General features: G+C 41.9%; 1 protein-coding gene across 2 annotated transcripts; it reads left to right on the top strand.

The window, feature by feature from the left end:
- Nucleotides 1–42,152: 42,152 nt before the first annotated feature.
- Nucleotides 42,153–118,667, top strand: MEGF10 (multiple EGF like domains 10). 2 transcript variants are annotated; one of them, XM_059833578.1, is made up of 24 exons: nucleotides 42,153–42,268; nucleotides 45,066–45,167; nucleotides 46,584–46,684; nucleotides 57,077–57,169; nucleotides 71,812–72,058; nucleotides 72,700–72,820; nucleotides 74,567–74,703; nucleotides 78,128–78,340; nucleotides 84,371–84,545; nucleotides 85,406–85,526; nucleotides 87,850–88,013; nucleotides 91,125–91,227; nucleotides 100,624–100,770; nucleotides 103,002–103,136; nucleotides 103,506–103,634; nucleotides 106,695–106,823; nucleotides 108,391–108,519; nucleotides 111,065–111,193; nucleotides 111,721–111,957; nucleotides 113,299–113,426; nucleotides 113,597–113,720; nucleotides 115,663–115,707; nucleotides 117,311–117,517; nucleotides 118,507–118,667. In XM_059833578.1, the coding sequence occupies exons 1-24, from the start codon at nucleotides 42,153–42,155 to the stop codon at nucleotides 118,665–118,667; spliced, it is 3,393 nt and encodes a 1,130-aa protein (XP_059689561.1). The 2 variants fall into 2 exon arrangements, with proteins under 2 accessions (XP_059689561.1, XP_059689562.1); XM_059833579.1 differs by lacking the exon at nucleotides 115,663–115,707.
- The last annotated feature ends 25,512 nt before the right edge of the window (nucleotides 118,668–144,179 follow it).

Raw genomic sequence — 144,179 nt, 5'->3', positions numbered from 1 at the left:
TTTAGGTTATATAGTGATAACTGTATGGTAAGAATTACCACATACACTCTTTACAAATTTAAGAAGTGAGCCTAAGGGCTATGAAAGCTTGCCCTTTTAAAGCTGGATGATAAATCTACTGAATATCATACCATATGTCCTAAGAAAAACCTAATAACCTACAGTCCACCCTTTCTTAGTGGTATTTTGATCTTGTCTGCCAATATAGTAAGAACCCTAGTTCAGTGGCATAACATTTTTCACACTGACTGATTTTCCATCCCTGATTACTTTCAGTAGTGAAATAGTGTGCACACAGACTCCCTAGTGGGTTATTATTATTTTTGTTATTATTAGTAGTAGTACTCTAACATTTACCTAATAGGTTTGGAGGTCTGGGTAACTTTATAGAATGATACTGGAAATACTGTATTATACTGAATGCAATCAAAGCACAGTGTCTCTTAATGATATCTATGTGTAGTTGCGCAGACAGGTGGGAAATTTGTAAAGAAGATGATCACATATTTATATAGGAATGAATACAAGATTAAAATAATTTTATCTGTTTATGCTTCAACACTTATTCTAGTGTTTACCACCCTTTAATTTTTTTAATACCAAATCCTACACAGATGGTTTTGGTATATTTTAAACCAGCTAATCTCTCTCTGCTGCACTCCATGACTTCTTCCTAGCAGCTATTTTGGAAGTAAATATTGCAGTGTTCTACCCATAGTAAAGTTAGTTGACATGTAATTTTTCATTTAGCTTTGCTGTTGGTTTTGCATTGCCATGAGAAGGTGCTGATGACTCGTTTCCATCCATGTTAGAACCTCAGAAAAAGGTACAGGAGGTAGGTTCCAGTTCTTAGCTGAGAAATGAGATGAGAAGTGTAAGCAACAGAAATTAATAAATCTAAAAGATATAGATCCTGCAGGGAGCTGAAGCAGGACAGTTTTCTCTTTGTCATGTTTCTACAGCAGTTGATGGAGAAGGAATGAAATTCTGCTCAGCAAGGTAGCTACTAAAACCCAGTAGAATCTGTTATTCTTGAGAACTATCACTGCAAGGTGTTACAAAGTCAGCATACATTTCAGCAAGCACTTCAGCACTTTGGAGTTACTACAAGAAGCAACTGCAAAGCATTTTAATTTTCTTAACAAGGTACTTGCAACTTTCCTTACAAAGCAAATGCAAAAAAGTGACAGGACAAGAGGAAATGGCCTCAAGTTGCGCCAAGGAAAGGTTCAGGCTGGATATTAGGAAAAATTTCCTTACTGAGAGAGTGGTGAAACACTGGAACAAGCTGCCCAGGGAAGTGGTGGAGTCACCACCAGTGGAGGTGTTCAAAAAAACATGTGGACGTGGCATTGCGGGACATGGTTCAGTGGGCATGGTGGTGTTAGTTGATGGTTGGACTTGATGATCTTACAGGTCTTTTCCAACCATAGTGATTCTGTGATTCTGTGGTTCTGTGATTCTGAATCAATAATTTCTATTGATCAAGGAAAGCTAATCTCTGCCAAGGCCATTTCATTATGGATTTTAAACCAATCAGTGCAGACGAGTTTTTCTTGAAGCAAGCACTGGGAAGAGCCATTAAATGCTTAACCTCATATACTTCACAGGTACAGAAGGACAAGACTGCCAGAAGGCATTTGCAGCTGAAGAATGAGAAAGATTTTAAATTAAGGAGAAGCCTGTGCGTAATACCATAACAGGTGGAGCACCATGATCTTGGGAGATCAACTACAAAATGTTAAGAACCTGTCTAAATACAGTATAAACTAATTACACCAAGGACTAAAGTATATGATCAGAATTTTGTGTGAGATGATGGAATGGAAAGAAACAGAGTTGTTTGGAGTTTGTCTGGCTCTATATGTGTGTTGCACGCCCCTCTGTTGGTTTTTTCATGCTGAATTTCATTCCTCGTTTTAATGGGTTTGATGGCAGTAAAGCAATCATAACATACCTCCTAATTCCTCAAGAAGAGTGATCAAGATGCAAAATCATTCCTCGTCTCTTTTAACTGCATTTCAAGGTGTCATTACAACTTTTCCTGTTGTCCTAAATTTATTGGGCAAGCAAAATGCAGAAAATGTTGGTTGACAGTGAGAACAGAGGCACGCTGTGGCTTGTGCTTGATTTTGCTTTGCAACATTTAAAATCCTTCTGTAAAATCTCTCTGATTGACTCCCTCTGATGCATGCTGGTTGTTATTATAACGCACGTAAAAATAAGTGACTTAGCTCATGAAAGATAGCAGATTTTGTTTTATAAACCTTGATTCTCTGCATATGAGATAGAGTGTATTCACTGCAAGAATGTGACTCCATCTTCAAAAAGTTATTAAAACCTAATAGCTTTCACCCTCTGCTGTTAACCTTCACTACATTGTGCCCACTTTTTTTCGTTCTTCACAGAAAGATGAACCCATCTCTGAGCTTAAATACAGGCATGTATATATCCAACAATATGGGTTACAATGAATCAAATTGACCTGGACCTCAAGTAGTGCCTCAGGTAGGGCTCTGCCAATCCAGTCTCTTGATGTTTAGAAACCTAATATGCATTATTTCAATTCAGTTTTGAAATAAGGGCCCTGGCAGTAATTTCTGGAGGCCCTGTTTAACCCTCTTTCTGCTAGTGCAAAGGACTCTCAGTAATGAGACAGTATTCTGAGGACCTTCCAGTATCACACCTACTGTGCCCCTGTGCATCTGGCCCCTCAGACCATGGTTGGCATGGGGGGGCTCTGTCACTGACACTCATTGCATTTTGACAAAATCCTGCTACACCTGTCATAAAAGTGAGGCGTTGACATAATAACAAAGGTTGCCATTGTTTGCACTCTTACTCTATTGTTTTATTTATTCTTTGCAAACAAACCCTAAAATCACTACAGTTTGTTTCATAGCCTAGGTAATGATATTCCTCTATTAATAAACCACTCCAGAGATTGGTGCTCTACGTGGAAAGAAATGGAAACAATGGTGTGGTTCTGTCTTGCTAGCCACCAAATTTTCAGTGCTCAGCAGGGCTCAAACAACAGAAGTTCCAGGTAACAGATTTTATTCCAGCAACACAGACATATAAGTCCTGATCTTGACCATGCAATATAAAAAATAAGCGGTGATGAGTAGAGTATACCTAAAGTATAAAGGATGTTAGCTGGACTGAGTTTGGTTGGAATTTTGCTTATATAGGTGAAAGTAGGGCTTAACTAGGGTATGTGGCCCAAAACAAGACCAGCCTGTGAAACGCATCCAGTAGTATCTGTTGGTTGTTACATTTACATATTGGTAATGCCGGAGGTGCATATTTTACATTTCAGGGGAGGTTTAGACTGGATATCAGGAAAAATTTCTTTACTGAGAGAATGGTCCAGCATTGGAACGGGCTGCCCAGGGAGGTGTTAGAGTCACCATCACTGGAGGTGTTCATAAAAACATGTGGACGTGGAATTGCGGGACATGGTTTAGTGGGCATGGTGGTGTTGGGTTGATGGCTGGACTTAGTGATCTTACAGGTCTTTTCCAACCGTAGTGATTCTGTGATTCTGTGTTATGCCACATTCCATGCATGCTAATTTTGCACCCGTATTTCAGGGGTTTGCCTTAGATATTGAAACAATAGTTGAGTAGGCTCTGCTAGCTGACGTTATTTCTCAGATACATTCAAATGAGAACTACCATTTCAGAGTGAGCAACTGACAGTCTGGTTGTGGCTGGGATGGAGGCAACAGTACTGAAGCAAGAAATCCCAGAGCAACTTGACAGGCAAATGTAAGAAAACAAAGGGGAAGAGGGCGGAGAATACGGGTTGGTGGGTGTACATGTGCATGAATGAGAAGAAAGAAGATCCTTTTATTTTGTTTTTATTTTTGACAGCTATCTATCAGATTGTCTTTCCATGCAGAAAAAATGACAACAGTACACAGTACACACATACCTGAGCTTGCTTTAAATGACTGCACTGAATATCTAGCAGGTTAGCTACATCATTGTAGATCTCAGTGGGGAATATGCCCTAATGAGAAGTTAACTGGAATGTTTATGTACTAATAGCTACTTAGTGTTGTTATCAATAGTACTAACAGGTACATATTATCAATACTCAATGATGCCAATAATGTCTTTCAGGTTTGAACTGTTAGATACTCTGTCAAAGGCTTAGGAACCAATTCCTTTAGAATGATACATATAGCATATGTATATGCTATATGTAGCTATATAGCAGGAAATTTAATGAAGAGATCTTCAGACAATATTGCATTGTCCTGACCTTTCCAGTGGATTTGTGAAAGGAAGGCATGATTTTGGCCTCTGAAATAAACATCAGGTTTCATAAGTACATTTGCAATCATTTATCCATTTAAGTTCTAATGCAGAATGGAAGTAATAATTTTGACACATTAGAAGAAAACACAACCGAAATCTGTCAGTATGACATTTCAGTAACTGTGTTACATCCTTTCTGTAGTTAGTGTTGGATGGAGTTGTTAGCAGTTCAAGATCTTCTATAATTAGGTCCTTTGAACATTAACAAAAGTCAGAAAATTATGTAAATGGTATAGAGAGTTTTTTAGGTCAAATCTGCTTGTATTTAATTTTAAATGTACAAAGGTGATAGTGAAATTTAAAAAAAGAATCCAAATATTCAAAATATGGTATGTAGGATGTATGCTTTTTTTTTGCAAAATATGTGTTGTGTTTCATGTCAAAAGATATAAGTATGTACAGCTTCCTGTGCTGTGCAACAGGCAAGTGGTATCTAGCTGACAGGCTGGCTAGGTTATTGCAAAAATTTTTGGAAACCTAAATGGAAACCTTAAACTGTCTAACATATAAACCTACTTTCTGAAAAAATATTATCCTTTTATGTTAAGCTGATTTTTATATATACATATATCTCCATTCCATAAGACTAACAGCTCCTTTCTAACCTTCAAGTATTTTTTAATAATAAAAGAATACTTATAAACGTTACTCTGTCTTAGATGTTATCTCTGAAAATTTCCTGGTTAATAATAAAACTGCAGAAGTATTACTTTTGCTTCCTTTATAATCTCAGCTATTTTTTGAACATGTTATTCTATGGGAAATAAAAATCGAGCTATGTAAAATACCATCATCTCACCAATTTGCTTGTAAAAATATATACTACTGTAATGGGTTGTATACTTTATAACTGGAAGAAGCCTATATACTTGCAAATACTAGTTTGTGGAGAGTAGCTCACCATTGAAGTCCGGATGTCCAGTTTTAGGAAAGCTAACAATGAACTTAATGAAAGAGATGGAGGTTTCATCAGAAATTCTCTTCATGTAAAGCACAGAAACATTTTAGGCAGAGGCAGATTTTCTTTTTAGATACTATATGGCACAGAAAACTTTTCTGAAAGAGGAAGATAAAACTCCTTAAACTCAGGTAGCTTGGAAAAGTCTTGTCTTAATTTAAAAAATCTCTCCACAAGAACTTTACTCAGAAATTTCTCTACATAGAAATTTCTGTATGACTTTACCTCAGAAATTTCAAGAGGAAGAAAATTATTTTGTGAAAGTCAAATGTAAAAATCTGCTTAACAGAGCATAATTTTATCTATAGACTCATTCCTGCTTCACCATGACACTTACAAGCATTTTTATAAGCATTAATGTATTTCTTTATTAGTAGTAATATTCTGTTCATGAACTCTTGCAGAGAACAGAGACTAAAGCTGTATAAGTGTCCTTTTGCTGTAGGTATCAAAGTGCTAAAGAAATGTCTTTCAAAATAAGAATTCTTGCTCTCAAATACCTTTTTTTCACTAGACTTCTACATGAGACAGGAATATCTGCTTTGAAGTGTATTTTTGAAGCTATACAGCCCAAAGGACCAGGACATGAGGTAACTTTTAAAATTCATATTTTTGGCAATCCTTCTGGTAACATTATGAAAAAGGTTGTGGCAAAATAAGGCCTGGAGTATACAGGCACTCCTGGTGTCCTTCCCAGGCGAGTGCTCTTGCAAGTGCTTGACCTATGCTCAGCTCATGCTTGTTGCCCTGCTTGGTACGCTAGCAATGGACAGGAATCAAGGAACATTTTTCATTGTCAGTTCAGGGCCATACATATACATACCTGGGGTAGCTCTGAGCAGATTTTTGCATACTAACAATTTTAATTTTCATCTGATGCTCTGCTTAGACAAATATATTCCATTGCAGGTGGTGCCCTTTACAAAGTTCTATGCTGATGTGCATAGGCTGCTTTATATCTACACAACACTTAGAGATGTTATTCAGACATACCCTGAGTAGCCTTATATTAGCCTCGGCTAAACTGTCACTAAGAATGTGGCCAGGAGAAAAAAAGTATGGAGGCAGTGTTCCTTTTGCATGACTATCTCTGGCTTTCAACCAGTGCACTCCTAACTATGCACTGCAAGGGCAGAGGACAGCAATTTCAGCTTAAAGTTTGGCTTTCAGTGCCAATCAACACACAGATATTCATGCTGACAATACAGCCTCCTGCTTTTGATTGCAGTGTTGGGTATGAAGTGATATTTTCTCTGGAAATGCCTAAAACTGCACAATAGCCTTGACTCCTTTTTCCTGGAAAAACCTACAGAAAGAGTCTCCTTTGCCCCTAAGACTTGTGGTTTCTATTTACTTTGCCTGATATGTGTACTTAAATGCATTATAGCATCTGGAGTGGCTGCAATCGTTCTTGAGACAGTGAACTATAGAATGAAGTACCATGCCAGTGCTCCCCTCCTACTGTGTTATGCCTTTTCTGATTGTGGATCTATAACATGATTGATGGACCACATATTAACAGGCACCACATCAGCTTCTGTATCTTTCAAATGTTGAAGCGTAAAAATAATTTGTCATTTCTGCTTTACTATGTGGAATAAAGCAAGGGTTGTAGCCTAGTTTCCAATGGGATTCGAGGGTAGACTACACCATAAAAAAAAAGGAAAAAAACCCCATAACTAAACCTCAAAGTTAATTAATAATGCTGTAAGTGCATACTGAGCTGCTGTGTCCAGTTTGAGACACGCTGAAGCTTCTGGGCCTGATCTATTGCCCTCAACAGCATAGGGATTTTGCTAGCAAGTCTGCATAGCTGCAAATATAATTGCCTTATTGATTTCTCTCCCCTTAGATATCAATGTGTGCAGCAGTAGAGGAGAGCTCTGCTAAACACAGACACATCTGCAATGTCTTGGAGTTGCAGGCAACATATCCATGTTTGCTTTGCAATCCTATTTCCATATACCCTTTGCAATACAACCATCCTTGGTATGTTGCATTCAGGGCAGTGAGTGTACTTCCAGAGGTCCGCCATGTTAAAAAATTGGAAATGCACAACTCCATAATGAAATGAGCGTTCAGGACTTGAGATAAAGCAAAGTGCTGGTAGCAAATAACCAGTGGCATCTGATTGAACTTCAGGCTAGTGAATTACACTGGCAGGAATGTGGCAGTATTTCCCACTGTTGTTTCTTTAGCCTGGCAGGCTTTTCTAGTCTTTCAAATTCCCAGCTCTGCCAGAAAATGTAGCTGCTAACACAGCTTGCATTAAGTTCGAAGAACATCCCTTTAGTGAGGAAGACTAATAAGCTGTTTAAGCTAAATTTGCGATTCAAAAGGAGTAATCCCAAAACACAATTTTCTTAAAAAAGTAAATAAGAAAGCACTAAATCTTTAAGGAGGGTTAATTAAACCCTCCACTATTTTACATGCTGCAGAATCTGTTATATTTAAACTCTGAGCTAAACATACGAGGCATCTCTGACGATTCCCAATGCAAGCTGGTAGGGCAGCATTCAGGGCCAGGCAGCACGTAGAGCTCCAGAGACTGTGGATGTAATTGAGTGATGATTTTCTTCTGTTTGCTGCATATAAGACATGTGATTGATTTAAACTGCATTTAGTTTTACATATGGGTTTGCATCATTTATTACTTTTCTAAGTTCTCTTTAATATTAAATTACTCAACATACCAACCTCAGGGGTTTTGTAGCAGAGTTGTATGTCACGATTTTTACGTGAATATCTCTGCCACCAAATCTCAGTTTCCTTTGCTTCCATATGCAAATGGTATCTACCTTATCAAGAGGTCACAATGAACTGGGAAATTAATTTTATGTTCTTATAAGGCACTAAAACCTGCAAGACAAGCACTATATCTTCTTGTGTGTTCAAGAAAACCATTTGCCTTTATGTAGTGCAACAAACGTAGGTGTTTAAATGTGACTTACACAAATCAGACCTAACTGCAGTTAAGGCTCTTCATTTATGTGAATGGTTTTTTTTCCTTACTGTGGGATCTAAATGCAAGTGTGGCAACACTAACTTCATCTTCTGTATTGAAAACTGTGTGAGAGAGCCACATTAGCAAATTTTTTTAAAATTATAGAGCTTATTTTTGTCACCTCAAAGATACTAATATATACCATTCATACACATAGGATCTAATATTTGAAGAGGAGAAATTATAGTTTTGCACTAGACATTGAATAACTAAAATTGTATGCCATGACTGTTTTGACTATAGGCACTTCTCCCAGAGTATGTGAATAAGTACATGAGGAGTATTTCTGTAGTGCAGTGGTTACCACGTTTGCCGCCCAGGCAAAAGGTCCCTGGTTTGTAACTGGGCAGACAACACTTAATTATTTCTATACAGATGGACTCAATGATTTTCAGGGTCTTTTCCAACCTAAATGATTCTATGATTCTAAGTACAGAGAGCAGAGGTTCATGTGTTCTCATCATGTAAATGAAAATTATTTTATTTGGTTGGAGTTGTGACTTGGTATGGTTGACCTTTACATATCTTTTTTCATTCATGTGTAGTGTATCAGGCTGAAAACCTACAATTATTGCTGCAGAAGAGCAAGCATTTTGCCAGAAATGAAATTTGAAGACTTTATTAGCAACCTTCAAGAATTTGAAGTGGCAGGTTATTAAAGCCTAGTGCAATCAGAGATTTTGAGCTATGTTTTTCAAAGCACCAAAATTTATTTGTAATGGGGGGAAAAACTACTTTTAAGAAGGAAGTGATATTGGGAAACTGTGAAATGAAAAAATAAGTTGTCTTATTTTCTGCAGTGATGATAATCTATTGTATTTATTTCTACTCCATGGTCTGTTAATTTACATGATGCTGTCTTAAAAAAAAAAAGGGATTTTAAATAAGAAGTAGCCTCAGAGCCATAATTTTAATCTGAGAGATTCAAAATAGATTATCAAAAAAGATAGTGAAATTTTGATTGTGTGTTGTTTTCTTTTCTGCATGTGATTAGCTAGTGTTTAAGTAGCTATTTCATTGAAAGTGGTACTGTTTTGTATTCCTTTTCTGTATCAGGATTCTGAATTCAAAAGCATATTTGAAATCCATGGATGCTGCATTGACGGAGAGATAAATTCTTTGCAGAAATATTGCATACATATTAATATATAACTTAATAAATAGTATTTCTCTATAATTATATAGAAATAATATTTCTACATCACTATATATTATCTACCATATATCATTTATATAACGATATACAAAATAATATTTTATATATATGCATATATGTTCCTGTGATCTAAAATCAAATTCTAGTGAATGTTTGCATCTTACACATAGTGATTTCTGCTACACTATAAGCATGATACCAGCTATTAAATGAAAAAGATATGATGCCTTTATTTTCAACAGTACATGTGGTAAATCACATCTGATTGACTCTGCCAGTGATTGTGTTCTATTTATGGCCTAATTGTTCCAAGGGACATAACTGGGTTGGTTGCATAAGCTAGAAATAGTTTCTTTCTTACAGAGACATGCTGTGCTTATACTGATTTGACTTTCTACTCAACAGAAACTGGTTTAAAATCTAGCACAGAAAAATAACAAATCAAGTACGTTAAAAGATGCTCTGCTTCCAAAAATTAATACATGTTTTTTAGTATGTTACATGGGAATACTGAACTTGAATGAAACTGAACTTGTGCTTTTGCATTAAATAGATTTCAGAGACTGAATAGCAAATTAACAGGAAGTCTTGTCAACTTGGTTTTTACCAGGGACCTTGCATTAGAAATGTTTTTTATACAACTGTAAACATTGCTGTAAAACTCTTTCTTAGGCAGGCAGCAGCTCTGTTGTGCTATATCAGAACCTTGTCCTTGGCTAATCTGAACACTTTGGGACTGTGTCATCATTTAGAGTAGAGAAAGTTTATTATATTTCACACTGCATATGCTTTAAAAGTGTTGATTTGGTTTTTAAGTGGAAACGAGTGCTTTTAGTCTGAGACAAAAAAAAGAAATGGAAAAGTTAAACATTTTGGTTACAGTTGAAAGACCTGAAGCATTGTTAACAGAGGCGATGCGGAGCTGTTCAGATTAGCTGTTCCAATTATTCTATCACTGCCTGCCTCTTACAGGAGAAAAATGCAATATTATGTTGATGTATTTAGAGTGTCCTTGCTTGTCATCTGGGCTAAGCTTGACCATATTTCGGAGCGGTAGGAAGAAACCACTTTCTGCTTCTGTCACCAGCTTCTATGTGCTATTCTGAGCTGTAGTAAACTGGTGGAAAGTCTTTATCCTGTTGTGAAGTGCTCTTCTTTCATAAAGTCAATAGCAGAGAGGTGATGAGAAATTAAGGAAGGGAACAGCTTGTGGGGAGCATCCCACTGGGATGGGACTGCTGCAAGGTGGAAGTATCCCTGAATGGTGTTGCTTCTGAATGGAGTATAATACCTCCCCTGGGCATTATGATTACTGCATACTGGAAAGTTACAGAACAAAATATTATTTTAAAAAATAAATAAGTGTTGCCATTAGGCTGCTGTAGTGTTTTTTAGAACAGATTGTATGTCTGTTGGTAAGAGTGAAGATGCTGTTCATTTTATCAGTGTGTGAAAATTTCAGGTTTACCGACAAACACACAAGGCAACTTATTTCATCCCGCGATTTCAGAGCATAAGACTAACTAATTCTGAGTTCTGGGGAAAAAGTTATGTTTGGAGCAGTTTAAAAGAATCATCTGATACTGGCAAGTAGGGAAGCATGATTCAAAACATGTAAGGCCTGTTTTAAGCTCTGTCAGTCAGCCAGTCTGAACCTCAGTTTACCAATATATATAAGAAATGTAAGTATCTCAACACTTACTGAATTAATGCTTGCAAGAAGCTGAGCATTTTTGGATAAACAGTGTTATAAAAGACTAAGGAGTAATTTTTGAGAACTGTATTTCAGCTATTTTTGTTTGCCCTTTTATTGGCAGTAAGATAAACAATCCTGGATTTTCCTATTACATTACCTTAAATAACACAAGCATGGCAACACTATTATTTTTCTAAAGAGGATCATTGCAATGGAAAGGCAATTTTTGTACACAGAAAATGCTGTACACCTCGAAAAGCCAATACTGTAAGTTATAGCTTATTTCAGTTTAATTTGTTTTGATGAGCTGATCTTACAAGACTGCTTGTGTCTGCTGTGCATATTTTGTTGCGTACGCTGTAGTTATCTGCTGGCCACAGCAGGTATTTTTTTCCTTGGTCACTATTGTGAAGTGAAGAAAGATTCTTTTTAAAGGTAAACATAAAATGTATTTTAACTCTTCCACAGCAGAAAACTTAACGAATTCCAATACTGAATGTCTCTTTTTTACCTATGTCTTCAAATCATAGATTGTTCCATTTTCATACTTATGTTTTCATCGTTTATTTTCACTTATAGATTTATTTCAAAACCTGTTGTGGTATGTCCCCAAAACCACGCCAAAAAGAAATGGAGAGTCAGTGATTTTGAAATTGTCCTGTTTCTCTCTGATATCACATCTTTATCACATATTATAGCAGGATTGCCATCAGTGCTCATGCCCAGAACTAGGCCCAACATACTTTTGTTTTAAAATAATAAGGAATGGTTAAAAACATTGCCTGTCTTGAAATGCAGAATGGATGTCTCTGAAGAACCTGAGAATTCAAAAACCATTCTTGCATCACCCCATTTTGCTTATTCCTTTCTCCTTCCTCATTGTGTTTGTTATTTTGGCTTTTTCTTCTTCCTATCTTTGTATTTTTTTCCCACTTGTTTCCTTTCTTTTTTTACTCCTGTTCTCCAGTCTCCTGTCTCCACTCCCCAGAACCTTTTACTTTCAAGACTAGGGCCAGGCTACAATCACCCCTTCATTTCACCTTTGCCTTCTGAAGGCCAAAGCACAAATAAGAAGAGTCATCCTGATTTCAGTGATCCCCTTTTCTCACTTTTACTCCTCCCTGCAATTACAGTTTGAAAGCAAGCAGCACTCCCCTTACCACCGAAAAACCATGTATGTGCGAGGCACTTGGGGGAATGCAGCAGCGTTACTCTGTGTTCTTGTCCATTCAAAGTTAAAGAATGATGAAACCACTCTTAACTCATAGTCACACCACTTCTCTCCTTCATAACTCGTTTTCTGAGAAGGAATATCTCACCCTGAAATCCTGACAGTGTGAAATTGTAGACACGATCTGGACTGTGAGTGCAAATTTTGTGTTCTAATACAATTGTGTTTCCGTGTATCAGCTGGATCAGTTATGTTATATATTTTCACATCTACTTATTTTCAGATCAAATAATTTGGCTGGCAAAGTGGTAAATAGAAGTGGAAAATATTGGACAGGTATATCTGTAGGTAACGCTTTCTGTGCTATTTATATACATACAGATTCTATGCTTACATAACTCTCTTTCTCAGTGGTCAGTGTTCAATACCTTTCCTCTTCTGGACCTATGCTCTGCCTCTCGAAGCTTTGCTACTACCCAGTCTCACTTATGTGTGTTCATAACCTCTTGTGGGTGTACTTGAAGGCCTTGAGATGCTGATATGGTCAAAGACAATCCCCCCTGCGATTTCTGCTCTGTGTCTAGAATCCAGATGTTCCACACATTAATTTAAAAAATTTCCATACTCAAAGAGAAACCACAGAATCACAGAATCACTAAGGTTGGAAAAGACCTTATCAAAACCATATCAAAGACATCATCATACAATTAATTTTTCTTAGGGAGTCAGGGAATGAGGCTGGCTATTACATATTTTAAAGTGTTACTTGGGTGGAGAAATAATCATGCTTACATAGAAATTATGTGGACCATATATGGGCATCATAATATTTTAAAGCATTTAGAGTGTTTTGAAATTAAGCCTTATTGGCTGAATTGAAGAGCATTAGTGATAACAGCAGAGTGCAGACATAATAAGTCTCATTCTTTGTCCTGTAGTCCTCAGAATTTTTACGAGTGTTCAGGCTTCATTAACAAGTCAGACATTTTTAACGTCTCGCAGTATTCAAGATATGTAGCTCTCTCCTGCACACAGAACAGGAATTACTTCTTGATTGCTGCAATTAATTGTTGAGATTTATGACTTCTTGACAACAGGTTCTTCGTAGAAAGGCTTTGCAGCTCAGTGTGGCCAGCAATCTGGATACGCTGCCTAGCACGTCCCCGAGTATGCAACGTCGGGTGGCTTTCATCTCAAGCCACCTATCGCAGTCTAAAAGTCATGGCTAGTGAGAAGTGATGGACAAACATCTTTATAGGCCAGGTCACCCCATCCCAAGGCAAGTGTCTTAGCACAGGTAAGCTTAATTGCCCTTTGCAATGATGAGTAGTTTAACTTGATGCTTAACTTTTAGGGACTACGACATTTTAGTGTAATGTTTGATCCTCAACAGCTTCATAATTTTTTACAGAGACACTTGAATTGTATTTCAGATTGGTTTTGAGCATATTCACTGAACAACGTTTTAAATTTGGTCTGATTAAGGACATCAGTTTAGGATGGTCGAAATGAAAATACGCTGTTGTTCTCCATTTGCTATCAATGAGAATAATGTTCCGAATAACCAGGAAACAGTGTGGACTTTTAAACTGAGGAGATATGTGGAAACTGGCTTCTAAAGCAAATAATTTTGGTTCTGGCCCTGATTTTTTGTCTTGCGCATCTCTAAACTAAGTCTTATCCTGATAGTAAGACAGGGTTATTGGCTTCAGACTACTTTGAGGAGTTCCATTTGAAGAGGTATCCCCCCGCCAAAAAAAAAAAAAAAAAAAAGAAGAAACTTCCTACCAAAGGTGATCCAGTTAATTGGTAGAACATCTTCTCTTTGCATCATCTGTTGCTAAGGTTGTTCATTTTCTACCTGGTATGTGCATTTCCATGCCAAGTGTACTACATAGGAAGTTAACTTCAAATGAGCACTTCGGGCCTTATTCTTATAACACAGTTCCTTATTCTTCCACAACTTCCCTTAAAGAAAATGAGACAATTCACAGAAGAATATGGTTCTCAGTGCACAAGAGGATGAAAAATACAAATATATTTTCTTACTATTTCACATTTATATGCATACATTACAGATGAACAAATCATTAAAAGAACCGAAGACGAAGTTCTTCAAGTTGTAAGAGATGTCAAAAAGGAGTAACACACAGTTGGCATAACTTCATTTGATATGTTAGCTGGGGATCTGAGAATGAATATATGTTTCTGGCACCAAAACTGGAGGAACAGCGATGTGCAACTAAATTACAAACTTACCGCTTTGGAGAAACTGTGGTGTTTAAAAACACTATTAAGTCTTAAGCCATGCACAGTGAGAAGGAGCAAACAGATACACGCTCCCATGAAGGACAATGAAGTTAACCAAATTTAAGCAATGAGCATACAACTGGCACTGGTGATCTTCAGTTGGCTAGATCAACTCCTTGTGTGGACACCTACCATTTTGTTCTGGATTGCCTTAAAAAGTCTGGCTGTAATTTAAATCAGCTCAAAAAAAGTCACTTTTTTTTTTTTTATTTGCCATCTTAGTGCTGTTTCTTAGTGGTTTTTAATCATTTGGGCTTGAGATCAGAGCAAAATTGCCATTAGTTCTAACAGGCAGGGATTAGGAATACATGTGACAAGAAAATTTGGGTTATCGCTTTTTAGTTGGTAAATCGAAGATCCTGCCTACAGGTGGTATTCCAGCTATTCCCGCTGCGTAGCTGCCGTGCCGTACTTGAGGGGGTTTCTCAGGCCCCCGACGCCCGCACCAACAGCAGGTGTCCCCGCTCTCCAGCGCGTCCCGCCGCAGCCGCAGCCGCAGCCGCAGCCGCAGCCCCAGCGCCCGCCCGGCCCCGCTCCCCGCTCCTGCCCGGCCTTGCCCGGTTGCGCAAAGCGGGCGCTGCTTGCGCACCCCAGCCTCAGACATCAGCAGCAATAAAACCGACAGGCTCTTCTGTAAAGGGAAAGGCGCTATGACGGCACAGCTTCCTAGTGTGCGAGGTGCAAGGAGCAAAAATCCGCCTATAGGCAAAAAAATACTTCGCAGTTACGCAAGGCAGATTTCCCCTTGCTAATGTGGTAGATTAGCTACTGTCCTCGTTGCTTATGATTGCTTTTCATATTTAAAACATGCTCACATTTGTTTATCGTGCAGAGGCTGTGTTAAAAGGAGTGTGTGTGTGTGTGTGTGGGGGGGGGGTTGTGGGACGTTTGTCAGTCTCTTTTTGTCTCTCTTTTGTGTAAAGACCCAAGTAGTGCCTGCTTAGTTTCACAAAACATTTTCCTTCCCGTGCTCCATGCTGCAGCTTTAGGCACGAAGCAGGCTCACAGGTCTGATTTACACGAAATATTTGGGGAATAACAAGTATCTCCACTTAAATAGCCAAAAATATGTAGAAGTGGAAGAGTAGTGATGTCCTTCCCTTCTCAAGCAGTAGCGGAGGGCAGCACACGGCATTTGTTTTTCTGTGGATTTGGGTCTGCTGAGGGAGCCGAGCACCAGCTCCGGCGCGTGGGACCGACGGAGCTTTGACGATTTTATTCCTCGGTCACCTGCTGAGTAGGTACCCATCCTTCACCGGGCTGAACAAAACGACCTCTGAGGCCCCTACGCAGCTTTCACTTTGCCTGCAAGTGACTGGAGGGAGGCTATTTTGGGAGGCGGGGGAAGGGGGGGAAGGCAGCATCTGCGTCGGGGAGCGCCCGACGGGCCACACCAGCCCGACAATCCTGTAAGTGGTTAAACGCCTCGCTGTCAGTCGCTCGGCCCGTTGTGGCTACGCGCCGCTGCTCGGGGGCCGGGGCCGGGGCCGGGGCCGGGGGCGGGCCAGGCCGGGCCGGGCCGGGCGGAGGAGGAGGAGGGGCTGCGCCCCCCCGCCCCGCCGCACACACCGCCCCTCGCTCGGCGCAGCGGCGGCGCGGCACCCGGCGGCGGCTCCCGGTGGCTCCCGGCGCGCGCTCGGACGGGGAGGGCGCCCGCGGGACAGGTAGGCAGGGACCCGTCCCGTCCCGTCCCGCCCCGCAGGTGCGGCGCCGGGAAGCCGCGGTGGCGGGCGCGGTGCGGCGGAGCAGCGCAGCGGCATCGCGGGTCGGGTGGCGCCTCCGGGGGGCGGGGGCGAGGCGGCATCGCCCCCCGAGCGGAGCGGGGGTTGCCCTCGGCAAAGGTGTCCTCGGGGCAGCGGTGGGGTGCCGGCCCCGCTCGCCGGCACCACCGCCTTTGCAGAGCAGCCGGCGCCCGCGCGTGTTTCTCTCCGCGTTGTCGCTGGTGGGTGACCGGGCTGGTGGGGCGGCTGTGGGGCTCCGGGCGGGCTCATCTTTCGCTCTCCCCAGCTCGCATCGCCTCCGTCTCCCGCGCTAGCGGTCCGGAGCCCGGACGAGTCAGTTCAGGCTCTCCGAAGAGCAGAGGATTTGCGCGAAAGGTCTTTTTTTAAAGATTACTTTTCTTTTTCACGGAAAGCTTTTGGTAGTTCTAAACAGAGACTGGAACAAGGGTACATACTGAGATAGAGGGATGTTTGTGTATATATGTAAATAAGCATGACCTGCACGTGAAAATGCACATCTGTTTAATAACTTGACTTCGTTCCAGTATGTGTCTTTCAGCAGAAGCTGCCTCGCGAATTTCTCAGTTGTGTGGTATCCTGTACAGATTTTCTTTTGGCGACAGTCATAGTAGTGTAAATATTTCCTATTTTGTGTTTCAGCCAAGAAGTAGACTCGATCTGGAAATGTAGGCACAAATCAATTAGGCAAAATAAGCAGCTGCTTTTCCTAGAATGAGTTGGGAATGCAGGGCTTTTTGGTAATCTTATGAATTACTTCAATGTTGCTGCCAGTCATTGAGTACTTAAATGTAGTAAGGCAGACATGTATTTCCCGTAATCGTGTACAACTCTGAAGTTTTTCTCAAGTATCAGCTTTTGACTGTAGAGCAAGTTTAAAACCTCAGTTTGGAACATGCCATCAGTACTGAAGATGTTCCATGGCATACTTCCTCAGGTTTGTAACCGAGCTTTGGCAGCAGCAGTTTGGAAAGCCGATTAACATAATTACTCTATTTAGGAAAAATGTTTTTATCCAGCAACTTGGAAGGAAAAAAAAAAAAGCCAGGCCTGGAGAGTGACCTTTGTTTCCCAGCAGATAAGCTACAGAGCTACGCTGAAAAGTCTTAGATGCTTTGAGTGAGCAGCATGTCTGATGTGAGACTGAAACTGAAAGCTGTCTTCAGGCTTCACTTTCCTTGTCAACACCCCAAAACAGTATTTGTGCCCAATAACACAATACCGGGAGGAAAGCATATGTAATTAGGTATGTGCGTTCTTCTTGAAGTGCAAGGGGATGTACAACTGTCTGTGCTGCAGATGGAATTTAGGAAAATAACAGCCTGGGAAGCCAAATGATCTATATTGGTCGCTACTCAGTGGCCTGGGTGGCCCAATGATCTGTATTGGTCTCTGCTCAATGGCCCTGCAAATGAAATGGTATTAAAAAGCCTATTTTTATTTTCCGTCTCAAGTCAGAAAGGCCAGCTGGGCAGGTGTGCTCCAGATTTTTAATTAGCTGGACAAACAATGTAATTTAGGCCCAAGTTTCTACTTGTTTGCTCATATAACTCATGCACCTGCACAGCATCAAAACATGGGACCTTACCTAGTAAAATTTATTTCATTTTCCTTACACAGATAACTGTAATCACCATGTGGCCTTGTTGTACAGTCAAATTTAAATGCGTATCGCTCCCACAGGAGATGGATCGGTTGCATCATGTTAGTATTGCTTGTTAATATGCTGTGATGATGGCATGGCTTTGCGTTTGGCTTCTTAAGATGGTGCAGTTGTAAGTCTGGAGTGTTGCAAGTCTCTGCTCGAGGATGAGCAGTTCACAGGATGGGCAATGAGTTTTCTGCCTCTTGCTCACTGATTACAATCCGTATCTTGCAAAAAACCTCTCAGCTGCTGGCTGCTCAGTGAACTGTATGAAGTAAGCTGGTTGTATCTATTTAATTTCCCTGGAAATCACTTATCAGGGTTCCCCTGTTTTGAGTATCGGGTGGTGAGATGGTCCAGAGTCTGCACTGTTCTCCAGGGGCAGGGCTGTGCATGCCAGTTTCAACTCCCCACAGACAGCCCCAGCAGACGGAAGCTGTACAGCCTTTGCCTCGATAGCATGATGTTTTAGCCCTTTGTATACCATACATTTTACCATTTGGCTGGTCTAGATAAAGTTATGCATAGCTAATGCCAACACTTTAGATGCGACTGGAGGTGTGGGGTTGTGTCCTCACAGGGTGGGCACCAGCTGGACCTGTCCAGGGGTTACAGTGTTAAATAAACTGTTCCCTGCCCTGCAGGTGAACAGAAGAGTTGACCAAATGAACAGTCCTTCGGTGACCCTCATAACCACGTTTTCCACAAAAGGATGTATTCTGCTGCATGGGGGCATACACCTAGGGAAGCAAACGCAGTTTAACAAAAGCAGTTAACTCATCTATGAAAAGAACATGGGAACCATGCATTAACATACTTAAGTTTGATTAACATCTAGCGGAGTTTGGAGTGGGCTTTTGACTGCAGCTGGTAAGGATCCCTTGAATTTATATTCAGATTACTTGGCAGGAGTTTTGCATCGTGTCTCTACATACCTTTTTATTGTCTAGGCATTTTCACTTCTTCTCATTAGGGGAAGTAAGTGGCTTTTAAGGAAGAAAAACAGATTCTTCGCATATGTGCTACAATTTTAGTCAAAACAAAGATATGTTGATTCTTCCATAGAGAATACTGTAATATGGATGTGATCCAGAATATTCATTTTTTAAATGGAACACAGTGTACGGCAGTAAAAATCCACCATAAGCCTTTCTTTAAATGTGGAATGGAATGGTGTAGTGGAATTACAGTCAAAGTTCTTTCATCCTTATTCCCATTAAGCGCTGTCTTCCTTGATAACTGATAACCAGTGGCACCAGATTTCACTATATAGTAGTTACATTACTGACTCAGTGTCAGCAATGGAATTTGACCCAGATTTTTAATATTAAGAGGTGAGTTTCCCAATAATTGGTACTTACATTCCCCTTGAAGATTTGAAACATACACTAGAATCAGCGTATCGTGAACTTAGATATAACTGCTTTACTTTTTCATCTATCATAATAATCTGTGTCTTGATATTCCCAATGTTTTTCTTATGAAAAGAGTATGTATCATTTAAAGCCATCTGTCAGAAAAATAGGAGGAGTATTCTGGGGAGGGATTGGCTTTACTAGAATAGCTTTATTGATTGTGTCAGCATTCTTGTTAATTAACCCATTCAAACTGTCTGGTCTTTAATTGATGTTTTGCTTGTGTAAGGATTTGTGGTTCATGCCTTTGGATGTACACATTAGGTTTATATTAAAATGCAGACAGCAGGCTCTTCATGTTTTAGCTGTGTTTTGTATCTGATTGTTAGAGAAATTAGCCCATAGTCAGCAATGAGATACTAATTCTGAGCCCTTTTGATGTACAAAACAATGAAAGAATATAGATTGGGAAGCAGAAAGCATAATTTTAACTTTGACACTGACTTGCTGTGGGACCTCAGGAAAGAAATTAAATCTTTTTTCTGCTGCTGTAAAAGAACACTCTTCTAAGCCTACCAAATTATTTTTGTTGAACACACAGAGATGCAAGTTAACTCTTGCAAAGAAACTTGAATATAAAGACTTCATATTAATGTGTTGTATATAGAAAGAGAAACACTAGCACTAACAGCTGTAGGTTGTATGTCTGCCGTGTCCCACCACTCCAGTCACAGGAGCTGTACGACAGCACAAAAACAATACCAAAAATGATCTTGCCTTTGATCATCTAAAATCTAAGACAAAAGACAAAAGACAATAAGGAAGGACAATGAAATCATGAAAACAGCTGTCAAGCCACAGTCATGTTATTATTCATCAAAAAGCATGGAAATTAAAATATTTAAAGGGATTCATGACAGTTTTTTGCAGGTGAGAGTCTTCAAATAGGAGACAGTGTAGAAATACTTCTCTGAAACACCACTATATTACTAATGAGGGCTGGTACCATGGCCCTGCCAAAGAAGGGGTCAACATCTTACTAAGTGTGAGAAACGTTGGGCATGGAAGAGACCATGAAAGGCAAAGGGGAGACTCAGAGAAGTCATGACCTTAGGGCATTGCAGAAGGTGGATTTGTAAGGCTGACAAGAGACCAACAGGGTTTTGTGGTGTGGGTGAAGTTGTCCAGGCATGAGACTGAGGGGCCCTGACGCAGCCTGGTGGTGTCTTCTCACGGTGCTGGTCTGGGAGGGTGTGCTTGAAACAGTGGCGGAGGATGTAAGAGAAGCGGGAGGGATGGTCGAAGCTGCTCAAGAAAGAACAATGATCAAGAGAGCAATAATGCGTGTTTAGGGCAACTGACACATCTATGAGCAGTAGCAGAGTGGAATACCACACCAGAGTTTAGCAGAAGATACGTTACTTCGATGGACTGCAAAGGAAAGAAAAATTAACTGGACACAAAACAATAAGCAAGCTGGTGGTTTGTTGTTCCATGCACACCCCCATTTCTTTTGGAAAGAAGCCATTGCTTTGTAAAGTTTTCTGTACATTGCAAGCATTGTGCTATGAGTTCTGGCTGCATTGCACTTATCTCCTTCGGGGTAGATCCTGTAAGCCCTTTTCAAAGTGAGTAGCGCTGTATTCCATAAGTAACTGTATGAGACAAATACATGCAGCACAAAATGATTCAGAGAGACAGTAAGGGCAGGAGGATGTTGTTCTTAACATATTTTCGTCTTAGCTCTGTGAGAATATTTTTCATTAATGAAAACAAAGACATCCGTGCAGGGTCTCAATGAGTTCAGTGTGTTCACAGCATCTTTTGAAGCTTCTCCTGTACCGAAATCATGTTTATCTAATTTTCAGGCCTTTTTTTGGGTACTCGGTGAATTTAAAGGATTTACACAGCAAGTAATAACATTGTCACCTGGTAAGTTACTCATCTTTGTCTTGCGGAAATGTTTTGATTTTATCTTGCAGACATTTTTCTGCATTACAGGAGAAAATATTCAAGGTGGAGATAACTTTGACTTGGGATTTTTCTCGTCCCCAACTGTTATTTGGAACAAAAATACTCTGCTATCAAAGGGCTTAGGAAAAGTCACGATGAGATCCTCATCCATGGTTCGCAGTGAATCTGGCAGTGCCACGCACCACCTGTACTCTGCAGTCACGCCGCAGCTCTGCAGCGATGCCAGCCCAGGGTGTGGGAGCTGCGTGAGGGCTCCCCAGCTCCAGCTCTGCCAGTGCTTTGGGGTTTTCCATGGGGAGCCAGCATGTGCTGGAGGAAGCTGTATGCTGCAGTCTCATTTTGACGTGCAGTTTTGACCGTCATAATTCATATCTAAAGATCAGGGCTACAGGGTGCATCTGCCTTGCATTGTAGACGCAGGTGGGAAGAGCCAGGTTGTTAGCTGGTGGAACAAAGGGGAGGAATTTGCGATGCTGATGCTGTGCTTGTCTTCTCCTAAACTGGGTTTTAGGGGGATCCCACTACCATGGTGGTATCCTTCTGACCTGACACACTTGCAAAGGTGAACTAAAGTAAACTTATTTCTATGTTTTCACTATTGCTGGCTTCATTCAGAGCTTTTGTACTACGGCAGTCTATTTTTATCAACCATGTTGCTCAACACTAGAGTTTGGTGTTGATTCACGCGTAGTGATTTAGATGATGGCTGTTTTATGTTCCTTGCCCCATTCTTCATGTGACCCGTAGAGAAGTTTCAGAATCAGTTGATTTGGATGAAAGCTTTTGAATCCTGACTTAAAGTTTCGGCATTGCTGAACTGATTAACTAAAGAGGAGTAAAAGAGTTTCAATCACAGGGCTCTGCCAAAAAGAGCCCCCAAAGTGAATGTTTTGTGTGAAAGTATGCCTTGCAGTTTAAGCCTGGAGTGACAATGATTGTAACACAACGCTGTTCATGTGACAGCCAGACAAAGAGGCCATTATGCACGGCTGGCTGGCATCGGATCCTCCCAAAGCCAATAGTCAGACTAAGCTTGGTCGCCCCGAGAACGTGAATACACTGGAAGCACTTACATGTTAAAAATAGAAGAGAAAGACATGTGTGTGCATGTGCGCGTGCACATGTGTGTCTGTGCCAAGGTCCGGTTAAGTTCTAAGTACAAAATGATACAATTGCTTTGTTTATGGTTTTTTGTAAGTTACTGTCAGGAATCAGCAAAAAACATGTAACATAGCACTGAGGACAGACATGGTGGGAGTACGACAGCGTATGTCAACAGACTGAGTAGATCTTGCAGTTCCTTTCCTCCGTGCTACAAGGTTGCTTCCTACAGTGTGCTTTTGAGTATGTATAACTGAGTTTTTGTTTCCTCTAAAGTGTTTGCAAAATTTTGGACTGCACTGGTCTGTCAACACACACATGTTATGATCACTGGAACTTAGGCACAAATAATGCTTATGTGTATTTGTAGGAAGGATTTGTTTGGTGACTTATAAACCCTCTTCAAAGGGTTCAAGACCACTGGCAGAATCAGAGCACTTGATACATGAAGAAATGACCCTGACGGCTTGTGAGCTGTGGCAATCCTGGCCCCAAAGGCAGCATTCTTGCATCAGCCATTGTAAATCTGCTTAAAAAATAGGATACAGCAGCTGGAGTGGAAAGCTCTTCAATTAGAAATGTATTTGTTTAGCAACAACTGTTTCGCCTTTGCAGCCCTGAGGGCTGGATTGTCTTCTCCAGTGCACAGGAGGTAGCAGCCGATGATGACCAGAGTCACTGGTGATCACACCTGGCAAAAGCACTTTGGCCTCATTCCCTAGCTACTGCTGTATGTTACTTTTTTTTCTTTTTTCTTATTTTTTCTTCTTTTTTTTCTTTTTTCTTCTTTTTTCTTTTTTCTTCTTTTTTCTTTTTTCTTCTTTCTTTTTTCTTCTTTTTCTTTTTTCTTTTTTCTTCTTCCTCTCTCCTTTTTTCTTGTATCTTTTTCTTTTCTCTTTTTTCTTTTATCTTCCCCCCCCCTTCCCCCTCCTTTCCCCTCTCTTTCCCTCCTCTTATTCTGATTGAGGACCTTATTAAACTAGTATTTGCTTTTGAATGGTATTTGCTCCTAAACACTCAGCTTAACAGAAACACACCATTTACAGAGCAGTCTTTGCCTATTTGTTGGTATATTGGTACTGGTATAAAAACTAAGCACCATGAGTTCAATTTCTTTAATTTCACGCAAGGTTCAGCTATGTTTTTTTCATTTTCCTCTGACTGTTAGACTTTCTGAGTACAGAAATTCAAACTATAAAATTATTTCGTATTCTGCAGTTGTGTTTTGTTTATAGTGACACATTTTTCCTACTTTGTTTACACTTTCGTAGTGAATATTTTACTTCAGAGAAGCTTTTGAAGTGCAAAGAGGAACAGAAAGCATTTTTTTGCAACTGGTGACAGAGTAGTATTAAATAATTAATGCTTTTATTTATTCAGTTCTCCATCATTAGACTTTTCTTTGGAGGGGTTTTTGTCTATACTTTTGGGAGAGACAATCACCAAAATTACTTATGCCTATATTAAAGAGTTTTGTGTCATCAAGAATTAATCTGAAGAGGGTCAGGCTGTATTTTGTGTTTGAGGTACAAATGATAAATCAAGAAGCATGGTATATTGGTAGCTCTGTTTAAATACACAATACAAGTGCCTGAAGAGCTGATGATTTTGTTACTCCCACCTGCACCAACAAAGGGCCCGCTCCATCCAGCATGTGCTGAGGGGTGCCCCCCGCACCCAGCCCTTCCCTACACTCACCCACTGCACTCCAAAAACATGACTCTCAGGAGTAGTTGCAGGCTCTGTATGAACTTGGCACTTTTGCTCACAAATTCCTTTTTATGCCAAGTTGCTTGTGGTTGAGAATCAAAACTAGAGAGCTTAATGATTTTGTCTGAATTTTACATGTCAGTAAGAATCCCAGGCAGTTTTGGCCTGACACTTGGATATTTTTTTGGTGGTTGTTGCTTCTTTCTTTAATCTTAGTGTGCTTGAAGAGTCTCACTGCTCCTGGGAAAAAAACAAGAGGTGTTTGGTTTGGGGGGCAAGGTTGGCATAGTTAGACTCCCAACCAGCTTCTTCCTCCAGTGTTTACGTTACATGTTTTAGTAAATCTTTTTAATAGAGAGAAATACTGAGGACACAGCCCAACTGGTGTCAGAGGGAGACTGAGCTGTCTGTCTAAGAAATTCAGTGATCTGTCTGACTAAGTGAGGTGAATAAATGCTTCCTGAGGGTAAAGCTGGGCTAGACAGGCTGTTTTCTTCAAACAGTCCTCAAGAAAAGGATCGGTACTTAATTATTTTTTTAAACTGTGTTAGAAGGGTGCCAGACTGCATAGAAGTTAGGATTTCCTTTTCTCTTGCAAGCATTATGGAAATGACGCTTACGATCTCTGTATGTGCTGCCATTAAAGGATGTTCGTAGGCCAGTACACAGCCTTGTTGACAGCAGTGGATTTTGATTATCCATATAATTACTTTTTTGTGCGTAAGGGTCTCTTTAATTATAACGTCACTGTGAATGTCCTAAAAGGGCGTGTCATGTGAAACAGCACATTGTCCATCTCCTGAAGACAGCGAAGCAAACAACCTCTCCAAGTCTGAAATTCCATCTCTCATGTGGCCCTTTTACTCAGCAAAAGGAAATTATTACTTCCACATACTAATGTTTGGATTTGTACAAATGAACTCATGTCCTGGGTGTGCTTTACTGTTCAAATTGCATCTGCCTGTACCATGTTTGGTTTTGGGACCACACAAGACAAGGACATTTGAGTGTATATTTTAAAAATCATGGGCAGGGCTTAATGCAGAGACAGTGCTGTATGATTCTTGCCTGCTGTATGGGGTTTGGTATAGGTGTTACTATCTCTCGTGATGTAAGCTGTCATGGTCCTGTTTGATGTTGTCAGGTCCTCCTATCCTTTTGGTATTTTCTGATGCACTGGAAGTATCCAACTTAATGTATTCAGTGACATCAAAGTACGGGAACCTTGAAACTTGTGAAGTTTTATTTTTTATGATGCATCCCAGAGACTTTCAGGAATTTAAACACCTCAAGAAGATTTCGTGGAAAGGTGGGAAGGAGATTTGTCAGTTGTGTTCAACAAGTCTTAGTTTATATCCACTCTAGAATGGTGTTTAGTTTCATAGAAAATCTAGGTAATTGCGATAGGAATAAAAAGACACTTAAGCCTAAAGCAAGTTTTTGTGACCTCCTAAATAGGAGTCCCATTTGCCCATTTGTACCATTATCCTATTTGCCCCTAATTTTGTGATGCTACTTCCAGAGCTGTTGCTCACATGCTTTTGAGTGAGTGGGTGAATATCCACAAACCCTGGGCGGTTCTTCGATCAGAGACTGCGTGTCCCCTGCTGCTACTTCACAGTCCCTTCTCCTGGACAAAGGCCACGCTCCTCAAAGCAGCAAAGGTGAAGGAGTTAAGAAGTAATTAATACCTGTCCACACTGGCAATATGTTGGTTGGAGAGCATGGAAGAGAGGCTTGGTGCCATTAATCCTGCAGGGTGGTGTTGCTTTGACCTTTGGTGGGAGTTTCTGATATACTGCAGCTGAGGAGCATTTCACTGGCTGCGGTACACGCTATATTTATTTATTTAGTTAGTTTTGCATATATTTATTTAAGTGGATTCGGATTAACCACATGATTGCTTTTCATGCGTAAGAATGCTAATTAAGACATTGATTTTTTTCCTGCCACGATGAAGATCTGGGCACCTGTGGCCGGACGGCTGCTGCCACTGCTTTGCGCTGGTGTTGTCTTCCTGGCATGACTCACAGGAAAGAAAAAATACATAACACTCTGCAGTTTCTCAACGTCATGTTTATGAAGAGAGGAACTGTAAGTCCAGGAGCAAAAAACCCACCTCCCTGGCCCTACTGGCTGTTTCACTTGCCTGCTGAAGTGCAGAAGGCTGGTGGTCTGCCGAGTGTAACAGCCCTGGTAAAACCGTCTCTGTCCCTTCCTGTGCCCAGGACTGAGCTCTTAAACCTTAGCCAGGATATGGGCTTCGTGTGGCCTTGGCGCTCCAGCTGTAGCCCACCCAGGTGCTGAGGGACGAGCTCTGCCTTTCCAGCCAGTGGAGAAGGCACCCCTGTATGGGGAGCCTCTGCGCCACATAGTTAGGAGTTTGACACGGGGACTGCGCCTTCCTCTGGTTTTCAGTTTTGATAAGGGTGTTTCTAAAGAAAATTCCACAATTTGCAAGGCTGCCCGACTCCCTTGCTCCATCACCACCGAAATCATAAGCTGCCTTTTCACTATCCGCTTTTTGCCTATGAAAACCCCTCTTAACACACTCGTCTCCTTCCCTCTGACTTCCTTCTGCTTAGACAGTGAAAACGTAAAAGCAGAAAAATTGTTTGGGTCCTTTTTTCTGCCACGGACGCGGACCGTGCGAGAGCCGTGCGTGGGCTCCTCCTGGCACTGGGGGAGACCCCTCGGGGCAGGGAGCCCCACGGGGCATTTATCACCGGCACCATCGGCTTGTGCGTTCAACTCGTGGCTCCTCCCGCTCTGTAACGGAGCTTTAGTGCTGCTTTAATCCACGCCACATGCGGGTGACCCGAGCAAACCCTGTGGGAAGACAGAAGCCCTGTTGTGTGTTTGCGGAGCAGTTGCTCGGAAGCTGATGTACAGCTGTGGCCGGGCTTGTTTGGAAGTGAAGAGTAACTTGATCTTTTAATCTTTCTTTTTCTTTTTTTTTTCTTTCTCCCCAGGCTGATATTGTAAATAACAACTGTTTCTGGAGGGTACCTGCCAGTGAGATTGAAATGCGTATTTTAAATTGAGGGGTACATTTCATGAAGATTTTAGCTGTGTGCAAAGTATGTGCTTTATTTTTTTTATAAATCAATTTTACTTAGTTTCATTTCTTTTAAAATAAAAGGCGTAAGAGAAGGCTTAGGCTGAGGGCCCAATTTTCTTACTTGCATTGAGTAAACCAGGAATAACTCAAGTGAAATCAGTGGACTTCCAGAGTAACTGAGGTGAGGTCCGTGAACACGGATCCCTTGTGCATTGCCTGGGTAATGCATTGTAGGATCTGTGAACACAGGCATGTCTGTGTTGTCCAGATATCCCAAAGCTGCCTCCACCAAAGCCAGAACAACTGGCCTCTTTTAATAGATTATTAAATTTGCTTTTAGTGAAAAGCTGAATTGCCAGCTCTGTAATGGACTCTGCTGAGAATGCATAGCAACATTAGTGCTCTTTATGGTTTAGGGTTGTTTTGGTTTAAAGGCACTAATGTTGCAAATACTGCTATGCAGGTATGCCACAGGGCTTCATCACTTTAATACAGAAGATGGTACTGAATAGAGGTGAGTTTCATTAGTTCCGGAGAAGGTGTTTAAACTCTGAACCCACGAAAGAGTGCATTTTTAATTATTGAGTAAGAAGATCAAGTGAGTAGTTATTGAAAAATTAAAAAAAACACAGCAAGAGAGTTGATTCCTTGCTTTAAGTATCCCCACTTCTGTCAGTAGATTTTTCCATCTCCATAACCCATTTCAGAGAGCTGGGAGACTTAATCTCATCCGGAACAATGTTGTTCCTCTGCAACTTTAATGCACTTCTAAGATATGCTGCATTCTTTCTTGCTGCATGGTAGTTCATGCCAGTTTCCTTTGTGTATGCATAACGACAGCCAGGATATGCACTCATGGTAAGTAACCTCAAAGGATGCAGTGATTTGGGGTTCTGGTCTGCGCTACTAAATTACAGAAAAATTTTTTTGTGTCTTTGCAGACTGTCAACCTTTCTGTGTATACCACACCCTTTTACAAGTTGATTTTTATTTTGACTGTGAGTCAACTTCAGACAATAGATTTTTGGTTTGTTTGGTTTGGTTTGCTAAAGTAGTGCTGGGATGCAGGGAGGTAATGCTCTTTCTCATCTAGCAATGAGAGAAGATGTAAAAAAAGTCTGAGGTTGCCGCCTCTTGGTCTTCAGTAGGAAGTTTTTGGAATGAAGTAGAAATCCATTTCAGTCACTTCAAAAATTCTAGTGGCGTTCAGAAACATCTCTGGAGGCTGCATCCTAGCATGTACTTTAAGCTCCCTCTTCTCCTATGGGAGTTCCTCGCTACACTTCCAAATACCACCCTGCTTTCATATATCCTGTTGTATTGCCTGTCTCCAGGGAAATACCGAAGTTTAGTTCATCGAGATTTTCTTTTAGGCATGTATGTGTGTTTTTCTTCATTGCAGTTTACAACAAGAATACCAGTGGGGAAAAAAAAAAGAAATGAAAAAGCAGACAGACGAGAGGGCATTATGGGCCTCTTCAGAGGTGACCCAAATATTGTTAAAAATTCTCTCAGTCATGTGGTGATTCCTTTGTAAACGTCTAAGACCCAAAAGTCTGTATTTCATGATTCTGATGCTGCATCCATGGTAAGCACTGTAAGCACGATGTGCATGTTATTGTCACTGTGGCAAAACCTTGACTGGAGGCATGGGTCCTAAAGGTAGGCTAAAAATGGAGACTAGCAGACCTAAATTCTGTTTTCAGCTCTGCTGTTGATTTTGTTTATGAAGTGAGATACAACATTTAGACAGGAGTCTAAATAATTTCAATATGCAGTGTGGATATTAAGAGTAGCCTTAAGAACAAAACCCCTTACAGCATTAGAAAAAGTGCTGTAGATCTTATAGGGAGCTAAGTTGATAAAAATACTGTATGCGAGATTATTACATAACATTATTACATAAATAAGTGTGCTTAAGTAAGTGAATCCTATCTTTTGCTAAATTAAAGAGGTTGAGGAAGATCAGGTATTTGCAAAAGGCATATGAGAGGAGAGAGACCCCAGAGATAGAGAGCCACACGGAAACTTGCTGGAACCCCTTGCAGCATGGAGCAGCTTTGGACTCCTGAGAGAGCAACAAAGACCTTCAGATAGTGACAGAGAGCATCTGCCCTGGCTCATCTCACCCATCGGGCGAGACTCTTTCCAAAAAACAGTCACTTGCTCTCCTGGAGGGAGGGAATTAAGAGTGTCCTAATCTGCCCTCCAGAGAGAAGAAAGATTTATTCATGGATTAGTTCACTGGGCAGCTGATAGGTTGGGTCAGACGAAGCGCCTGTCACTTGCCCCAGCCTGTGGTAGACAGCTTTGCTTTAGCTTTCAACACAAGGACATCCTTCTGCCTTTCAGGAGCGGATGCAATGGATATCGGCACAGTTTTTATTATTCTTCTACACATTCCTACCTTTCTTCGCACTGTGTAGAGCAGCACAGAAAATCGGTAAGGAAGGTCAAATAATCCCTTGCTCCTTACTGGATGAAATGGATGAAAAGAACTAATTTTGAGCAATATGGCAGCTGGCCTGTCCATCTTCCTTGTGACAATAGCGACATACATTTCTGTGCTCTTAGTAGAAAGCCTGTGTGAAATTGGAAAGAAGCAGTTAGTCGAGGGAGAAAGTGCGTATAAGCTCAGAGTCATTTTGCTATGTCAGGACTGGTAGATGCTAAGGGCTTGTTTTTTAGAGCCAAAAGAAGGTCAGCTGGTAGTAAAGACAGTGTAATAGCAGTTATTGGCCACCCCAAGCATGGAGTTTTCACCAGGTGTGGTGATTGTGAGTCTGAGTCTTTAGTCATCAAAAGTCAGTTGTCAGCACCAGTCAGCGTCGGCCATGGGCAGGAGGAGCGATGTGCTTCTTCCCAGCATCACGCAGTCCCTCGGAGTGGCTCCTCTGATCTCTCCCTTTTACATGGGCTTTGCTTTCCCTTACTCATTTGCACTCTCTGCTACCAGGGACCTGCACTTGGGTTTGCTATCTCTGCATGAAGTGCCCTGCTAAGCTGCCTGGAGTGTCCAAGCTGCGGCCAGCAAGGTGACCTGGCAAATGCTGGCACTGTTGAACTGTTGGGTTGCTTTGGATTTCTGAGAGAACAAGCAATTTTGTGAGTGAGTTCAGGTTTCATCCCAAATTTCCACGCAGATCAGAGGAGAGCATCCATTCCGTTTTCGCTCTTCCCAGAAGCTCCCTCACCATCATCATCCAGTCCCTCTGCAAATGCTGCGCTGTTTTTCACTGTCCTCTCAGCTGGTTGCTTGTCTGCTAGCAAAATAAAGCACCAGATGTACTACTGAACGTGAAATTTTCATCATGTGCAGTTTCCAAACTCTGGATTGCGTATGTCTCTTATCCATTAATGAGAGATGACACATTCACACATTCAGATGACCACCACATTTCCTTCTGAAAATAGTGAATGCTTTTAATTTCCCTTTAAAAAAAACCAAACTGTACAATTTGCAATACTTGGTTTTGTTTTTAATGAATGACTGAACCAAGGCCAACGTTCCTGCAACATTCCTGCAGTTTTAACTGAGTGGCAGCAAAAGTTGTAGCAGAGATGCTGCTAATGCCAGTTGGGCTATAAGTTATAAGTCTACTTAGAAAGTTTGCCTGTTTTCTGGCACAGTCTCTGACACATACACTCCAGTCAATCACAGTAAAGTGCCTAATAACAGATGTGGCAATTAAGCTGAAGAATTCTGTCTCTCTCTCTTCTAATTTTTATTACAGAGAATAACAAAGTACCTCATTAAACCCACCATCATAGAGATTTTTTTAATTTGGCATACAAATGTCTGCAAAAATTATATCTCTGAATAGGGTGCCTTGTTACTAAAGGTGCTTTGTCAGACAACGGTATGAATAGATCATTTTTGTAATGACAGATACTTGCTTGTGCTACTGCTGTCCTTTTACAGCCCATACAGCAAAGAGGTACAGGTTTAAAGAAGGCAACATGTGTCCTGGAGGATAAAATTTTGAGGGATTTAGGGCCTTGTGCTCAAGTTAATAAAAATGTGGTCTTGAGTCTTTTGGGTTCAAATTACACTGCCGTCAGCTGGAATTAGCAGGAGACATTTAGGAAGGTTTCAGATAACCTGTAACCAAAGTAAATTAACTTATTTTAATAAGATAAATTATCTTGGAAAAAAAATATTAATTGCAACCAGAAAGTCTTCTTTTGATTGTTAGAGCTTCTAAGGCATTTGCCTTCATTAGTTCCTTTTAATGATGTACCGGGCACTCTTTTTAAAGGAGAGTCTGATACATCATTAAAAGAAATTAATTTAAGAATTTAGTGATTTGAGATGTCTTAAAAATTGTGGTAAGAGAAGACTGAAACTGATATAAATCAGAACTGGAAACTTTGATATGAAGTTGCTCTTTTAGTATCAAAGGGGGTTTATGCATAAAATACAAAGTTGTTTACTTTGTCATTGTTGGAAAGAACATGTTTTTTTTACTGCCCATCATGAGTGTTGGTAGCAGTTTTATTTCTTAGAGGTATTATTTATTCACTGAAGCACAGTGTCTTGTCTTACAGCTTCAACTATTTATCTAGGAGCATACTGAAATCTGTCTGTGTGTACATTTGCATGCATGTGTATATATGCACCAGTGTCCAGGTGCATGCGCATGCATACACACATACACACAAACACATGAAAGAGAGAAAATGTGCAGACAGCACTGGCACCTGGTGAGCTGAATTTCTCCCTATTTTTTTTTCTGTGTTGACAGATAGGGAGACTAAGCACTAAAATTGTACAACTTCAAACATGGTTATAAGTTTGTAATATTTTTTAAAAAGAATGTAATGTTGGGTTTAGGTGTCTTAAATGTTCAGCTACTCCTTAACCTGTTGTTCATATTATATCTCTAGATATTACAGGCCACAGATGGGATAATGAGCCCAAATTGTCACCTTGTAATGTCAAGGAGCAGTGCAAATCAAACCAGCTAGTAAGTAAAGGTCAGGGAGAAGGCTCACAGATATAAGCATTGTTTCCATAACTTCATATGCTTACAAGTATGATCACTTGATGGCATCTTGTTAGGGCCTTCAGCGGTAGTAAATTAACTGTGGTGGAGAGAAACAGGGAGATGGGTGAGAAATTAAATGAGTAGGTGGGAAAATGGGTCTGGTCTTGCACATGTTGGTCTATAGAGCTCCTTCCATTTATTCCGGCTAGTAGCAACTCCAAAAGATGCACTGAAAGGATCGCCCAATGTTGTTGAGCCAGTTTACTGTGAAAACCACAGTCTTACATGTTGCTCACTCTATAGGATGGCCTCATCAGGTTATGTTGTAGTCTCACTGAAAGCTGTTCAGGGCAGAATTCCCTTTGACTAGTAGGAATAGGATTTGTCCCTTTAATTGTGGTTTTGTTAAAAAACTAGGATTAACCAATCTCATTTGGTTTTGGATGATGGTCTTCCATTTTTCCCTTTGAGGAAAGAATTCAGGAGTACTACATCCATTCTAACCTTTGCAAACACCAAAATAAAAGATAGAAGAAGTGAATGAATCAAGTGTCAAGGGAAACACGTCTGGGTTCCCCAATCTTCTACCAGAATGTTTTGGATTTACTTTGCGGGAGGGTGTGGGAGGTTTGTCCAATGAATCATAGATGCTTTGAACTAGATTGCTGGAGGTGGAAAAGAAAAGCCAGTAAGTAATGCATTGAAATGTTCAGAAGCTGTTAAAATGAGATGGCATCAGAGTTAATTAACTTTTTTTTAAAAAAAAAGCAGATCATTTGAAAATCGAAGTCTGTAACAAAGTACTGTGATAAGGATTTACAGGAGTGACATGCCCAGTCTAAATCATGAAAACAGGAGCTAACTGGAATGACAACTTTATTTTCTGTAGAGCTTAATATGCGTTATATGCAAAATGGCATTCGCTTAGATATTTACAAAGATAAATGTACTGAAGCAGTGTTACGAACAAATCTGTTCACAATTATAACAACTTCTTAGCAACTAGTAGATAGAAGCAAATGAGGGTGTTCATATGTCTGATTTTCGTAATGAAAGGGCCCAGTGAAAGGCTGTGACAAGTGTGGGAAGCTGCAGACTGAAGAATTTTGCCAGTGATAACAGAGGCTGCGTCTGGGAAAGGGAAGAATCTAATGTATGTTGGAAATGTATGTGGAAAAAGAGAACATGCATGTAACAGGAGAAGGAAAGAAACAGAGGCAGTCTTTGAAGAGGGCTGAAACAAGAAAGCAGAAGACTTTTAAAGGAAGGCGGGCACATTTGAAATGGATCCTGAATTGCATAGGAAGCTAAAGGAATTGTCTGAGTCCTGTGATTGTACTCCTTTATAAGCTGGCAGTAAACTGGAAGCGACACAGTGTCTGGAAGGCTGGTACTTGAGATAACAGGAAAACAGAGGTCACAAAAGCTACAGTCAAGAGAGGGTAAAACCATGAATGAAAATTTCCGCAGCAGTGGAACCAGGGCATCAGTGTATTGAGGCAACCACAGGATTGTCCCAGGCAACTTGTCAGCAACCACAAAGTTTTCACAGTTGCATCCATGAATACAATATCCTTGCTTGTGATTCCCATTAGAAAAAAAATGAAATACCAGATGTCTGGTGATGCTATATGCTTAAGGATCTATGCTAAAAATTCGATACAGATTTCTTGTCATGTTATCCTGTAATAAACAGAGCTTTCATACATGCCACTAACATCTAACTTGAGAAATAACTTCCCTTAAACACATGCATCCAGCCATTTTTACTCTTAGTCTTCTAGCCTTCACCTGTGCTATTAAAACAGCCCTGGGATTAATATGCAGACTCATGGTCCAGTAAGGAATACATTATTTGGTTAAAAAAAGAAGAGGGGGGGAAAGGAAGTTTGTCTGTGTGGATATGATTTTTGTACCTAGCACTACACTGTATAACCTCTCTTAAAATACGTGTTATTTGCCTTCATTACTGTTAACTGTCTGTTAACTGTCAACAGCCAGCCTGGGAAAGATGCCCAGGGCTGATAGGTGTCATCCGTGTATGGACAGGTCCCTGCGTCAGTAGCCAGCTGGGTGATGTCACCAGCCAGCCCCTGGCTCCCGCATGTCTCTGCATCCCACCGCTGTTTTCTTCCAAAACGTGACCTGTGGCTTCCCTGGGGGCAGCTGGCCAGGCCCAGGGCCATCCGCAGCTGTGGAGAGGGGCTGGAAGGGGAGGAGGAAGACCTTGATGGTCTGGCTGGAGGGTGCAGGCAACAAACAGCTGCAATAGCTCGCCTGCAACAGAGAGTCATCTGGGAAATGGCGGCCTCCAAAGATCTACACACGCTTAAGAGAAAGAGATGGTGGTTGAGGGTGGCCTTTCTAAAACCAGGCTCCGCGTGCCCTTCCCTAGGCGTGGAAGGGGGAAATGCTCTTGGTCCCAAGTTGTCCCCTGGTGACAAACTGCATGTTGCCATTACCCAGAAATACAACCCTGAGGGAATACTACCATCAACAGCACAGACACACCCTGTGAAGATTTTCAGTGGTCTGTGTTTACAAAATTGGTTTATTATAAATACTTTTTAGAAACAATTTCCTTTTCTTTGTCCTTCCTCATCTCAAGTGTCGCTTCTCTATCTATTGCTTCCTCTTGTTTCGTTATTTGGCCTGGGACAAAGGAACATTAAGCATCTTGAGGAATTTCCCTTTTTTTGGTACGAGAGCCTGAAGTTAAAGCAATAAATTATTGCCCACTAATACCCAGAGCAGAAATAGATAATAAGTATACTTACCTGACATGGTTTCATATGGTTCATTTAAAGTGTCTTGTGTAAAAGAAGTATATCAGTGTTTATGTTCTAGCTGCTATTTCATCTTCTGAAAGTGTGTTTTTCAGATACTTTGGTTTGGATTCTAGATGACTTTAACTATCTGTATTTGGTAACATTTCATCTGGGTGGAAAAGAACCAAACAGCACAGTTAGCCAAAAGATTTTTGTTAGCAGCTCATCCTGTCGACTTCTCATGTGAATAATCTTTAAACATAGGAGCATGGTGTGCCGTAGGTAACCTTAACAATCACAGGTTTGCATGTTCAAGACCTATACTTGTTATCTGCCTGAAAAAAAAATCTTCTAATGTGAACAGTGCTCTGATTTAGTGGACAATGACAGCTACGGTGAAGTGACCCCATGCTTGTGATGTTTGGCAGCCTGCCTCAGAGGAATAATAATGAGTCCATCTGCAAAGGGTATGGCATGCTGGCATTTGTCTTTACCATGCCTCCTTGCCTCGTGCAAACTTGACTTCCATTGAACTTTCTTCCCCTCTCCTTTTAATACTGATTTGAGGGAGAAGCGGACTGATAAATGGTTATATAATCCATGCCAGCTCAGTGGCTATGGAAACTCTCACTGTACGATGAGAGCGTTGCATGGCAGTAAGTGAAGCTGGTGGGCCAAAAAGAGTCTTGCGTTTCAAGAGGCCAGAAGATCCTAGGGAAGCTCTCATCTGATCTTTTACAGTAAGAGCAAGTCTTGTAAAAGATACTGCTGAGTGACTTGCAGGGAAATACGACGTCCTTGAGGACCCAGTTTACACTGCTGATGGAACAGTGCTGTGCTTTTGGGTCTGTACTGCAGCGTGATGCTGGGGCTTGCAGTGCTATGGAGGTGCCAGCTGCCTGGGACCATGCTGCGGCACTGGGTGGCATTGCTAGTGTAAGGCTACATGTTTGCTGAGAGTTAAAGATTTCTGTTTCCTCCAGTGTTCATAATTACCTTGTTTCATTCTGGAAATGGAACTGTCCTTGTAATTGCAGTCCAGGAGATTGTTTGGCACTTATAAAACAATGTGCAGTGTGACAACTCCCCACCTCTCCAGGCTTCCACCTGAAAGTTTTCATGTTTAAGTAGAAGGTGCCTGCTCCAAAATACGGTTTAAGAGGTACTCTCTGTTATTTAAGATCAGATCATGTATTATTGCATTGGTACAGACATGCAGCCTGTGAAATTACGTTACTTAAAGGATCATGATGCCATAGTTTCCAAAACAGGTATTTCCATGACTTATGGACAAATAAAGCCTGGTCTCCTCCAGACTTGTGGATTCTCTGGAACGTGACAATTCAAGACTTCTTTACTTCCGTTAACTCCACTTCAAATGACCAATGGATTTGGAAGTTATTGGGCATCAGGCCAGAACACATACACAAGCATTGCAATTACATAAACCTCATTTTCCCAGCAACCTCTGATAATTAAAGAGAGACAGAAAAATAAAAATCATCTAGTCTATTAACTGGAGAAAAATGGCAATTCATTAATGATTTATTTTTCTTAGTAACATGGCTCTTGAAAACAGTAGCAGTATGTATGTCCCCATAATAGGAGACTTGTTCCAGCACAGTCAGCCTCTGATTTGGTTATTCTTCAGGTACCAGCCTAAATTAATTGGTTTTCCATTTTATGTGCTTAGTCTGTCTTAAACACCTTTGGACTCTTTAAAGATGTCAGTTTGTTTCACTTTGAAACTTAGATGCTAACTCAAATTTGAGACTTTGTCTGTGGTATAACTGTTTTTTAGTGACTTAGGGGTACTGTCTTTTTCATGCAAGACCTGCTGGCGTTTGAGAAGGGAAGCCTGGGGTGCGGCTGCATCGGCTTGTAGGCCTAACCTTGTCTTAATGGGCATAAATGGCTGCCACCCCCAGAGAGACCTTGGGAGTGAAAAAGCTTGCAGAAGAATAAATGTGTGAAGACGAAAACTGGAGGGGCTGTTACTTTTATGTGCTAGGGTATGAAATAAGGAAATTAATATTGTGTTTTGAGGGAGGGCTCAGTGATTAGGTTAGTACAATTTGTGGCTAGTAATACATTTATCAAACTCATCTAGGAGGGTCAGGTTGCCGGTGAGTGCGTGGGTACGGCAATACTTGTCAGTTAGCACACGTTCGGGTGAGGTTGAAAAGTAAAGAAGCATGTGCTAAGAGGGTCAGATTTGATTAAGCTGCATCAGGAAGGGACCTTGTAGTCTCTTATCATGGGAGGTGTGAAAGGGTCATTCAATTTAGGGCATTATTGGGTTATTATTTAGCAAACTGTCATATTAGCTGTCCAGACCCCACACATTCTCTGTCAAGCAGAGTCTCAGCCTTGCCAGATGGGTTGCATGTCAGTCTCTTCTGATCTCCCCTAACTGGCAACGATGCCTTCGGAGTGACGTATTTTGAGGATTTGAGGAAAGACCAGTCACTTTATTTGCATTTGCTGTGATTGTACTTCTTCAGCCAGTCTAGGGTCTGTGTGACAATGCTCCTATTCACGTTAATAGGTATTTGGTTTATGAGTGAGGCTTCATGTGACACAGCATCAAACTGTTTCACTGATTTCCGAAGGAAAAATGCCTTCTGCTCTTCACCCATTAATTCTCTAATGTAATCAATAAAAGCAATCAGTTTTTTTCACAGACGTTAACATGGGACTAATCATCATTGACAAGATGAGGTCAGATTCAAATTCTGCTTTGCTTGACATCGGTAGTGTAAGAGATGATTTCATAAACAAGTGCCACTGGTAGAGGAGCTGAACCTCAGGAGTGAGGAGAGCATAATGTTATGAAAAATGCTACATCAGAAGTAAAGGACCAAACAATTCTTCACCAGAAAATCTTCAGCAAAAGTCTTTATCTCGTCCGGAGCCGTGATTTCCAGTTGCAGGTGGCAGTCACTAAGTCTGTTACAGGGTGCTAGCTTTGTCATGCTCTGGAGAGTGTGAAGGCAGAGGTACCAGCAAGGGACTCTGCAGTAATGACTATGTGGTTTACAATTCAGCCTGAAAGTTTAACTATGTTGGACAGAACGAAGATTTTTTAAAATAGCGTTTGCTATAGATGTAGGTTAATGCAATGTAAGTGTAATTAAGAACAGCCCATGGGATTACAGCCCAGAGAACAATTCAGCAAACCCATGCCTATCACTGCAGAAAGGCAGCAATGAGTGTTGTAAAACCTTAGAGATACCATGACAGAGAACGAAAAAAGCTCTTTCCGTTCTGAAGTTTGTCTGCTAACTAAATGGCATGTTCCTGCTGCATTTTTTATGTTGCAGTGGTAAAAATGCTTTTGCAACAGTAATGAGAAAGCTACATCAGCATTTCCCTTGGTCTTGGGTCCATTATGTCATGTTAGCAACTCTATCGTACTGTTCTCTGTTGCTCATGCAGTTCTAATCCCGCTTAATTCACCGGCAGCACTTGATTTTGCTGACTAAAAAGTACTTGTTTGCAGCCTTGAGCAACCTTCACTTCTTTTACGTTTTGCATTGTTTTACCTTCCCCGGCTCTCCCAGTTCCACTTGTATTTATTTTAAATGTGAGGGAGAGCTGTGTGCCCTGAGTTTTGCTTGTGGCTCTCGTCTGTATGGATGGAGAGATTAATTTGTAATTGTGTTGCAGTTTTCACTACATAGAGGAGAAGCATTTGTTTCCTTTTTTTAGTTATTGATTCTTTCTCTGGTTTTGATCCTGAACTCTAAGAAAAAAACCCAAACCAAAGCAAAACGTGTGCAAAACTGTCAGCACAGTTGGTAGTGACAGAGAAAGTGCCTACAGATCTCAGATGATGGGTAGTAATGGTTTACTGTCTGTGTTTATATGGTGCACATACAGGCTTTTTCATTTGCTTACTAGCGAGACGAATGTAGTTCGTGTAGTTGCTCACATTAAAATGTATTTTAGGAGAGTACCTGTAATGTATGGGAGTGTATTTTTGGGATACATGTACACCTGTTACACCATTTTAAAATGAGCTTGTTAGTGTTTATAATATGCCTTGGGATGATCAGATTACATTTTTTAATAAGACTATTATTGATGACTATTAATATCTTCCTTTGATATAATAAACATATAATGAGCTAAATTTCCTTTATTAGATTACAGAAACTTAGGGGAGTAGTCTACCGTTGCTTCATGCGGCTGCATTGCTTTCCCCTTAACATTTTTAAACGATGGGCCTGTACTAAAGTCCAGGGAAACAGAGAAGTCTCTGAGCTAAACAGACCTCATATTGCACAGGGCCTGTCTTAAAGATCCTGACCAAATGAGAGTAAAGATGCAGCTTTGTCAACTACAGTTTTTGCCTCGGATAGTATAAAAAATGCTAAGGGGCAATAAGATTTCATTGTTCTGTTGAGACGTATGTGCTCTGTCATGTACATTAGTGGAAGAAAGACCTGGAAGTAAAATGCCATGGGTTAGGTTAAATCTGTTGTGTGGTCAGTCGGCCTGTGAAGTCAGAGACTTCACCTGCACTGAGAGAATCGTACGTGCTGGTTAACAATCAAAATGATTGGAAAATGTATTTTGCCAACTCCCACATGAAGTTTGAAAAATGTCTTCCCCCCCCGCCCCGTATATGCAAACGTGTTGCTGGATGTTGGAGAGCATTTTGGGAACAACAATTTGCCTATTGAAGTTCTTTTTCATGGAGGTCAACGGTGCTACTCACAGTAGAAAGCTCGATGCCTGGTAGCAAAATTGCTGTTTACAGCTCAGGAACATAAATTATACAATATGCTGTAGGACGTCAGAGGAGCTTTCTGGTTTAGCGTGAGTTATTTACTCTCTCATACATCTACTAATCCCTAACTTGTATAGAGAAGGTGTTCTCCAACATAAGCATTTTCAGTACTTAAACCACAGGTACTATGTATATGTAGATAGTGAAGGTACTGATGTATTATTGGGTGAGATAATTTAAGCAAAATATAATAAAAGCGAATCTCTGAACAGAGTATCTCAGTGTAAACTGTAGACAGCAAGAGTTAAATGAGTCATCTACATTTTTTATTGCTAATATAAACACTTTAGCAATGCTAATCAGTTGTACTGATTTTCTGTTTTGATTTTCCTTAGTAATTAAGCAAAAGATCTGGAATGCAATCAAGTTTTACCCTAGGGGGTTCATGCAAATGATTTTTTTTTTTAATTTTAAATTTTGTTAAATGTATCGGAAAGGAAAGTTACTGAAGTTGAGCATAAAAGAAAAAAAGGAAGTAGTTTACAGTCTCCATAATCAAAGTGACTATTTTCAGTGAGGGAAATCACCACTTTGTTGAAATTATTGGCTGAAAATACAGCTGCTTTTACTGCTTTTTCTGTTATGCAGTGTGCATGCAGAGAAACAGTTACAGACCATGAAGTGTCTTTCAGCAGCCCTGTTTTTTCAAGAGGGATTTAGCAAAATGGGATAATCTCTGTATCCTCAGATATCTTAGATATAATAGTTACTTTTTGTGAGCTTTTTTATGTTGACTTCTGAAGAAGGTATTGTAAAGTAAGACTGTTTCATCTCCGGGTTTTTTTTCATGTCCCAGTGGACTTTATTCTCTTAAAATAAAGTTATTGGTGTGGTTTGCTTTATTGTGTTCCATAATATTTAAAGTAAGAAATTTCTATTTCTGATTAATTTACTTTGTTAAAAATATTTGTATTATTTCAAAATAAACATATTTATTAGAAATTATTTTCTTATTATACTACAGAGTAGACTCAGTGATCTCATTTTTTTTGGTGATCTCTGTAGCCATGTAGTTTTAAAATTTGTGTGAAAATGAGGATATAAGGTCAAATGTTCGCTGAAAGGGAAATATAAGTCATTACAAATTACCTATTACCAGCATTCATTCTGGTGTTTGAGGATTAATGGCAGGTTGGATTAAAAGTGTTCCAGTATGCAAGTTAAAATCATTTGCTTGAAAAGAAAGATAGATGTAGTCAAAGTGTTAGGGTAATATTTTAGATTTTTTTTTTGTTATTACAATAACTTTATAATGAGCAGAATGTTTATTCTTGGGAATTATACGAACGGCAGAGGAGGGGGTATTTTTGCAAACTGTATTGGGAATTCAACTTTAAAGAGCAGCAACAATGCAGGATAACATGTGAGCCTGTCTGCTAACAATGTAAAGCAAAGTCATTTAAACTCTTCCCCTGATTAATTAATTTGTTTGCATGAGAATTATAGGTTAGTTAGTAAAAGCACTGTGCCATTTTTTGCTAGTCCTGAGCTTGCATTGCACCTTCCAATAGTGTTGTTTAGCATCTTGAAGAACTGATAAGGCGTATTCATGCATATATATAATTTTGTTTATATATTGCACTAAAAAATAAACACCACACCCCCCTGAGTCCTGCAGAACATCTTGATACTGCTTTTTGTTCCTCTGACTTGCATCTCTCCATGTGATGCTGTTGCCTGGGCCCTGTTGGAGGGCAGTTTCTGGAGATACCCAGGTCGAGGTAGTGCCCAGGTGTTAGGGCGTAGCCTTTCCCTAGCAGACTCTGGGCATCACCCCCTTGCTGGCCCAGGCCCTGGTGCTCAGGCATCCTTTGGGAGGCCACGTATTGAAGTCAGTGTGTAATTTTGGTCGAGAGCTTTTTTCGAAAGATGCTGCTTGACTTGGGGTGGCATCTGGGGTTTTTAAGAGGTCAGCGTAGGCTGCAGGAATTGGGGGTGCTCCTGGCAATGAACGGAGTAGCACAAACCCCTCCTGTGAGTGAGTGATGTGCAGGATTTCTGACGGTGTGTCATCAGCTGAACCTTCCTACTCTTGCGGTCTTGAGCAAATGCCAGCATTTATTTTAAATTACAGCTCAGTCATTTGGTGTGGACAAACTGTCATTAAACAGACTGAGCCTGGCTGCCTGCAATTTGCCGGGACAGTGGGACCTCTAAAATGTAGTTTGGTCCCTGGCTGACCACCCTGCCAGTCAGGTGAAACTACTCCATTTGGGTTCTGCTTCCAGAATGGGCATGATATTTGTGCTGCTAGGCGAGCAGTGTCTGTTTCTTGAAGTACCCGTTGCTTTGTATCACATATATTGATTATATATGGGTCAATAGTTTTAGCTCCTTTATCGTTTGTATAATAATATATTATAAAAATTTTTTCATACAGCCACCTTTTTGGAAAGATGGTTCTTCATTTGAACTGCTTTTTTGGCTTCCCTGTCATACTCCTGTACCACTGGATGGGGACAACTTTATCTCTGAATCTGGAAGATCCCAATGTGTGTAGCCACTGGGAGAGGTAATACTTTCTTCTGGAAAATACATGACACGAGCTCTGATTATAATAATTTTGTTTTGTTTTACTTGGTACGTTTTAAATGATTTAGAGCTTTTGGCTGAGTAGTGAACTGGGAAAAAAATATCTCATTACTGCCTGGGCAAGGTAAGTTCTGGCTAAGTAAAAGACACTGGACTGAAATGCAGGCATCTTTGCAATAGGGGTTAGGATGCAAAAAACAGCAATGTTGCACAACCAGCTGGGTACTAGAAGTGAACAAAAATAGCTTTTTTCAATTTAAGTGAAAAGAAGCTTTTACATATGCAAAATGTAATTAACCATGTTGGAGTTTTGCCAAATTTGATTATGCTGATTCTTTCCTATTCAACATTCACAGAATCTGCATTAAGATTTGTTGTTTAATTTTTTTGATGAGGTTCAGGAATTTATAACATACAGAAAGAAAGTAGCCAGTTTAGTTCCTCCATTTGTTCACCCAGTTTCACGTTAATTGCAAAGAGAACACCACAGTGGGTAGGAGAGGTTGAGGCACAAGCATTTGCTGTACTTCTTTTCTTGTGCAAAGGTTGTAGTAGTGAAACCAAGCCTCATGGTGTCATCACCATATTATTACGCCTGTGATTGATCAGCTAACCACTGAGACAGTCTAACTGTTCACTTGAAGACATCAATATTTCCTGCATTTAAGGTAAACTGTGTTTTATGTTTAATCCCTGGGAGTGCTGCTAAGCCACTGTACATTTATTTGCCATTGTTATGGCTGAATCTTTACAAAGAAAATTGAAACTTGTATTTACTTTTTAATAAAGTCCCTATATTAAAAATAAATCACTTAAGGACTTTCCCCAGGATTTATCTGAGCTTCATGTGAAGCATTTGGAGTCTCTGCCCCTCCCTTTGTGTACAATTTGGCTTATACAACAATGTGTATATGGAGTAGTTATCGTAGTAAATTCTTGTTTACAGTATTCAGGCACGTGTCTATGATGTAGCTGGATACTGCTCTATACTGTGTATGCTTTGTTTACTGTTTTTATGGATAGAAGTAGTTTTGAGGGAAGCTACAATGTAGCACAAGCAAAATGGGAAAAAACCCCAAATATAACTATTTATATTGCATAATGTGTTTTAAAACAAACAAATCAAAGTCTGCAGAAAGAAAAGTATATCTAGCAAGCATGCCCATTTTGTTGCATGAACTTTTTTTCTTCTGCTGCTGAGTCTCAGAAATGGGGAGGAACTCCAAGTAAACTGACTGAAACATTCACGCTGTTGCTCAGAGCAGGCGACAAATGTACATAAGTATGAAAGAGTAAAATGCCAGATACAAGCTCTTTACTGCTGCTGTCACTGACAATGCTATATGCTTTCAATACATCTAGCCCAACCAGTAATAAAATAGTCTTTGCAAATGAGCTGCGGTCACAGCAAGAAGGAATAGAGCGTGCCCTGCCTCGAACAAAGAGCACAGAGCCTCAGGCAAGCATTGGCACCCCACGAACGTTTTGTCAGACTAGGTCAGACAGCTAGAGGGATTAGGGTTGCTTGCCTTCATATGGACATAGGAAAAACAGGGAGTAAGTTCTGGGCAGTTAGAGTAAGTGGATCTGGATGTGTTTTCCCTCAGTAGAGGTGATGACAGTAGGAAGAGGAGATTGTGGCTGTTAACCTGCAATAGGTGCTAAGAGGTCAAAGAGGGCATGAGTGAAAGCAGTGAAAGCTGGACAGGCTACATACTTAGTAAGTGTTTTGGCTGGTCCTGGGAGTTAGTCCTACTGCAGGAAGTTGCCATGCATTCCTGTATTTGCTAACCCCCTTGCGCAATCAAGGACTGACTGACTGCCAGCAGAAACCGCCTGCTGAAGAGTTTTCTAGGATGATTCAATATTTTTCTCTTTTGCGGCAGGGCTCTGTTCCTCTTGCCCCACTGACGACTCTGGAGGCTCTGGACTTCAGAGTGTGTATTTATTTCTAGGACACTGTGCTTATAATTTGGCAGAAAATAATAATAGGATTTCAGATAGTATTTCTGAAAAAAAAAAAAGGTTCTCTGTTAAAAATTAGCTGGCAAACAAAATAAGGTATGGACTTCTAATATTTTGTAATTTCTGATTGCTGAATAGTCAGTTTGATGGCATGATTGTTGTATCATTTTTCAGTAGTTACTATTTAGGTGCATTTCTGTGCTACCACCCACTTAATATCTAAATACACTGGCAGACCCTTCCACTGCCAAAGAAGATGTTTTGCTATGTTTTTAAAACAGCTACAGTTTTTAAAAGAAATTTCTCAGAAAATCCAGTGAGATTTTTCTATTTTGTATGATAACAGAAGAAACCTCATTTTCTGGCTCTTAACTAGTTTTCCAGCTATCCAGTGATGTTAGTAAAAGTTTATTGCCACAGGAGAACACGTACTACACACTACTTCAATTTGCTGCTCATTTGAGACACAGGTGTTTTGTTTTTTTTTAAATTTAGGCTAACATTACTTTTCTTTAAATGTCTAATAGTACTATTTCATCAAATGTATTACGCAGTAGAGACATGATGGCTCTCCACATATATGTTTTTCTTTGCTTGGTGGAAGAAAAACCTTTCAATTAATATCTTCTGTTTTATAAAGTTAGTTGGTTCATGTTTTACTTACACGTGAACTTTCTGTGAGTTTTTGTTGCGCATGAGTATTATATTTATTCCTTTCTATACCATGACTCCATAAAAGACTTACTTAAATCAGACTGTACTATAAATAACTTGCTTAATAATCTGTCTGCTTTTTCTCTCCCTCTCCCCAGTTATTCAGTTACAGTGCAAGAGTCATATCCGCATCCTTTTGATCAAATTTACTACACCAGTTGTACTGACATCCTAAACTGGTTTAAGTGCACACGACACAGGTGATGTATAATTGTTAATGTTGTCAGACTGCTGATGTTGTAGATAGTTGTAAAGATTTTGTGTCTGTCAAAATCAAGCATGATGTGTAGGCTGTTTTAGCTATAGTGACTAGTCTGTCTAACTGCTATGGTCTGTGTCAACTGGAAAATGCTTGTCCAAGCAATGTCACATATGTTTTGTTAGCAGGTCGGGGTGTATTATCCCTTGGAGTGCTAACAGAAAACGAACAGGTTTGGAAAAAGTGTGCGATGCAGAAAATTAAATTCCCCAGACCCTGCGAGGAGTATGTGTTCAGAAATGTCATGAGAGACCCCTTGCTGCTTGCAACCTTATGTTCTGGGGAAGGTGTATGCTACTTGAAAGGAAAATAAAAAGATTTGTTAAAGGAAACTCCTTGTGATTGCAGAAAGTAAGCAAGGGGTGAACGATTAAAAACTGGTGACAGCTGTAAAAAGCATTTTCCTCAGAGGAAAATGCCCATAAGTATGAACCATCAGCAGTGGGAAAGGCTCCCTGGGGCACAGCAGCTGGCGGAGGCATATCAGTATGGGTAGTACGTTAAAAGCAGATACCGAGTTCAAACAGAGATTACACTTTGTTTACCTATGACACCATTCATATATGGGCTGTTCTTTGCTGGCAGCTCAGACTGTCTCAGGTGTTGCGGGGATGTGTTTACTGCTTGGTGGAGTATGCGGTCAGCAGCCAGGAGAGCCAGGGGGGAGATTTATGGACATGGTGAGGAGCAGAGAGGAGAGAGCAGTGGCAGAGCCCACGTCTGAGAAATGCCACTTGCTCATGTCAGAAGGAAGCTGTATTTTCTGCAGTTATTGACGGGTTTATGTGCTGATTTCTCTGTGTGCTGCTCACCACTGCCCTGCAGGACTGCGTTCGGCGAAGTGCAGCCGCTCCCCTGGCGAGAGGCGTGCTGTGCTGGCGGCTGCCCAGGAGGTCCGAGCTCTCCCTTGAGCCCTCCCGTCTCTTGCCTTAACCAGAACGTCTCTTCTCATGACGTCTTTGCCCCTAGAAAACTGACACCCTTGGGAGGATGATCCCCAGAAGTCTTTCCCTTCGAAACTGAGAGCTGTAATGATCCAGCAAACTGACTTGTATTGCTGGTCTTTAGCCTCCATAGGGGATGCTAATGGCAAAGGCAGTGATGCTCTGGTTTGTGTATTAGTTAAGTGGACAAAATTATTAATGTTTTTTCCTGCTGTCTGGCCACTCATGGACATAAGGCTTGTTGGGGAACTACTAGGACTCTTGAACTTAGCAACAGATAAATCAAGTCTCTTTGGGCTTTTTTTCTCTCCTTTTACTGAAACCTGAATGTTTTTTAAAATGTGTAAGAATATATACTTGTTTTGTTTCTGAACCATGAATTTTATGTAACAACGATTCATTCTTTTCTTTAGGATCAGTTACCGTACTGCCTACAGACATGGTGAAAAAACGATGTATAGGCGTAAGTCCCAGTGCTGCCCGGGATTTTATGAAAGCAGAGAAATGTGTGTCCGTAAGTTTAGCTTCTTTTTGCTTTGAAATTCCATACGTTTATCACATGTTGGTTTGACTCCCCTTTAATGGGCAACTTGTGGAAGCTGAGTTACGGGGCCTCAGTTATTCATCAGTGGTGCATGTGCAGGTCTCGTTGAAGTCAACTGGTGTTGTGCATATGCAAATGACAGGATAATTGGATCTCAGATGTCTAAGTAACCAGCCTTGATGGGATTCTAACTAACGTTCGTATGGAAAATGCACAGCACAAGTGTCAGTGCATTTTCCAACACAGTAAATAAATATGGGGTTCAAAACTGGAAGGGAGATAAAAGGTTTTTCTCCTTAGCATGGGCCCCAGTTGATCCCCATGCTTAGCCTCTCTTGCAGATTTAGAGATCTGTAACAACTGTTTGAAGTCAGCAGCACCGCCTTTTCGTGTGGCACATGCCCCTGTCTCTGCATCTTCCTAAGTCTAAAGAGGGAAGAGCTGTGTCCAGAGCCTGGCAGTGGCCTTGGCTCAGCTCTCTTTCTCTGTCTTGTATGGCCTTGTGCAGACCTAGGAAGTTCTGATTCTTAAAATGGTATTCATTCAAGAGCATAGTAGAAAGGCAGAATGAAAATAGAGGAAGTGTTAATCCAGAGCCCTGGAAGTGTATGGTTAGTAGTTTAACATAGGGTTGTTCAAAGTCATACAGCGGGTTAGGTAGGTAGATGCTTGTGTTGGCAGGACTGACAGCAGGGAACTTGTGCTAGGTGAGCAATTGTGAAGGATAGCATGTCCTGGGAGATGGGCAAATGTGTAGGGCTAAAAATGAAATTAATTCAATAGTATTTCAAATTATTTGTCCCTGTGAATGCACATGCACAGCATGGACTGCAACAGTAAGTTTTCCAGAATTCAGGGAAGCAAATCTCTCCATCTTTTCATCTCTTTGAAAAACTGGGCTCATCAGGGGCAATCTTTTGTCTGTAATGCTTGTGATGTAGACATGTGCATATACTTATATTAATTTTAGGAGACAGAAAGGGCATGCATTGTAGTGGAAAACAGCTATATCCATTCCTTAGTTTTGCTTCAGCTCTTCTAATAATGAGATTTAAAAAACCTGTGGAACCTTAATGAACAATGTCAGAGGGACTGAAGCGGTATAGTTGAATTTTTTCTGGAAATGTGGGGCCCTGTAAGAGCAGACTGGGCAGGGGCTGGAGCCTCTGGACTCTAGGGGCTGCCCTTGGGCTTGCCGCCCAGTTTCTGAACAGGCAACTGACTGGCAAGCCTTGCCAAGAGAAAGAAGTGAAAAGCCCAGCTTATTGGGAAAGCCACAGCGTGTGAGCTGTTTTGGTGGCTGCTTTGGCTTCTCTCGTGTGAAGCTCTGCGTCACATCCCCGAGTCAAAAACTGATTCGGCTGGTCTGTGCAGGGAGCCCACCGGCATGCCCCCACTACCCTGGAGCAGGACCTGGACCAAGGCACGTGCGAAACGGTGGCTCTGTAACTGCACGTTTTCAGCCTAAGTCTCTAAGGCACACTGCTTTACCTGGTGGTTTTTTCTCGTCTGAGAATGAGAAAAATGGAGATACATTCATTGCTTTATTGTCGGCCTTACGGCTATAATGACAGTGGCGAAGCATAGCACTCAAGGTATGGAGAAGCTTGTCCAGGAAAACCTTCTGTGAAATAACGAATAACAAGAGATTTGTCATTGCTACTGATTTTGTAACCCATTTTAGGAGACAGCAGTGCTGTGCATAAGTCTTTGGTCTTTACCAATAAACGTGAGTCTGAAAATCAGTATTGGTATGTATGTTGAGTTTATTTATTCAATACAAATGCAAAATAGTTTCTTAATTTTTGCCTTTCTGCTTGTTGTGAGGTGCATACTGGAAGTGACCAACAGGATTTATTTGTATCCCTGGAAAATTAAACCCTGTGAATGTCATAACACATCACACTCTTCTCATCTATATTTTTGTTTTACAGCACCTACTGGCATTTGAAAATGCAGCAGTAAGTTCTTTGATTTAAAGTGTTTTCTGCACATGAAAAAGCAAGGTCAAAATGATATTTTTAAAAAACAACTTTTTAAAAAAATGGATCTATCTGAGACCGGATTGGCAATTTTTTTAACCCTTTTGTTTTTAACATATATGTATTAGACTTGTAAGAACCAATTTCTAACTACATTTGGTTATTATACAGCATATATGAATGATCATATTTAGGTTTTTGATTAAGTAGTATACTTTTTGAAGTGTATAACAGTTTGACTGATTGCGTGAGAAGTGTGATGACGAGTCTTTTATGTGACTACAGCTTTTACATAGCTATAGTATATGTAATAGATTAATTCTATATTAACATAGTAATATTCAGGATGTAGTCAATTCAGATCATATTGGATGTACTATTTTTTTACTGTTATTACATAAAAAGATGCCAAATGCTGATATGCAGGATATATCTGCTCTGACTTTCGAAGCAATTTTGGGATGCCTCAGACTTGAAGTTACATAAAAATAAAGATCCTTCAGTGGAGCTAACTTTGCATTTTTTTGATTCTGTAGTGGTTGACCCTGGAAGGCACTGAGAGACTTTCAGTCCTCATGGTCTTCAACTGGAGCTGAGGATTCAGGGCAAAGGAGGAGCTCAGTAGTTAACAGAAGGCAGCAAATATTTCATGCTTTCCATTGTTTCAACCAGCTTTCTTCGTAATGAACTTGCGCATACTAGAGTAGATGATGCCTGCATACACTGTGATAATACTAGTCATCCAGTTTAACTTGGAAAGCAAGTGTGATGCTGTCAGCTGAGTTCAAATGGTAAGAGATAGTGATAGGGGGAGGACTCTTCTCCTATGTCATTGTAGCAGAAATATCACTGGCAGAAAGCCAACACAAAATCTTTTTCTGCAAGAAGATGGTGACTGCATTGAAAAACACACATGCACCCCCCCTTTTTAATATGTGAAGATAGAAGAGAATCAAAGCCATTTGAAGGGTTGTGGATGTCTTCTTTTACGCTGTTGCTGCTCCACAATGCACACAGCATTTCCATTAGGGTAGTTTTATTTTCCATGCAGTGTGGATTATTGTTTTACTGAGTGGAGGATGTAGGATGCTTGTAAACGGCTAAAATATTTGTGGTGCTGTTGATGTTTTGTTGTTTGTTTGTTCCTTTATTTGACTTCTCAATTTAGAAAGCTCAATTAGAAAATTCTACTGGTAGATGATTTTGTTATGACTCAACACTTCAGTGCATACAGTGATGAATTGAAATCTTGTGATAAAATAATAATTAGGAATCTGCAGTGTGAATACTCACCAGTCACTGTTCCCCAAGAGGCAGTACTTACTAGTGGTAGTGCCACTTCACTGCCTATACTGGGAAGAGAACTATTTGTCACTGCATAAAGAATTGCAAGAATGTGACATCCTCATGTTGCTCAAGTCTGTAAATGTTGTATTTGCAAAGGAGAAGAATGACCAACAGCCAGAGAAACGCACTGGCTGAAACTTAAGTGGGGTTTTTTTGAGTCTTTTGGAGTCCAGTCTGAACAGATGAATTTGAATTTGTCTTAGGATACAAGATTTCTGTGGAACTGTGACTCTAACTTCCATACTTGTTCCTGAAATCTTTCAATAGGTGAAACTTGTGTTGTGTTTTCACTTTTTTGATGAAAATTCATTTTGTATTTTGTCTTTGGTTTCAGTATATATATAGATGGAATATATGTATGTCAAAAAAAATATATGGAAAATATACAAACAGGCCTTTTTTTATCGCTCATATGGAAATTTTTGTTTTATTTGTTCTTCTCTAAATTACAAATAACTGTTGTACTGTAAACTCTCCAAACTCTGATACAGAATTTTAGCATTCTCTTCTTTTGACTAATGCCATTGATAAGAAGAAGACAGTCATGCTAGAAGTAGTTATCTGTTAAGAGCTTTATGGAAAAGACCACCCCACTGCTGCCACCATAAGTTTAAAAAAAAAAGTCTGTTAAGCAACTCAGATACCTGTCTTGCCAATGTTTCGGAGTTTGTTGAAATGGTGCTGCATTTACATCACTATTAGTAAGCAACGAAGTGGCATCAGAAGTCAGCCTCCATCTGCAGCTCTTCGAAGCTTTTCAGGGAACCCCTTGGGGAATTTTTAAATGATGTTAATAAATATCATAATAGACACTTTTTTTTGTGTAACTTTTGGCCATTATAGTTATATTCTCTTGCAGATTGAGTTTATTGTTGCAAGCAGTGTTCAGTCATGCTGAACAGAAAAATTGTTCTGTGTTTTATTAGTTGTGCCGTTTGAGTTTGTCTTCAGGTGGGTAAAAAAATTATATCTTAATCTTAATTCCAACATTATATGGGGTCAGTACTTGGACTGTTTTATAAGCATGAAGATATCTGTTAGTATTACTCTGGTTTGTGTTCTCCTCATATAACTCCTGTTTATAAAGGATATGAATAATATGCAAATTTCTGACTTCTGTCTTCACTGTTGCCAGTGTCTCTGCAAAAGAGTAGGCTAACTGGAGCTCAAGTGGTTAGTTATTTTTGCTCTTAAAAATCACAGTGCATGTAATTAACGTTTAGATCTGATGGACTTTCTGAGGTGATCTGAATGCAGTTTGTATGTAGATACAAAGATAGAATAATTCTGGGAAGTTCTATAAAGGAGTTTACTCCTGGCCTTAGAAAGTCCGTATCAGGTTGAGTAATTGACTTAGTCTCTTACTTATTCCAAATAATTTACTGTCACTTATGTCCTAATATCAGTGGCAATCCCTAGGGAATTTGGCATATGGATGCTAGGCTGAGCTACAGACTGAGAAGTTTTTACAAAAAGTGCAATTTTTTTTTTTTTTTTTTACATTTACAAAGTCCATTCAATTTTTAGTATGTTTCTGAAATGAAAGAATTCAAAGACTTTAAGATGTCTTCTGGTGGCTTTCTTGTAGATTGACACACATGCAGAAGGTAGATTGGTCCTAGTAGCGTTTTGGTAGCTTGAGCATTAACTTCACATACAGTTTCTGATGTTGTATCACATTTCTAAGAACTTTAAAGGAGAATTATGCCTGTGGAACTTCCTCTAGACATGAAATAGAAAATAAACCATCTATCTTAATGCTGGGTATCACTCATTTACTTAAATAGCAACTAGTCATCAAGCAACGCTACAGGTTTGGGGACGAGTGGCTGGAAAGCTGCCCCGCAGAAAAGGACCTGGGATGTTGGTCGACAGCCGGCTGAATACAAGCCAGCAATGTGCCCAAGTGGCCAAGAAGGCCAACGGCATCCTGGCCTGTATCAGAAATAGTGTGGCCAGCAGGAGTAGGGAGGTGATCATGGCCCTGTACTCGGCGCTGGTGAGGCCGCACCTCGAGTACTGTGTTCAGTGTTGGGCCCCTCACTACAAGAAGGACATTGAGGTGCTGGAGCGTGTCCAGATAACGGCGACGAAGCTGGTGAGGGGTCTGGAGCACAAGTCTTATGAGGAGTGGCTGAGGGAACTGGGGTTGTTCAGTCTGGAGAAGAGGAGGCTCAGGGGAGACCTCATTGCTCTCTACAATTACCTGAAAGGGGGTTGCAGAGAGGTGGGTGTTGGTCTCTTCTCCCAAGTGATGAGTGACAGGACAAGAGGAAATGGCCTCAAGTTGCGCCAGGGGAGGTTTAGACTGGATATTAGGAAAAATTTCTTTACTGAGACAGTGGTGAGACACTGGAATAAGCTGCCCAGGGAAGTGGTGGAGTCACCATCGCTGGAGGTGTTTAAGGAATGTGTGGAGGAGGCATTGTGGGCCATGGTTTAATGGGCATGGTGGTGTTTGTTAGCTGATGGTTGGACTTGATGATCTTAAAGGTCTTTTCCAACCGTAGTGATTCTGTGATTCTGGGATATTTCTTCAGTTTGCTCTTTTCAAAGACTAGCTATCCAAATCAGGATAGAGTGGTATTAGCAGAAGTGCTAAACACGAAGCACATTCAGGCATGTAGTGTGATTTCTTTTGTTCGAAGTCATTTATCTGAAAGAAATAATACGGGGTTCTACTTACAATCCAAAAGCAGGCCCAGTTTGGATATTACTCCAGTTTTCCTAATATGAATTCTCTATAAAGTTGATAGGAATTTTATTTAATAGATTTCAGGTATGAAATCTCATGAAATCAGGTATGATTTCAGGTATCTGCTCGTTTGATGATGTGAAGTCTAATTGCAGAACTGTAGTTGATTCTCCTGGTCATTTACGTACATGCATAATTACAGCCACAATATTTCAAGCTTTATGTTAATTGATTTGTGTCTGGCTTTTCAAAATGAAAAAGCAACGGGTCCTAAGATGCATGCATAAACTTTAATTAAAGAAAAAAATATCTTTTTAAAAATTTTATTACTGGAAATTCTTCTGTATCTTCTTTTAACATCAGATAGTGCAATGCACAGCTGTCTAAATGTCGTCTGTGGTGACTTACAATGAAATAACTTCATGTCACATTCTTAATCACAGAGAGCAGATTCATAAAATGCCATTCAGAAATTTCAAGTCTTACAATGTTCCACTCTTCATACATGCTCTAGTTCAGAAGTGGAAGTGGAAGTCACATGAGGCACAGGAGTTAACCCCACTCAGCTGTAATACTTTAAGTAGATGTAGCAATGGAAGAGCAATCTGCATTTGCACCTCAGGGGGTATGCTAGAGCCCGTCAGGATATAACTAGACGTTCGAACTGCAATCTTCTCTTAAGCTGGAGCACTGCCTCCCTCTCTTCATTGATATCAGTATGAGACACGTGATCAGTGTTTGAAAGTGGCAACTTGACCTAAAATTGTATTGTACATTCTATGCCTCTAGCATGACTGGCTTAATCATTCTGGTATGAGCTCCCCTCCCAAAGCTGTGGTGCTCAGGCATGCCTGCAAGCATGTTGACCAAGTCCTTGCCTCACATCGCTTTCAGCTTGCTGTAATAACGGTGTCGATGGCCTGTGTGGGTTACACATCTTTTCACATTGATTCATTTTACTGAGCTTCCTCAGCAGGGCATGTTCATTCAGCTGGTTACAGAAGTACCAGTGCCTGCAACTCAGGTGGGAACAGAGCTCAAGCAGCCTGGTGGACTTGTGTTCAAGGGATGGGGCAGTTCTACCCGTGGTATGCGAAGGGCTGCTACGGGTAATTGCACATGCAGCAGCAGGTGTTTTATAGGTACTTCAAGCTGCCTGGTACTCTATAATCAGGAATAGCAAATCTACCTTTTGCTTTTTAAGAAAGCAAAAGGATATGGTCTGCTGAAATAGACCTGTAAGTTGGACAAGGCAAGATTTTAGGGAAGATTTTGGAGGAAACTATAAGACACAGAAGAAAAGGGGAGATAAGATGTAAAAGGAAATACGCAAGAGTAAGCTCAGATTGCTTTGCATATGATAATTGATTTTTCCCCTACAAAAGAAGAAGATATGACTTACGCAATTGACTGCTGTTGGTGGATTTTTGGTGCTTCTTCACACTGCTCAGTGTCAAAAAGACTTCATGTTAAGTTTTTCACCTGCTCTTGCACATAGGTGTTTTCTTACATCATGTCCAACAATCCTATAGAAAACCAAGAGAAAGTAGTTTCTCTGTCCCTGATGTCATTCATGTCTTTTCAGCATGTTCTAGTGCTTTTCATGTTGTCCTCACTTTACCCTTTTTTGTAGGTCATGTAGTAAATTTTGGTTCTTTTATCTCCACATTCAGTGCAATAATTTTTCTACAGATGCTCTCTGTTAGGGATGTTAACTAGGATTCAGTTGCCAAGAATCAGTTAGTCCATAAGGTGCTTAAAGAATAATTTCTTTTTGTTGCAAAATAGGTTTTTATGTTTATCCAGAGTGTAGAAAGAAATCATTCTTTGATCAGATGTATTTTGGGGCATTAAGAAACTTTAAAAAAAAAAAAGGAAATACTGGATACCTTTAATTCTTTATTATATCTTGAACATTTTTTTTAAACATTCTTGGCTTTAATTTAGCTTCTTCAAAGTAAAGAATTATATGTACCCCTTCTCTGGGAAAGAAATTTGTGTATTTGTATGCCATATATATATATATATATATAAAATGATCTTCATTGAATTTATTTGGAAGCAGCAATATTTATATTATACAACTTCTTTCAGTGGTCCTTATCCCATATTTCTTTGTCATTAGAGTCAGCAGAGTTTTGGCTGTCAAACCCCCCATATTGTTACCTACAGATAACTTCTGTAGAGGCTTTGTAGTGGTATCCTGTTTTGGAAAGTTGTGTTTGATTTACATTCTACTATTGGAAAACTGAAACACCATGTTAGTGGCTGAAGAGAAGCTACTGTTGATTTGTGCTATTGTGGCTAAGAAAAGAATACAGCTTTAATTTGCAAGATGACTTCGCATTGTAAACACTCTGATCCAAAGTTTCATCTGTTGTACATTTGTTCTAAGACAACTCTATTTTATTATTGGAAGTAATTGATGATTATTTGCACAGCGCCATAGTGTGTGTGCTGTTATGTAGGAATTGTAGGAAGGACCTATGTGCTCAGCATGGCATGACGGGCAGTGCAAGGAGATGCTCAAAGAGCTTCTTCTGTACGTCTTTCTGGGTCCAGTTTCTTACAACATTATGATTTTTTGTGGTTTTTTCCATCTGTCTCACAGAGTATGTGATGGAATGTTGCTTTATTGTATTTAGCCTTAGTGCTCAGGAATTTGGGTTGAGTATGTTGGTATTCACTAAGTTATTCGTACATGTGCACATGCAGAGACGCATATGTGTACAGCTAACGTCTGTTGTCTTGTGGTTTACTGGTAGGATTTTTCACACATTTGGTTTAGGGAGAGTTTCAGGGCCCAAGGGAGCACTTACTAGGCAAGTATCTTCAAAGATACAAGTAATTCATGTCTAGTTATAAAACTAACAGAAAATTGTGATGTATTATTTAAAGTCATTCTTTTCATAATAAATAAACAGAGAACAATGAAATAGCTTTGCATTAATATCTTGTATCATCTAACATTTAAAAATTCATATTCTCCCTGTTGATTCTAATGAAGATCATTTTAATGCACATTTGAAAAGTAGTTTATTAGAAATAAAGTTGAGAATGAAAATTAAAGTCTGTAAAAATATGCAATTAATGACTGGGATCCCAGATAACCAAAGATTTTAATTATATATATGATTGATAGCTGTGTGGCTTTCCTTTTTCTTGGTTACACAAAATATAAAGATGACCAATGTACTTCATCATCTTTAATTAAGAAAAAAACAGGACATTTTGCAAGTATTTTTTTCCTAACTGAATCATGAATAATCATTCAGAACTGAAATGATTCACATGTAGTCCCATTAAACTTCTTGTAAACACCAACTTTGTCTTTTTCCCATCGTTCACTTTATATTCATTGGTATACCAATATATCCATTGGTATACCAGATTCCTGTCATAGTTTCTCTGGAAATGTTGGTACAAAGAAAATTCTCATCCTGTGCATACTTTTAAAGTTTTAGTGTTGTTCAAACTGGAAGGAACGTATTACAGATTCTTCCTCTTCAGTATATTGTATTCTGAGTCAGTTACGTCAATGTGCTGGGTATCAAAGCCATTTGAAGTGTTTCGTAATAGTTTCAAATAAAAGCTCTATTTCAAAGTAAGCCTTAACTGTAGAAACGCATGCTTGCAAATCATAAAAAAAAAAATATAAAGAAAAATTTCAAGCAGCTCCGCTTAGCACTTAGAATAAAGGTTGCAATGATTCATAGGGTTTATATCATGTGCCTTACCTTAGTCATCATCACTGTTTTGTTGTGCTTCGTTTGAACTGTGCAACCATTGAGAAAAATCAATATTAAAATACTGACGTGTAGCAAATCGTATTTTATCCATGCTGTTGTAAAAGAACCCCTCTGTTTATGCATGCAGAAGTATCCCTCTTTTTCCTGGCTTGAGAGTTTGCTTCAGGGAATGACAGGATGGTTGAGGTTGGAAGGGACCTGTGGAAGTCGTCTTGTCCAAATTACCTGCTCACGCCGTGCCACCTAAAGCCTCTTGCCCAGGACCATGTTCAGATGGGTTTCCGACCTATATCATATTATGACTCTTTTTTCATTAAATGTGGACAATTTTGTCTTTGTTAAATGCAAAAGTATTTGAGTAGCACCAACATGTTTTTAGTTGGAGCCTTCAAACTTAGGAGAAAGAGAAGAGAGTGAAGTAAGAAAATTTATTTTGAAGAGGTGCCGTCAAACATTAATACACTAATGTTTAGTTTGCTTTTGAAAGATATTTGAGACATGAAAGATCTGGATTAGGAATAAGTTTAGAATATTTTTCCTAGTGCTAGGAGTTCTTCTTTAACTCTCCTTTTATTTCCTTCTCTGACAGCTCATTGTGCTGATAAGTGTGTCCACGGTCGTTGTATTGCTCCGAACACCTGTCAGTGTGAGCCTGGCTGGGGAGGACCCAACTGCTCCAGTGGTGAGTTTTCACCTGCTTCTGCCTGTCTCGTGCTCTTTCCATGGTGTTGTCCTCTCTTTTGGGCAGATTATCATCGATCCTGTGCTTGGGCTTCTGCTTTCTGGTCAGGGGATTGTTCTGAGTTACTGGGTTACTCTGTGTGACCTGATTTTTCTTCATTTACTTGCAAACAATGTTACCCTGTAGCAGCACTAAATGTCATGAGCTGTTTTGTGCTCAGAAACATGCCAGATAATACAGAACTTAGTATCTGGAGTAAAGTAGATAAAACTATTTTTTAACTGTAAGAAAATATCTTATTTTTTATTTTCCTAATGCGTAAAGAATGATGGTGCCAGGTCGTGTTTAAAAGCTATGAGCAAAGCCTTCCTCACAACCTTATCCTCCTTTTTCACTCTGCCACTAACTTGTCCTTTTTTCCCTGCACTGTGTTCCCCTCTTGCATTATTAGTTGCTCCCTGTCTGCTCAGTCTCTTTCCATTTTACTCACACTTACTAGTCACGTTTCTCCAACTTTCTTTTCCTTCCTCTTTGCCATGAGAGCGCGTGCAGGAGATGAGGGGAGCAAGAAACGAGTATCAAGGACACACGCAGCAGGAGTCAGGGGCAGGTTGGCACCTTTCCTGCTTCGCATGTGGGTGCAATCACATGCAGCCCAGCGAGCAGGTGGTCATGCTTAATAAAGAAATTATGAAGATCAAGGCCATAACATGCTTGATGCAAGAACATAGCAAAATGTTAAAACCACAAAGTGAAGTAGTAAAATAATATCAGTTCATAACCTTTTTAGTCACCGCTGTTCTCTAGACTCTTCGAGTGTAAAACTGGGCACTGCAGGCTGCAATAAGGCAATAAGGTCTGGACAGAGGGCAGGAACCCCTCAGTGGCAGGGCTGGCATGTTTGTGCATTATCCCTTCCTCTGTCAAAGGTAATTGTTTGTGCAGACTGTGAATTGTTATTTTTTCTTCCCTTTGCCTGAAGCAGAGTTTCCCCAAGTAATTCTTGATTTTTTTATTCATTATCATTCTGTTAGTTATTCCATCTTTCCATTCCCCTTTGTAAGGTCTTTGGAAACGTAATGTTTAGGCTAACATTACAACCATACACTTTGTTACAATCAAGTTCAAAGTGGGTCACTGCTAGTGACTGTCCACTTGAAGGAGCATATTTTAGTCAATAATAAAAAATATGTTTATAATTTAGATTTCACAGACCATATAAAATTCTAATTCATAAACCAGAGCTTGATGTCTTGCAAAGGTATTATGCTGCTGGCTTACTTAGTATGGCACTCCTATAAAAATAACAACTGTGAAAAACCTAGATCTTCAGCAGGACAAAAGTAATACGGTTGTATTTTCACCCTCATTTTTTTCTGCTTAACAAAAATAGGGAAATGTTCTTTCTTTTGCAAACAAGTTGATATGCTGACTCTTCATGTGGAACTGATCTGTTGTTCAGGCAGCATATTTTGTGAAACTTGAGAGAGGGAGAGAGAGTGAATAAAAATAATTAATAATAAATTACATGAGGAAGAACTTAACCATTTAAAATTATTACATTTGTTGTATAGTCTTTGTATATATTTACATGTCATTCTTATAATAAACAGCTCTAAAGAAACACCAAGTTTTGTGTAAGGCATAAAACTGAAAGAGTCAACAATGCAATGTTACTGTAATACCGATCTTAATCTAGTGTGCTGAATTGTCAAAAGAAATTGTCAAAACATGTTATCTTTCTTTCTGGAAAGCCTTATGTACTGAGCTCTTCTGTAACTAATCAAACGTGCTGAAGAAACATGTGTCACTAGACAATGTAGAGTGGGGAGATAGTGTTATTTATTGAGATTTCCAACTTCGAAACTTGCTGAAAAGGCACTTTAGATGAGACAGGAACCTCTAAATCTGTCTTTGGAAATAATCCTGCCTCTCACAGGATTTTCTAAAGTCCATTTCCTTTACCTGTCTGCTATAATTCATTCTGAATACATGTGCAGTTCTTTTCCTCTGCTTCTTCCTCAGTTGGTTGCCTTTGATTGCTTGTCACAGCAGCCTCAAAAGTAAAAATACTTTCTGGTGTGCGTACACAACAGGCCAAAGCTGAAAGAGCCTTTGTTCATGTACCTTTGAACAGTGTGATCTCTGGAGAGGTTGGTGATCCTCTAAAGGCTTCTGTGTGGTGTTAGAGCTAACTGGAACTGCCGACATTTGTTTCAGATCGCTAGTGTAGTCCTCGGAGAAGGGGGATAAGCTGAGGAAGAGGATGTTTTTGTTTATGTGCTATAGGGACATTTGTTTTGGAATTTGTCTCATTCCATGTGGACAAACTTGAAGAATGATGTTGCTTTCACCAGATTGTCCTTCTGAGTTTGAGTGCTGCTGTTTTTTGCTAGCTGTATGTGATTTCCTTATCCATGTGTCTGAGAGCTACAGCACAGATCAAATTGAATTGAAAAGCAGCGGGTAATGATGGAAAGACAGTAAGTGATAGGGTTTTGGCTCTCTAGCACTGAGTTTTGTTGTTGCTTGCCCTACAAAGGAGATTTTAATATTTTGCCTTTAACTGTATTTTCTGCATGATCCCCAACTTGATTAGTTTTAGTAACAGAAAGGTACAATGAGATAAAGAGATTTGCTTTTTTGATAATAATTTTGTTGATATTGCAAGTTATTAATTCAAGAAAAATACATGCAAATTGCCATACTGTAATAATTTCTATCATATAAACATTTTAAATATATAACTATTTAACTGAATAATGTAGAAGGAACAATGATTACAAGGTAGGCTAGTATTTTTGTAAGGCAGACACGCAGGTATATAATGGGTACTGATGACCATATAAAATACTGTGCCTGAAAGGGACAGATTATTCTCAAAGTGTGAGATATTAGGCAAACTTCTAGGTTTAGTAATCGCTTTATTTTCATGGACACAGACATGTCGGAAGCAACTGTTCTACCTAAGCACTAAACTTTTTGTAAAACTGCAGAACTAAACTCTTTCTTCCAAAGTACTATCCTTTCTCTATTAGGATTGATTATTCTCCTTACAAAGGAATTTAATTTTTAAGTATCTGAGTACAGAGTTAGTCCTACTGCAGCATCTGTCCATTTGCCAATCCCCAGCTTGATTTTATCTGTTGTTTCTCAGTTGTATTTACCTAGGGTGTTTAAAATAAATTCTTAAACCATATGCCACGGCTTCTATGTGACAGTGGCTTTCTGGGTGGTAATTGCAGGCAAGTGCTTCCTAAATGCGGTAATGTTCTCTCCAAAAATGGCAGAGTGATTGCATGGACTAAATTCGTGCATTGTGCAGTAAAAGCTGAATCAGCAAGCTTCCTCACCTAGCTTTGCATACTACTGTGTGCTACGGCCTTTCTAGGGACTAAACTTTTTGGGAGACTCCCATTTCCTTTTGTAGCAACCATTACCTCCTTTCTGTGACAAGTCTCATCCAATTCCTAATCGCCTAGGTCAGTTGCTGCTTTCAGTTTAGAGAGAAAAGGGGTGAAGATTTGACTAGACTACCGAGGCTGTCCTCTTTCAGTGCTTAATTCTAGCCCAACCCATAACCCTGCTCTCCTTCATATCCTCTGCCTTTCTGAAAACGTTACATCCCACCTGAGAGGAAAACAGTATTGGGTGTATTCTTCTGTGAGTAAAACCTGAGTGGTGGTCTCAGAATTTGCCTAATTAAATAATATCTCCTTGGGGAATATTTTCCATGTGAGACTTTCTTTTCTTCAGGTGTTTTCTTTTTAGTTAAAGGAAATATACTGTATTAGGCAGTGTTTGCTTGCAGTAAATTTCAGTGGGAGGTGATGAAGGAGATGATGATAACGTACACATATCTGAAGAGAAATACTACTTGGATTGAGAGATCACTCATTTGCAGATAAAAAGATAAATAAAGATTTATTGACCGAACACAGTAGTCAGGTCAATGACAAACGAGTGGACAGAAGACGTGTTGAACATATCCCTTGGACTGAGCGAATCAACACAACCAGCGTGCTGTCAGCACCCCTTTGAAGAAGTGTTTGTGAACTTCAGGAGTATAAGTTGATCAGTTCTGTGCTGGGGACAAGGACAAAGTTTAGAAAAAAGGACACAGTGGTAAAGATAGGTATGTTTGTAGATTAAAAATGTAAACAAGTAGATTTTATTGAAAAACAAACAAACCAACACAACCTTTCCCTCCCAAACTGGATTATTGTTTATATCAAATTTTTAACTTCCATGTGTCAGATTGTATTGTTACATGTTACGAGAGTGTTTTTGACTACAGGTTGTGTATAAAGCAGTCTTCTGTAAAAGTTGCTACGCATAGTGATAGTTGGCTGTCTAGATGTGTAGAGATAATCAAACCATGTTTTGCGTTTGTAGATTATGTTTTCTGCCTGTTTTCTGCTCACACTCTTGCAACAGTATTTGCTGTAATACATAATATATGGACCTGATTGTCAGTTTTGAATGTGCATGTAGGATAGCTACACATGCAGCCTAACATGGAGCCCCACTAAGCAATCAGGACATTCACTCTGTTTTTTTTCTCATGCCTAGTAGTCCACAAATAATTCCTTCAAAATCAATAGGACACTTTTGATAATAAGCTGGAGCAGAGGCAAAAGGCCAAAATCAATATTACACTGACTCGTCTGCAAAGGTTATAGCCTTCGTGATCCCCTAGCTGGTCTGAGTAGTAAAGCAAAAAGGGAACGATACGGTTTTGGTTTACGACGAGTATGTTAGAATTGTTTGTGGAAATGTGAATAGGCATTTTCTATTTAAGTATTTGTATTTAAGTAATCTGAGATTTGTTTGAATCACTGGAATTTAATTTGTGATTTGATTCTGTTTCACTGGGACTATAGTCTGAGGGCATGAAGGTAGAACAAGTGGCATTAAGGCGTAATTTGGCTCCAGGGTTTTATAAAGCATGAGAAGAGAACTGGCTTTTTCCTTCATACATTAAGCTGAGCATTTAAAGCTGGCATCTCAGAGAAACATCTTCTTACCTTTAAATGCACTTGTTAAGGAAACTTTTAAGGTACAGTAGCTCTGCTACTGTCAGATTTCCTTTACTGTCATGGGTGTGTGGAAAGTTCGCAAATTCCATGAAAATCTCACTGTTTTCTTCATGCGACTTGGCAGATGCAGAATATGGCAGAAACTGGATCCCTTGGCATAGCTTGTGTGAGACACTCACGTGAGTTACAAGCACTGCCAGTTTCTCAGTGGAGCTTATAATTTCCATTAACCCTGCAGAGGTGGATGTGTGACTTTTCCACAGACACACTTGCACCCCAAGAGAAACAGCTCCCTTAGCGTGGGTACCAGGCAAGGTGCCTGGTACCGTCTTGCACACTCTGACGGCACAGTTTGTGAATCTTGAATTGAGCTTCTTTGTTGAAAGCCTTTTGACTAACAGAGCTTGCAAGATACGCTCAGAGAGCTAGCTCATCCTTAAGTTTTCCAGGCCATTCAACAGGCTGTATAAATAGGTTCTGGTTTTAACCACATCCTTGCACCAGAAAGGCTTGATTCCCAGAACTGACAAACTGCGAAACACACAAGTGAAACTGCAGAGTATCCTGACAGAGAGCTATTTGCTTTTATGGAAAATGTAGAGAAATAGCTCATTCAAATAATGCAGAACTGCCCCCTGCTCCGGCTCCCAAATGGCCACATGCGCAAATGCATCCTGTTAGCAAAAGTGAACAGCAGGTCATAAATGGTCTTAAATGTAACCTTTTCTTATTATGTGTGTCTTCCCCATACTCTTCACTACCCTTAATTCTGCTGTAATTATTATTTCTGTAATTCCCCTAACTGACTTCCAGTTAGTTTAGTCAGCTGAATTCTTTATTTTCTCCTCTAACAGAATCACAGAATCATTAAGGTTGGAAAAGACCTGTAAGATCATCAAGTCCAACCATCAAACAAGGCTGAATATCTTAGGGTTGAGAAACTAACCCACCAGCAAATTAGATGAGGTGCAAACAGGGAAAATGGGTATTAATGGAAGTTATCATCACTTTCATTGTTGACAGAGTCACTACAGTGTCACTATGGTAGGTGGTATCAAAATTCCCAGGGCTACATAGTAGCTGTGCTTTTCTAGCATTCAGTACAACGATGTATTTGAAATTATATTATTCTTATGTTTAACATAATTTCTGTCCTATAAAGCATTTTGGTTTTGAAGTTCTAGGGAAATGAATAGATTTTATGGACATGCTTCAGCATTTTGCTGAATTACAGTTCTAGTCTTTAAGCAAAAGCAAAACCAAATATATAGTTTCTACAAAACTGAGTTATTACATTTATTTATGTTGAGATTTACTGGAAGAAGGTATTGCAGTAAATGGTGCTAGTTTTACTGATTTGTAAACATTTTCTGGATCAGAGATGCTATTAATTTCTGCTTTTCACCATTTCATAAACTCAGTATACTTGTGGTGTTTACTTAAGTTGATTTCTTGAATAATATCTGTGTAAATTTTTTTTTCTATTAACAGTGGAAAAGGATTTTTAATATTGGTTTAATTTCAATCTGCCTTATTTATTGGCAGACTTATGTATTGTCAGTGGCTCACTTAGCATATTTTTAAGGATGTGAAGGATAACATTTGTTGCTAATTTAAAAATTAAGATCACCTTCAAGTCACTGCAGAAAAGGAAAAAGGCTAATTTATGGTTCTACAAGGAGATCTGTGCAAAATCAGGATCGTGGACAACAGTGCATTTTATGCAATACAATCAGATTCTTATGATTTTGTAACTTTTCCTGTAATAGTGATTATTTTTAACAGGTTTTGTCTCAGTAGCAAGATAATATGAACGCCAAGAGCCATCTGTGTGTGTTTTCCTTAGCAATTATCCAACCTTGTGTTCTGATGTCCAAAGCACTTTAAAGAGTCTTCTGAAATTTATGGCATGTGAAAGGCATATAATTCCAGTCTTTTATAGGATCTGAAAAACACATTTTCATTGTTCTTCCACTTCGCGGATCAAAAGGCTTTTACAAAGTAAAAAAGAAAAATCCCTAAATTAAATTAAAGCTTAGCATTTTGAATAAAAATCCTTTCTTATATACAGAACAAAAAGTAAGAATGAAAAATATGCCCCAGGGTAAAAAGCCTACAGTATAACAAATGAAATCAGATAGAAACAAAAGACTCAAAGAAAATCCAAATTCAACAGAAAGTGCATTCTGAAAAAAACCACTACTATGCATTTCTGTGTCTGGTATGTAGGTAAAATAAGTCTTTTACTAAAAGGCATTGATGTTTTGTAATTATTATGTGTGATTCTTTAAAGAAAAAAGATTTCTTTTCTTGTATGCGTGTGCATATATTTTCATAACATCCTGAAGTGACTAGAACAGAAGATATAAAAAAAAATGTGGAGAATAATCTCATATTTTTGTTAAATAAGACTTCGAAGGTTTTCTAAACAATGTTTTTATTCTACTTTTCAGAATAGCTGGCTTTATTTTTTGACTTTTTTGACTCATCTCTGAAATTTCTGTTTGCCATGTTCAGCATTTACTATCTTGCAATACAGGCTGACAGACAGGTTGATGTCCCTAGGGGCTTAATGCATCTTGTCGAATTTTGAACACACATGAGTATTTCACAGAATCACAGAATCACTACGGTTGGAAAAGACCTTTAAGATCATCAAGTCCAACCATCAACTAACACCACCATGCCCATTAAACCATGGCCCACAATGCCTCCTCCACACGTTCCTTAAACACCTCCAGCGATGGTGACTCCACCACTTCCCTGGGCAGCTTATTCCAGTGTCTCACCACTGTCTCAGTAAAGAAATTTTTCCTAATATCCAGTCTAAACCTCCCCTGGCGCAACTTGAGGCCATTTCCTGTTGTCCTGTCAAGACAGGACATATATAGCTTTCAGAATCAGCAGGAATTTACTTTTATTTGGTTTAAACTCCAGTTGGGAGAATTATTACCTCTGCAGGCATATCCTAAGGGAAACGAATGCCATCGATTTAGATCCACAGCTAACCAAATCCTGATAGCAGAGCGTAGTTTCAAGAACACTTTCTAAATTTTCCAATAAGGATGGTGTGGATTTACATTAGTGACAACATTCATATTTTTGTCATGGTTTTTGCTCAGTGAATCAATGAATGTTATTCTGAACACAAACACACTCAGAAATGAAGATCATTAAGAGTAGCATCTATATGGCTATGACTTTTCATGTCCTTATGAGCTAAGAATAATTGAGGATCCATAAAGTATAATCCACATTTAGTTTTGCATAGACCAAAGGTACATGATGTAATATACGACCTATTTGATTGTTGTCATGGTACATGAAATACCTTCTTTTCTCTCAAGAAGGACATCAATCCAGTTTTCTGACAAAATTTTAAACTGGAGTGTGGTGCACGCAATGTCTTTGTAAGCCTTCATATTGTAATTATGGCACTGTCTTTGGACAAAACAGTAAACACATTTTCAGGTATGCAAAATACAAGACTATTTAACATACGAATTAGAATTAAATTACCCTTCTGTTGACACTTGAAAGTTAGATGGGCATCCGTTGTTGATGGAGAAAAGGGAGGACTTGTCCTGGGTGTGTTTCCTTACTGAGGTCATCAGAAAAAGGGTTGAGGTGAGTGGCTCCTCTCATCTATGAATTTAAATGCTGCCTTCATGAAAAGTTACTCTGTTTTGTTGTGAAATTCTTACTGAGGTTCATCAGATTCTACTTACTGCCAGTTAGATATCTAAAGTATTAGTTCCACTAATGGATATTTATGTTAAGACAAGCATGTTACTTGCTTCTGGAACAGAAGGAAGAGGAATTCATCCAAATGTTAAACTCTGGACAGCCTTAGGGCAATTTATGATAACACGATTGTCAGTGGGTTACTCCTTTGGACAAATCAACGTTTTCTCAATATTGGCCTATTTTACTGACATTGGCTATGCTTGGCTACTAGTGGCAGTTATTCCCTGATAATGCAAGTCACTTGTGGGCCCTCCTAGAAATGTTACTCTTTTCTTATTTATATCCTCTGCTCCAAAAGACTGGAATAGTTTTTAAACAGGGCATGTTACAGTTGGTCTACTTTAGTTGTAGATGATGGTTATTCTTGCTCCTTGGTGGACCTCATGGCTGTCCCTGCTGGAGATTTGTGGACTCCTTCTGCAAGTGAAAATACAGAACAGACAGTTGCCTCTGTCCCAGAGAACCTGTGGTTGAAGGAAAAGAAAAGAGATAACACAAAGCTGGAAACACGTAGGAGATGAGGAAGGAAGCAAACACCGATAAATGACCATGACAGGTAGTGGTTTTGACACACTTGCCTCATCAACTTTTTGCGGACTTCACAGGAAGGAGGAGTTATAAGGTAGGGATGTGGAGGAGGACATCATGGCAGTTTTATGGCTTGGGGTATGAAGAGCTGTGCCAAGCTGCAGAGGCCACTTGAGGAGAAACAAGGAAAACGATAGTCTGAAAATGCAACAAAGGGGCTAATGTCACGGTCGATGTAAATGTAGGGGTTGATATTTGGATACTGGATGATAAATGATAGGTGAGGGATAGACCATAAAGACCATGAAAGTAAGGACAAGGCAAGATCTGATAGTCAAAGGAGGGATGCAAAGGAAGGCACAAAGATTTAGACTTGTCCTTAATGTGACAACCTAGAAAGGAAGAAAGGTCAGTCAAAGATGTTGCTGATGTTATGGGCAGCTTGTTTATTTTACATGTTGGAGCAAGGAAAAATCAACTTTCACTTACTAAAGGCTGTGGCTCCTTGAACATATCTGAAGAAATTACGTTGGAGTTTTGAGGAGACAGAGAGACAGGAATTCTGCATATTTGCCACTATTTGCTTATTTTAAATTTGTAGTTCACAATATTGCATTCCAAGTGAGGGAGTGTTCACTCTCTTATTTTCAGTTGTTTTAAAAGACCATAAGAATACATAAGCCCAATGCTGTTGTAAGAATCTCCTCTGTTTTGGCGACAATGGTACATATTTCCAGAAATACACAGCAGTGTGTGTTGCAGAAGGACGTGTAAGCCAGAATAAAATCTCATTCTGTTTTCTTGATGCTACAACAGCTACAAAAAATGATAGCAAGAAAAGTAAATCCTAATTCTTCTGTGGTTCTTCACTTTCACCTCCCCATTAGCAAAAAAGAAAGACAAAAAGAGAAGAACTTAAAAAAACCATTGCAATAAACATTGTCTGACTTGCATACCATGTTATAAAGGAAACTGTAGCATACTGAAGAGGTAGTTGCAAGTCAGAGTTTCTAGGGAGGTTTTTCTTCTGAAATGTTCTTTGACTTGATTTGATAGCCTTATTTTGCTCTCATTATAGGCCATTCTTTAGAGAAGTACAGAACTGTAGATGATCAAGGTGGGTTTGCCAGGAATAAACTCGGATTCATTTGCACTTTTCTTTTTGTTGCCGTTCAATGAAAACAACAAAAAAAAAGCAGAAAACCCCCTTACAAGTATGTGACCACATTTAGTTAAAAATGTCTTTGTTTATAAGGAGCGATAAAGGAGTTACCCAATTCTTCAGATGTGCTTCAGATTATTATAAATATTCACACCTTGCGCTATAAAATATCAGGGCTCCCTCCATCCCAATTTGCAAATCACCAGCCGCTCACAGAAACCGTGTGCATAAACCCACATCCAGCCCAGCATAATAACAGTGTGCATTAAAGTTATTACAGTAGGAAATACAGAACTTTAAATCTTCAAAGATGCTACAGAAGGCCCCAAAATGATAGCAATTTGCATCACAGATTTGCATTTCTTCTTGAAAGTTATTTTTTCATCCTTGAATCCTTGAGCTTCTCTATGTTTCTAAAGTCATCGTCTGGCACTCAGTTGCAGTGAGCATTTCTTTATGATGGTAGACCTGTATTGTCTTAGAGTTTCATACATACTTGCTCATTTTAAATGACGGTTTACACAATGCATTGCCCTTATTCCCAAAAGCAAACTTTTGCTTTCACTGAGTAGCCTTTTGCGAGAAAGTTCTCTGTCCTATATTTGTAGCATTGTGTGATGTGCACAGCACATACTGCAGTGACAAAAAAGATACTCCCAGATGAACAGAATGTCTAAAAAGAAAAATGACAGCAAGATGTGGCATTAATACCATGGTGTTTGTTAAACATTTACATTGACTTCCCCCCCTCCCCCTACAGCGTAAGGTGAAGGCAGAAAGGACCCTGTGAGTCTACTGTGAAAGCTGATAGGGTGCAGTACAGCTAGCTGGTTCTGTTTAAAACAGAAGAACCTGAGAGTGAATATAACATATGTGAAAAGGGGAGGGAGAACGACTTTTGTAAGGAAGCTGCTCTGCGTAAAACAGAGCAGCATTAGGCCAGTTCTGTATGATCAACACAGAAAACTAACCCTGGTTTACTGATTGGGTTTTGTATTTCTGCAGGATTCAAACTGTTTCCAGGAGTTGTTGGGGCTGAGATGCATCATCCTTGTGTTGAAACCATTCTGAACATGGGGCTCTTGTCTCTACACTTTGCTTCCCTTTCACATATACCCTGTGCTGAGACAGATGATTTACAGCTCCAAATCTGTTCAGAAGCTGGTAGCTGACACTTTTGCATGCGTATGCATGTGGTGTTTGCATATGTGCATGTGCCTGTGACCTTGGTGCAGTCAGGACAGTCAGAGCAGCTATTCTGATTAAACTCCAGCTGACAGTCTGTAACCTGACGATAGTCATTAACTCAAAGACTATGCCATTCCACCAGATTAGCAGCTGTGTGACTTCCAGCCTGGCTTTCTTAGTGTCTGAACACTAGGAAGCAGCAGAAATCATCTGATGTAATAGTTGGTAAATTTAGCCTCCAAAAGTAATTAAAAATAAACCAAACTCACCACGGGAAACATTTCTACCCTTTGCCCTCTCCTTTTTTAATAATAAACTGAGCATCAGTTTCTGACAAATCACTTTAATTTCCTATGGAGAACATTATTGATTATCAGTCAGGGGACACAGAGGTAAAATATGTGATTTATCCATCTCATTCAAAATTATTATTTATTCCCATTAATCCTGCAAATTTCTCCACAGTTCTGCCTGTAACTCACAGATAGATGCTAGGCTGGTGACAGACCTTGCACAAAGGACTATCGTGCAGTCGTACTATGGCGGGGCCACTGTTGTCCTGGTGGAAGGCTTCACCATTGTGCTGTAGTGAAAAATTGCATAGTCAGTATTTGTTACCTACCTGGCCTTTGCCAGGAGAATAGTTGTGAGACTGGAAATCCTATTAGCAGCCATATTATGCTTTTTATTCTGATGATTTCCTGCAAACATAATGAGAAGATCACGCCAGGAAACTAATAAATTATTATGTACTGTGTGGTACATGCTTTTACAGTAAAATAGTTAAGAAAGACTCAAGTTCACAGACACAGCACGTTCACCCTGGATGTCAATAAATCTCCAGGAGGCAGTGGGGCGCATCCCAGGGAGGCAGTCTGGGGATGGGATTGTAAAAAGGCCAAAGGGAACACAAAGCCTCCGCTGCTTCACAAGTGAAGCGGTTTCTAGCAAGGCAGTCTTGGTGCCTGGGTGTTGGATGCAATGGCAGATGCGTGGTAGTAGATGTTTCTGGTCTGTGTGGCTCTGAGACTCATTACGCTGGGTCTTCAAGCAGCTACATGAATGTTGTTGCACTGCACCAAATATCCTATTTCCAGCTATTGGTGAAAGAACACAAGCTCGCACTTATCAACCAAGAATAAGTCTTCTCTTGCTTGTCATGTCTTTATATCTAGAGCATGTTCAGTCCACATTCATCCTTGACTGAGCTCTGCACTGGAACAGTTATGGTCTGGTGATCAGTCTGAATTCTTCTGTTCATCAGACATCCCAGGACAGGTTGTTTTAAATTTTATTTTTTTAAATTTTTTAATTATTCCATGAGGAATGGCTGAAATTGAAATTGTCTGTTTTGTTTGGGAGCAGGACGAAGACTGTTATCCGAGTTCCGACTAACGTGTTAAGCAAAAAAATATGTAGGGGGGTCTGCTCAATCATGAGAGAACACGCGACTGTCTCAGACACCTCACCACCCATACATGTATTTATAGATATCCCAAAATAGCTAGTTTCCTGACAACAATTTGAAGTTTTAAGAATGAGGATTACACTTTCTATTCCATGCAGACATGTTGAAAATAAACATATAGCAGTTCTGAATGATTGTGAGTTATCATGGCGAAAGGCAACTTGTGAGATGCTGCGTGCTGTAGACAGCAGCGCGTTGTAGTATAGTCCAGAACAAAAACCACACATCTTCAAAGAGAGAGGTCGATAATAAGATGGACAGTTGTTCTGTCATTTTGACAGTATTGCTGGGTGTTTATAATACATACAATACTTTATGTTGCTCTGTATTTTATTGTGTGTAGGTGCTCACAATATCTCCATTACAGATGCATGTTTTAGTGAACTTTCCTGGGAAAAAAAAAGGTCTTAAGAAGTAGATTCTTTAAAAGACCCTAATCCCTTTTTATTTGTGTAGCCTGAGTGAACAGCTCCTGTAGCTGAATAATTCCTACCCTGAGGAGGATTCTTGAATTACTTTGCATTAGTCTAGGAAATCATGCCTGTTCTCTGCCTGGCTTTTTTGCCTCAGGAGAAGACTGGCAGAACAATGGTTGTCAGTCTCCAAGAGGAGAGCCCAGGCTTCCAGTTGCTGCAGTTGAGGCTTTCCCATTGTACTGCTGTTATCAACACAACATAAAAATAAAATCAGATCATTTGACCATATGATTAGCACATTCCTGTTGAACTCTAGGTGACCTTAACCTTCTGGCTCTTTACAGAACTCCCATGTTTCTCACTTAAGAAAAATTTCTTCGTTAACATTAAGATTTTTCTTTTGATGCTGAAATAACCTCTGAGTGGTTTGTGTATAGGGTTTTAATGGGCTACACTGGAGCAGAGAAGAAAAGATGCATTTGAATGATCCTGAAGACACATTGGATAACCAGATTTGTAACATCCAGATGAAGTTTAACCATATAACGGTTGGTTTCTATTGCTTGGTGAAACACTTGTGTTTTCTTTTGCCCTATCAGGATATTGAAAGATTGAAAAGGAAATACTTGCAATTGTGTAAACAGGTAGGAACTTCTGGATTTGAAAAAAATCATAATCTTGTGTTGAGTAAACTTTGAAACTTCCTTGTGGGATTCAGACAGTTGTTTATGGATTTAGACTACATTTTTTTACTTTTTTAAGTTAGCAGTATTTCTCTGTGTAAGTGGAAGCTCACTGCAACCATAACTGTTATTTGATGGTGGAGAGTCATAATGAAGAGTTTTGACACTGGAGACTAGACCTTGCTTCACATCTTAAAGTGTTTGCTTTTATGCTCAAGAAATTAATTTGTGTGCATAAATTAAGTTCTGTCTGCCTGCCAAGATCCTTGAGGACCAAGGAGAACTGAGGATGTACTACATAACTATTTCCATTTCACGACTGGTTTTTTTTTCAGTTGACTCATAGTATCTTCAGTGCTGTAACATGAGCTATTACAAAACTCCTGTAAATTTTTCCTTCTACCCCTTCAGCATGTGACAGTGACCACTGGGGACCTCACTGCAGTAGCCGCTGCCAGTGCAAAAATGGAGCCTTGTGCAACCCCATCACTGGAGCCTGCCACTGTGCATCAGGTTTCAAAGGCTGGCGATGTGAGGAACGCTGTGATCAAGGGACATATGGAAACGATTGCCATCAAAAATGCCAGTGTCAAAATGGAGCCACCTGCGACCACGTGACTGGAGAGTGCCGATGTCCTCCTGGATACACTGGTGCCTTGTAAGCAGCGGGTATATTATTTATGGGTGAGAGATACAAGTTTTAAATAGTGCTAACAAGAGAAATCAAGTTTAGATTAATTTTTAACACTATACTGTTGGTCTGGCTGCTGCGTAACGCAGGGAAGCAGGGCTGGTGGCTGAGAAGCAGCTGGGCAAACCATGTTGCAGTGCACATTCAGATGTGTAGCTCAGAGAAAGTGCTCTTGGTCTGGACTGCTAAGTAAAAGCCACAAAAAGTAGCACCAGTAGCTTCCTTATGACCGCCATGAAAACAGTTTGGCTACAAGTTTGGAAAATTGCATTGAAACATGGAGTTATTTGGCTTTGTCATTCCAGAATGGATTTTGAGCTTTGTCAGTAACAACAAATGAGCACCAACCAGTGTAGAAAGAAATATCTTTAAGAAGAAATAATTCCTAGATTGCCAGGTCTGTTTCCTTAGATTTGTTGCAGTTTCCTTAGATTTGTTGCATGGATGCTGTGCAATATTCATTGTGCGTCTCTTTATGTTAGACTGCTTTCTGTTTCATACTTTTGACTGGAAAAGGTAACAATAACATAAAAAGTAAAGAGGTGGCTGGAGACTGGAGTGTGTGCCGAAGTAATGGTTGTCTCTGTTGTATATCACCACCTCCCCAGCTGTGAGGACCTCTGTCCCCCCGGGAAGCATGGGCCACAGTGCGAGGAGAGGTGCCCGTGCCAGAACGGAGGTGTCTGTCACCACGTGACTGGGGAGTGTGCCTGCCCGCCAGGATGGATGGTAAAAACACTTTCTGAAATCGACACAACCCCATAAAACTTCCATATTTGTAGATTTTGGGCTGTGTCAGAAAAGGGTAGCAAATGAGGATAGCAAATGCAGTCCGCCTGTAGCCAGGAGTAATGAGAAACGTAATTTAGCATAAGGGACTGGAATAAAATACTTGCAAAACCATCTGTTGCTGAAAATCCTCCTGTTCTGCACTGCCTTTTTAACCATATCAGATTCTGGGAAGCAAAAGACATGAATCGTAGTGTGACGAGGCAACATCCTTTAGATCTTGTCTGGAAGTCATTCATTTCTAGATATAACTTGGTATTATAGGGAGGTGACACCATTATATATTTTAGCAGTGGGTTTTGTGCCTGTTTTCTTATGTATACTGTGCATGGCAAAACCCCCAGACCTTTAGATACTGTGCTAAATGTTGGTGATCAAAATGGGACATCAGAACTTTGACATTACCTTTAGACTTCTACCCTTTTGTCGGTGGGTAGGGAAAGAAGAATTGACCTCAGAGCTGCAAGTAGGCTCCCCTACTACCAGGCTGCCAACTCTGAGTTGGAAAATAATGCAGCTGGAAGGGGATTAAAAGGCTGGAAGGTGATCAAAGCCCAAGTAACTTCTTTAAATACATTTGAGGATAATATTTATCAATTGTATTTGTTAATAATGTTTTCTAGTGAAATGCCCATTTCGGGTGATAATCCACATTTACTGAACTTTTAATTATCTCATGATAATTGAGATATTATATTGAGATAACCTGTGGCAGAGCTCAGTTTTCCACCAAATAGAGAACACAGCTATAAATTATCATCTTTGTTTGTGTGTTTGAATAGCACTGCCCACCTGACAACCTAACTTAGATTATGGCCATTTTTACTTTTTATTCCACTTCATGTTAGAAGAATGAAATTATTGGTCATAGAATACAAATGTTTGCATAAATTCTTGACTCCCTTTATCTGCCTAAATGCAGCTAATGAAAAATGGGATAGCATATGAAGCAGTGATGGAAATTCTATACTAGTGTGTGTCTTAACTAATAAATTACTGTTTAGCCCTTTCACTAATTTTTCATTCCAAGTAGTTATTTAAGCATAACTCCTTGTTAGTTATGAAATGCCTGTAAATATGTTCTTCTTGAAATGGCTTCTTAAAAGTCTTAAGATCTGATGCTCCCCTCACTACATAGGTGTAGTTAGTTCCAAGGATGTAAGTAGCAGTGCAGAAATTCCAAACCTCTTGAAGGGAAGCAGACATCCTACCTAAGCTTTTAAGATATGCTGCTTTCAATGAAATTACAAACAGCCTTTTCTTTCATCAGAAAAAAACAAATTATCATAAAGTAGTATAATTTGGGCATTACAGCAATTACTGATTTCTACACCACTACTCACTGAAGGGCATTTCTGGATGTCTTGTTATATACTACTCCTGATAAATAAACTGGGAAGAGCTTGACATCAATTAGTATTAAATGTCTAAGTGTTTTCACTGTTGCTTAGAGATAGTGTTTTTCATTAGCTTTGGCTTCCAAAATGGAAATCCTAGAAGATTATTACTCCAGTGCGGAAACATACCCCATGTTTAAAGCTGGAGAAGTGTCTGGCATTTCCAAGATCAGCACTAGACAAGTGACACAAGATCACCTTGACCTTCCTTCCTTCCAAACCTTTCTTCCTTGTCCATTCAAGCTGTAATCCCGAATCTAATATTAAGATTTTTTTTCTGCACATGCAGGGCATGGTCTGTGGTCAGCCTTGTCCTGAGGGTCGTTACGGGAAAAACTGTTCCCAGGAATGCCAGTGCCACAACGGAGGGACCTGTGACTCAACAACAGGTCAATGTCTTTGCAGCCCAGGTTACACAGGGGAACGGTAAGGAAAACTTACTTTTGCCAGACTGCTGAACCTGCAAGGGGTCTGCTAGAACAGAGAAGGTTAAGAAGCTGGTAGAAAGCAGAAGGAAAATATCTGTAATACGATTAAAAGAGTCTTATGAAATGTGTGCCATGTCACTTAGCTGATGCTGGGTTAAAAGTGCCTAAGTGATTACCCTTCCGTAAGGAACTGCTTGGTTTTAGGATTTTCCTGCTGTGGCCCATGCTCCGGCAGTGTCTGGTGGGTCTTCACTTGAGTGGCTTGCAGAATGACGCAGTTTGGTGTATGGTGAAGGGGTGAGGAGGGAAGCTCTTGGTTTTGTGCAAATGTTTGGCAGTTGTAGTAGCAAAGGAGGCTCATTCGGTTCCTCTTTAAAGTGAGCAAGCTGGAGACTTGTTTCCTAAAGTATTTCATTCAAATGAAGAGGTGAAACGTATTTATTTTCTGACTTGGTTGTTAAAAATTGTCTTTGGTAGATTGGAAGGATAATATAGCAAGACATAATTTTTGAAGGCAGGGGAAGGTGATGAAAGAAGTGTTTTCCTGCGTATATTTTAAACAGCATACAACTCATTTGCTGAAGTCAGCAGCAGCTTAATCACTGGGGTCAGTCCAGGGGATCTCTGCCAACAATAGTAGGTGTTATAACCATATGCACTTCCCACACGAGTGTTTACAGGACATGGGGAGAGCTGTGCCAGACATAAGGGGAAAAAAAACTCGTGAAGAAGGGAAACAATTAGTCCAGAGCCATTTGGATGCCAAAATCAAATTTGTGTCTGTGAAGAAACAGTGCAGAAGGTGGTAGATGCATTTAAAGAGACACAGACAAGTGAGCAGGGGAATCAAAGGAATATCCAGATGAGAGTCTACGCACTACACTGGTGTTTTTAAAAGCAATTAAATTTTTGTCTTGGAATTTAAATCTGACTTTAATCTGAAAAGCCTTACAGGCTGCAGCATTTTGATCACTTTTGCAAGTCTGAGCTCCCTCTTTTCCTGCAAAACAGACTGTACTTGCAATTCTTTTGTTTTTCAAGATACTCCAAGGGCAGGAATGGGTCAGAAGCAAGGTTATAGACCTGGTTTTTATTTCATGTCAGTGGACTGGCAATGGAGGGAAGTGTTAAAAGAAATGTGTGGGCACTGGCTGAGGTAGCATGTACATACCAGCAGCAAAAAGGACGGTTTTTAAAAGTACTAAGCTATGCTCCGTTTCTGTGTATAACTTCAAGAGTATTTGTCTGAGATGTCAGTGTGGTGGTGACACCTGAAACTTCGTCATACAGCGAGAAAAAGGGCTCCTAGAGCGTGTAACAGTTTCTAGGTGGTCTGAGTTAATACAATGGAATCTAGTTTAAACTACCTTTATAGTTGTTCTGCCTAATACTTTTTGATGGATACCTGTCCTCCCAACGAAGTGGAATAGGGTCTTTCAGAAGCTGATGAAGATGCAACGTAAAAAAAAAAAAAAAGCAAAGCTAATAATTTGGCTGGGATTCCTGATTGTCATTTGGAGAAAATTCATTCTCCGCTTTATTTGTATAACTCCATTAGGAAACATTTGAACAGGGTTATTAGCTCTACTACTATGCTACACCTCTGAAGGAAAGGGGATTTTATTGCTGGCTTCGGTCAGGGCAGAGTTACGAATACCTTGAAACTTCTGAATAACAGTATCAGATTGAGGCAAATACTGCAGAAGCATGAAATGAACACATACACCCATTTTACCTCAGTCAGAGGGCTCTGCTAAATTATGTTAAATTTTGCAGTGCCTCGTATCACGTCTTTGAAATTCTCCTGCAATAATCCACCAATCATACAAAAAAATAGGAAAAGAGACAAGTGTAGAAGAAAAATGGAAAGAGACCACCAAGGAAATTCTTTCATAGGACTGGGGAAATGAGAAGGTTATAAGCTGATAAAACCATGAATAATGTGCTGTATTATCAAGTAATATTTTTGTACAATCTGTAACTTTGTAAAACTTACAGGTACCGAAATTGCAGAAGAAGTTATGTGCTTGATATCACCTGTTGAGTTCACAGCATACCTCAGGACTTCAGTGTCAGCATGTTCTGGCCTTAAAGCTTTGGCATTTAGCTGTTTTGTCTTTTTGTCTATGTCAACGTAATTCAGAGTTTAAGGGATGCTTATATGGAAAAATATGGGGATTTTCCCTGACACACAAGCTATGCAATGTTGTCATTGTTGGCTCTGAGGCATGAACCTGTTGAGCTGAGAGGTCTGCTATCATACATATAATCAAATATTTTAAGTGGACCTAGTGCTGGAGACTTTAGCAATGCTGTAGGAGTACTGGTATTCCGAATTTTAACAATTCAGTTATAAAACACAGAAAAGTTGAAAACATCGAACTCATATTGTATCTCTTAAATACATGCCAAATGAAATTGCTATCTGGAAACTCATTAGTAAAGGAGTTGCAAGTTTTAGAAGCAGGATACTGAAAATTGTCTTTTAGTAGTCAGGCTGGACAGCTAAACATACGGTCTGAACTGTCGATTAAATAATGCCTTTCATATGTAAAACATTAAGGAAATAAGACTCCTGGCTAAAGTAGCTATCTTCTAAAAAGCTCTGTGAATGAAAGAGGAAAAGTTTGGTGAAGAAGTCTCTTTATTAGGATATATTTTCCTTAAGGAGCAACAAAAATCACTGATACTCTCCCACGCAGGTTAAACTCAAGTCTTTACTAATTTTCACTTTCATCTATTGGAAAAGTCAGATGAAAAGAAGAGTTTGGGGTTCCTTGACATGGAAGATTTTTCCATGTCATCCTATGAATTTTTGAAGGGCAAAATCAACAAAAACATAGGTTTAGAATGAAATTCTGAAAAGAATGGCATTCTGGAAACATCATGTGTTTGGAAACACAATTAGAAAATATTCTTGTCAGAGACTGCTGAGCATGATGGCCAGGGAACTTTCTGGCCTGAGCATCTGCAGGGGCATGGGTGTCTGCTGGATATTCACACTATTTCTAAGTGGAGAATCTAGATAATCTTAAAAAGATGGATGGCTTTTGAAACAAAATACTTAAAAAGTTATTCCTTCATACTTCAGATCTGATTTGAGAGGGCTTGATTTTGTTCTGGTGTCTGAATGCAAAGTGCAATGGTCTGTGTGTGCACATTCTCTCCTTTGTTGGAGAGAAGGAAGACCTTTTCCAAAGGAATTTGCAGAGGCAATGTTTTCAAGCCTGTCTAGCTGAGCAGCAAAAGAAACCAGAGAGAAACGCAGTTTTAAATACGAAGTTATATAAATTCCTGCTCTACTTAAGAGGTGGTTTAGACCAGCATAAGAGATTCATCATAAACCGTATTTCCCTTAAATCTCCAAAAGCTGTAGTTTATGGGAAATAAAACTAATTTTTGTTTGTTTGTTTTTCTCACAGATGCCAAGATGAGTGTCCAGTGGGGACTTACGGAGTGCAGTGTGCTGAGACCTGCAAGTGTATGAATGGTGGGAAATGTTACCATATTAGTGGTGCCTGTCTCTGTGAACAAGGATATACAGGAGAGCACTGTGAAACAAGGCTTTGCCCTGAGGGAATTTATGGTCTCAAGTGTGATAAAAAGTGTCCCTGCCACATGCTTAATACCTGGAGGTAGGCTTTACACCCTTTAGCCTGTTTTCCTTTTCTATATAGAACATAGAAATCCAAGTATAATCTGAAAATAAGTATTTCCTGATTTTTCTAGTACTTCCATGCAAACTGAAGCAGCTAAAGACTTGCAAGGGTATTTGGTGTTCTCTAACCATATCAAGAAAGAAAATATCAACTGAAAAGAGCTTCTGAATTTTAGTGCTTACAACTATATTTGATTTTAATATTCACCACTGTGTTTGGTCTCTGACCCATGAAATAAATGTTAAGACAAAGTGTGACCTTTATCTATATTTACCACATGAATAAATCATTATATTTTTCACTGTATAAAGTCAGTATACATCATACACCCCTCACGTATTCTGGTGTACTGTAGATGAGAAATCACTGAATTGAAATCAATGAATGTGTAGTCTTACGAGTTGGGTGTGAGAGGACAATCCATTTCTCTCTCTCTCTCTTTCACTATATATATATATATATATATAAAAAAATAAGATTTGGTGTAGATGACTATTTTAATACAAAATTTCCAAAGCCTTACCAATTGTAAATCTAGGTTTCAAAAATACATTTTTTGTCATTTAAATGATTTTTCTAGAAAGCAGGTAAAATCTGAAAGCAGCTAAAACCTGGAAATTGAATGAAAATAGTTTTCCAGTTGGCTTACCTTTTACCATCTCTCTTTATTTAGCTGGTAATGAGTCCTATTTTTTGAGTTTTGTGTGTCTTTGGGGATTTCACAGTGTTCCAGCATATTATGAAAATCTAAAAACTAGCTATTTGGAGACGAATTTACAGCTGTGAGGGAGCAATGTCAGATGTCAGTTGAGGCGAGCCAGCATATTTACGGAACAATTCTGGACCGCTTTCTCTTGTTACAAAACACAGTTCTTCTTATAAAATACTTTGGTCATTCTATATTCACTTACACATTCACTTACACTTAATTGCATTACTAATCACAGTAGCTTAGGTAAGGTTTGTGAGCATAATCTAAATTTTTGCTGTTGAAAATAGCTGTGAAAGAAATTTGCAGAAACTGTTGACTGTCACATAGAATGCTGCTGTGTGTTGTATATAAGATGCACTTTTCCTCATAAATAAAATGAAAGCCTTTAGTCAGAATTTAGCAGTGATGTTAAAGCACTGAAGCACATACATGGAAATTAGGCCCCTGTGAAAAATTACTTTGTGGATTGTCTGAGTTGTTCAACATACTTTTTTTCATTGACAAACCATGTGACAGCAAACTGAATTCTTTTCCCTTTCCATTAATATACTTTTACAGTTGTGTGCTTGCACTTCTGTTTATCCCATTTACTTGAAATGTCTTTTGGAAAAACACAGTTTTTGACATAAAATCAGGCAATTCATTCTTCAGGCAAGGCATTCAAGAATAAATGTCACCATAATGCTGACCTATCTAGCTCTCAAATTATGCTAGTAGACCACATACTATTGTATTATGAATTATGGTTAGCTGCTTTCCTAAAAATTTGTCTGCAGACTGTTGTAGCAGCCTTGTTTGACAGGAACGCATAACACTGTATAGTATTTCTGATATTACAGGGATTACTTCTGATTCATGTTCAACACAGCTGTTCCTTCATTTCTACCGTTGGAAGACAGCTTTTGGTCAAATCAGATCACAAATGTTCACATGTAAACAGAAGCATATGGCTGGTGTTTTTTTGAACATTTTCCCCTCTGTATGACAAATCAAAAGGCACTTAACAGCCCTGTAGGTGCGGGAGCATATCTGTAAGGGCGTAATGATCTGTGAGGAAAACAAAGATTTTCATGACTTCACAAGTGTATTTTTCATATATAGGTTCCTTCCCCCTGGGTCAGGGAGTGATTAAGACCACCAAATAAAAGAAATCAAAGGGCATCTGAGTAATGGTATAGAAGGCAAAGCTCCCTGTGGACACTTTACGCTTTTGAGAATCTGTTGAGAAGCCAGTTGTGTCTGGTTGTCTTCATCTCTCACTAAATATCAATCAGCCAGGGGACAACTTTTTAAGCACATCAGGGAATATCCTCATCCCTTACTTGCCTACCACAAGTACTATTTGGGCTGGCTGTAGCCAAAGGATCTTCTTCATAGCACTAACCCATTTAGCAGCAATGTAACAACCAATAATCCCAGCGCACGAAAAAGGGGGTACAATTCCTTCTTCAAATACACTTTGTGTGTCTGTAGGTCTAGGATCCTGTTAGGGCTTCTAGGGGCCTTGATATTGTAAAAGATCTTTTCATCTGGGTATGACCACTCGTTTAGATATCCTCAAAGAGGAGATGTTGGTAGGCTTAGAGCTCTAGGTTATTACTTTTGTTCTTAGTATTCATAGATATGGAAATGAACTAAAAGTTAGTTAGAAAATTACTTAGCACCAGAAAATACTGCTGTAAAATACGTGCACATAAGTTGCAGTATACAAGTATGTGTCTAGACATTTTCTTCAAATACTTAAAGATACAGAAACATGATACACCATGGTTCAAAAATGTATACATGTTTCTATTACTGTTTTATGATTGAGGAAATTGCATGAAAACAGCTTTGGAGATAATTCATAATTTGCATTTTGGGTAGGCTAAGCTACAGGGATTTCGCTGCTGCTTTTGGTTGATGGCAGCTCCTGGAGATGAAAGGCAAACCCATCCTTGTTTTTGGTTGTATCAGCAGCCTTTATTAAATGCTTCATAAGGGGTTAGATATAGATATACTTGAGAGATTTTATTTTTTTTGAGGGTTCCAGAGGACAGCAGCAGGTAACAAGCTTCTTGTGTAAAGAATTTTTTCACAAATGGTTCTTCTTTATTGCATCTTTTGATATATATATGAAAGGATTTGTGCTAGAGTGCAAATCAGACACAGACCTCTGTTTGCTGTGACTAGGTGACACTATTGATTTTTCCCTTTTTACTCGACAGTCAAGAAAAAACTAGAGTGAGCGCTAGCTGGCTGAGACTAAGACTGCATAAAACACGCTTCTGTAACGGGGTACAACAGCAGTGCTGTGAGCTGGTATGAGCAGACCCATCTGTCTCTGCCATTTCCATCCCGGTTTGTGGGGCTTACAGAAACTTTTAATTTTGGAGATCCACTTGGCAGGAATGAGCGAAAAGGCCTTGATCTGCCTTCATCAGCATTCTCACTTGTTTTTGTACAGAAATGTTCTTCTAGCCTAAACCACATTTAGAGGGGGTTTTGTCATGCCTTTACTAAAGTGACACCTGACGATCATTCAGAAAATGTAAAAAAGGCAGACTGTAGCTGCATATTTATCTAGAAGGTTTACAAAGGATATTTATTATACCCGTGTTACAGCATATGCACTGGTTTCAGGTTGATCTCCAAGCTAAATTTGAGATGTCCCTGTGTTTTTTTTCTTGTAAACTCTTTCTGGTGATCTTCCACCGCTGCTTCACACCTGTAGGTAAGATCAGCTGGGGTTATTCTGTATCACCAACTAATTTGGTGTAGTTCAGGCTGGAATTAGGGTTTATGCATGACACGAACTCTAATGGGGTTTCTTTTGTCTCATGCTTTTTCTGCGATATATATATAGGGTTGAGTGGAATTCTATGGTGTGATACATGCTTAGTTCATATAGTCTGGGTGTGTTTTTAAAGTAAAGATTAGGGCATCTTGCAATTTTGCATTTTTCTAATGGACTTGTATGTACATGTACAAGGGCTTTTCATGGTAATTTTGTATTTATAGGGTGCTACAGAATTTAGTTGGATATTGTAATAGTGGAACACCTATATAAATCATATGAAAAACATTTAAGTTCACCTAACTCCTTCAAATATATAATATCAACTACCCACAAGTATTATTTTTTTTCTCTGTACAGAGTAGGGTTGTTTTTCCAGAAAAAAGAACAAAAGACCAGGAATAAAAGCGGATGTACTGGCAGTATCTCTCAACATCTCTTTGTTTCCCTATCTTAATATATAAATCTTATTGCCAATTAAGCTAACTGCATGAGAACCCATCAAAAAGCTTCAGAAGTGCTCCAGCTTCCTTCATCTAATTACAAATTATGGAATACTAATTTTGGTGTCAATCAATATATGTACAAGTATGACTTAGTAATACTCACTGGGGCGCACAAAATATCAATGCCTGTGCTTCATACCCAGTGCTTGCTCATGCGTGCAGTCTGCCCCTCTCCTGAAAAGAAAACAAACAACAAACAACACTGGGATTTATGTCTTAAAATGACAGTACTACTAACTGTATGCTATAAATATATTCTAATACATATCCTAATGACTATTCAGTTATGGATTGAAAAATCTTTTCATATTCCCTGTCCTGTATTCTTCCACTGATAAGAAACAGGGGAATTGGATCCAAAATGCCACTGGGTGCCTACAGGAACTTAGGAATAGGGGAGAGATCTGATTATCTTGCTGCATCATGAGTTGTCATAATTTTGCCTGTATTTTATATGAGAATAGTTCCACTTCAGCTTATTTCATGGCAGGTGTACTTACAACTGAATAAATAATCAGGACTGTTGACTGTGAACACCATGAATTTTGAACCATTTCTGCATGTATCATTTAGTTGAAAAGACCTTTCCTCTCACTTCATGTAAACCAGCTTAACACTGTCAAAGAGGCTTTAATATCTTCAAGACCCCCAAATTCTTACAGTGTCATAGCATATGCAATAATATATAGAGAGCAGAATGCATAATGACATTCCAACCTCTATAATTCATACTTTCATTGATCAGCAGTGTGTTGTCAGTTGCTTGTATTCGGCAATAGGAAACTCTTAGTTTGACGAGAGTAGTCCTCGAGTCCAAGAGCAGTTGGAACTAATAGTGCATTCCCTTGTTATGTTGCAACTTTTTCAAAGAATATTGTTGTTACTTACGTTACAGCACCTAAAAGTGCAGTAGGTATCTTTTCAAACTTTCAAATGGTCAGAAAAATACTCAGTTTCAAATACACCCCCACACAAGGAGTCAGCAAATCTTGCAAAATCAGACTCTTGTCATGGGTTATTTAATGTGTCTGGACAAAGGCACGCTTTTTTCCCAACACACTTAAAGGAACTTCACTTCAATCAGTGGCAGACAAATATCTTTAAACAGTCTTCCCATTGTAAATATATTGGATTTGGATATTAAGGCTCTCCTTTGGTGAGAATTAAGCAAGTGCTTTGTCTGCCAGAGTGCTACAGAGTACCCCATTGTGTCCACTTTTCCAGCACATATATCTTCACACAGCTGATGATGTCCATTTGCTATGAGGCAACAGCTGTCTGACTGGCCCTTCAATGAAACTGCTGTTCCAGGTAGGGACAGCTGGTCTGCCACCAGGTATGGCCAACATAGGGGAGATACTCTCCAAAAGGTCACTGGTCTGATGGTGTATCTGACTTCTGCCCAATGCAAATGATTTTGTATCGTTCCCGGAAAGATGCCAGTTGTCCTCTTTTCAACCAATGATTTAAAGAAAAGAGTGTGGTTGCTACTTATTGGGTACTGTGTTATTATTTTGTGTTGGATGCCACGCTATTTTACCGAAGCATCATATTTCTCAGACAATTTGCTGCTGAGTTTTGGGCAGTGTTATGAAAATTATCCTATTATACTTGGAGTGGAAACCTAACAATACATTTTGGGGAATTTACTGGTTTCATCACCTTAATATTTATAACCATGGATATCTATTTTGTGGTAAAAACTGTATTTCAGATAGGTTTCTTTTCAACTAGCTATAGAAAAACGATACCTCTTCTTTTCCTTCCATGTCCTTCCAAAATGTCAGTATGTGGTATGATGTTACATTTCTTATCTTAATTGGCATGCATTTATATATACATATACAGAACCCTTTTCTTTGTGGTTTGGGGAGTAAAACCATCTCTATGAATTGCATGCAGGATCCTTTATGCAACCTATCTATAACAGCATTTTGTTCTCTGGGAAAAAAAATAAAAATTGATGTCACGTTTAGTCCTGAATTATTTATCCTTTCATCCCCTCCTGGCAGCTGTCACCCTATGTCTGGGGAATGCTCCTGCAAGCCCGGCTGGTCTGGGCTCTACTGCAATGAGACGTGTTCCCCAGGATTCTACGGCGAGTCATGTCAGCAGATCTGCAGCTGCCAAAATGGTGCTGACTGCGATAGTGTGACTGGAAAATGCACCTGTGCCCCTGGATTTAAGGTAAATAAGTCTCACTTTCACAGTCCATTTTTGACTCTAATGCCTTTACTTAAGTGTCAAATTCTTCAAGATGCCAGAGTGTCCTTTTTCCACCACAGTAAAAGAGAAGTAAGGATATTTAGGTACCTCTGGATGTGTTATAAGACCCTGAAAAGGCAAAACCTGTGATTGGTTCTTAGTACTGAAATGAAGCCATTTTAAGAAAGAAAATTCATTTGCTTTATAAGACATTAATAAGAATGAGGGTGTGCTGTTGAGGTGTAAATAAAGGGAGGAATGATAGGTTTCAGTCATCATCTTGTTGTACCAACTCCTCATGCTCCATCCAGAGAGACTCTAGACAGTGACATTTGTTTTTACAGTTCAGGACAGATTATTCTGCAGCTTTTACACTCCTTTGCTGTTACCTGTGCATTGGATGCTAACCTAACATAGAAAACATTTTAAAGTGTGACTGTTCCTCTAAGAATAATAACTGTGAAAACTTCAGCCAAACTTATGCTTAAAAATATTCTACATATTCACATTATTTTCCATTAAACTGCTGTCTTACTGTGTTTTGGTTTCATAAAGGGCTTCTTTATTACTGAAAATAATGTCTATTGATCTAACCAAGTGCTGTTAGCTACGTCACCTGAGCTCACACAGCGACTAATAGAAAACTAATGCTTACTGTAGACTGAAAAAGCATGAAGGACTCCATCTCCCTTAAATTCAGGATAACTTAATGACAGCCTAGGACAGTGATGGGCTGTATGTTGTCTGGCTTTTGTAGCACCTGAGCCACTCTAGGTCATTTATTAGTTGCATTGTCTGAACCTCCTCAATTAGTTTTAAGACTCTTTCTCTGTATAATTTAGGGTGCTGCTTGTGGTACTCCTTGTCTTCCGGGGACATACGGAGTAAACTGTTCGTCTGTGTGCAACTGCAAAAACGAAGCCATCTGTTCACCAGTCGATGGTTCTTGTGCCTGCAAAGCAGGTAAGTGTCCCTTCAGATTAATTTTCTTTTTCTGTAATCATAAAATGAAACTGAATTTTTGAAGTAGAGAAGAAGAAAGAAACAATAAAAAGCAGACCACCTTGAAGGCCATATCACTAGATGCTTTATGCTTCTGCTGCTCTGGGAGACAAAAACTAGGAAAACATCTGCTCAGAGAAGAGCGCGCATACCTCGCGTTCGTGTTTCATCAATGCAGTTCTCAGTGGGCTGGATACTGTGGCTGGGTGAATGACTAATGTTTACCCTGAAATGGGCCACCGCTTGTCTCTTGTGGCAGTGCTGTGGTCTGCTAGAATGACTAGTGGTATGCCATTTATCTGATGTCAGCCTTCCTAGTGAAAAGATGTAGCCCTGTTTCCCCTCAGCCCAGGTGAGCACCACCTGTGGCTGCAGCCCTCACCCCTCAGCATCACAGAGGCACAGACTTCTTCCTGCTGATTTAGCACTGACAGTTGATAAGACAACTGGCAGTTTTTTCTATTCAAATATTCTTTTCTTCAGCAATTCTCTGCAAAACCTTGCCTAACTCCCATCCCAGCCTGTGCCCTCTACTGTTCCCTGCTTCTGCAAGAAACTTTCTGAATCTCACAGTATTAGTGCGAGTGGACTGACGTTCCTTGACCACTCTGCCTGGCTCTCTCCTCCCAACAGTAATTTCGATGGTCAGGGTACCTCCGCCAGAAACTGTATGTGCCTGCCCACCTCTCCGTCTCCCAGTAGCACATGCCTTTGTCTGGAACAAAGATATCTCAGATATCCTTCAACGCTGGTTCTGCAGAGATCTTTTCCCATATAAAGGTCTACAGGTCCACATGGTGTTCCTGTTCAACCTGAAATATGCTACTAAACTCCATTTAAAGGTCCGCTCCTGCAATACACCTGTTTTCTTTTCCAATTCTGCTGTGAGGAAGGATTTAAAGTCCAGCATCTCTCAGCTGTGATGCTGGATTGCTGAGAAGAGAGGGGCAGGCTGTGGAATGCTCCCAAGCAAACCCCGTGTCCAGCCTACGTTGTAGATGCCCCCAGCTAAAAATGTTTTTCTAAAAATACATGAAGGTTGAGAGTGGGGGAGAAGTGTCAGGTACTGATACAATTAAATCAGCCATGTAGCCGATGTGGAGAGTTTCCAGCTTCTACTCTTGCCAGAGACAGTGGAGCTGATTTAACTCTGTTAAAGTAGGTAAGTAGCTACTGCTAAGCAGCTAGTTTGTGAGGAGAAAAACTATTCCTTGAGCCATGCATAATCCTATCTTCATGTGCATCGTACGGTTTTAGTCATGCTATGATGGAAGAGGACAGCAAATGGTGAAATTAAACTAAACCCAGATACTTGTCATGTAAATGAAGGAAATTTATAAATCCTGGAAAGACACTTGAGAGAAAGTGTCTTAATTTTCTAGCTAGTATAGTATAACATTTTTTCCTGAAATGACCCCTAAATTTGAAGTTACCAATTCAGGGCACGAGGCAGCTTCATTTCAATACATGTGTTTTGCATAGTCTATTGATTAGGCTCAGTGCAGAATTATTTTTCCCCTAGCTTACTGTAAACAAGGTACAAAATTAGAAACTTGGCTTGTGTCATTGCTGATGATAACATATGACTGGCTTACGCCATTTCTCTTGTATCCAATAGATGATCACATTTTTTAAAATCTATTTACATTTCAGTCTATCCACTGCACAGCCTGTGAACAATTGCTGCCAGTGGTGAATGCTGCATTTTAGAACCATTTCCCATTCCATTCTTTTTTGTATTTGGAGAGAAGTACAGAAATCATCTAAAGGGTCTTCTATGCATCCTTGGAGAAATCCACCTTATGCACTACTTTTATGTTTTCTCTTTTTTTTTTGTCTAAGGTTTCTGTTAAAACCATATTGTAGAGCTGTCTGTATTGAACACTGGTGGAAGAATTATGAAAGCAGCAGCTTAAATCTAGAGAAAATATTCCTGATTTTTTTTCAGGCTATGCCTTAAAACTTTCAGTATAGTTTAGTGCTTCTCAGTGAAATTTCAAGGTGTCTCTGTTTTAATTTCAGATCTCCCATCAATTGCTCTTGTATGTTGGCACCCATCTGCAAATGTGTGCTGTGCACAGATGCTACAAGGTGCCCTTGAGCGCCTTTGTTCAAACCTGGACAAGTCCTCAGCTGAAACTGCTGATACTAGCCCGTAGTTAGTGTTACCCTGGTATTGCGCATCTCCGAGAGATGCCACATGGTAGGCGGAGCGAAACATGTCCTTGGAGATGAATGGGGAAAAACCTGATTAATTTGTCACTTTAATTCTTATTTTTGGCAGGTTGGCATGGTGTAGATTGCTCAATAAATTGTCCCAGTGGTACCTGGGGACTTGGCTGTAACTTAACTTGCCAGTGTCTTAACGGAGGGGCTTGCAATGCTCTGGATGGAACGTGTACCTGTGCCCCGGGCTGGAGAGGACAAAAATGCGAACTCCCTTGCCAGGTAGTTTAATAATCTCACTGAATTTTGCACTGTAGGATAATACTGGGCAGGGGGACACTCCTTTCATTCTTCTGACTTCATGGGGATAAGTCCCTGACGAGCACTGCATCTAGTAGCCCATATACAACTGGGTTCAAGACCAGGGACATGCACCAGCAATTCTTCTGGAAGAACTCTGCTGTGCAGTACACCAAAGCACACAAAAAAATGACTACACAAAATGAAGATGCACAGATAAACACTTTTTCTGCTTTCACACTTTAAAGTTGGACCTCAAACTTTTCACCAGCTCCTTTAGAATTTGTTGAAAAACACAGAACCAAATTTTTCCCTCTCTATCAGCATCAAATGCTAGCCAAACTGCTTCTGTGAAACTACTTTAAGTAAAAACGATGAGAGAAAAAAATGTACCAAAATTATATTCCACATCAAACAACATAATTTTCATTACATTTGCTTATATCTATGGTACAGTATGAATTAAGAACTTTCATTCCTTCTCAGTCAGGCGTGAGAAGGCACTCTTACTAGCCAGTCCCATGACAGGTCTCTGCCTTTCTACTGGGGCTCTGACTTCTGCTGTCTCCCAGACTTTGAGAACTGCAAAATTAGAAATCATTCTGTTGACAAAGGCATGCTCCTCATCAGTTCTGCTCCACCTTGTAATCTGTAGTTTGGGGAAGCAATAAAAAGATACAATTTCAAAATTTTAAAATTGGTAAAATTCAAAACTATTTGGTTTATTATGTAACTGTTTGGTTTCAATGATATTTCATACACAAAAAATGAAATATTTTATGAAAAGTGGGGTTTTGCAGAGTCCATCTTTTCCAGTGATGGACTTCAGTTTTCCAGGAAATTTTAACAAACTTAATTTTTTGAAGACACTTCTCTCTGCTCTTCTTTTCCTCTTCACTGTCTTTTCTTCACTTTTGCGATACTATCTGCATAGCACGTTGTTGGTTTAATATAATTGTAAAGGAATCACCTGAACTGAACAGAAACCTTGTAAATTCCTCTTGATATCACAGTCAAGCTTCTGTCAGTTTGGACTAGGTTTACTGAGCAATAACATGATAGGAGTAGCTGAACTACAATGTAAGACTGAAAACTACACCTCTGTTTTGAATGAAAATTTCTTCTGTTGAACTGCTCTCAGAATACTCAGAAGTGATGTTTTTGGTTTTGGTTTTAAGATGAGGTATAGCATATGCTGATACAGTGAGTAAGGTGGCAAACAAATTCTAAAATATTCTGGAAAGCTGATTAGAGTACCATCTGTGCCCCTTTATGCAGTGTATCCAACAATGCATCTCCATCAGAAGACTAATTTTTCTTTTTTCTAAAGCAGCTTTGTTTATCACTTAGTGTCTGATTCTGAAAGATGATGAGATCTCCCAAGGTCCATTAGCTCTTCCAAAACTGACTTATTAAAAAAAATAGGTATTGTTTCACGGCATTTGCTTTGCTGTTCCAAATTCAGCAAAATAATGCTTAAAAGCATTTCTATATCAGATAATTCTGCATGCCCATGCTTATTGTCTTGCTCTCTCTCTCTGTCTGTCTGTGTCAAATGATGTCCATAAGCATTTAAATATTTCAAATGCATATTCTGCCTCAAAATTCCAGAGCAGGAGAATAAACAGAAAACTAATTCAAATGTGTCCAGTGTTGTCTGCATTTTTTTCTTGTTCGAGCAGAGAGTTTATTTAAATCAATGTATTTCGGTTTGTTTCAATAACTTTGGAAAATTAATATCATTGCCCAAATTGTTACTCAAGATATGACTGAAGTTGGACAGAGCAGGCTAAAAATACCGCTTTTCAACAGCATATTTGAGGATTTCCTTTCTTTCCAAATCTGATTATATGCAAAAGAAATGCTTAATCTTTTTTTTCTCTCTATAAAAATGTGTTGTTGAGATGAGCAAAAGGCTCCTTATACTCAAGTAATGTAAGATTTTGTTCTACTTTAGACTTGAAAGGCTGGGAATTGAATAGCTAAAGCCTGTGGAACTCAGTAGAAATGTAGGCATGAACATCAAAGAACAGCAAATGAATTTTCATATAGGTTTTATTCTGATTTTTAATGTGACTAAGACCAATTTTTAGCCTCGGATTTAAATGACTAGGTTTTAAACCTGACATGTTTTTTCCCTTTTTGCCTTTGCTGTGGGTAACCCCAGAAGTATTACCTGAATTATACTGGCTTTTTTCCATGTTTTTTATTTTGGTTCTGACACTTTTTCTGTAAGTTCATTTTACTGTTGTACTTTGCCTTGTTTTGAGAATGCAATTGTAAAGATTTTCCACTTTTCAGTTTCTCAGATTGATTTTGTATGGAATTACCCCCAAATGCGTGTGCCACTTTCTCTGGAAGAAGCAGAAAAGGCAAATTCAGATGTTTAGATGTTGTTCCATGAAAAACTGCTATGCTCTTTTGGCATAGCTGAATACACCAAGAGGAGTGTTCAACTTATAACTTTAATCTCTATTGTTGGTTCAAAAGATGTTGCATAGCCAAAAAATAATTTTGTTTTGTGTACTGTCTCACAGCCAAAGAACTTCTGGTTTTAACATAGTATATGCAGTAGTGCAGAGGAAAGGATTTTTAATCAAAAGAAAATGATACAGTTTGCATTGTTTATGCAATAAACTTCACAGTGAAGATATATTTTAATCTCATGTTTTGCTACTCTTTTTTAGAAATTGTGGCTTTGTGTGGTATCCTTTTTGACCAATACATAGAGAGCTCAGGGTCTGGGGCAGAAAGGAGACTGAATTGCTTTCCCATTGAGGGATCCCCGGGTCCTGGAGTAGGAACTCTGCTGTAAGGGAAATTAGAGGGAGAATGTAATGGAGAGATCACCTACTCTGGGCTCACTAGTCTGGGATTTTTGAGGAAAATTCTTTATCTTCCCCTCTTAAATGAAAGAATGAAAAGCTAGGATGCTAAAATGTTCCAAAAGCCAGAAGCGCTTTATATTAAGAAAGTGGATTACAGATTCAGAAGAGATCTGTGGTTGTTTTCTGAGGCAGGACTGACCAGAACTTGTCCTCCTCTAACTCCCAGTTGTCGTCATCTCTGAGTTGGTTTTCTTTGTTGCCACAGGACGGCACATACGGTATGGATTGTGCGGAACGCTGTGACTGCAGCCATGCGGACGGTTGTCATCCCACCACGGGTTACTGTCGCTGTCTGCCGGGATGGTCAGGTACAAGAGAGACCGTCATGAAGGACAATGAGAGTTTCCACTATGGTGGGACTTGGTCTTGCCTTTCGGTTTTGTGGGTAGAGGAGGAGTATATGGGGTTGGAAGGAGAAAAGGGCCAGTTCTGTGGCTGCTGTGTCCTTTCTGTGATTCACAGGTGTGGAAACTTTGTCGAGCATGGGATCTACAGAAAACTCGGAATAGAAAGGGAAATCTTAAAACTTGGGTGCCTCCACAGTATGATTCCTTATGAAAGTGGTGAATAACTGTAAATATTCAAGGTTGTGCTGGCAGCTGTGGTAGGTAAATCATCACATCCAGGAACTCGGAAAGCTTTGTTCAGGCAGCCAAAAACAGGATGAATCATGCAGAAGCTGTGCCGCTGTTTGAGTTTCTCAAACTTTTGAAAAAAAATAAGTTTCTCTGCACATATTTTGTTCTGTATGAAAATTGCTGCATTTTTTTCACAAAGTTTCTCCAGCATCTTCGTTGTAGTTTTAAGAGCTATAGTTAATTACTCATCAAAATTTTTTGCATTCACTTTTTTGCAGAAAGCAAGATTTTTTGAAAACATGATGAAACTATGCAGAAGGGCAAGCTATCATGTAACGTTTGCTTTATGTTTAGAAGCTAGTTTTAGTTCTCACATAGATTTCTTAGCTCTAAGTGTTGGGAAAACTCTTCCATCTTCAGTTAGGATGAATTGACACTCTTAAGTTTGCCCCTCTCAGAGTGTTCTGGACATTGTGTCTCACTGTGATACTGTAGTGTTGCAAAGGTCAGATTACATGTCACCTGTCTGTATGGACTCCTTCCATTTAATAATGAGAAGTCAGCATGAAAAACACACTTTAAATGAACAAAGCGTGTTTCTGCTGTGAAAAGAAAGGAGGTTTTTTTGTGATTTCAGATCTAACCTAGTATTATTTATTATCCGCTCACTCATTTATAAGTTAATATTTTTCCTAAATGACTTGCAGGTTCATGATATAATTGTTTTCTTTTTTCTCTGGTGCTTCCAGACATAGTAGATTGAGGTGAACAGACAATCTGCAGCAAAGTCATTTATTTGACAAGTTTAGCAAGTCATTGTGCTCACAGAAGTTTGTGTAGAGCTTATGACTTCCTCAGATACAGTCTTTACTGAGTTTTTTCCCAAACTTTTGATTTTTATGTGCTTTTTTTTCCTAGCTCTGTAGAAGGATCACAGGCATTTTGTTCAAAGTACATAAAAGTCTGTGTCTGCGCTTCAGGTTGATTAGTTGTAGTTGATTACAGCTTACCTGGTGCTTTTTCTATTTTCTGTACAGATGAACATGACTTTTATGATTATTGGGGAGTAGGAAGTGGAAATCTGTAGGGTACTACAATGGGAGTATTTGACTGAATTATGAAAAAATACTATTAGCATTATGCCATCTATTATTATTTTGTGAGACGCTACTTTGTGTTTATGTTGTTATGATGTTAATGGCCTTTGATGACTGTTCTTACTTTCAGGTAGTTTCAGGTAATTGCGTCTCTGCATTTGGACACACTTTCTCAAACTTCTATTTGGATCTGCTCAAAATATGTTTTCTTAAATTAATAAATGTATTAAGCAAAGAATACCCACATTAAAAACATGTGAACAGTTGCTGATCTTGAGCAACCAGGGTGTAGGCAGTTAGAGCTGTTCACAAGTTCCAGATGTACTCCTCAAAATATATCTTGTGAGTTTTCCAAAACTGAGACAAATCATCAGAGACCAAAAGCATGTTAATGAATGAAGCCAGATTAAAATAGGTAGTTTTGAAAGGCCATACTAAAAATCTAGCAACTTTTTATAACAGGTTATAGTAATTACCTAGCCAGTGTGATATAACTAACCTGGGATGTGACAAAGACTTCAAGCATAGCACAAACCTTGGCTGTGCTTGAACTCAGGTATTGAAAAAGAGACAATATTTTTGCCTTTAGTGAAATCTTATTTTGTCTTCATATTTAGAAAGGAAAAATATTTCACTGGAAAGAGACTTTGTGCATGATTATAGATAAAATTGACTAGCTGTCCCTCGATGATGTCATCACAATAGCATGTGTAACAGACTGGTTTCAACATGTTGTTGATGTCTAGACACACAATATGACATAAATGGCATAGTTTGCTTTATACTCAGTGTCTGGAAAAATCCTCCTCCTACACTTCACATGTCAGAGCAATACCCTTGAGGAATCTGGTCTTTGTGTAGATACTTATATTTAGAATGATTAAAAAAAGGAGAGAATACTTTAGAAACAGGTTCTCAAATATCTGTACTGTAATGTTACATTGCAGAGATAGCATTACATTGTAGGATTAAGAAGGGAGGTTGTATACGTATTTGTATGCATAATAGGTGGAGAAGCAGGTGGAGGATTTGTGAAAATATAGAAAGGTACTAAAATGCAACAAATTATATTAGAATAGCTTAGATTTCTTCTGTTAGATTTGTTAAAGTAACCATCAGACTAACTAGTTTTTGGTGGTTAGTATTACCTACCAAAAAAAACAAAGAAAGGGAGAAACTGATTTTGCATCAGTCTAATGCTTATCTAACCCAAAGGAAGGATTTAGTAGTTTAAAAACCATTGGGAGGTTAGTGTTAAAAAAGAAATACATTTGAAGAAGCTTAAAAATGTGAACTTGTGAGTCTTTTTTCTTTTTCAACAAGAATAAATTAATGAGTCCAAGGTGAACTTCCCTAAATGTTTTGATGCCACCAAAATGATATAAAGTTTCCGAAAAGGTACTTTAAATGTAATATTTTTCTCAGCCCTGTGAACAGAGCAGTTGTCTACACTTCCCCCCGGGAATCTCATCACAGGGAATAGTTTATATAACTTTGCAGAAATAAATGAAGGATGGAAGTTTTTTCCCTTGCTGTATGACACAGTTGTACCGTAACACTGGGGAAGAGGAAACACGCTGCATGGGGCAGGGTGTCACTGGCCTGGTAGGGTGCATGCTCCCTTGGGGAGTGAGGGAGCTCCGAGCTGCTCAAGTGGGCACAAGTGCTGTTGTCATATACCAAAAGGCAGCCTAGCTAACATGCTACCCTTTACTTTAGTCTCAAGATATAGCTGCAGTTGAGCATTGGGTCAACAATAAGATGCCATATGGTTTAGGTTTTTTAAGTAGTTTTTTTCATGCCCAATGTATTATCTTTTGTTTCTTAGGTCCCAGTTACGAACAAAAGTGTAAGTTCAGTTATTGACTATTGTGCTGTCATGAGCTGTTATAAAACTCAAGAAATAATTAAAATTGGTTTTAATCAGGTTCTGTTTTAATTTAGGGTTTCTGTTTTTAATTTAGGTTCTGTTGCCTAGGAGGATACTTAGATTTTTCATCCTAAACAAAAGTGACTTTGTTTATAGGACTTCTGTTAGAAATCCTACCCTCTCTGTGGTTTACACCAAGTGTAAAGAGTTAAGGGTGATGGTTTTTTCCTGGCAATCTGACCATTCCATCACGTTCCAGGAGCCACATGACAGGATGGCACAAATGAGAAACATACACCCACGCAGAGGATGATGTCTGCCCCAAATGCTCTTGTCTCCTGGCATTTTCACTGTATCTTACAAATAACTTTTCTTCATCTGGAGGGAGCACAATAGCTAGACAGTGGAAAGGACTAAGAACCATTAAAATAGAAAGCAGAAGAAAGACATAGAAGATGCACTGCCCCAATAGGTAATGATAATTAATTCTCCTAATAATGTATACCAAAACTTTAAGTTAACTTCCATTAAAGAGCTACCTCTACTGCTTCTTTCAGTGACCACAATCCAGCAAGCACCACGGTAACTGTTAATTTCATCCCTTAATCTTATCTGTTCTGCAAGCAGCTGTCAAAATACAATTTTTCCAAATTGCCTAAAAGATTAGAGAATTCATATTCTTGCAAACTGAGATTTCGCATTAAAGCATTGTAAAAAGGACAAGTGTTTTTCTCCAGACAGTTTGTTTATTACTGTATTACAGTAATGTGGGTGTTACTGATAATACACTACTGTTGTGCTTTCTTGGGTGTAGTTCTGCTGGACCTTTCTGTTTGTGAAGAAATGTCATGTCATACTGAGACAACATTTGTTATTTTTAAAATCAATTTAAAGGTTATGCGGTGCCAGGGATTATGAAATACCACTAGTCTGCTATCTGCACCAAAACAATTGCATTGGTTTATGGAAAAGACAGATGCAGTAATATCAGCCTACATTTTACCAGCGTGCATAGTATTCATCTGTATGCTACAGCAGATAGGGTGTTGGTGACTTTTTGCTGTGCTGGACACCTGCTGATGCTAGTCAAGATTGCCCATCACCAGATGTGTTGTTTCTGTGAGGAAGTGCTGTGTCTTTCCATGAGCTCCTGACATTATTTCTAAGAGGCACATTTGTTGCTGGATTATTACAGGGAGAACTGTCATCTGAAACCCACCCCACTGATGCAAATAACCAGGTCCTCTGGGAAGCACAAACTAGAACTCTCCCTTGCTCCTTAGCTTTTAATGTGTACATGTTTTTCCCCCTCCTACATAGAAGAAAAAAGACATAAAAGAGTACTGTTGTGGGTCTCCCTCACCTTAAGACTGATAAACAAACTGCTGCTGGAATGGCATGCGTGGTGCTGGTGCCCCGGTGCACCCAAGCCGAGAACCTCTTGCAAGAACATGGGTTTCCCTACACCTTGGCCAATTTCCCCTGGGCTCCTGAAGCATGAGGTCCCATTGTGATGAATATTCAGTGTGCTGCAAAATGAAATCATATGTGGGCACTGTGTCATGATAAATGGTGTATTTGCTTTCCAAACTTAGGGAGACAAGTTCTTCAATAAGAGGTTTGGCCCACCCTACATCGGGACTTCGCCGTGTCTGTATCTCTATTGCCTATGCATTGTGGTGGGTCTTTAGGTGGAAGAAACACCACTCTTTTAGAAGAAGAACTTCAGATTAGTAGATTAAGTATATTTATTTTCTACCTATCAAAAAGGTAAGAAAAGGATAAGTATTATTTTCTTGTGGCTACCTAAAACATGGTAGATGAAGAGAAGAGCACCACTGCTGTGGATGGCAGCATGTAGCAAAGTATGGCGTTTAGAAAGACACCGCGGATACCTCAAAAGTGATTCTTCCACTACTGATGTTTGCCTTCAAACTCTGATACAGCGCTGTTTTTGTTAACAAGCTTTTGTAGCTGGCTTCCTACCAAAACTTGTGGGCACAAAATCTCCTGCTGCCGCAGTGAAGAAGCAGCAGTCTGAACTTGTAAAGAAAAATCTTTGATCCTTTCATTAGCTCCTTAGTTTGAGACACCTTTATTTAGTCTTCTGGCTATCTTCAGCTAGGGAGCAAGGTAGTTCTCTTCCCTTAAAGACAGTGAGGGTACTTCTAAGTAGTGCCTATGAAATGTTCCACCACTTCCCTGTGCTGTTTCTCCCCTTTCTTTGGGCTGCTCATCCATCATTTGGCAGAGAAGTAGGGAAGCAATTCTCACCATCAGGAGTCTCAGCTTCCTTGAACAGCAGTGATCTAGTGTTTGTTTCTCTCAAATATGAAGGGTGAGATCTTGGACCGTAATGGAAATGTATCATTAGGTTTAATGACACCAAGATTTCCCCAAGTTTTGAGGCTTGATCCTTCTTTTATTTAGGCTGTTTTATATCCATTTGTAGCTCTGACAAATGGGAAGTGCACCAATATGCAAATAGGTCTTAATTCTGAGAGATGATATTGGAAAGTTCCGTGTATTGTGAAGATGAATTGTATAGCAAATACACATTCTTTATTTAAAGTTTGGCAGACTAATGGGAACATAATAAGCTGGAAAATAGCACTTAGTCCAATACTAAATTTCCCTGGGAAGATCGTAAGAAGTAATTGGTAGATTTTTTCCCCTTTGAGCCCTAAAACAAACTAGCTTTCCATTGATCTGACTTCGATGGGTCATTGAGACTCAACTTAAAAATAGAGCATAGGGAGTATGTAAACAGTCTGCTAGCATGGGCAGAAACACTGGTATCCCTAAAGAATTATTTACTTCATTCATGCAATTACGAATGCTGGGGGAATGCTGATTTAGATGTGAGGCCCCCAGCATAAAGCACAGGGCATTAAATGCATGAGCATTTCTTCAGAGCAGCTTAGCTGACCATTCAGCTATTGCCTAGCAACTTGTGAAGGCCATCAAAGAACTCTTTGTCCATAGCTCTGGCAAAAACATTTCCTCACAGATATCCTTATCAGTATCAAAATAAACATGAAAACTTATCAAAAACAATTTTATTGCATAAGAGATTAATACTGGCTTGAAATTGTGGCAATCATAAGCCATTACACTGTTGATACCATTGTTGTAAAAACTGACTTTAATCTTGCTTTGTAAGTTCAAGTAAAAATGTTTCTTTTTCCTCACTAAGTTCTAGTTTTTCTACAGAAGCATAGCTTTCTTTGCTGAAATTTCACATAAAGCATCAGAGTCTGGAAAACTCTTTTTTTATTTTTTAAACCTTCTAATATTTCTAACCTATTCTTTCTCAAAAATACACATATTTGATTTTTACAGATATAAGACATAAAACTCAGTTTCTCATTTTTAAGTGCTTTGTGAACTTATCTAAATAAGATCGAGTCAGTGAGATTTAAAACTATTTTTATAAGTAGAGATGCAATAAATCACTAGAGGAATTAGTATTTCTGCTTTGCTGCCTTCATTCTTGACTCTCACACAGGAGTGAAATTGATTTTGCTTATGATCAATAGTGAATATAGTAAGATTCCTTTTATACTGAAACAGAAGTAATATTCAGCACTCTTTCAGTATTTTATATTGTCATGATTATTATTCAGTGATATTTAGGATACACTGTTTCTTTGCTAAGTAGAGGTATATCATTCTTCGCCTGTCTACTTCCTCATAAGGGGTGAAAGTGGGAAAGGAGAGGTAATTTTTCAGTTTCCCTAAAGGATAATTTTCCCTGATGTGTAGTGGAGGAGCTTTTTCCTTTTTCATTTTTAATAGTAGTTGTTGGCTCTTTTAAGTATCATGACTCTATGCAGCACAGGGCCCACTGTCTTTTCTATCCCAGTGTGCCCAGTATTACCCTTTGACACCATGCTGTCATAAAGCATCCTCTGTGCACGGATCAAGACGATATAATAGAGCTTGGTGTTATTGTATGTCACTGGTCTACATAATCTCAGATAATGCACTATGGTAACTCTTGGCAACCGCTGACTTGTTAATAGTGACCATTGTATACTGAACACCACTGAAACCCATTAAGACTTAGTGAAAAATGTCTTTTCTCTAGCAGGGTTCACTGAGTGAAGCTGTGTATGATATGACAGATAACACTCATGTGAACAGAATGCCAGGCTCAATTCTGAAATCCTCTGTGTGTGTCTGCTTGTGCTTTCACAGACTTATAATGCAAAGGTCTCAAATTTGGGAACCTCAAGCAGAGCAATCTTACGCATCTGAAATAACTGGTCTTGTTTCTAAAAAAAACGCTGTGATCTCATCCTGCTCATGTGCATCAGTATCTCTCAAAATCAAACCCCTCTCTTTTATCTGTTTATCCACCAATATGCAGTTAATGAAAAAGTTGACCCAGGCTACTGAGAAGCAAGTCTACACTGCCTCTCAAATGTAGGTGATCATAGGAGAATGACATTGCCTATGCAGGCAAAAATGAAAAAGTGATGATATAAGAAGCCTTTCCTTTTTTGACAATAAATTTGTTTTAGGTCAGTATTAAGCAATGATCATTGTACAGTGAGGGCTTTTAGGTGGCCCGTGTACTGTCTGCTGCTGGTTAGCATCTGGATTCCAAAAGGCAAGTGTTTTCTCTCTTGCTGGTCTTAGTTGGTGCGATCTGTTGAACCACATATTTGATTATTCAGTCTGTTGATTGTCTTGCAGAGAAACAATTTGAGAATCTGGAGGTTCACCTTTTTTCTAATTGGACAGTTAGTCTTTGGATATAGGCAGCTTTATAAGGCACATGCAGTGGGGGTTGAGGAATCACCCCCGAGTCTGGTCTATCGGTAAACAGTGTAATTATTTTTCAGTATTGTTACGAACAGTAGTTTTTGCTCTTCAAAGTTAAAAGATTTTTTTCTTTCACATGTGAAACTGTTTTGCTTTTTTAGGACCCTGGCAGCCAGTGAACCTGTGGCATATTTTGCTGGAAATACTTACAAAGCAAGACATGCTTGCGGTTGGATTCAGTCCACTTTTCCCTTAGCGAAGGGCTTCATTCAGTAGAGGCGCTAGAATAATACTTAATTGTTAATGCAAAGTGCTGTAGACACAATACGGTCTGAGTTCCACGGTGGTGCCTGCTGACATTTAGCAGGCAATGTGCTTTTTAAAAGCACATAGTGGAAAAAACAAACAGGGAAGTTATATTTAATGTTGCTGCATTGCAAAGAAAAAAAAAATCCCATGATTGGATGATTAAAATTAATGGTTTGTATTATGATTTATGTATAGGGCTTCAGGTTGTGGCCACTTTATAATCAATTTTATGCCAAAAATGGTTATACAAAGCACTGACTGACCAGCATCCTTAACACTGTTGCAGCTAAGCATTTTGGAATGCTCACATGGTGTGTTTGGAAACCCTTTGTGTGCGCTACATTTTTCCATTTGGTATGAGGCTTAGCAGTAATCAGCTCGCCACTAATTAGAAATCATTCTGTGTCCTGTACCCCATTATTACACAAAATTATGTCAGACCTTAAGAATTTTTACATTCAGAAGGAAAAGTTTCTACAAGACCTTTTGTCATGTGTTTCCCTAACATAAAATTTGAAAATAAGCTTTTGCTGTTTTGAAACAGCCATTATGGAAGAAGCAAAAGCCATTATTTTGCTGCATTTGAATTACTTTCTACTTTTGATTCTCTTTATTGATACCAGTGGTGAAAGTAAGAGGAATAAAAGACCTTTTAAAATTTTTATATGTATAAAGGTCTTGGAAAATTATGGAACTCTTTATACTATTAAGAGGTCTGCATTCATCTTTGTAGATTTTAAAGTATCGGTGGGCAGGAAGCCTGGAGCTAGCATCCCGTGGAGCTCTTACGGTCCATGTAAATCTGCAGAAGTGCTTTCCTGTTACAAAACTCAGGATCAGCCCTTATGCACATCTCGTCAAAACTGAATACAAAAGAAATTCACTGTTCTGGGGGAAGGCAGGAGCAGAGATGGAAGTTTTCCTTGTTCTTGTTCTATTTTCCTGATGTTAGTGATATTTTCATAAACAGGTTTTGTGAGGTGTGTTTTAAAAATGAGTCTCTGAGGACCAAAGGTTTAAACTAACTACACATAAGAGTTCTTTACAAAGGCTGACCATTTTGTTTATTAATGGTTGCAGGCATTCACTGTGACAGTGTTTGTGCTGAGGGACAGTGGGGCCCAAATTGCTCGTTGTCTTGTTACTGCAAAAATGGAGCATCCTGCTCTCCAGATGACGGAATCTGTGAGTGTGCACCAGGATACAGAGGCACCACTTGTCAGAGAAGTAAGACAAAATAAATGCTTTAAAATATCTGTTTCTCCTTCCCTTACTTGGAATACATGTGATATAATACCATAATGCTTTGTTAATTGTAGCATGAAGTACTATGACACACTCCTTGATTGGACATTTTGTCAAAATGTATGAATATATAGAAATAAGTGTTAACTGAAATTAACAAATGTTTCCAACTAGTAGTGCTCTTCTTGTTATGGTACAACTTCACTTTTATTCACTGTCTGTGCCGTGATGTCATTATGCACATGACTTTCTAAGAAACAAATTTAGTAGGGGATTCCATTCTAAAGGCAAGCATTTCCAAATGTGACTGATGAACATTAATTTTTTAATACATATCTTGGTAGGTAAATAAAACATGCATGAGTTTCAGAAGTTAGAAACCTTAGCTTCCCGTTGAGTCTGGTAGGAATCATTGGCTTAATTTTTGGTTTTTTTTAACATATATTTTGAAGCAGCAAAGAATGGCCAGTGGCATGAGGCCTCACAGTAAGTAGAGGATATCATAGGTACCCATAGTGGCATTTGAAAAATTTGTCTCTGTAAAATTTAAATGTTACAAGAAGAGAGCTACAGATGAACTGAGGCAAATCATACCAGAAACAGGGAGGCAAAAATACGGTGATGTGTAAAATAGCTACCCTTTCAAGAAGATGTGTCACAGTTTGCCAGCAGTCTAGCTGTCTCCAGTTTGAATTGCTGAAGCTGTGAGGGAAAGGAGTTCAGAGAAGAGAAATGTGAGTCCTCTGCGCTTGCAGGGTAGCCCTGTTTTCAGACGTCTCCCAGAAACAGGGTCAAGAAGCAGGTGGGGTAAGGCCAAGCGGAGATGCTATTAGGTCCTCCAAAAGAAGCTTAAAAGGCAGGAGACGACATGAAATGATTACTAGAAGGTAGAAGGAGAAGCAGAGGAGGATGAAGTCCTAACAGTCCAGGAATGGCAAGATTTCAAGCTGAAGAATGTGATTGCCTATGGCACTGTAAATCCCACAGTAGTGTGGCATTAGTATTCCTTAAGCATTTCTAACTAAGTGCAGTAATTATTCTCACTATCTAATCTCTAAAGGCCTTGCAGTTAATCAGTTAATCCAAAGGCAGCCTAAATGTAACACTACATGTAAAAATGTTCCCTGTGTTTTGGAACTGTGCCTATAACCTGGACAAGAGGCTTCCAGTCCAGTGGCTCTCAGAGCCCCTCTCTGATGCACAGTCTGGAGGCACGGAAGACAAAGGTCATATGAATAATTTGGATCCCAGTCAGAAAGTGCCTTTTCAGTAAACAGGAAGACCTTTTGGCACTGTTTCACTTGGAAAAGTTAATCTCTCTAGAGAGATCTGGCCACATAACTTGTATCAAGTGTATAATTAAAAGACTGAATCTTGAATGACATTAAAATATTGAAAAGATTCCAAGTTAGTTTTCATCAGTGCTAATTGCTGCTCTGCAACAGGTATTTCTCTTCATGCATTACCTAATATTCTAATTTATCAGGAAGTAAATGCCGAAAGGGATTAGAGCAACAAAGAAGGACATTTTATGCAACAGCCTTTTTTCCCCTCTTTTTTTTTCCCTTTTTTTAAAGAAACTAGTGCCTTTAGCATGAGAATTAAGTGGACAAGTCTGTATTTCTAGTCTCAGGTTCTCTAAAAGTTAGGTGATGTATAGCTGTCTGTACCATGTAATGAGTACAGTGAGTACCTAAATGAAAGGATGACTGGAAAACATTTGTACATTTTTCTCAGTGAAGTGATGGCTATTTGTATTCCAAATTAAGAAACACTTAAGAAGTCAAGGTCAAAGATGACCCTACTTATCTACAGATAAAACTATCCACTCTATTTTTCTAAATTACTTTTCTTCAAATATGCTTAAAAGATGTTCATGTTGTAGAGGACATATAATGTATAGCCAAATATATATAATATATAAAGTATATATGCATTTCAGACATAACCGAAGTACAGTGTGGCCTGACAAGTAATAGAATGTCAACTAAGTAATTACTAACTAGAATACGGTAAGCCCTTGAGGAAGATGAGCAAATCTCCTTTCATGAGTGTAAAGCATTGAACTGTATGACTAATAACAACCACCATTGCAACTCTTGTGTATTTAGAAAGCAGAGCTAATTCAAAGTCAGGAACAAGTGCACCGAAGAGTAGTTCACTGCTGTATAGAAAGTGCAGGAAGCAATGACATTTGTTCTTTCTGATTCCAGTTTGTTCCCCTGGGTTTTATGGACACCGCTGCAGCCAGACATGCCCCCAGTGCGTACACAGCAGTGGTCCTTGCCACCATATTACTGGCTTATGTGACTGCTTACCTGGATTTACAGGAGCCCTCTGTAATGAAGGTACAAGTTGAAATAAAGATGCTATGGGATGCAGAGTCCAAGCACTGTAATAATCTTTATTCCACCCCTTGGAAACTAAAACCAAAAATAGTTTCTGTTGTAGTATGTGCAGTTTATAAATTAGGACTCTTATGCAGGTTTAAGCTGTTTGAATGTTTGATCCTTAAGTATGAATCCCACTGTATTCTTATCTGTATTATTTATATAAGTATGTATAGTGGGCTTACCAGAATTTATAATGCCATACTGTAACATTATACTAAGCAATACATTTCTTGATGCAAATATCGGTTGCTTTCTCTTGAAATAAAGAAAATACAATCTTGTTCTGATTACTACGGAGTTCTAATTCTGACAACTTGTTCTCAGTATGTCCCAGTGGCAGATTTGGCAAGAACTGCATTGGAATATGCACCTGCACCAATAACGGAACGTGTAATCCTATTGACAGATCATGTCAGTGTTACCCTGGCTGGATTGGTAGTGACTGCTCTCAGCGTAAGTATCCGCTTTTTTCCCTTTATTTTTAAAACAATTGATCAGGGTTCGGCTGTTTAAATTCTATGCTTTTTGGTAAAGAAACACTGTCTAAGTCAGAAATGAGGACTTCATGGTATATAATGAAGAGATCCTAAACTTTTCTGCATTTCATCGGCACTATCAGAAACACATTTGCACCTTGATTTTTCTAATAAGTGGGCTGGAGCATACAACAGTAGGGATCAATTTTCGGTCTTCCACTGCCCAAAGAAGAGCTGTAGAGAAGCTGGATCAGACTTGATTCAGAAATGCACTGTGAAAACACAAGAGGCAATGCTCACAGGTTGCAGCAAGGGTAGCAAGGGTGACTTTTACTAGATACAAGAAAAAAAATCCCTGTTGTGAGAATGGTCAAGCACAGCAACTGTCCAGAGAGGCTCTGAAGTCTCCAGCCTGGAAGAGGTTGTGAAATTATCATCATTGAAGATCCTTTGAGTAGGATGTTGGACTAGGTGGTGCTAGAGGTCTCTTCCAACATGAAAAAGTCTGTGACTTGATGAATCTTGCATTGCAGAGAGGGTTCTTGACCTCTTGTTTGCTTGTCTGTAATTATTTAGTCTTAGCACAGCAGTGTTGTAAACATCCCAGGCTTGTATCCTCAGGACAGTCTTACAAATGACAGAGGTATTATTTTACAAATAAGGAGCTGAGGCATTGAAATACAGGGTGTTTTTTCTTACAACAGTTGCATAGAGAGCTATTGGCAAGGCTAAAAACAAAGCCAAGATTTTCTCAGATACAAGTTAGTGCTCTGGCTGCAAGACCATCCTTATTCTTGTTAAACATTTGAATGTTTTGTTAAGACATTTTTCACTATGACTTTTTTTAAGTGCTTATAACTTTTTGATGGATTTTTCTCTTTCTTCCTTTTATAAATGTTTCGCAGATACACATTTTTAGTGTCATTCTACCTCACTCGATGAGTATTGTCTTTGTATGCTACAATCAGTGAAGACGTTGTTACAGATTTAAAAAGGGGAAGGGCTAGGCCCTAATTTTATTGTGTATCATAGAGTTATTTTATTAAATAATTAGGCATTCTCCAGATGCCTTGCTGCATCTATGCAAATTACTAATGACAGGAGAGAAATATCTGAAGGAAAATTCTCACAAGAAGCATATCCAATTCCATAAGGTACCAAAATCCACACAGTCTGAAGCACACGCATGCCAAAATTTCAATCAACCCATTTTTATGAATAAAAGAAGCTGTACCAGACCCTGATATGTCAAAATTCAAAAGACATTGTGCTGGGGTTTCCAGGGAGGTGCATTTCCTAATAACATGCCTCATTGGTTTATATCATTTATGGTTTGAGTGGTCCAGGTTAACTGGCTCTGTACCAGTACGATGTAACATCTGGTCAATTTGGAAAAAAACCTTTGCTGGCTAAATTCTGTGAAGTGATTAGCATGCACAACTCAATATGATACCAAAATAAATCTTCGGCCTATTCCTGTGGAAGCCCGTAGCAACAAAGTTCCCTGTTTTTATGGTAAAATAAGTAGGTAGTTGAGAGAGTAGCAGAATAGAGGTATTTAGGAGAAGGAGGGTCTTACTCACTGAATCAATAACAAGAAAATGGTGCCAGCAATATGAATGGAAGCATCTATTGAGGCTGTGCTCGTGGACCGTAACAGAGGAAGTTTATTTGCTTTGTATAAAAGCCTTTTGTTCACATTGAAGATAATGATTCTATTAATTTCTTTTGGAACTACTGACCTTTTTGAAACTTCTAACCTTTTGTCTGTATGTGATTTACATTAGTTGACCACTAATTTCAAACAAAAAACAATAATAAAAATCATTATAAGGCACAATGGAAGTGGAAACAACAAAAAACAAGCTTAGTAATTTTTTTTCAATACAGCATAGTTTATTTCTTAATGGAATGAAATTTCGGCAAAGGTAACACTTTGCAGAAATTCAGCCTATGCATAGATGACTCATTATGCAAACATTTAAAGGATTCAGGAGTTTTTATTGCTGTCAGACAGGTCTCTGGACAACCAAATCAGTACACAACAATAAGGAGTTATCAGCCTTTTTAAACTTACATAGGAATAAAGCTAAGGCTTTCATGTCTGACCTGTTTCTTCTCTCCAATGAAATACTTCCACAAAACTATTTTTAAATTATGCATCTCTTTACTAACGAAACAAATAAAAACCTCAAGATGTGAATCTTAATCAACAGGAAGGGGCTGTTCTTAGACTACCCTCTGCACTTAGTGATATTCTGACATGAAGAAAATTATCTTTTGCTGTCTCTGAATAGTAATTAACATTTTGGAACCACTTCACTATTCTAGTGGCAGTACACAGTATCATATTCATTCACCATGACATTTTCAAAGCAGTCAGTAAAATTCTATCTCATAATGTGTTGGCATGATTGTGAGTAAAAAATATCTCCACTTTATAGATAATTACTTGTTTTTTAGAAATATTATATTGATTAATGGATCTGTGGAAGCAACTGAGTTAACTTGATTAAGGTACAGTCCTGATTATATGCACCATGTTTAGGCAATTATGTAGAATCTAACAGTGGAAATACGAGAAATAAGCTTAGTATTAGTTCTAAAGCTATAGGCTATAAGATGTGTTTCAACCTTCTCTGTTTGTTCTCCTTCACTTTTGAGGCTTAAAAGGCTTATCCCCTTGACTGTGCTCAGCTGAACTCTTTGCAGATTAAAAAATAAATTACGAAAGGAAACTTGCATGGCTTTCTCTATGAGAAAGCTGGTATGAGTGTTCTAGTTACTGAGTATCAAGTATGTATCACTGGTTTCCTTCACACATTCAATCTTTTTCAGCACTAGAGTAAAATGATTCTTTCATTCAGAAAAAAAATCTGTGGCTATTTGCTCAGAAAGAAGCGGACCAAAAAATGTGGTTAAAAAAACCCCAAACCTAAAACGGAGCAGTGCTCATATGTGAACATAAGCAGCTCTATTTATGGGTATCAAGGATCTTTGTCACTTGAGATTAATTAATTGCTCTGGATTGTTTTAGCTTGCCCACCTTCCCACTGGGGACCAAACTGCATCCACACGTGCAACTGCCATAATGGAGCTTACTGCAGTGCCTATGATGGGGAGTGCAAATGTACCCCAGGATGGACTGGCCTTTACTGTACACAAAGTAAGTGACTTTTATTATCCGTTCTTAGTCCACAAATAAGTGACAGAATTTTCCTTCAGTATTTTCACACTTTATTCATTGATTTCTTCTCATGCTGCTGAACCTTTTTTGATCCAGAAGATGCAACACATTACCTCCATGGTTGCAGGGGAGGCCCCTGTATAAGCACTGGCAGAGTGCTGGCCACTACATTTGGGCTACTCTTTAGCCCTCCTTCAGAGGAAGACAACTTTTGGCTGCAGCCGGGCATCCGTGTGGAAGAGTCTGTCGTGTGCACACGCAAAATGAATGACTCTGACATTCAGATGCTACCACTGCAGATGTGAGGTTATCGCTGCAGCCCGTATTATGGATGGTGTCAGCTCTGCAAGCATTCCCCACAGGGTGGGATAACGGTACCATCTAATTCCTTCCCTCTCTGAAACCTCCTCAAGAAGTACTCTAGCAGCAGGTACCCAGCAGCCAAGATTGTAAGAAAACACAGAGCTGACTGAAGCCATGAGCTTCTAGTTTAGCTGTGGCACTAGCTTCTAGTTTAGCTGTGGCTGTGGTCTACTGAGGCGCAGTCCCTGTTGCCACTGCAAAGTGATCATACAGTACATCTTGTATCTGTAATTGCTACCTCCCGGGGGGAATTGCAACAACAGCTCTAGCTCAGCACCTGTAATTCAAATACTGATATAGAAGCTGTTTTATTTGGAACTTAAAAACTTAACTTCAGTAGGCTGTAATGTTATAATTTGTTTTGGAATTTTCTTCATGTAATTAATACATTAATACTGATTTTTCTTCCAAGATCTTTTCATTAAAATAAACATACAAGCAGTGCTGTGACTGGGTATAGGTATATGGCACTTATATGCTGGGTAGGAGTTCATACAATGTTTGAGAAATAAACATTTGTTAGAGATAGATATTGATAACGTTGGCTTCTTATCTTTATCATATTACAGCTTCAGTTTGGTTTATCTGCAATCTGTAATCTGGGCACAACCATTATCTTTGAACTCAAGTAAAATAAGACTGCTAACTGTGTTTTGCATTCAGTGTTTAAATACACGTTTTTCATAAAATCAGAACTCTCCTTTTTCAACTGAATAATGGCATAGTGGCAAGAAATAACAGATATATTACAGGGCCATATGGATGCAGCTCTGGAAGACATTCACTATACTGGTTCAGCTGTCAGCTATCATGGTTATTTTGCTTCCTGCTGGTGAATAATGATCTCTTTGCAGTGATCTGTCTTCTTCACACTGAAATGGTATCTTTGTGAGGAGCTGAGATACAATATGTTATTATTTTTACTTTTTTATGCTTCAGTGTCAACTGTGCAGAAAACATGTCCAAAGGTTTATTCATTACTGAACAGACTCCATGCTCTGGTTCACAAACTGCTCTTTCTCCTCCTTCAAGTATCTTCTTAAACCCATTTCTTCAAGGAGCCCTTCTTGCTGCCTTCTTCTGAACATCTGCTGTCCACACAATTTCCCAACCTCATTTTTATGTAGTTGTTGCCTAATGTGTGCCTTCAACTCCTTTTCCTCTCCCCCTCCTTGTATTGCAGGATGTCCCCTGGGGTTTTATGGGAAGGACTGTGCGTTGATATGCCAATGTCAGAATGGAGCTGACTGTGACCACATCAGCGGGCAATGCACCTGCCGCACAGGGTTCATGGGGAAGCACTGCGAGCAGAGTGAGTAGGGACGGGAATTATTCGTGCCTGATAGCAAATACTAAACCCTGAGCCGGCCCTCTGTTGTTTTGGCCAGTGTTGTGATACAGCCTCCTGGCTTCAGTGGGAATTTCGATGGGGGAAGAGCTTCAGGAGCTGGACATAGGCTTTTTCCAAGCAGATAAAAGCCCACAGAATTAGTTATTAAGGCTGATTATGATTGTGATGGCTGTTTCTTTTGATTTGTAGCTACATGTAAGAGGCATTTGTACTGCATTCTATTTGCTTTGGACATAACACTAAAAAACCCCCAACAACTCTGTCATGTAAAAGTAACAAATGAATCCAAGTAATTGTCATTAGCATAAACCACAATGAAAACTAATAGTTAGAAAACTAAAGATAAGAAGTACCACATCAATCCTAGTGGATAAAATTAATCTTTGCAATGCAGTTTTACAATACAATTGGATTATAATAGCATAATAGAAGGCATTTTGTTTTCTCATGTGTGTGATTCTTTACCCAAGAAAATCAAGAATAACACCACTGACATCAGTATTATAACATTAAAAGAATAATCAGTCTCGTAAGCACAGAACCGTCAATCCAACTTTTGCTAACATTACGGAGTGATGCTCCCACACTTCATGCATTATATTGCAGTAGAAAGCAGTCCATTCAGCCTACTATTGTGAAGGTTTAAATCTGTCTTTGGCATCAGCGTTGTGCTTTTGATGTGTGGAGGATGCTACATATTACCTATAACCAGGACTGATTTAGCTGCATCTGCACCTGAAGGACTGTGCAGTGGCCGAGATAGCATGTGTCACACCTGGCAGCACTGTTACAGAAGGGAGGAGAGGTTCCCACTCCTGTAGACACACTTTATTCCCTCAGCAGCGGGTTTAGCCCCAGCTGCAATGGGAGTTATGTTTTTAAGGCTAATCAACATCTATGGTAGAACCACTAAAAATTTGAAAGTGGATTTTTTTTTTCCTAAGAAAAATACAGTTGCAACAAAATCTGAATGGTTCAGAGGAGTATATTTATTTCAATGAATTAATAGCTGGCAACACGTAATTATTAGCTATTTAAATTTTCTTATTCTACTCTGATGATTTCAATGTTTCACTTAAAAAGAGCAATAATGTTTAGGAAAAGAGAAACTTTTTAAGATCATCTCTTGATGTCATGATATCAAAAAATAATTTTGAATACTTTGGCAAATCTAACTTTATTATTATGTTTTATAGATTTTATATTTTATCCCATAATTTTATATTAATGATTTAACAATATTCAACTAAATGTTTTGGGGGTTCTGAATTTGAATGTCAGTTTTAAAAACTGACTTTTCATTCCAATTCAGATTTCAAAATGCCAGAATATATTATGGCGTGATAGTTTTTGCCCATCCATTGACTTCAGTAGTTATAATCTTGTTTTACTGAATGTAATCAAGAGAAGGAGAAGGTATATAAGCATGAAATTCCACTTAAGTCTGGATTTATCACGACTGCAAGTATATTTCTCTGGCACTTATTGTGCTACATTCTCTTGTAAACTCTTCTAAATTAGGAATACATAAAAGATGAATTAGATTATTTTAAAAAGACAAAAAGAAAAACAAATTAATATAGTTACAAAACTCCTGAGACATTTCAGAGAATTGAGTCTCAGAAGGTGAAGAAATATGACACTTCCTCAAACCATCAGAGCTACAACAAGCCACACAGTAACAGAGGAGGCAGTATAAAAGAAAGACTTTTTATCAGTGTGGGATAATTCTCTACCATGCTAATTACATGATGTAGGAGACACTTTGATCAGTAATTAATTATTGTATTCAAATCATTCTGGGAGAGAAAAAATCGTGTAAAACTCTTCCGATTAGCTTATTCTTCATAATTTAGAATTTTTCTCCTGTAGGTAGTTCCTCAATACATACATTACAGTATCAAAGTATGCTATAAGGAACCTAGGACCAGTTTTATTTTTATATAAATGTGTGAGGTATATTAGACTCATTCTTATGACCCTTATCTCTTGCTCTTTTACCACATCAGCACATCTGTCATATGACATGACACCAGCCAGACGTCTGGCTCTACTCATATGATTATGTGATTTTTCAAGCACTGGGATCTGAGTAACCTGGGAGACTTGACATTGTGGTGTAGAACTGGCACTTCGTTTACATTTTGTCCATATCTTCAGTGTCTTCTACCTTTTTAATCTTTTTAGGGTTTTTTTTTCCTTCCAAATTTCACTGCCATAGTGAAAGATAAAAGAAAATCACTTCCAAATACAATTTCCTTCTCCTTTTCCTTTTCTTTCTCCTTCCCTGCGCATGTGCACACACACATATACAGAGAGGTCATCTTAAGAAAATCTTTTCCCTAGAGGTCTACCACTAATAACACATTGCCATCTGCTGGCCGTGTACAAAAACATATGGGGTTAGAAACAAATGGTAGCGTGTATGGTGCCGTAGATCTGTAATACCAAAACATTTAAGAAGCACTGACTATGTCTGATTTTTATTTGCGCTTATTTTGTGCAGAATGCCCTCAAGGTACATACGGGTATGGATGCCGACAGGTATGTGACTGTCTGAACAACTCAACCTGTGACCACATCACGGGAACGTGTTACTGCAGCCCAGGCTGGAAAGGAGCCAGGTGTGATCAAGGTAAAGCCTAGATGCAATAAAATTATTGTAATTGTTTTATATAAAACTTGGATTAACCATTTAATAAATGCTATCTCTGTATCGTGCATTAAACTAATCTGATAAGGCATGTGTGTTTAAATAGTCCGTTCTATTAAATAATATATAAGTTCTGTAGATTTTGTATGTGTTAGATGCCTCAGTGATAATTTATTGGAGCAAAGCACTCAAGTGTAGATTGCATGAAATGTTTTACAGTGCTGTGCTGTCCAAAGCTGCAGATACAGCATGTGCTTTACCTGCTCTGTGCTTTTGCCTAGAGAATGTTCTTACTTTTTCAACTCCGTGAAAATATCTCTTTCTGTGAAGAAGAGATATTCTCTTAAGGCTAGGATTGTCTTCACATTGGTTTCTGACATAGTTCTATTTTGGCATTATTACACACAGTTAAATTAGCAGAAAGAGTTAGAATTGAGATACTGTCTTCTGCTCCTAACACATTGAGCTTCTGAATTGATGCCACGTTTTCATTTCTTCTTGTATTTCAGCTGGTGTAATTATAGTGGGAAACTTGAACAGTTTAAGCCGTACCAGTACTGCCATCCCTGCTGATTCTTACCAGATTGGGGCTATAGCAGGCATCATCATTCTTGTCCTGGTTGTGCTTTTCCTGCTAGTGCTGTTCATCATTTACAGACATAAGCAGAAAGGAAAAGAAACAAATATGCCCGCAGTTACCTATACCCCTGCTATGAGGGTCATCAATGCAGATTACACCATTTCAGGTAAGTGACATTTAGAACGTTTTTTTTATTCCATCTCTTGACTTTGTGCTTTTTTAGCTGAGCTCTTAACAGGTTCAGATCCGCCCCTAGCAGGGCTTGAATGTGCATGTTTCACCTTTTCACGTTAGTGAGGGCTACTGTGAGCAGGAACATACTTGATTTCAAAAAGGGTGTCTACAATTTCGCCTTGGAAGCCTTCCTGGAAAGAGAGGTAGGGGAGAGTTTCCCTCTTTAGGAAGAGGAAGACTGAGACACTGCTCTCAACTGCCTTTCACAGGAGAGCGGTCCCTGAGACCACACTGACAGCGGTGCTGGTGAACTGGCACATAAGACCAGTGGATGTGATGGTAGACTTGTATGCTTACCTTTTAGCTATCAGAGACAGTTCACCTGAGGTTAGAAGGATGCTGCCACAGCATCTATAGCTGCTTAGTTTGTTCTGCATCATGGTCTTTTAATCTCTGCTCTTGATGCTATGAAGGTGGCTTACCCTGGTAAAATGTGCTAACAGTAAGGAACAAGTGACCATATACCTCGCTTTAATGGGTAACATTTTGCACCCTCAAATGTTTTTCTGCATTAAACAGTGGAAGTATGGACATTTCTATTCCTCTGTGCCTATTTTTAAACAGAATTGGAAAGTGTGGCAGAATATGGTTTCTACTGAGACTTTAAATTCAATGACAACAGCTTGAATATAGAAAGACTGCTGTAGCTGTAGAAAATCAGGATTTCACACTATCTGTGGCAAGATTTTGTAGAAAGAAAGATAGCAGAGTGGCTTGAGTTTGAAACAAATGAAGGGAAGGAGCAATGCTCCTGAGACAAAACAGGAGGTTTTGACCTATGAAAGTGCATTTGAGTTGGGATGCAATGGGTACGTGAAACTTCAGGCAGTGCTGTCTTTTGCACACAGCTATTAAGGAAGGCCTCAGGTAAAAAAGCCAGCAGAAACAGTTGTTAGAGTTAAGAAAGTTGTATTAGCAAAGGTGGTGGTGCTCTTGAAGCACCAGGAAATGTTGCTGTGAACTTGAATGGTAAAAGTGTATATAATTAGGACTATGCTATGACTACAGAGGCAAAAGAGAGCAAGGGACCACAGCAGAAAGAGAAGTTAGCAAGTAACAGCTGTGAATGCTCTTTGCTGAAAGTGAGGACATGACTCGTCAGTTACTGCTCTGTGTCTCTAATTTCTTTAAATGAATGCAAGATTTTTAGATTTTTTTTTCAAGAAACTCTAAAACAGATTCTGAAATCAGTGCAGCACTGTCAAAAACATATCCTAAGAAAGAAATGCCTTGTTATTTTCAGTTGTTCATCTTCCTTTCTTCTTCTTTTCAGAAACCATCCCTCACAGTAATGGTGGAAATGCTAACAGTCACTATTTCTCTAACCCTAGTTATCATACTCTAACTCAATGTACTACCCCACCTCATGTGAACAACATGGACAGGCTGACCCTGGCAAAGGTAAAGCATAAAAATCTGGATGCTTCTGTGTAAATTAGCCTTTGGTTTATTTTACTTTGTTCCCTAATGTTTCATATTTGGTTTATTTTTTGCCTTCCCTGATTATCACCTGGAAATTCAGCAACTTCCCTTCAGTTTCAGTTTCTGTTACCTCTCTTTCTTTGAAATAGGCAAAAAATAATCAGCTGTTTGTGAACCTTAAAAATGTGGAACCTGGAAAACGAGGCACCATCATGGACTACACAGGAACACTGCCTGCAGACTGGAAACATGGTGGCTACCTCAATGAGCTTGGTAAGAAAAAAAAGGAAGAGACTGTGAATGTTATTCATTGTGTTTGGGATCGATTAGAAAGCAGGGGTGTTTTTCTGGTTCTCCACTCAGGGTAATGGTAGGCTTGTCAGACTGTGTGTGAGGTTCAAGGTTATGGGTTTGACCTTCCTTTAAGGCAGTACCCTTAGAGATAAAAAAGTGACTCCTTGTGAGGAATGGTGAATCAGTCTGATGTCTAGTGCAGACATGATATGCAAAATAGCTTATATTATTTTTATAAAATGATTTGCTTATTAATTAGTTTCGTAAAACAATGGGTATTGCACAATAAGGGTCTGCTTTAGCAAAATGACATACTCTTATTAAATAAATGAGAGGTTGCATATATCCTTTTTTTTAAATCCCCACCAAATTGAATCAATACTTTTAAAAAGTAGTTTCTCATCATCTGAGCTGCTTCAGATGTAAATTCTAGGAGCATCTTCCCAGCTAAGCCTTTGCTAAAAGGCAGAGCATTGTCCTTCAGAAGTAAAATTCCCAAGAAGTGGTGAGAGTTGCTGTATCCTGCTTTCTGCTGTCTTTTGCTGTGTTTTCATCCTTTCCCAATCTCATGCATTCCAAAAAGGCTGGATTGCACTGACCATATCTCTGACCAGTGAAAGCCTTAAAAGGGACTTCCAGTGCCAGTATAGTTTTGATCATTTCATTACCTTAATTTCTGATCCTTATCAGTATCAGATTCTGGGAATCAGAACAACAGTATGCAGCATTATTTTTTCTCATGCTCATCCCCAATTTTAGTCTATCCAAAATTCAGGGTCAGATCTGGTTTTTTTTTTAGAAAAGGGTTTTGGTCGTAATGCTCAATGTTCAACTTTACATTTCCTTAGAGCATTTGTACTAGCACTTCAGACTCCTAAGAGATACTGCCTGTGGTTAACCCATTGCAGTAGATCTTGAGTAACAGGGAGATTCTAGAGGACTGGATGAATGCTGATATTATGTCTGTTTTCAAGAAGATCAAATGGGATTACTTTGGTAACTCTAGGCTGGTGACCTGGGCATTAGTCTTGGTAAAAACAATGGAACAGCTGACATGAGATCTAATACATAAAGATGGGGTAGGAATAAAAGCAACTGGTTTAGGTCTCCTCAAATAACATGATTTCATTCTTGGAAACGATGAATTTGTTTATAGAGATATTGTATAGATAAAATTATTTTAGGCTTTTGTAAGGCTTCTAGCATAGTACCACAATACAATCTAATTAAAGAATTAGCACTCCATAATATCAGTCAAAGCTATTTGAACGGATTAGTAACTAGGTAAGTGCTAGGCCTCTGAAGACAGTTGTCAGGCATTGCTGATTGCTGATGTTTATATTGGGATTTATATTGAGAGAAATCTGTTACTAACAGATGATTGCAAAGCCATAGACTTCGGTGCTAGGTGTTTAGGCCATTCCTGCAGGTCAAGGGACTGGAACAGAGTGACCTTGGACAACACAATGGATTGATTAACTTTGGAAGCAAAGTATGAAGAATTGGAGTGAACTTTGCATACCCTGAGATTTTCAGGTCAAGATGGGATGCCTTTCTGGTAGATACGGTTTATCCAGACAAAAAATACGTTTTAATCAAACAGCAGTTATTAGGCTCATTCGAGAGTAACTGGGGGAAACGTAATGGCCTGTGACATATGTGAGGTCAAACTAGATAATTTAATGGTCCCTTATGACCTTAACCACCTTCCCTGTTCAGGAAGCTACTGTTTGAAAGTGTGCAAGCAAACAGTAGCAATGCTTCTGTAACCCTACACAGGGCAGTTTCACAGTGCTTATAAGAGAATTATTCCACTAAGGTAGAAATTTGTTGCAAAGCAATTTTTAAAGCTTTAGAAGCTGTTATGTAATCACTTTTCTTTGCTTTTAAAACTACTCTGTTTTTATATCATTTTTCTCAGGTGCTTTTGGACTTGATAGGGGATACTTGGGAAAGTCCCTGAAAGGTGAGGTTATTTTCTGACGCATTTAGATGAAGTGACATAGACATGCAGTTTACTCTTCTAAATTGTCTTTGGTTTCTGTGTAAAGAGATTACAAAATAATTTTGGACTGTATTTTTCCTAGACACTGAATCGATGCATGGAGTTTGTTTGCTTTTTTTTTCTTTTTTGAGGGGAGGGTTTTTAAAAAAAAAAAAAAAAATTAAGCCTTTCTAAGTCCCCTATGTGTCATATACATCAAATGTTTGTGTAATGCTTGAGTCACGAAATGGCTCTATTCTAGACAGCAGAAGGGGGATGGCCCTTTAGTTCATCCTAGCGAGCCAGGTAAGGACATGTGCTGCCTCTGATGAAACGCTTTAAATGAGAGCCAGCTCCTCTTGCAATTGGCATGATCAGTGTAGGACCACATGACTACCAGCCTGCAGTGCTTCATCACATTCATTGCAGGCCTTTGGAAAGGATATCAAAATATGAATACATAGAGAGGAATGAAAAGCTTCAGAAATTCAGGGTAGTGATGATATTTTGATCTTTTGAATTATCCAGTTTTCTCATAAGACTTTATACTGGACCATACTGGTGTGTGTCACTATTTTTGTTATATGATTAAGGTATGCCAAGGGTGACTAGAATGCCTCGATATCCAAACAATGAAAAAAGTGTAGCTAAGTCAATATGAATAATGAGCTAAATATATAGACAAAAGCAGCTGGTTTATCACCTTGTTTATAATACAGGACAATTAAGCCGAAGGAATGATTTATTATACCTGACATTTCCTGCGTTTGGAGGCTTAGGGGAAGCCCAATTAAAAATATCTTAAAGTAGTCACAAAGTTATGAGCGCCTAGCCACTGACAAGTTCACCAAGATTAGTCTCATGCTGGATATTCAGAGTCCGGAACAAGCTGAGAGAGTCTCAGCTCTAAAGCTTAAATAACACAGCGTATCACAAAACAACAGAGAGAACAAAGTAACGTGGACACCACAAAATCTCTCCCCAGCATAAGAAAATACATCTTTTAAACTACAGTCATCTGTCCTTCAATTAAATGCTGAAATGACAAGCCACCTGATGGTTCCCTTTCAGTTGTCCTATGTGCACCTTACGGAAACTTATAAGGAGCTGATTACTCTTTTAGTGTGGCTGCATAATCATACTTTGCATCAAACAGGCCATCCCTAGAAGTCACTTTACCATCTGCCCAGACATTGGTATCGGGAACAGTCTTAGATCACTTATTTTGATAGCGTCCTCAGTTCAGCACTTGGAAAGGCAAAAAGTATTCTGAAGTGCCTATTAAAAACTGATTCTACACATAATCTGTATTTAATGCTAGCTACTATTTTAACCAGAATTGAAAGTGCTCAGATTTTGCAACAGGAGTTTGCTGTTGGCAAGATCATGCCCATAAAAGAGCATAGCAGTAGAGGTGCTTTCATTAATTGCTGTATAACAATTTTGAAGTGTTAGGACTGATTTCCATTTAAATATTCATTTATGAGTGACTTTCTAAAACTCAGAATTAAAGAATTCCCTGTTTAGTAGCAATGTCCATAGTATGTAGCATGCTTGAGAGAGTAATATGTTTTTCTTTTTGCAGATCTAGTGAAGAACTCGGAATACAATTTAAGTAATTGCTCATTAAGTAGTTCTGAGAACCCATACGCTACTATAAAAGACCCACCAACTCTTGTACCAAAAAGTTCAGAATGCGGATATGTTGAAATGAAGTCACCAGCACGCAGGGACTCCCCATATGCTGAGATCGCCGGCTCTGCTTCAGCCAATAAGAATGTTTATGAAGTTGGTAAGTACAAAATCTACTTCTGGGTGTTGAAGGTTAAGAACAAAGAGCACAGGACTTTTTTCTTTGAATCAGTTTAATCAAAACACATGAAAAATCACTGAAAAAAATGATGATGCTTTCAGATTCTACTTCTGCTCAAAAGCTATAACAACAATCTCATTCTTTCTTTTGAGATACATGGTGCAATTCACAAGAACAGAGTTTGAAATACTTTCAGCTCTGTTCTATAACCTAGAGGTACCTCTGAATTTCCCTGTTTTGAAAGCCTTTCATTAAACAACAGCATAAGATAAGCTTAGCATTTGAGTGCAGTATAATCCCTAGACTGGGCTGTTAAGTACTGAACGCAGCTGGAGTAAGTAAGTGTATGGAAGGGATAGAAAAAATCTGTTTCCTCCTCTTGATCAGAAAAAACAGCATCTTCACCCACAGACATAGTATTTCACTGATATTGGCCCTATCTAGTTACTGCATTACTGTAGTTACTGTAGTTACAGAAAGCTTTGGGGTCTTGTGGAATGGTAGTTACGCTAATGGTCTCTGGACTGGAATAAAGTGTATGTCACGTGTAATAGGATTCTATTTTCCTTTCCTGTCCCCAATTAGAGATTCCTCTGAAGTCCATCAATATCCCTATTGTTTTTCTAAGGATTTTTATAAAATCTTGATTAAAAGCCCCAGATTTGGGCTTTTTTTTTTGGTTTGTCCACACACAAAGAACAGATGCTGGTCCACTTGCTTCTGTCAGTAAATATACTTACGGCAGGGCCATGCTTGCAAGCCTACAGGTGTAACTTAGTGTAAAGCCAAAACACCTTAACATCAACCTTTGTTTCTACACGTGCATTTCAGGACTCAGCATGACAAGGAATCTTTATATTGAAGCAGAAAGCAGAGGATGTTTTGTAGCGCAAACTGAAATGAAATACAGTGTTTGCCTTCTGTTTGCTGCTTCTGGTGTTGAATATATGTGCTCTCTTTTATCACAGAACCTACGGTGAGTGTTGTCCAGGGAGCGTTCAGCAGCTGCGGACGTTTCAGCCAGGATCCTTATGATCTTCCAAAAAACAGCCATATTCCATGTCATTATGACTTGCTACCAGTTCGAGATAGCCCCACATCCTCTACGAAGGAGGTCAGCAGTGAATGACCCCAAAAGCTGATGTGTAGCACAGTGGGACTCTAAAGGAGCAAAGTGGCATGGTTGTGCTCCTTCCTCTAGTTTGCCATCATATTTGGCTCCTAATCTGTCTAGCAGACAATTGCTGTACATTAAACAGAATCTCAGCATGAGGTTTCTGTTGTGTATACAAGTGACAGATGGACAAATGCCACACTCTGGGGATCCTTACCATTCTTTTTTTCATGGCAGTAAATTTTATAGAAACAGTTATGCAACACATTTATACTGTAATATACTGGCTTAAAAATATTAGTTTGCAGATCAGTTTTGATAACATCCCATTTCAGTGACTTTAAATATAGACTTCATGTTTGTCATGTTTCAGAGTAGAAAAAGTCCCAAGACAGTGCAATTTACCAAATACCACTTTGTACAGGTGATCTGATTCACTAGTTATGTAGAAGAAAAACTGCCTTGCCAAATTTTACCTTCCATTCTGATCTTTAGACAAGACATATTAAAAAACAAGATCTGATGGGGATAAGTAAGCACAATACTGCAATTGTTTGGGAAATCCATCATGAGGGTTTTTGTCCATTACTGATGGTGGGCATACCTTGCTTGAATAGTTTTGGAGATAAAAACATTGCATACATCAATAGTATATGAAGCCTCAAGATCTCTTGGTACTCCAGACCCAGCACCAGTCTTGAACAAATCCTTTGCTACCGTTCAACTCCATATGTTGCAGTTCTGACCACTATTTCTGCCATACACAACTAATAATCCATAACATATCAGTAATTACTTAATAAAATATGTAAATTAAATCAGTTTATTTTTGTCACCATGGACTGATTGTGTAAGGAGTGGACAAAGGTGATGACTGCTGTAAATCTTAACTGCAAGGAAAGGTTTACATTTTATAAACACGTAGGAATAATGACTGTAATATAGGATACAAATAGTAAAGTGTTCTGATTTTTTTTTCTTAGAAATAACTGAGCAATTTCTGTGCATACTTGCTAAAAACGCACCTTTTCTTTTTTATAGTTCTTGTAGGGAAACACATGCTTAAGCTGGTCTTTTGCATTGCGAATAATGTGACACATGTACCTCCCATTCTTCATTAACTTGTGTCTCCATTTTTACGCTGTGTGTCTGTGTTTCTAGTGATCTAGCTTATAATTGCAAAAATATTCTACTGTGTGTCCATTTCTTTTGTATTTTTGCCAACTGGTCTTTATTTTGCCTGGTTAAAGGGACCTCTGGGCAGAGGAGAGGATTAAAGTAAGAATTCGTGTCATACTGATGTCTGTCAGAGGTGGCTAGCTAATATGTAATAGTTTAACTTAATGAATTAACTGGGGAAAAAAAAATCGAAGTGTTTTTGTTGAGGTTCATAACGAGAATGCAGAAGCAAAGTAAAAAACAAACCCTCTTTAAAGTTTAGCTTATTCTGTTGACTATATGCATGGAGACCACCTTTCCAAAAGGTTCCTTTCTCTCCCTCCAAAACAGTCTGTTAGGAACTGCGCAATTTGGTGGAAATGAAATTTGTCAAGGTATCCATCCATTGAAGCAAAATTGTCCCCCAGACACGTCAGCCTAAAAATAAAATGGTTGATATAGGCTGGACATTCTTTTTCAATGGAAAGTTAACCTTTAGAAACCTAAAAATGATGTGGCAGTATTACTTCCAGCTGCTGCTGCTGTTAATGATGCTACCTGCTAACACTCTTGTGCCATGACCCCAGCAGACTTTTCCACCCTGCCCTGGCAGTTACTCTGTAGCTTCTTGTGAATAGCTTGTCCCCAGGGTTGGTGTATCCCTAACTAATGGGGAAAGGATACAGGCAGTTGCATTGTATGGCATATAATGGGAAGCACTAGTCCTTTCTTCTTTCTGTCTTGGGGTCACATTTTGGCACATGAGACCTGTGATATACTATAATGATGTGAAGGGCAGTCAATAGGTCAAGGGATTGGTCTATGTGCTCTCCGGCTTAGCACAGGGAGTGCCATGACTGTTTTTGCCTTTACATCTGGACTGCAATACAGTCTGAGACAAAGAATTATCACTACTGTGACAGCATTGATGTATTCCTAAGAAAATTGCAACCAGTTGCCTTTGTAATATTAAATGCAACAGATGATCAACTGGAAGAAAAGCTGAAAAAACTTTTGCAAAAATTTTTTTAAAAGGAACCCCAGAGCTGAAATGGAAATACGATTTGCTTTTATTTGTGGTTACTGAAGTTGTGATAAATGAGAGATCTGCATCTGAAGACATTGTTGCGGATGTGCCCAAGCCTGAGAATGTATACACCTGTATGAATTGCCCCATAACATTCTTGGTTCTCGCTGGCCATCAGCACTGGCTGGTTTGCAATTCCCTGGGTATTTCTTATATATCCTTGAAATAAATAATTTTATTATCTTTGGATTTTGCAAGTACAGAAATTAACTACAAGATTTCAAAAGCCAGTTAACATTTAATCTCTCTGTAAGACAAAGTATTGATTGGGTTTGTGTGCATATAGATAACATGTAGAGCTACTGGTATATACATGTATTTGTACTGTGTGAAACAGACTTTAAAATAAAACCTTTCTTCTCTGAAGCCATGAATAGCAAATGCTGTATTTAGCAATTGTGAGCTCACAAAAATGTATTTTCTTACTCTGTGTAGAATTTGGAGACCACTAGATAAATTAATCTTCATATATAAACAGTCCTTTTTTATATGAGAAAGTGAAGAGCTGAATAAATTTTGTTTGAAAAATTCCAGTATGTCATATATCCTCAAGTGATATATTCAGCCAAATATTCATGAAAACAGATGAGTTTCTGATAATTTTGTCTATTGTGTATGTTCTAAATATACACATTACCAAAGTCTGCCTTTCTATATGTGGTTAAAACTCCTGCTGTGTAGTCAGCATAAGCAATGTCTGCATATATCTGAGCCAGATTTGCAATACATATAGGTCAAGCAAATGACTTGTGAATTTACTTCAGTGAATGATTGTTGGTAGACACTCAGAAGACAGATTGCCTGCAGGGTAATACCTTCTTGTTAAATGACAGCTGTGTATCATTCCAGAGGAAAAAAGCACATGGGACTTGGATTAGCAATCTCCTGTATGGCTAGGGAGACTTGGTCTGGAGTACACTCTGCTGTCAATTTAAGAGACCCCCAACTCAATCCTTAGGACTGTCACATAGCCCTTTTTGTAGATCCCAGAGAACTTAAATATTTCTGAAGGTGCATACTATATTGTGATGGGAACTTAATGAGTAAGATGATACAACAATTTTAACAAACACCATCTACTCAGAGAATTGGCTTCATCACAGACAGGAATGGAAAGATGCTGCTTTGCCTCTATATATTCACATTACAATAGTGAGAAACATAGCATTGAAAAGGGATATAGCTATCCCCTAGCAACTTGTCAGCAGTTTAATAAAGTGCAAAATCCTGTACAAAGTTAATAGCTGATTTTAAAGTAAGTAGTGAGTATTAAAATTAGGTTCAAATAATGTAGGCATATTAATTCTGGTCATTTAGAAGCATAATGAACCTCAAGGCTTTTACTATATAAAAGATTTTTAATCACAACACACTGTTACACATAAAATTTGTCCTTATCTTAATCTACACAGAGAACTCACATTAATTTTAACTGGAGATGCGCGTGCAGATTACAGGGCAAAGAAGATTTCATTGTACTCACACTTTCTGCTGAGACAATCTGCAAAGTCAAGTTAATATTGAAGTTAAGTTAGGATAAAACAAAATCAAAAGTGGGGAATGTGTTATTTAAAATACATTGAGTTTTCCAAGTCTGTGACTACAATTGAATTTTTTATTAGATATGTGTCCAAATACTAATCCGTATACTGAAGCTCTAAAGTCCAGACTGAAGAATACAGAGCTAATTTTGACAAAAATGCTTTATATTAAAGATCGTGTATATAGTAGTTTAAATGACTGACAACAAATGGATGCATGCTTATTAATTACCGTACAGAAAATCTTGTCATTTGGTACACTCATACTAGTGCTAGAACACTGAACCTAACTTTTCTATCTTCAGTTTTTTACCCACAAGACTTCACTTTGATATGATTGAACTGTAATATATTTTTAAAGACAACCTATCAAGTATGCCTGGCTTTTTTTCTTAGCTGTAACAAAAAAGTGTTTTGGTGTGAAAATACATCTATTTTCCAAAGATGACTGATGTTCATCATTCTGCCCTTCACTACCATTTGTTTCACTTCGCATACCTGTAGGTTAATGTAATAAAGTTTCTAATGAAAGATGGGAATTGCTTTGAATTTTTTTCCTTTGTTTTTCATTTGCATAGGATGGATCTTGAAATAGCATGGGAAATATAAAAAACGTTATTCTTGCCCATACTGGACCACCAAATAATATATTTTATTTTCCCCCTTCTAGAAAGCAAGTAGTTTATGAGATCCTTTGCGGAAAACAAAAACTGATTTTGAAATGATGAAATTCTGGGATTACTGTCTGTTCCTGCAGGAATTCATTCTGTAAACAAGGCGGTTCTGTCAAGACTGTCTCTTGAATGCTTAAAGTTTTAACCTTGAGAACGATGGCGAGCTGAGTTGCCAGGAACAAGGCATTTCCACTTTTTAGTAGGATAATAGCCTTGGACTGACCATTAAAAATCCAGTAACCAAAGTACAAACATGGCATAAAAGGGGATAACATACTGTAATTTCTGTTTTGTAACTACAACCCCCTAAGATGAATCTAAAACACTGGCTACAGATACATGGTGTGGGAAATTGTTCTTTACTATCACACTTTGATCAAGGATGAGAGATTTGGCATTAAGAACTACTCATAGACTCATAGAAACACAGTTTGAATGGGAAGAAGAGAAAGAGAGAACTCCCTAGAGGGAGTCAAGTGCTGCCTGTGAGCTTGAAGGGGGGAAGCAGGAGAGCTCCAGGGGCTGGCCAGCAGTGCTGGGGTGTGGGAAGTGCCTGTGGGACTTTGTCCCGCAGCCTCCCAGGGAGGCACGGGGTGTTACCCAATGAACCTTCTTGCCATATGTGCCTGGAGATGTCTGCCACGGCCAGAGCGACCGGACGGACGCTGGGAAGACACAGCCGAGGCCCCAGTGACTGGCGTGAAACACTGATGCCGAGCACAGGATCAGAGGTGGGGGGATGGAGCGGGCACTGGTGTTGCAGTAACCCCAGGCACGTGTGCTGGGGCCACAGCACTGCTGCGGCGAGCGCCTTGGGCGAGGATGCCCCGTCATCACAGGACCCGAGTGATGGTTTCTGTTGTCACTGAGTGCCCGAGCAATGGGTTCTGATGTAACCGAGGGATGAACTGCACCGTCTCCAAGTGATGGACTATGACATCACCAAGCGATGCACTGTGACCACACATCCCTCGCTGCTTATATGCAGGCACTGAGTCGCACCCAGCCGGTTCATGCCCGCACTCCAGCTGAGCGAGTTCGCGACATTTGGAGTGTTGAGCGAGGCCTTTGGTGCTGGTGTCGTGCTCGGGGAGTTGTTTGTTGCAGCTCTCCACGTCCAGCCCCAGAGCCATTGAAGGATTTTCCCCAGCTCTGCCAGGTTCAGGCAGCCAGGGCACCCAGGAGGCACACTCGCAGCAGCAGAGGTGAGCTGTGCAGGGAAATCTCACCCCGGGGAGCTGGGAGGGTTTCCTTCTTGAGGGACCTGGGCATTTCTTCCACGCCTCCCCAGGCCACCCAACGACCGTGGCCTCTCTTCCTTTTCTAGTGTGACACTCGCTGCTGCAGCACCAGTGCGAGGGAGCGTCTCGACATCGCCAGCTCCCCCCAGCCTACTGCAGCACGTGGAGAGCATGGCCACGGAGCTGGAGAACTGCTGTCCAATATGCCTGGACAGCTGGGACAATGCCGCCTACGTGATGCCGTGCCTCCACCAATTCTGTTACGCATGCATCCTGCGGTGGGCTGACATCAAGGCCGAGTGCCCTCTCTGCAGGAGGAGGATCCTCTCCATCATGCACTCGGTGCAGGCGGATGACCACTTTCAGGAGCATGTCATCACACCATCTGCGTCATTCATCATCGGCCGCCATGCAGGAGGACTTTCTTTCCGTACAGCTGCCCACAGCCCTGCAGCGATACGACCACAGCCTGTGGAGAGGGTGCCCAGGGCTCCTCCGGGTGGCCTCCAGCCCAGCACCTGGGCATCCCTTTTCCGGGACCGCGCAGCTCTCCTCCGGCCCCTTCTGACCAGGGTGCATCAGGAGCTGGGACTGATCTTTGGGAACCGGCGCTTGTGGGCAGCCGTAGCGGAGGACCTCGTCGTGCCCCTCCTGGTCGTCTTTGGGCTGGATTAAGACCTACTGGTCCAGCTGCTTGTGGCCTCTCTCCAAAACCGCGCGCCGACGTTTCTGCACCAGCTTATTAACGTCGCTGTGCAACAGTGCAGTGGGGAGGCCCACCGTCTGCCGGGTCTGGAGGACAGCCATGCTGCCGGGGAGCGGGAGGGCAGCCCCGTGGCTGCCCCTGGCCCCGCTGCCTCCCAAGGAGGGTCTCCCACACCTGGCCCGGCCCCCTCCAGCAGCCCTGAGGGAACCAATGCCGACGACCTCCCCAGACCCTCAGCAGCTGCCCTTCATGGGGGTCCTGGCAGCCCTCCCTCTGGCCCCGTTCCTATCCCTGGGGAGCAAGAAGAGCCCCAGGAGGAGCCCCAGCAGGCTGCGGCACGTCCGTCTCCTCCCAGCCGGGGCACGGAACGCTCCCCTCGGGGGCCACAGCGACCCCCGAAGAGGAGGGCCGGCAGCCCTGAGGCCTCGTCTCCAGCCAAGAAGAGGCCACCCCACTGGCAGCACTACAGGAATGCCCCAGGTGCTGCCAGCAGCTGGGGCATGTGCTGGCCCTCCAGGGCTGCCAGCCCTCTAAGTCTAATTATCAGGCAGCAAAAGAAAATAAAGGCCTGAAAACTGCCAAAAAACTCTGGGTGTTCCTAACAGCGCAGCTGGCATTGCTATCTCCACCCGTGCTGCTTTCTCCCCCTTTTCCTGGGGCTATGCCCGCCGTTTCCTCTCGTTGTCCTTCGCAGAGCGCCGTGGGGCTTCTCCATCGGGTCTCGCGCAGCCTCGCTGCCCTGCTTTGACTATCATGGGGCTGGGCCTGTGCTCTCTGAGTGCATCGCTCCCCAGAGCAGAGCGCCGTGCGTCTTGGCTCTCTGCTCTTGCTGGGCCCCTTTCCCTTGAGCAAGGTGCCGTGGCGCCTGGGCCCGTGCTCTTGCAGGGGCCCTTTCCCCTGATTCCAGTGCCGTGGGGCCCGGCCCTATGGACCTGAAGGGCCTCTTTGCGCTCATCTGAGCGCCGCTGAGTCGCGTCGTCTGCTCTTGCTGGGCCCGCTTTCCCCTCATTCAAGTGCTACGGGGACACGAGCCGAGACAGATGGACGTGCTGCTGCCCTTGAGCACAGGCTTTCTTCCCGCTCTTCCAGACCCAGCTGTGACGCTGGCATTTCTTCTCCTCCGCTTGGAAAGGACCCGTCTTTGGCAGATGGGCGCCGTCAGTTCCCCAGCACCCCTCACCACCCCCCCTCCCCATCGCATGCTCTCTGCAGGACTACCCCCAGCACAGCTCCTCCCTGCTGCGAGTGATCTCCGCAGAAATGGCAGCCCATCTTCTCCGGGCTCCCCAGGGCCCCTCGCCCTCCTCCCACACACCGCCCCGTGACCCCTTCTGCAGCCAAGCTGGCCACGCAAGATGAGGGGAGGCACAGAAGGCGGCTACTCGTTTTGACGCCAAGTGCTGCTGCCGGGCCCCAAAGGAAGACCCAGGTCCCAATGGCACGAAAGGCCAAAGCTCAGCTAGAGTTGGAAGTGGCCACTGTTGTGTCAGGCAAGAAGAAAGGACAGTTTAAGTATGTTAATAGCAAGAGGAGGAAAACGTTGGGCCCAGACTTGATGAAGATGGTCCCCTGGCAAATAGGGATGCAGCAAAAGTGGAGGCATTCAATGCTTTTGTTGCCTCTGTCTTTAATACTAACGACAGACCTCGGGCTGCCCGCTCCTCTGAGTTGGAGGAGCACGAGTGTGGGAACAGTGACTTACCATTTGTGCACCCTGAAATTGGGAGGGGCCGGTTGTATCTGTTGAATGTTCATAAGTCCATGGGGCCCAGTGGGATTCATCCCAGAGTGCTGAAGGAGCTAGCGGGTGTTAGGGCAGAACCCCTCTCAATCATCTCCCAAAGGTCTTGGGCATCTGGGGAGGTCCCTGCTGACTGGAAGCTAGTCAACGTTATTCCCGTTTACAAGAAGGGCAGGAGGGACCCCCAGGAAACTACAGACCTCTTAGTCTAGCCTCAGCACCTGGAAAAATTACAGAGGAGATCCTACTGGGTGCTACTGAAAGGCATTTCAAGGACAATGCAGTCGCCAGGCACGGTCAACATGGGTTCACAAAGGGAAAGCCCTGCCTAACTGATCTGATATCCTTCTACGACAAGGTCACCCGCCTAGTCCACGAAGGGAAGGCGGTGGCTGCAGCTTTTCCGGATTTTAGCAAGACTTTTGACACTCTCCCTCACCGCATCCTTCTGGACAAGTTGTCCAACTCTGAGACGAGCGGGTTCACGGTGCGCTGGGTGAAGAAATGCCTGAATGGCAGGGCTCGAGAGGTGGTAGTGAATGGGGCTGCATCCGGCTGGTGGCCAGTCACTCGCGCCGTTCCTCAGGGCTCAGTCCTAGAGCCAGTTCTGTTCCCTATACTTATCAATGGTCTGGAGGCAGGAGTTGAACGCACCATTAGCAAGTTTGCTGATGATACCAAACTGGGAGGTGCTGTTGACTCTCTCGAGCGACAGGAGGCCTTGCAGAGGGACCTGGATAGATTGGAGCATCAGGCAATCTGCACCTTGTATGGAGGAGCGCCGGGCACAAGTATAAATCGGGAGAGGAGTGGCTGGAGAGCAGCCCCGCAGAAAGGGATCTGGGGGTGCTGGTTGACACGAAGCTCAATATGCGTCAGCAGTGTGCCCTGGCCACCAAGAGGGCAAACCGCATTCGGGGGTGCAGTAAACACAGTTGTGCTGGTTTTGTCTGGGATGGAGTTAATTTTCTTCCTGGTAGCTAGTGTGGAGCTATGTTTTGGATTTCTGCTGAAAACAGTGACGTTTTCGTTATTGCTGAGCGGTGCTTACACAGAGTCAAGGCCTTTTGTGCTTCTCACACCACCCCACCAGCGAGCAGGCTGGGGGTGCACAAGAAGTTGGGAGGAGATACAGCTAGGACAGCTGACCCCCACTGACCAAACTGATATTCCCTACCCTATGATGTCCTGCTCAGCATATAAAGCTGGGGGAAGAAGAAGGAAGAGGGGGACATTCGGAGTGATGGCGTTGGTCTTCCCAAGTAACCACTGTGCATGATGGAGCCCTGCTTTCCTGGAGGGGGCTGAACACCTGCCTGCTGGCGGGAAGGAGTGAATGAGTTCCTTATTCTGCTTTGCTTGCATGCGCGGCTTTTGCTTTCCCTATTAAGCTGTCTTTATCTCAACCCACGAGTTTTCTCACTTGTACCCTTCCAATTCTCTCCCCCATCCTACCAGGGGGGAGTGAGCAAGTGGCTGTGCGGTGCTTAGTTGCTGGCTAGGGTTAAACCACCACAACAGTATAACCTGCCGCACAAAAGAGGGGGTTATCCTGCTGTATTTAGCGTTGGTGCGGCCTCACCTTGAGTACTGTGTGCAGTTCTGGGCCCCACAGTTGAAAAAGGATGTTAAGGTCCTTGAATGCATCCAGAGGAGGGCAAGAAAGCTGGTGGAAGGGCTGGAAAGCATGTCCTATGAGGAGCGGCTGAGGACTCTGGGTTTGTCTAGTTTGGAGAAAAGGAGGCTGAGGGGCGACCTCATTGCTCTCAACAGCTTCCTGCGGAGGGGAAGTGGAGAGGGAGCTGCTGATCTCTTCTCCCCGGGAGCCAGCGACGGGATGCATGGGAAGGGCTCAAAGCTGCATCAGGGGAGCTTCACGCTTGACATTGGGAACCATTTATTTACCACCTTGGTGGTCAAACCCTGGAACAGGCTTCCCAGAGAGGTGGTCGATGCCCCATGCCTGTCAGTGCCTTGAAAAGAGGTATTTGGACAATGCCCTTAGTAATAGGCTTTAACTTCTGGTCAGCCCCGGCGTGGGCAGGCAGTCGGACCAGATGAAGCTCCTGTGTTGTAGGTCCCCTGCAGCTGGAACTATTCTTTTCTGTTCTGTTCTGCTCTGCTCTGTTCTATTCTAGTCTAAATCAATGTCTGTGAAAGCTGCTGAACGGAAGGAAACCAAAAAGTGGTCTTCTGACATTGCAGCTCCTGGAAGCTGTTGCACCTTTGGAAAACTTTGCTGTATTTCCCACGGGCAACACTTTCTCTTCTGGGACTTTGGCGAGCATCCCTTTGCGGGCTTGTGACAGCCGTGCTCTGGGTTGTGGCCACTTTGGTCTTGAAGACTTCCAGGCTCAGGGATCCTACCTCGTCTCTGGGTATCCCACTCCAGTGCTTCACGATCCTCACAGGGATTTTGGTTTTGATTCCTTACCTTCAGCCTGAACCTCTCTAGTTTCAGGCAATGCCACCGTCCCTCACCCTCCCAGCAGGCAGTGCTGGGAAGAGTCTGTCCCCATCCCCTTGACGCCTTCCCCATAGGCACCGGGGTGTGCTGTGAGGTACCCTGACACCTTTTCTGCTCCATGCTGAACCAGCCCCAGCCCCACAGACCCTCCTTGCCTCCCCTGAGCTCCTCTGGTTTGCTGTCCAGGACCCCACATGGGACATAGCGCCGGCATGAGGCCTGATGGGTGCTGAGCAGAGGGCATCACCCTTGTGCCTTCTGGCTAGGGGAGAAAGACAGGAGAAAAACTGTGAGAGCGAGCCAAGTGCTGTCCTTGATCCCTGTGGGAGGAAGCAGGGGAGCCCCGAGGGCTGGCCAGCATGCTGGGGTGTGGGAAGTGCCTGTGGGACTTTGTCCCGCAGCCTCCCAGGGAGGCACGGGGTGTTACCCAATGAACCCTCTTGCCATATGTGCCTGGAGATGTCTGCCACGGCCAGAGCGACCGGACGGACGCTGGGAAGACACAGCCGAGGCCCCGGTGACTGGCGTGAAACACCGATGCCGAGCACAGGATCAGAGGTGGGGGGATGGAGCGGGCACTGGTGTTGCAGTAATCCCAGGCACGTGTGCTGGGGCCACAGCACTGCTGCGGCGAGCGCCTTGGGCGAGGATGCCCCGTCATCACAGGACCCGAGTGATGGTTTCTGTTGTCACTGAGTGCCCAAGCAATGGGTTCTGATGTAACCGAGGGATGAACTGCACCGTCTCCAAGTGATGGACTATGACGTCACCAAGCGATGCACTGTGACCACACATCCCTCGCTGCTTATATGCAGGCACTGAGTCGCACCCAGCCGGTTCATGCCCGCACTCCAGCTGAGCGAGTTCGCGACATTTGGAGTGTTGAGCGAGGCCTTTGGTGCTGGTGTCGTGCTCGGGGAGTTGTTTGTTGCAGCTCTCCACGTCCAGCCCCAGAGCCATTGAAGGATTTTCCCCAGCTCCGCCAGGTTCAGGCAGCCGGGGCACCCAGGAGGCACACTCGCAGCAGCAGAGGTGAGCTGTGCAGGGAAATCTCACCCCGGGGAGCTGGGAGGGTTTCCTTCTTGAGGGACCTGGGCATTTCTTCCACGCCTCCCCAGGCCACCCAACGACCGTGGCCTCTCTTCCTTTTCTAGTGTGACACTCGCTGCTGCAGCACCAGTGCGAGGGAGCGTCTCAACATCGCCAGCTCCCCCCAGCCTACTGCAGCACGTGGAGAGCATGGCCACGGAGCTGGAGAACTGCTGTCCAATATGCCTGGACAGCTGGGACAATGCCGCCTACGTGATGCCGTGCCTCCACCAATTCTGTTACGCATGCATCCTGCGGTGGGCTGACATCAAGGCCGAGTGCCCTCTCTGCAGGAGGAGGATCCTCTCCATCATGCACTCGGTGCAGGCAGATGACCACTTTCAGGAGCATGTCATCACACCATCTGCGTCATTCATCATCGGCCGCCATGCAGGAGGACTTTCTTTCCGTACAGCTGCCCACAGCCCTGCAGCGATACGACCACAGCCTGTGGAGAGGGTGCCCAGGGCTCCTCCGGGTGGCCTCCAGCCCAGCACCTGGGCATCCCTTTTCCGGGACCGCGCAGCTCTCCTCCGGCCCCTTCTGACCAGGGTGCATCAGGAGCTGGGACTGATCTTTGGGAACCGGCGCTTGTGGGCAGCCGTAGCGGAGGACCTCGTCGTGCCCCTCCTGGTCGTCTTTGGGCTGGATTAAGACCTACTGGTCCAGCTGCTTGTGGCCTCTCTCCAAAACCGCGCGCCGACGTTTCTGCACCAGCTTATTAACGTCGCTGTGCAACAGTGCAGTGGGGAGGCCCACCGTCTGCCGGGTCTGGAGGACAGCCATGCTGCCGGGGAGCGGGAGGGCAGCCCCGTGGCTGCCCCTGGCCCCGCTGCCTCCCAAGGAGGGTCTCCCACACCTGGCCCGGCCCCCTCCAGCAGCCCTGAGGGAACCAATGCCGACGACCTCCCCAGACCCTCAGCAGCTGCCCTTCATGGGGGTCCTGGCAGCCCTCCCTCTGGCCCCGTTCCTATCCCTGGGGAGCAAGAAGAGCCCCAGGAGGAGCCCCAGCAGGCTGCGGCACGTCCGTCTCCTCCCAGCCGGGGCACGGAACGCTCCCCTCGGGGGCCACAGCGACCCCCGAAGAGGAGGGCCGGCAGCCCTGAGGCCTCGTCTCCAGCCAAGAAGAGGCCACCCCACTGGCAGCACTACAGGAATGCCCCAGGTGCTGCCAGCAGCTGGGGCATGTGCTGGCCCTCCAGGGCTGCCAGCCCTCTAAGTCTAATTATCAGGCAGCAAAAGAAAATAAAGGCCTGAAAACTGCCAAAAAACTCTGGGTGTTCCTAACAGCGCAGCTGGCATTGCTATCTCCACCCGTGCTGCTTTCTCCCCCTTTTCCTGGGGCTATGCCCGCCGTTTCCTCTCGTTGTCCTTCGCAGAGCGCCGTGGGGCTTCTCCATCGGGTCTCGCGCAGCCTCGCTGCCCTGCTTTGACTATCATGGGGCTGGGCCTGTGCTCTCTGAGTGCATCGCTCCCCAGAGCAGAGCGCCGTGCGTCTTGGCTCTCTGCTCTTGCTGGGCCCCTTTCCCTTGAGCAAGGTGCCGTGGCGCCTGGGCCCGTGCTCTTGCAGGGGCCCTTTCCCCTGATTCCAGTGCCGTGGGGCCCGGCCCTATGGACCTGAAGGGCCTCTTTGCGCTCATCTGAGCGCCGCTGAGTCGCGTCGTCTGCTCTTGCTGGGCCCGCTTTCCCCTCATTCAAGTGCTACGGGGACACGAGCCGAGACAGATGGACGTGCTGCTGCCCTTGAGCACAGGCTTTCTTCCCGCTCTTCCAGACCCAGCTGTGACGCTGGCATTTCTTCTCCTCCGCTTGGAAAGGACCCGTCTTTGGCAGATGGGCGCCGTCAGTTCCCCAGCACCCCTCACCACCCCCCCTCCCCATCGCATGCTCTCTGCAGGACTACCCCCAGCACAGCTCCTCCCTGCTGCGAGTGATCTCCGCAGAAATGGCAGCCCATCTTCTCCGGGCTCCCCAGGGCCCCTCGCCCTCCTCCCACACACCGCCCCGTGACCCCTTCTGCAGCCAAGCTGGCCACGCAAGATGAGGGGAGGCACAGAAGGCGGCTACTCGTTTTGACGCCAAGTGCTGCTGCCGGGCCCCAAAGGAAGACCCAGGTCCCAATGGCACGAAAGGCCAAAGCTCAGCTAGAGTTGGAAGTGGCCACTGTTGTGTCAGGCAAGAAGAAAGGACAGTTTAAGTATGTTAATAGCAAGAGGAGGAAAATGTTGGGCCCAGACTTGATGAAGATGGTCCCCTGGCAAATAGGGATGCAGCAAAAGTGGAGGCATTCAATGCTTTTGTTGCCTCTGTCTTTAATACTAACGACAGACCTCGGGCTGCCCGCTCCTCTGAGTTGGAGGAGCACGAGTGTGGGAACAGTGACTTACCATTTGTGCACCCTGAAATTGGGAGGGGCCGGTTGTATCTGTTGAATGTTCATAAGTCCATGGGGCCCAGTGGGATTCATCCCAGAGTGCTGAAGGAGCTAGCGGGTGTTAGGGCAGAACCCCTCTCAATCATCTCCCAAAGGTCTTGGGCATCTGGGGAGGTCCCTGCTGACTGGAAGCTAGTCAACGTTATTCCCGTTTACAAGAAGGGCAGGAGGGACCCCCAGGAAACTACAGACCTCTTAGTCTAGCCTCAGCACCTGGAAAAATTACAGAGGAGATCCTACTGGGTGCTACTGAAAGGCATTTCAAGGACAATGCAGTCGCCAGGCACGGTCAACATGGGTTCACAAAGGGAAAGCCCTGCCTAACTGATCTGATATCCTTCTACGACAAGGTCACCCGCCTAGTCCACGAAGGGAAGGCGGTGGCTGCAGCTTTTCCGGATTTTAGCAAGACTTTTGACACTCTCCCTCACCGCATCCTTCTGGACAAGTTGTCCAACTCTGAGACGAGCGGGTTCACGGTGCGCTGGGTGAAGAAATGCCTGAATGGCAGGGCTCGAGAGGTGGTAGTGAATGGGGCTGCATCCGGCTGGTGGCCAGTCACTCGCGCCGTTCCTCAGGGCTCAGTCCTAGAGCCAGTTCTGTTCCCTATACTTATCAATGGTCTGGAGGCAGGAGTTGAACGCACCATTAGCAAGTTTGCTGATGATACCAAACTGGGAGGTGCTGTTGACTCTCTCGAGCGACAGGAGGCCTTGCAGAGGGACCTGGATAGATTGGAGCATCAGGCAATCTGCACCTTGTATGGAGGAGCGCCGGGCACAAGTATAAATCGGGAGAGGAGTGGCTGGAGAGCAGCCCCGCAGAAAGGGATCTGGGGGTGCTGGTTGACACGAAGCTCAATATGCGTCAGCAGTGTGCCCTGGCCACCAAGAGGGCAAACCGCATTCGGGGGTGCAGTAAACACAGTTGTGCTGGTTTTGTCTGGGATGGAGTTAATTTTCTTCCTGGTAGCTAGTGTGGAGCTATGTTTTGGATTTCTGCTGAAAACAGTGACGTTTTCGTTATTGCTGAGCGGTGCTTACACAGAGTCAAGGCCTTTTGTGCTTCTCACACCACCCCACCAGCGAGCAGGCTGGGGGTGCACAAGAAGTTGGGAGGAGATACAGCTAGGACAGCTGACCCCCACTGACCAAACTGATATTCCCTACCCTATGATGTCCTGCTCAGCATATAAAGCTGGGGGAAGAAGAAGGAAGAGGGGGACATTCGGAGTGATGGCGTTGGTCTTCCCAAGTAACCACTGTGCATGATGGAGCCCTGCTTTCCTGGAGGGGGCTGAACACCTGCCTGCTGGCGGGAAGGAGTGAATGAGTTCCTTATTCTGCTTTGCTTGCATGCGCGGCTTTTGCTTTCCCTATTAAGCTGTCTTTATCTCAACCCACGAGTTTTCTCACTTGTACCCTTCCAATTCTCTCCCCCATCCTACCAGGGGGGAGTGAGCAAGTGGCTGTGCGGTGCTTAGTTGCTGGCTAGGGTTAAACCACCACAACAGTATAACCTGCCGCACAAAAGAGGGGGTTATCCTGCTGTATTTAGCGTTGGTGCGGCCTCACCTTGAGTACTGTGTGCAGTTCTGGGCCCCACAGTTGAAAAAGGATGTTAAGGTCCTTGAATGCATCCAGAGGAGGGCAAGAAAGCTGGTGGAAGGGCTGGAAAGCATGTCCTATGAGGAGCGGCTGAGGACTCTGGGTTTGTCTAGTTTGGAGAAAAGGAGGCTGAGGGGCGACCTCATTGCTCTCAACAGCTTCCTGCGGAGGGGAAGTGGAGAGGGAGCTGCTGATCTCTTCTCCCCGGGAGCCAGCGACGGGATGCATGGGAAGGGCTCAAAGCTGCATCAGGGGAGCTTCACGCTTGACATTGGGAACCATTTATTTACCACCTTGGTGGTCAAACCCTGGAACAGGCTTCCCAGAGAGGTGGTCGATGCCCCATGCCTGTCAGTGCCTTGAAAAGAGGTATTTGGACAATGCCCTTAGTAATAGGCTTTAACTTCTGGTCAGCCCCGGCGTGGGCAGGCAGTCGGACCAGATGAAGCTCCTGTGTTGTAGGTCCCCTGCAGCTGGAACTATTCTTTTCTGTTCTGTTCTGCTCTGCTCTGTTCTATTCTAGTCTAAATCAATGTCTGTGAAAGCTGCTGAACGGAAGGAAACCAAAAAGTGGTCTTCTGACATTGCAGCTCCTGGAAGCTGTTGCACCTTTGGAAAACTTTGCTGTATTTCCCACGGGCAACACTTTCTCTTCTGGGACTTTGGCGAGCATCCCTTTGCGGGCTTGTGACAGCCGTGCTCTGGGTTGTGGCCACTTTGGTCTTGAAGACTTCCAGGCTCAGGGATCCTACCTCGTCTCTGGGTATCCCACTCCAGTGCTTCACGATCCTCACAGGGATTTTGGTTTTGATTCCTTACCTTCAGCCTGAACCTCTCTAGTTTCAGGCAATGCCACCGTCCCTCACCCTCCCAGCAGGCAGTGCTGGGAAGAGTCTGTCCCCATCCCCTTGACGCCTTCCCCATAGGCACCGGGGTGTGCTGTGAGGTACCCTGACACCTTTTCTGCTCCATGCTGAACCAGCCCCAGCCCCACAGACCCTCCTTGCCTCCCCTGAGCTCCTCTGGTTTGCTGTCCAGGACCCCACATGGGACATAGCGCCGGCATGAGGCCTGATGGGTGCTGAGCAGAGGGCATCACCCTTGTGCCTTCTGGCTAGGGGAGAAAGACAGGAGAAAAACTGTGAGAGCGAGCCAAGTGCTGTCCTTGATCCCTGTGGGAGGAAGCAGGGGAGCCCCGAGGGCTGGCCAGCATGCTGGGGTGTGGGAAGTGCCTGTGGGACTTTGTCCCGCAGCCTCCCAGGGAGGCACGGGGTGTTACCCAATGAACCCTCTTGCCATATGTGCCTGGAGATGTCTGCCACGGCCAGAGCGACCGGACGGACGCTGGGAAGACACAGCCGAGGCCCCGGTGACTGGCGTGAAACACCGATGCCGAGCACAGGATCAGAGGTGGGGGGATGGAGCGGGCACTGGTGTTGCAGTAATCCCAGGCACGTGTGCTGGGGCCACAGCACTGCTGCGGCGAGCGCCTTGGGCGAGGATGCCCCGTCATCACAGGACCCGAGTGATGGTTTCTGTTGTCACTGAGTGCCCAAGCAATGGGTTCTGATGTAACCGAGGGATGAACTGCACCGTCTCCAAGTGATGGACTATGACGTCACCAAGCGATGCACTGTGACCACACATCCCTCGCTGCTTATATGCAGGCACTGAGTCGCACCCAGCCGGTTCATGCCCGCACTCCAGCTGAGCGAGTTCGCGACATTTGGAGTGTTGAGCGAGGCCTTTGGTGCTGGTGTCGTGCTCGGGGAGTTGTTTGTTGCAGCTCTCCACGTCCAGCCCCAGAGCCATTGAAGGATTTTCCCCAGCTCCGCCAGGTTCAGGCAGCCGGGGCACCCAGGAGGCACACTCGCAGCAGCAGAGGTGAGCTGTGCAGGGAAATCTCACCCCGGGGAGCTGGGAGGGTTTCCTTCTTGAGGGACCTGGGCATTTCTTCCACGCCTCCCCAGGCCACCCAACGACCGTGGCCTCTCTTCCTTTTCTAGTGTGACACTCGCTGCTGCAGCACCAGTGCGAGGGAGCGTCTCAACATCGCCAGCTCCCCCCAGCCTACTGCAGCACGTGGAGAGCATGGCCACGGAGCTGGAGAACTGCTGTCCAATATGCCTGGACAGCTGGGACAATGCCGCCTACGTGATGCCGTGCCTCCACCAATTCTGTTACGCATGCATCCTGCGGTGGGCTGACATCAAGGCCGAGTGCCCTCTCTGCAGGAGGAGGATCCTCTCCATCATGCACTCGGTGCAGGCAGATGACCACTTTCAGGAGCATGTCATCACACCATCTGCGTCATTCATCATCGGCCGCCATGCAGGAGGACTTTCTTTCCGTACAGCTGCCCACAGCCCTGCAGCGATACGACCACAGCCTGTGGAGAGGGTGCCCAGGGCTCCTCCGGGTGGCCTCCAGCCCAGCACCTGGGCATCCCTTTTCCGGGACCGTGCAGCTCTCCTCCGGCCCCTTCTGACCAGGGTGCATCAGGAGCTGGGACTGATCTTTGGGAACCGGCGCTTGTGGGCAGCCGTAGCGGAGGACCTCGTCGTGCCCCTCCTGGTCGTCTTTGGGCTGGATTAAGACCTACTGGTCCAGCTGCTTGTGGCCTCTCTCCAAAACCGCGCGCCGACGTTTCTGCACCAGCTTATTAACGTCGCTGTGCAACAGTGCAGTGGGGAGGCCCACCGTCTGCCGGGTCTGGAGGACAGCCATGCTGCCGGGGAGCGGGAGGGCAGCCCCGTGGCTGCCCCTGGCCCCGCTGCCTCCCAAGGAGGGTCTCCCACACCTGGCCCGGCCCCCTCCAGCAGCCCTGAGGGAACCAATGCCGACGACCTCCCCAGACCCTCAGCAGCTGCCCTTCATGGGGGTCCTGGCAGCCCTCCCTCTGGCCCCGTTCCTATCCCTGGGGAGCAAGAAGAGCCCCAGGAGGAGCCCCAGCAGGCTGCGGCACGTCCGTCTCCTCCCAGCCGGGGCACGGAACGCTCCCCTCGGGGGCCACAGCGACCCCCGAAGAGGAGGGCCGGCAGCCCTGAGGCCTCGTCTCCAGCCAAGAAGAGGCCACCCCACTGGCAGCACTACAGGAATGCCCCAGGTGCTGCCAGCAGCTGGGGCATGTGCTGGCCCTCCAGGGCTGCCAGCCCTCTAAGTCTAATTATCAGGCAGCAAAAGAAAATAAAGGCCTGAAAACTGCCAAAAAACTCTGGGTGTTCCTAACAGCGCAGCTGGCATTGCTATCTCCACCCGTGCTGCTTTCTCCCCCTTTTCCTGGGGCTATGCCCGCCGTTTCCTCTCGTTGTCCTTCGCAGAGCGCCGTGGGGCTTCTCCATCGGGTCTCGCGCAGCCTCGCTGCCCTGCTTTGACTATCATGGGGCTGGGCCTGTGCTCTCTGAGTGCATCGCTCCCCAGAGCAGAGCGCCGTGCGTCTTGGCTCTCTGCTCTTGCTGGGCCCCTTTCCCTTGAGCAAGGTGCCGTGGCGCCTGGGCCCGTGCTCTTGCAGGGGCCCTTTCCCCTGATTCCAGTGCCGTGGGGCCCGGCCCTATGGACCTGAAGGGCCTCTTTGCGCTCATCTGAGCGCCGCTGAGTCGCGTCGTCTGCTCTTGCTGGGCCCGCTTTCCCCTCATTCAAGTGCTACGGGGACACGAGCCGAGACAGATGGACGTGCTGCTGCCCTTGAGCACAGGCTTTCTTCCCGCTCTTCCAGACCCAGCTGTGACGCTGGCATTTCTTCTCCTCCGCTTGGAAAGGACCCGTCTTTGGCAGATGGGCGCCGTCAGTTCCCCAGCACCCCTCACCACCCCCCCTCCCCATCGCATGCTCTCTGCAGGACTACCCCCAGCACAGCTCCTCCCTGCTGCGAGTGATCTCCGCAGAAATGGCAGCCCATCTTCTCCGGGCTCCCCAGGGCCCCTCGCCCTCCTCCCACACACCGCCCCGTGACCCCTTCTGCAGCCAAGCTGGCCACGCAAGATGAGGGGAGGCACAGAAGGCGGCTACTCGTTTTGACGCCAAGTGCTGCTGCCGGGCCCCAAAGGAAGACCCAGGTCCCAATGGCACGAAAGGCCAAAGCTCAGCTAGAGTTGGAAGTGGCCACTGTTGTGTCAGGCAAGAAGAAAGGACAGTTTAAGTATGTTAATAGCAAGAGGAGGAAAATGTTGGGCCCAGACTTGATGAAGATGGTCCCCTGGCAAATAGGGATGCAGCAAAAGTGGAGGCATTCAATGCTTTTGTTGCCTCTGTCTTTAATACTAACGACAGACCTCGGGCTGCCCGCTCCTCTGAGTTGGAGGAGCACGAGTGTGGGAACAGTGACTTACCATTTGTGCACCCTGAAATTGGGAGGGGCCGGTTGTATCTGTTGAATGTTCATAAGTCCATGGGGCCCAGTGGGATTCATCCCAGAGTGCTGAAGGAGCTAGCGGGTGTTAGGGCAGAACCCCTCTCAATCATCTCCCAAAGGTCTTGGGCATCTGGGGAGGTCCCTGCTGACTGGAAGCTAGTCAACGTTATTCCCGTTTACAAGAAGGGCAGGAGGGACCCCCAGGAAACTACAGACCTCTTAGTCTAGCCTCAGCACCTGGAAAAATTACAGAGGAGATCCTACTGGGTGCTACTGAAAGGCATTTCAAGGACAATGCAGTCGCCAGGCACGGTCAACATGGGTTCACAAAGGGAAAGCCCTGCCTAACTGATCTGATATCCTTCTACGACAAGGTCACCCGCCTAGTCCACGAAGGGAAGGCGGTGGCTGCAGCTTTTCCGGATTTTAGCAAGACTTTTGACACTCTCCCTCACCGCATCCTTCTGGACAAGTTGTCCAACTCTGAGACGAGCGGGTTCACGGTGCGCTGGGTGAAGAAATGCCTGAATGGCAGGGCTCGAGAGGTGGTAGTGAATGGGGCTGCATCCGGCTGGTGGCCAGTCACTCGCGCCGTTCCTCAGGGCTCAGTCCTAGAGCCAGTTCTGTTCCCTATACTTATCAATGGTCTGGAGGCAGGAGTTGAACGCACCATTAGCAAGTTTGCTGATGATACCAAACTGGGAGGTGCTGTTGACTCTCTCGAGCGACAGGAGGCCTTGCAGAGGGACCTGGATAGATTGGAGCATCAGGCAATCTGCACCTTGTATGGAGGAGCGCCGGGCACAAGTATAAATCGGGAGAGGAGTGGCTGGAGAGCAGCCCCGCAGAAAGGGATCTGGGGGTGCTGGTTGACACGAAGCTCAATATGCGTCAGCAGTGTGCCCTGGCCACCAAGAGGGCAAACCGCATTCGGGGGTGCAGTAAACACAGTTGTGCTGGTTTTGTCTGGGATGGAGTTAATTTTCTTCCTGGTAGCTAGTGTGGAGCTATGTTTTGGATTTCTGCTGAAAACAGTGACGTTTTCGTTATTGCTGAGCGGTGCTTACACAGAGTCAAGGCCTTTTGTGCTTCTCACACCACCCCACCAGCGAGCAGGCTGGGGGTGCACAAGAAGTTGGGAGGAGATACAGCTAGGACAGCTGACCCCCACTGACCAAACTGATATTCCCTACCCTATGATGTCCTGCTCAGCATATAAAGCTGGGGGAAGAAGAAGGAAGAGGGGGACATTCGGAGTGATGGCGTTGGTCTTCCCAAGTAACCACTGTGCATGATGGAGCCCTGCTTTCCTGGAGGGGGCTGAACACCTGCCTGCTGGCGGGAAGGAGTGAATGAGTTCCTTATTCTGCTTTGCTTGCATGCGCGGCTTTTGCTTTCCCTATTAAGCTGTCTTTATCTCAACCCACGAGTTTTCTCACTTGTACCCTTCCAATTCTCTCCCCCATCCTACCAGGGGGGAGTGAGCAAGTGGCTGTGCGGTGCTTAGTTGCTGGCTAGGGTTAAACCACCACAACAGTATAACCTGCCGCACAAAAGAGGGGGTTATCCTGCTGTATTTAGCGTTGGTGCGGCCTCACCTTGAGTACTGTGTGCAGTTCTGGGCCCCACAGTTGAAAAAGGATGTTAAGGTCCTTGAATGCATCCAGAGGAGGGCAAGAAAGCTGGTGGAAGGGCTGGAAAGCATGTCCTATGAGGAGCGGCTGAGGACTCTGGGTTTGTCTAGTTTGGAGAAAAGGAGGCTGAGGGGCGACCTCGTTGCTCTCAACAGCTTCCTGCGGAGGGGAAGTGGAGAGGGAGCTGCTGATCTCTTCTCCCCGGGAGCCAGCGACGGGATGCATGGGAAGGGCTCAAAGCTGCATCAGGGGAGCTTCACGCTTGACATTGGGAACCATTTATTTACCACCTTGGTGGTCAAACCCTGGAACAGGCTTCCCAGAGAGGTGGTCGATGCCCCATGCCTGTCAGTGCCTTGAAAAGAGGTATTTGGACAATGCCCTTAGTAATAGGCTTTAACTTCTGGTCAGCCCCGGCGTGGGCAGGCAGTCGGACCAGATGAAGCTCCTGTGTTGTAGGTCCCCTGCAGCTGGAACTATTCTTTTCTGTTCTGTTCTGCTCTGCTCTGTTCTATTCTAGTCTAAATCAATGTCTGTGAAAGCTGCTGAACGGAAGGAAACCAAAAAGTGGTCTTCTGACATTGCAGCTCCTGGAAGCTGTTGCACCTTTGGAAAACTTTGCTGTATTTCCCACGGGCAACACTTTCTCTTCTGGGACTTTGGCGAGCATCCCTTTGCGGGCTTGTGACAGCCGTGCTCTGGGTTGTGGCCACTTTGGTCTTGAAGACTTCCAGGCTCAGGGATCCTACCTCGTCTCTGGGTATCCCACTCCAGTGCTTCACGATCCTCACAGGGATTTTGGTTTTGATTCCTTACCTTCAGCCTGAACCTCTCTAGTTTCAGGCAATGCCACCGTCCCTCACCCTCCCAGCAGGCAGTGCTGGGAAGAGTCTGTCCCCATCCCCTTGACGCCTTCCCCATAGGCACCGGGGTGTGCTGTGAGGTACCCTGACACCTTTTCTGCTCCATGCTGAACCAGCCCCAGCCCCACAGACCCTCCTTGCCTCCCCTGAGCTCCTCTGGTTTGCTGTCCAGGACCCCACATGGGACATAGCGCCGGCATGAGGCCTGATGGGTGCTGAGCAGAGGGCATCACCCTTGTGCCTTCTGGCTAGGGGAGAAAGACAGGAGAAAAACTGTGAGAGCGAGCCAAGTGCTGTCCTTGATCCCTGTGGGAGGAAGCAGGGGAGCCCCGAGGGCTGGCCAGCATGCTGGGGTGTGGGAAGTGCCTGTGGGACTTTGTCCCGCAGCCTCCCAGGGAGGCACGGGGTGTTACCCAGTGAACCCTCTTGCCATATGTGCCTGGAGATGTCTGCCACGGCCAGAGCGACCGGACGGACGCTGGGAAGACACAGCCGAGGCCCCGGTGACTGGCGTGAAACACCGATGCCGAGCACAGGATCAGAGGTGGGGGGATGGAGCGGGCACTGGTGTTGCAGTAACCCCAGGCACGTGTGCTGGGGCCACAGCACTGCTGCGGCGAGCGCCTTGGGCGAGGATGCCCCGTCATCACAGGACCCGAGTGATGGTTTCTGTTGTCACTGAGTGCCCGAGCAATGGGTTCTGATGTAACCGAGGGATGAACTGCACCGTCTCCAAGTGATGGACTATGACGTCACCAAGCGATGCACTGTGACCACACATCCCTCGCTGCTTATATGCAGGCACTGAGTCGCACCCAGCCGGTTCATGCCCACACTCCAGCTGAGCGAGTTCGCGACATTTGGAGTGTTGAGCGAGGCCTTTGGTGCTGGTGTCGTGCTCGGGGAGTTGTTTGTTGCAGCTCTCCACGTCCAGCCCCAGAGCCATTGAAGGATTTTCCCCAGCTCTGCCAGGTTCAGGCAGCCGGGGCACCCAGGAGGCACACTCGCAGCAGCAGAGGTGAGCTGTGCAGGGAAATCTCACCCCGGGGAGCTGGGAGGGTTTCCTTCTTGAGGGACCTGGGCATTTCTTCCACGCCTCCCCAGGCCACCCCAACGACCGTGGCCTCTCTTCCTTTTCTAGTGTGACACTCGCTGCTTGCAGCACCAGTGCGAGGGAGCGTCTCGACATCGCCAGCTCCCCCCAGCCTACTGCAGCACGTGGAGAGCATGGCCACGGAGCTGGAGAACTGCTGTCCAATATGCCTGGACAGCTGGGACAATGCCGCCTACGTGATGCCGTGCCTCCACCAATTCTGTTACGCATGCATCCTGCGGTGGGCTGACATCAAGGCCGAGTGCCCTCTCTGCAGGAGGAGGATCCTCTCCATCATGCACTCGGTGCAGGCGGATGACCACTTTCAGGAGCATGTCATCACACAATCTGCGTCATTCATCATCGGCCGCCATGCAGGAGGACTTTCTTTCCGTACAGCTGCCCACAGCCCTGCAGCGATACGACCACAGCCTGTGGAGAGGGTGCCCAGGGCTCCTCCGGGTGGCCTCCAGCCCAGCACCTGGGCATCCCTTTTCCGGGACCGCGCAGCTCTCCTCCGGCCCCTTCTGACCAGGGTGCATCAGGAGCTGGGACTGATCTTTGGGAACCGGCGCTTGTGGGCAGCCGTAGCGGAGGACCTCGTCGTGCCCCTCCTGGTCGTCTTTGGGCTGGATTAAGACCTACTGGTCCAGCTGCTTGTGGCCTCTCTCCAAAACCGCGCGCTGATGTTTCTGCACCAGCTTATTAACGTCGCTGTGCAACAGTGCAGTGGGGAGGCCCACCGTCTGCCGGGTCTGGAGGACAGCCATGCTGCTGGGGAGCGGGAGGGCAGCCCCGTGGCTGCCCCTAGCCCCGCTGCCTCCCAAGGAGGGTCTCCCACACCTGGCCCGGCCCCCTCCAGCAGCCCTGAGGGAACCAATGCCGACGACCTCCCCAGACCCTCAGCAGCTGCCCTTCATGGGGGTCCTGGCAGCCCTCCCTCTGGCCCCGTTCCTATCCCTGGGGAGCAAGAAGAGCCCCAGGAGGAGCCCCAGCAGGCTGCGGCACGTCCGTCTCCTCCCAGCCGGGGCACGGAACGCTCCCCTCGGGGGCCACAGCGACCCCCGAAGAGGAGGGCCGGCAGCCCTGAGGCCTCGTCTCCAGCCAAGAAGAGGCCACCCCACTGGCAGCACTACAGGAATGCCCCAGGTGCTGCCAGCAGCTGGGGCATGTGCTGGCCCTCCAGGGCTGCCAGCCCTCTAAGTCTAATTATCAGGCAGCAAAAGAAAATAAAGGCCTGAAAACTGCCAAAAAACTCTGGGTGTTCCTAACAGCGCAGCTGGCATTGCTATCTCCACCCGTGCTGCTTTCTCCCCCTTTTCCTGGGGCTATGCCCGCCGTTTCCTCTCGTTGTCCTTCGCAGAGCGCCGTGGGGCTTCTCCATCAGGTCTCGCGCAGCCTCGCTGCCCTGCTTTGACTATCATGGGGCTGGGCCTGTGCTCTCTGAGTGCATCGCTCCCCAGAGCAGAGCGCCGTGCGTCTTGGCTCTCTGCTCTTGCTGGGCCCCTTTCCCTTGAGCAAGGTGCCGTGGCGCCTGGGCCCGTGCTCTTGCAGGGGCCCTTTCCCCTGATTCCAGTGCCGTGGGGCCCGGCCCTATGGACCTGAAGGGCCTCTTTGCGCTCATCTGAGCGCCGCTGAGTCGCGTCGTCTGCTCTTGCTGGGCCCGCTTTCCCCTCATTCAAGTGCTACGGGGACACGAGCCGAGACAGATGGACGTGCTGCTGCCCTTGAGCACAGGCTTTCTTCCCGCTCTTCCAGACCCAGCTGTGACGCTGGCATTTCTTCTCCTCCGCTTGGAAAGGACCCGTCTTTGGCAGATGGGCGCCGTCAGTTCCCCAGCA

The sequence above is a fragment of the Gavia stellata genome, chromosome Z (genome assembly GCF_030936135.1).
Source record: "Gavia stellata isolate bGavSte3 chromosome Z, bGavSte3.hap2, whole genome shotgun sequence".
NCBI classification, from domain to species: Eukaryota; Metazoa; Chordata; class Aves; order Gaviiformes; family Gaviidae; genus Gavia; species Gavia stellata.
Note: the sequence above shows the minus strand (reverse complement) of the source record. Positions and strands in the feature narration are given on the sequence as shown.

What these genes read in the sequence shown, in the direction of transcription:
- MEGF10 (XM_059833578.1), top strand. Translation starts at nt 42,153, where the DNA reads ATGGTTCTTCATTTGAACTGCTTTTTTGGCTTCCCTGTCATACTCCTG. An exon ending in AGGAGCCCTCTGTAATGAAG is followed by an intron (nt 103,137 to 103,505) that starts GTACAAGTTGAA and finishes ACTTGTTCTCAG; the next exon opens with TATGTCCCAGTGGCAGATTT. An exon ending in TGGCCTTTACTGTACACAAA is followed by an intron (nt 106,824 to 108,390) that starts GTAAGTGACTTT and finishes CTTGTATTGCAG; the next exon opens with GATGTCCCCTGGGGTTTTAT.